The sequence below is a fragment of the Glycine max genome, chromosome 3 (genome assembly GCF_000004515.6).
Source record: "Glycine max cultivar Williams 82 chromosome 3, Glycine_max_v4.0, whole genome shotgun sequence".
Lineage (NCBI taxonomy): Eukaryota > Viridiplantae > Streptophyta > Magnoliopsida > Fabales > Fabaceae > Glycine > Glycine max.
Window position 1 is genome coordinate 39,774,253 of NC_016090.4, and position 143,462 is coordinate 39,917,714.

Consider the following 143,462-nt stretch of genomic DNA (forward strand, 5'->3'; position numbering starts at 1 on the left):
TTAACAAGTGAGATTGACATGTGGTTGTAAAACGTCTCGAACAGAACACTTTCAGAACTTACATGCTTTGGCTTACATTGTGAAGAATATTTAGAAGAATTTGCCATGCATGTTTGAATCATGCTTTTAATTTCTTTGAATACTTTATAAAGTTACTTTCTAGATTATTTGCAAAATTTGGTGTTTCAATTATTGTGAAGGTATGATGTTTGGAAACTTTGAAATAGTTATCGTGTATAATTTTCGTTTAAAGTATGGATAAAAGTTTAACTCCTTTGATGCTTATAAAAAAATTATAATTATTGATTTTCTTGTACTGCAATTATTGATTCTTATAATACGCGGATAGTAATTAATTCTTTTAGGTATAGATCGTATATATATTTCTGACAGGAGTCAATGAAACCGGATGGGTTTGCTTACAAAAAATAAAATTAAACCGGATGGATAATTAATTCTAATGCCACAGATCATGACATTTGATACAAAATACTACTTTAACTCCTTTGATGCTTATAAAGTTTGGTGTTTGAGGTTTGATGAATCTTTTAATTTATTCATGAAGATCGATCGAATTAACTTAAGAAATTAAATAAAATAATAACAAGAAATTTCTCATGGCTAATAAAAATTAGCATAATCTTGTAGAAGCTACAATTTTAAATATAAATTTTATTTTTATATAAATAAATACTTACAGTAATTCATGAAAAATTGTAAAAAAAAAAATGCCTCCACTGCTGAACGTGAAGCAATGCTTAGACTTATTATATTTATACACTATATATTATTTTGGTAACCACTTCTAATAAGAATTTTTGAATTTATGTTGTAATTCTAAGGTCCAAATTATTTTTACAAATTTGTTTGATTTGATTATGAGATTAATTTTTAGGACTTAGTCAAGTTATTCGTTTTTTCTCCCAGAATATATTTTATACCTCCTTTTTTAGACAGTAAAAATATATTATATTTTTTTTTCAAGTTAAATACAAAAAAACTTTTCTATGAGTATGGGTAATTAATGAGTCTCTCAAACTTTTAGTGTTTTAATAGTTAATAGTTAATTTTGGACATTTGAAATTATAATACGTATTATTTTTTCAAAAGACATGAAGAGTGTTGCAGAAGACAAATTAGTTTTGAATTAAATATGAAATATAATTTATTTAATTAACTATTTCTTGAACGTATAAATATATCCATTTTGAATTCATTTGTTCAAGTCTTTTTTTACATTCCAACCATTTACTACAATACCTTATATTGTATTTCACTCAAGAGCAACTCACAACTCACAATTGCCACAGTAATATCAGAAAATTCTCTAGAGTAAATTAAGAACTCACATAAAGAAACAAAGTCTCATCGTCAAGCCAATCATCTGAAGAAAAGCATTGAGGTAGTCGTTAGCTGTTTCACGCAACTGATTATTCATCACTCAGATTTCAACCGACACTTTAATTTGATAAGAAGTTCATATATAAATTAAGAAACCCACAATCATATATTAGGAGTTGAATTTGAAATTTGCGATTAGCGCCACGCAAAGGTAGCGTTAAAAAAGATGAGATAACAAAGAGAGGGATAGAGGCGCACGTAGCCTCAGCAGCCGCGAATTTTAATTAAAACCCGTCAGCTATGTTTTTCCATCTATAAATACAGACCCAAGCAGCGACACTTTGTTGACTCAAAACATCACAAGAACAACCATGCATATGGCGTTGAACATAACATCTATCAAAGCATCCTCAAACGGAGTGTGGCAAGGCGACAACCCTTTGGACTATGCCTTCCCACTCCTCATAGTCCAAACCATCTTGGTCCTCGCCGTCAGCCGCTCCCTCGCTTTCCTCCTCAAACCTCTCCGACAACCCAAAGTTATAGCTGAGATTGTCGTAAGTCTTTGATAATATATATTTTCTTATAATCAGAGATGGAATTAATTAATTTAAATTGTTAATCTTAACTTTGAGCAGGGTGGAGTTTTGCTGGGCCCATCAGCGTTGGGAAGAAACAAAAGTTATTTGCACCGTATATTCCCTTCATGGAGCATGCCCACGCTTGAATCTGTAGCCAGCATAGGCCTTCTTTTTTTCCTCTTCCTTGTGGGTCTGGAGCTTGATCTCCACTCCATTCGCCGGAGCGGCCGAAAAGCATTCTGCATCGCCGCCGTCGGGATCTCTCTCCCCTTCATATGTGGCATCGGCGTCGCCGTCATCCTCCGCAAAACCGTGGACGGCGCCGACAAAGCCGGGTTCCCGCAGTTCCTCGTCTTCATGGGAGTCGCCCTTTCCATCACCGCATTCCCTGTGCTCGCGCGCATCCTAGCGGAGCTCAAGCTCCTCACCACGCGCGTGGGAGAGACCGCCATGGCCGCGGCGGCGTTCAACGACGTCGCCGCGTGGATCCTACTCGCCCTGGCCGTAGCCCTCGCGGGAGACGGCGGAGGACACAAGAGCCCCCTCGTGTCGGTCTGGGTTCTCCTCTCCGGCCTCGGGTTCGTCGTCTTCATGATTGTGGTTATTCGACCCGCGATGAAGGTTGTCTCTCGTAAGGGCGAAAACGACGCCGTTGACGAGATTTATGTCTGTTTAACGTTGGCGGGGGTGCTGGCGTGCGGTTTCGTAACTGACCTTATAGGGATTCATTCTATATTCGGGGCTTTTGTGTTCGGGTTAACGGTTCCGAAGAATGGGAGCTTCGCGAGGAGGTTGATGGAGAGGATCGAGGATTTTGTGTTGGGCTTGTTGCTGCCGTTATACTTTGCCTCTAGCGGGTTGAAGACTGATGTAACTACGATTCGTGGCGGTGCGGCGTGGGGGCTTCTTTGTCTGGTGATATTCACGGCGTGTGCTGGGAAGATTCTAGGGACTTTCGTGGTGGCCATGTTTTGCATGATCCCCGCCAGAGAATCGCTCACGCTTGCCGTGCTCATGAACACCAAAGGACTCGTAGAGCTTATCGTACTCAACATTGGCAAAGAGAAAAAGGTCACTTTCTTTTTATTAATTCAAATTCAATATATCTAGTTAAATTAGACTATTTCTTGTTTGCTCATCTTCTTTTCTACCTCCGGTATATTCTTTCGATAATTAATTAACATTAATAATTACGTAGCATTTATAAATTATTTTTTAAATAATAAAAATGAACAGAGATAAGTACCGTATATATATATATATATGTATAGCTTTAATTTTTCTTTCAACTCAATTTCAACTTTACGTGGATGCTGTTCTAGTGGGCGTGCGTTCAAAACTGACGACGTGCGCCAAAAACGGGAAAAATGAAAAAGATACGTGGAGTGGTTAGTAGTTGAATGTGAACGTAGGAAATTAACTTATTAGATACTTGTTGAGTAATGAATTTCTTTTCTTTGAATTGTCAAGCAATTTGTTTGACCTTCTATACTTAGGTTTATTAGTTAAGAAAATAAATTAGGAAAATTATCTCATTGAAATCGATAACTTGGGATACAATATTTCTTTTTATTTTTTTTACGAGACGTGAGTTTGCAAAACATGGTCACACTTTACACCCAAATGTACTTTTTTGCTTTTGTCACAGCTTTGTTTTCCATTACTGGTTAAATAGCCAAAGCCATATTATTAGATGAGAACTTTGATCCAATTGCTGCTGACCAGTCCAATTGCATGTCTTTTTCCGTTCAAACTTCTTTGTTGATTTTTTTGGTTCATAAAAATAAAAAATCTTCTTTGTTGATTCCTGAAACAATAATCTGGTGAAGTAAGACTTTATTGATCCTATGTCGGCCCGAAAGAAAAAAGGGATTGTAGAAATGCCGTGTTATTATCATTTGAATAATGATACAATATTATTTTTTATTTTAATTTTTAAACACCAGCTAAATATTTCTTATTTCTTATTTTTTCTCTGTCGCATTATAAATTTTTTATATTTATAGTTTTTTTCTCTCTTTAAGTGTTAAATAATATATTAAATGTCTATCAAACATTTTTTCTTATGATTTTAGTTCCTTGTGCATAGTGAACAGATCCATTTTAATCTTTTTCTAGTCTATCTTCTCGGTAATTCCGTCCAATTATTATTATTATCTGCTTTTGATGAAACAAATACATAGCCTTGCCGCTCCTAGCTTTCCATAAAAGCGACGATGATTCGGTGATCAGTTAGGGATGCTAAAGTTAATTAATGTTTTTGTTATTTACTCCTCTTGAAGGGTGCCCACCACGTGACTTGTTTAGTTTGATTCCTTTAGATGGAATAATTCTTATTTCTTTTTACATTACGAATTTTAGGTATTCTTAGAATATTGATTAAGGAATTAAAAATAATAAATAACAGTATTTTAATATTTTTTTAATTCTGATTAACATTTTCATATTAATGTGATGGTCATAATTTACAGGTTTTGAACGATGAAATGTTCGCAATCTTAGTACTCATGGCTCTATTCACCACTTTCATGACAACTCCAATAGTGATGAGCATCTACAAAGCAGCGAAGACCCAACGGAAGCTAGGAGACATTAATTCCTTGAGTTCCAAGGTAAATGAGTTCCGAGTCTTGGCATGTATCCACGGCCCAAACAACATCCCTTCCATAATCAGTTTCATCGAATCATCTCGCAGCACCGCCAAGTCCCTTCTGAAGCTGTTCATGGTGCATCTCGTTGAGCTCTCAGAGCGCTCTTCCTCCATCACAATGGTTCAACGCGCACACAAGAACGGTTTCCCTTTCTTCAGCCGGTCCCACCGTGACACGTGGCAGGATCGCCTCGCTGGCGCGTTTCAGGGCTACGGTCAACTGGGCCAAGTCAAAGTCCGGTCAACCACCGCCATCTCTTCTCTCTCCACGATGAATGAGGACATTTGCCACGTGGCGGAGGATAAGAGGGTGACCATGATCATCTTGCCGTTTCACAAACAGTGGAGGATGGAAATGGATGAGGATAATAATAATGAGAACTGTCGTGTGTTGGAGAATGTGGGCCACGAATGGAGACTGGTGAACCAAAGGGTGCTTAAGAATGCGCCTTGTTCGGTGGCGGTGCTTGTGGACCGTGGATGTGGCAATCTGCCTCAGACTCCAAGCCCAATTGTGGCCCAACGCGTATGCATCATCTTCTTTGGTGGGCCCGATGATCGTGAAGCCCTAGAGCTGGGGAAGAAAATGATTGAACACCCAGCAGTTAAAGTACGTGTTGTGAGGTTTGTTGAAAAGGATGACCTGATGAATGGAAATGACACTGTGTTAAGCTTCTCACATGACGAAAATGGTGACAAGAGTTACAGCTTCTCCACTGCTAAAATGAACCACCAGAAAGAAAAGGTAAAGCTCTAATTTTTACCAATTATGTAAGTGGCACAAGTAATATGCTTTTCGATAATCTCATATTGATGAATAACTCATAATTAGTTGGAGATAAAATGAAATCCTGTCTTTCTCTTTTTCTTATTATGACTATATTATGTTACTAACAACATGAAAGAATCCAAATCTACAAGTAATTGCATTCATTCTTTAGAAAATTTAAAGTTCTTTTTACTGGTTGTATAATTTATAGTATATTATAGAGTCAATCGATCTGTTATTCACAAAAAAAAAATAGAGTCAATTTGTTAAAATTTGATTTACATATTTGTTAAATAAGTTTTTCTTTTTCTTATAAATTAATGTGCAGGATTACTGGCTTCCCGCTTCTACCTCTTGTTATTTATGCAATATGATTTTTTTTTAATGCACTTAATAACGTTATATTTGATTAATTACAGGAATTGGATGAGAAGGCCGTGGGAAATTTTCGAAGCAAGTCGAATGAAATGGTGGAATATGTTGAGAAGGTTAGTGAGAACATTGTGGAAGAAGTAATAGTAATAGGGAGTAGTGGAGATTATGATCTTATAATTGTTGGAAAGGGTCGATTTCCGTCGAATATGGTGGCTGGATTGGCAGAAAGACAAGCAGAGCACGCCGAGTTAGGCCCCATTGGAGATGTTTTAACATCATCGGAAAATGTGGTGTCATCAGTTATGGTTATTCAACAACATGATGTAGCGTCGGTAGATGATGCTCCTGTATATAAGGTGCATGGAAAGCACGACAAGGTCAACGATAGTGATTCATCCCATAAGGTTGGGATTTCAATATCAAACGACAACGTAGTGTAATTATTTTTTTATATCCCTTTTGTAAGCAAAGAAGGGGAACAAATCTTAAGCACCAGCAAATAGTTCTTTTTAAGTAAAATTATATTTAAAATAAATAAAGATAAATCACCCCTAAATTTTTAGTAAGTTAATTAAAACCACACTGTATTTTAAATTAAATGGGGAGTGATCACATTTTATTTATTTACTTGAAAAACAATGTAGTATATGGGAATAGTTGGTCGTTGTTTTTCAACACGTTTCCTGTGAGATTGTTGTCTTTTTTGGCTTCTGAAAGTGAATGGTAAATAAATGCTCTGTCAACTAGAGTTGTACATGCATGTATTAATTAGTTTTTGAAATATAAATTTAACTTGATTTCCTGTCAACTATATATCAATCTTATCCAATCTGTTAACAACCACTGTAAAATGAAGTTTTGATGGTTTGAATTCATCTTTCAAATTTTCAAATGAAGATTTTAATGATAGATTTGAATTTTTGAAAGATGAATTTGAAGATGGAAGTTGTTAACTCTAAAACAATCTAATTGATCTAAAGTTTTAATGATCAATGAACATTTTTTTTACACAAACAATATTTCTTAATAACAAGATACTACAGCAGTAAAAAAAAAAAAAAAAACAAGATACTACATTTTAGCACATTTGGAAATCCGTTAGAAATTTGTTGTGCGATTTTTAAGGCAATTTCTCACTTTTCTAGGAAGAAAACATTAGTGCAAAAAAATATTACTTGGCTCAACGAAATTCAACGTTTATACATAATTTTCCGTTTGGGTGATTCAAACTCACTTTAGTAAGCAAACATAATTTTGTGACATGTTTTGTTACATTTAAAAATATATTTGTATATTTGTTAAAACTTTGCATAAAATCTCAATTTTATAGAAACAAAACTTGAAATACTTTTAAAAATCTAGTTTGAAAACTTAAGTTTCGAAATTTTAATCAAAATATACACTTAATTGTTAGTAGGCTATACATTATATTCCCTCGCCACTACTAGTTGTAGTCACCTATAAATATGAACAAATATATAAATAAAGAGAGCTATATATAAGTCAGTGAAGTGCCTTTTGTCTTGCAATCACTAGCGAATATAATAAAATGAAAAAAAAAAAAGGTGAAGGGCATTTATCATCCAATGATGCACTAAAATTTTCAATTCCTTATCCTCTTTGACTTTCCAATGACGCAGGACATTTATATTACCCCAGTCACCTTCATAAAAATATTATAACACATTTTCTAATCAACCTCATTCAGCATTTGCTCTAAGTTAGTGGTTATAAGTGCCACTGTATCACGAGTGGTATAGTTGAGGGATGCACACTCCAAATTGATTTTTTTATGCCGTCACAGCAACTTTTTATACTATTGAATTGCAAAGGCACCAAGATGGTCACTGTAGTGTTGCTAGATCACATCCACAATAAATAAAGATTATACTGAACTGTGCTTTTGCATAAGGCCCACACACCAGTTTGTTCCTCTAGTACATACTTGCTCCTTCCTCTTCACATGTCGTGTATGTATGTAGGTCTTTCACACGTTCCTGTATGCCCATTCTTTTTGCTATAGAATCATCAAATTGACTATGAATTATTAGAATCCTTTTATAGAAGAAAATTTGCAACATGTTCCTTTGCATTATGTTTTCTACTGCATATATTGTTCCTAGTACCCGTCATAATTTGGGAACCTGCATAGGTAAAAATTACTCGATCATTGCCAGTAACAAGTTCTTCTCAAAGACCTTATGTTTCCCTTCCCTTAACTTTGAACGCAACATCTTCAAGGAATCTAATATTTCTTGTCTAATAAAGAAGATCTAAATATGAAATTATAAAACTTTTGTGTGACCATTCTTGAATCAAGTTTTCTTTCATGTGACTTATAAGGTATGTCTCAGTTGGACAGACTCAAGTGTGCAAGTTGCTAATGTTAGGTCTTTTCCTAGTACAAAGCTAATAAGAGTTTTGGAAACTACAGTCTTTTATCTAAATTCTAAAGTGACTAAACTAAAGAAAAATAACTAATTATACTTTTTAAAGTATTTTCAACAGTTAGGTTTCTTCAATTTACAACAAAGTTCATTAGGATTTTCCCATCATGATATATTACAAAACAATTTCACATTCTTTGAGAAAAACTGAAAAAGATCTTGAGTGTTGCTCTCCTAATAAATTATATTTGTCGTAATACTTACCACTGGAATTAGAATTAGCACCTTAATTTTGGTTTCAACTTAAAGTTAAATTTCAACTTTCGAAGAGAAAAAAACACTCAGGAACAATGTTATCAAACTCGAGAGTTTACGTAAACTCATGAGAGTTCTATAGATTCGATTAGTGAATTCGACTCGTAGACTCGTAAGAGTCTATTTCATATAAAAATAATAATAAAATATTTATAAATAACATACTAATTAAACATTTCAACAATATAATAAAGTAAAACAGTAAATTATGAAGTTTAGAATATTTAAATAATCAAGTCTAATAATAATATATCACTACTAGATAATAATTTGTAGATGTTATAGTAGTGGTATATCATTCTCATAGAAGGTTTGATGTTATTAGAGAACAAGAGTTTGATATTATTAAAAATGAGAATTTTGTATTTGAGAATAACATGCTAAATGAAGGTATGTTGAATACTAAATAAACAAAAAACAATAAAAAAATGACTTATATTTTGACATAATTTTTTTAACTTACTAACTTGTTGACTCAATGGTAAATTCAAGAGTTTGCCGAGTTTACTTAGAGTTTATAGAATTTATCCAGATCCTATTAAAAAAAAAAGTTTACTCAAGAACCAACTCGTAAAAAATAAATGAACTTAAAAACTTATAAGAATTAACAAGTTAATTCTACAGTTTAATAATTATACTTAGAAATTATAACTTCTCATGTGTTAAATATAAATAACTATACGTTGAGTCTTTAAACATAAGAGGTAACTATACATTGATCTACTAAAATCTCAATTAATTTTAATCCATCGCAGAAATAATATTAGAAAAAAAAATGAAAAAGAGTGTCATTAATATTTCTTTCTTCTAACATATTATTATCCATTTCTATAGTCCATAGAAAACGAACCATAGACATTCGTTCTAAGATCCATCATAATTTTTGCACATTTAATTTCCTTATGTTTATTTGTTTTTCCTTAATTCACACAATACAAACTTAAAAGTTTGACATACGCAAGAAATTAAACACTCCATTCAATACAAGCATATGGATTTTTTTCTTAGATATGTGTTCCAAATACTTTTTTCAAAAAGTATCCAAATTTTCATTTAATTTCCGCTATTAACCATACAAAATATTTTGCAATACTTCGTTATGAACTAATTGTATGAAGCATATATAGATTGTCAATCAAAGAACTGCAATCAACAATATTTAAATTTTGATAGACACAAACTTTCTTGTTTCCAAATCAACAAAAAAACAAAATTTATTAAAACTAGAAATAGATTAGATTAGTCTCCACGAACAACTGGGTTAAGGCGTAAATAGACCAGTCTCCACTTCCGGCAAAAAAAATAAAAAAATAGTCTCCACTAACAAGTGATGCATTCATTAATCTGTGTCATGATTTGTCTCCACTTTCCACCAATTTAAGTAGTGCATACTTTTTCCTCGACGTTGATATTGGCCCGATGATACTACATAAGTGGTGCTAGGACATGACACCATTTCCTATTGTCCTTTATCGCATACGCTGAGAAAAAAATATTATCATGAATCTTTTTTATATACTTTGGCAACATGTTTGACATGAAAAATAAGTTCGTTTATTTCACTAATTTATAGTAATTTTTTTAAATTAAATTTGGACGTTATATAAACAAGTTTACTTTATTATTTTATAGTTTATAAATTATAAGTTACTTCAATTAGTTTATTGTATTTAAAAAATAAACGATAATATATTTATAATAATAATTTATAATTTTTTTCTTTCATTTTCATTCTTATCATTTTAATATATTTTTTTGTCTTTTTTTGCGTTTTCGATCTTCTCTAAGTTTTTTTATTAGGTTTCTTTGTTATTTTAATTTTCAAAAAAATGTTAGTTAATAATAATTTTAAATTAAAAAAATTAGTACTTCAATTATCTCAAAATCATAATTACCTATAAATATATTTTTATATAAAAAATCCAATGAGAAGTTAAATAAATATACTCTTTTACATTTATTAGTTATTTTAACAATTATTTTTATAAAAAAAATCTAATTTCATAAGCTCGATTAAAAGTTTTTAGGAATACTATAAACTTTAACTTATTAGATGATTCTGCCAAACATAAAAAACAAATACAATTTCAAAGTTTTTGAGAAACTAAACAATTTTCTTGTACCAAACGCTCCCTTATAAATATTAGAAAAAGAATAGACACTGTCGAACCTTTTTTTGTATTTTTTTATTTTTTAGTAAAAAAAATATCTAAACTGTTGTGATTAAGAAGTTGTTTTTCATATTAGCGGCTGCGATTGAGGAATGGTTTATAATCATTAAAGGATAAATGGGTCTAAAAAAATTGAAATCCATTAATGTACTTATAGTTTTTATTATATGTAAAGATGTAATTTCTTTTCTTGCTGTTTTGTTGTTTAAATTCCCAATCATAAAAAAAATGTATAAATATAAAGATAATGTAATGAAATGCGGGTGAAAGGGTTGTGCCTAAATAGCACTCAACTAGAATATGACTGGCTGTAATTACCAATTTGTCAATTTGGTCGTGTTTTAAGAATGAAGATATTCTAAAAGTAGCTTGATGACGAATTTTCTTGAAAAATGAACTAGAATTGTTTCTAAAAAAAGAAACAAACTTTAACTTTCACAGATGTTTCTACTGACCATAAAATGATTCGAGATCCCTAAAACAAAATGCAACGCCACATGAAAATGAAATGGTCACTACCACACAGATACTCATTTTTAAAACTGGCACTTACACACAATTGACTCGCGAATAGATACCAGCAAATATTAAATGTGTGTTTTTAGTAGTGCACTTATATGTTTTTCTCCACCCAATTACATCCAATGATCCAAGGAATCTTCTTGCGACTCTTGCTCTATAAGAATACCTATTCTTCTAACACTCGAGCACACCAAACCAAACCTAGCTAGTTTTCATCACCTTCCTATGATTGTTTTTGTTTTAATTTCCTAACTAACTAACACAGCAAGAAGCACTGAGTCTTTGGCCATGACGTTCAACGCGAGCACCATCACAACGGCGTCGGAAGGAGCCTGGCAGGGCGATAATCCCCTGAACCACGCTCTTCCTTTGTTGATCGTTCAAACCATCCTCGTAGTCTTCGTGAGCCGCACACTCGCCTTTCTCCTCAAACCCTTTCGTCAACCTAAAGTTGTCGCCGAGATTATTGTAAGTTCAAATTAAACAAAACACACTAATAGAGTAATAGTACGGAGTTTCTTAATTTATTGACCAAGAATCTTTCCTAAAGAATAATATTGTTCTAAAGTGATTAACGAATTAGCACCGTAGTCCATACACTTTAATTTCTTAAAAGGCACTCCATGATAGGACAATTTCATACAATATCCGATCATAGACTATCATGTTTAGTAAAAAATTTATTATCATAATAATTATTTTAAAAATTATATCAATAATAATATAATATGAAATTAAAGTATTTTGTTTAAGTTTTATTTTGTCTTAATCCTCTAGTTCATTAGAGAATAAAAATTCTAATTTATTTAGAGTTTAATTAAGAGATAAGTAAAGTCTGACAAATTATTTTTGTCAAGGATAAACTCAAGTAGTATCTAAAAAAATCAATATTAACTTCAACACATTAATAACTTGTGTTTAATCATGTGATTCTACAAAGACTAATGAGTAGCTTTTGATTTAGTTGAATTTAAACCGTTATAAAAAATTAATGACTAGTTTTGCTTTTATTTTTATTTAGAAAAGATTTTAAATGAATAATAAAATACTTCTATAATAAGCATAATAAAAAATAATTTAAAATATCAAATTTATTATTTAGAATAAATTATACAGGTTTCATCAAATTATCCAAATTTCTTATTTATTACCTCCGCACTTACTCCCTTAATTGTTTAAAAAACATTAGGCAATATTTCCTTGTAAAGGAGATTGGTATAAATATTAAAAACTAAAGAGAATTTGTGTTATTTCATGAAATGCTAAAGATAGTAAATGTAATTTGCTCTATTATTTATACAAAAATTATTGTTAATTCAAGTAGAACTCAACTTAAATTCCATAAATAAAATTTTAAATTTAAACTTTATATATGAAAAAAATATGATTGAGAAGAAACATCTTATCCAAAAGATAGTTAGTAAGATTTTTTTGATAAAAATTAATCATTCACAAAATTAATGAATATTTTACATTAGGCTCAACTCGGCTTACATAGAAGCCTGATTTGACCTACGAACTTATTTAAAAGTCTGCTTAAAGACGTCTTTGACTAATTAATTATTTTATAACCTAATGAAATATTAACTAAAAAAAGAAACTTATAAAATTTCGTATAAGTAATGTACAAATCCAAGAATAATTAATAAACAAAATCATATTGAATTCAAGTTGTTAAAACACAAAGTATATCAAAAGAAAATGAAAAAAACAACATAATATTAAAAAATATATGGATTTGAGATGATTTATACCAATATAACCAAATAAAAATATTTAAATTTTCTGAAAATGTCTTTACAAAACATTCTTTTTTTTTGGAAGTATTAATTTGATTGCATTATTCTTTTAACTTGAGTCTTTTCCTTTTTGAAGATTTTTTACTTGCAAATGAATTTTTTAAACACTTTATGTCACTTCATTTTGTCATTCATAATGTCATATTATTATTATTATTATTATTATTATTATTATTATTACTTAAACGCTTGTCAAGTTTAACAAGTTTTTTTTATAGTTTGACTTTGACCTTTTTATCTAAAAAAACTTTTGAAGAAACTTGAGCTTAGTCTTCATAGTAATCAAGTCAAATCGAGCCGAACCTTAAATAGGTGGAGCCAAAGGTCCTTGACGGCTCCACTCATTTTCATCCCTACTCATTGCTAATGGTAACATCAAGAATCAAAGTATCAAACTAAATAATGTTATTTTAGTCTAAATTGAATATGATAATATTTTTCTTTTATTAAATATTTTTTAATCTATGTGCATAAACCTTAAAGAAATTGAAAATAATAATTTTGTGGATTTCATTTTATATTTAATAATTTACTCTCTTAAATATTTCCTTGTAAAGGAGATTGGTATAAATATTAAAAAATAAAGAGAATTTGTGTTATTTCATGAAATGTTAAAGATAGTAAATATAATTTGCTCTATTATTTATACAAAAATTATTGTTAATTCGAGTAGAACTCAACTCAAATTCTATAAATAAAATTTTAAATTTAAACTTTATATATGAAAAAAAATATGATTGAGAAGAAAGATCTTATCCAAGATAATTAGTAAGATTTTTTTGATAAAAATTAATCATTCACAAAATTAATAAATATTTTAAATGATGATTTAAAAAATATACAATCTGTTTCTCATATCTTTAGATGTTTTAGCTTTTTGTTTTATTTCACAATTGTTGATGTTTTATATATAGTTTGCAAGTCTAATTAATGTTTTTTCTTTCAAATATATCCTTCGTTAATTAATATCTCATTACTAATGGTAACATGAAGAATCAACATATCAAACTAAATAAGATTATTTTAGTCTAAATTAAATATGATAATATTTTTCTTTTATTAAATATTTTTTAATCTATGTGCATAAACCTTAAAGAAATGCTAAGAAAGTATTTTTTAGTACATTTTTTTTAATATTCTCTAATTGAAATTTATTGAAAATAATAATTTTGTAGATTTCATTTTATATTTAATAATTTACTCTCTTAATTTTACAATTTTATATAACTTTTAATTTTTCACTTTTTTATTTATTTAATTTTTAGTTTATTCAATTTCAATATTTTGAGTAAGTTTTTTTGGATTTTTGTTGAGAATTCAGTTATATATAATAAAATGATTTCAGGGTGGAATTTTGTTGGGGCCTTCTGCTATTGGGCGCAACAAGAAATTCATGCACATAGTGTTCCCAGCATGGAGCACTACCATGCTGGAATCAGTGGCAAGCTTCGGCCTCTTATTCTATCTATTTCTGGTGGGCCTAGAGCTCGACTTTCGCACCATTCGCCGGAGCGGCAAGCAAGCCTTCAACATCGCGGTGGCCGGAATAACCCTCCCCTTCATCTGCGCCGTGGGAGTAACGTTCCTTCTCCAGAGAGCCATCCGCTCTGAAAACCATAACATAGGGTACGTTCAGCACTTCGTGTTCTTAGGGGTATCTCTGTCCATCACGGCTTTCCCTGTGCTCGCGCGCATCTTAGCGGAGCTCAAACTGCTGACCACACGTGTGGGAGAAACCGCCATGGCGGCTGCAGCCTTCAACGACGTCGCTGCGTGGGTTTTGTTGGCCTTGGCGGTGGCTTTGGCTGGCCAGGGACACAAAAGCAGCTTGTTGACATCAATATGGGTGCTCTTCTCAGGTGGACCTACTATAGTTATAACTTAAGTACTTAATTATATTTATCATAATTAATTTTTTTATTTATAAAAATTTAAGATAATATAAAAAATTTGCAATAATAACTCACTTATCTTCCTCAAACAACCAAACTAGATTCCTTTAACTATCATAATTAAACTTTAGTATACAATAATTAATTATTAAAATTCCGAGAATGTTAATACTTAATCTTATAATTTTAGTCGGTTGTTTAATAATATTAAAAAAAAATAGTTTTCATACACTACAAAAACTTTTATTCTGTCAAGTGTCAACTAATGAAAAATTATCACAATTACCTTTTCAATAGTACACTTCAAGTAGAAAAAAAAAAGAGAGAGTTCAAGGGGCCATTTAATTTGAAATAAAATCACTTTGTATTTTATTTTCCATTTCCTGTTTTTAAAATTTTGTATGAAAAATAGTAAAATCCTAAAAACAAAAAAAAATATTTTTTTTACAGGTTTCTGGTACAAACTTTTTAAAACAGTGAAAACAAGATGATGTTTTTGCCATTAAAAGTGAAAATGAAGAATGTTTTCTCAAACTAGAGTTTTTAACTGTGTTTCAGTGAGTCTTACCTTGCAACATCCATACTTAAGAATTTTAACAACTTTCTTCCTAGTTGTAGAATCATCTAAGAACTTAAAATGAATTTTATGTATTATCGATCTCATGAAATATTATTTTAATTAAGAACCAATTACTTATGCAAGAATCAATTCTAGAAGTCGTGTCAATCTCCTCCAATGTTGTTCGTGAGTAAGAACCAATTCTTAAACTTTTTTTTATTCATTTAAAAAAATAGTAGAACCAATTCACAAACTTAAGAACCTCTTAAGTGACTTTAAGATATTTATTACAAAATTCAACAAATTTATATTCCATGATGACATATGATTAAATGTAGCATTTGATTTCCTAATTTTAAGAATTCAAATAGTATTTTATAATTAATAAAAAAAGTTAAATACTTTTTGTGTACACACATATATAATCCCCTTAATAATTTACAAAAATTAATGTTATTTAATAATTTGATAATATTCTTATTAATTATTGAACAAATTTTGATATGAAAATTTAACTTTAACAATTGAAAAATTATAAAATTAAACACTCAATGATTAAAATAAAAAAGCGCATAAGTTATAACACAAAATAATTGATATTCATACTTGAAAGAACTATACAAAACAATTAATACTCATACTTGAAAGAACTAATCGAGTAAATTAATGTTTCAGGGATGGCGTTTGTTGCAGCCATGATGATCCTGGTTCGACCGGTGATGAACCGTGTTGCTCGCAAGTGTTCTCACGAACAAGACGTGTTACCCGAAATCTACATATGTTTAACTCTAGCGGGAGTAATGTTATCGGGGTTAGTGACAGACATGATAGGGTTACATTCAATTTTCGGGGGATTTGTTTTCGGGCTAACGATACCGAAAGGTGGCGAATTTGCAAATAGAATGACGAGGAGGATTGAGGACTTCGTGTCCACGTTGTTCCTTCCCTTGTACTTTGCTGCCAGTGGTTTGAAAACTGACGTGACTAAGTTACGAAGCGTGGTGGATTGGGGGCTTCTTTTGCTGGTTACGTCCACCGCGAGCGTGGGGAAGATTTTGGGAACGTTTGCCGTGGCGATGATGTGCATGGTGTTGGAAAATAAAATAAAATGAAGGAAAATAAATATGAAGAAGATGCACAGTCTTGAATTAAATAACAAAATAGCAGTAGCAAATTAAATTTAATTGACAACACATAAATAATGCATTATATCACACAATGAGCACAAGGAAAAATTAAATTAAGGGAAAGAATTAAATAGCCTGGGTTGAAGCGCGTAAACGCTATCCTTAGAGAGAAAACGCCCCCACTGCACGGGTAAAAAATTCTGATTGCGCTCCTCTCCCAAGATACGACAACCCGTTGGTTCCGATCGTGTGCAGCGAAAGGATCCCCGAACCTTATGAATACCAATGCTCTTGCTCTCACAAAAATTAAGTTTTGTATAGGAAAAGAAAGAGATAAATTGTTGGCAGAAAGAAACCAGAGCTCTCAGTCTATATCTCTAGAAAAGAGGAAAGAGATATATATATAGGCATTTTGCAACAACAAAATATGACCGTTAGAAATATGACCGTTGAAAAATCAACCTACAGTTGTCACAACAAATATAACAAACTAGTTTGACTCATTAAAACAAAATCTTAAGAGAATCTAAAATAAATATTATTTTATAAAATAGAATTAATATATATTTATAAATTTTAAATTAAAACACAAATATTTACCAACATTCCCCCACATAATTTAAAATTTTAAAATATATTTTCTGAAAGATAAAAATATAAGAGAAAGAGCATGTGATATTGTATTTCGGTATAAGGAACCTTCCGGGTTTGAGCCTTATACCTAGTGTTTATGAACTTCCATCCGAGAAAAATGTAGTGACTTGATTGTCTTGAACTACATATTCTTTAACCGGACTTTAGTACACAACCCCTACAATATTGGTGTTCAATTAGGTTCTAATCAGTGGTAGCGCGTTACACGGCCTTGCGCTTGTATCTTGTTTCGTGAGTGTCACTTAGAGATTAGCCCATATCTCACAGTGGCGGCCCCACCACCACACTCACTAGGTGAATCCTCAAAGAGTGAGTTGTGACCCTCACCCCTACAATAATTGTCATCGGATTCATTAATAGGTATTTTGTTTTTTTTTTACCAAAAATACACATATATAAATACCTCAACCTTAATATTGCCACAATTTATAATACACCTCGTCATAGGAATGAGAAACGGAACAGCTCCGTCAAATTTCATTTTGGTGTACTTTAGTCAACAAACAATTTCGTTGTTACCCGTTGAACTCCATTCATGGGATCACCAATCACACGGAGACGGGTGTCCATTGTTGTAACTAAATAATGGACTTTAATCTCATTCCCCTCGACGACTCAAATACTTGTTGACATGTCAATCTTTTTGTAAGCGGATCCGCAATATTATTTTTTGACCTGACAAAGTCAAGAGAAATGACATCATGAGAAATCAAATTTCTTATAGACTTATGTCTCACTCTTAAGTGTCTTCTTTTTTCATTAAAATTTTGCATGTCACTTTAGATATAGCAATTTGACTATCACAATGCATTGAAATTGGAGGTATAGGCTTATTTAACAATGACAAATCACATAATACATTTTTAAGAAATTCAGCCTCACTAGTAGCAGTATTTAAAGCAATAATTTTTGCTTTCATGTGAAATAATAATTTGTCTAATAGATTTTCATGATACTGCACAACCAGCTAAAGCAAAGACATGACCACTTGTCAATTTTATTTCATCAAAATTAGAACTTTAATTTTGTATCACTAAATTCTTCAATTACTTTCCAATCTACCAACTGCATGTGCAATATTAGATAGGCCTAGAAAAGTTTGTCAAATGCAACAAAGAACCGATACTTTGAGAATATTTATGTGAAGAAATTTCTTTACTCAAATTTTTTTTTAACTTGATGGATGAGTCACAAGGAGTAAAAACATGTTTCGTATCAAAATAATTAAACTTCTTCAATAGCTTTTCAACATAATAAGATTGGGTAAAAAATCATACCATCATTTTTCTCTATAAGCTTAATACCCAAAATCACATCTACACAACCAAGGTCTTTCATATCAAAATTTCTAGACAATAAAAACTTCACATCATTTATGAAATTCATTTACTACCAACTATCAATATGTCATCTAGATATATAAAATGACGCATCCATTATCATCAAATTGTTTCACATGCACACATTTATCACTAACATTAATTTGAAAATCATACAAAAGAATAACTTAATCAAACTTTTGTGTCAATGCTTTGGAGCTTGTTTCAAACCATACAAAGATTTAACAATTTATTTTTCAAGAAAAAAATATTTTGAAAGAAAGTCACATCTCTAGACTCCATAATAGTAACATTAGAAATTTCAGATACTTCTGAATTAATAACTAAGCATCTATAAGTAGTATTATGTAAAAAATATTCAACAAAATATAATTAATATTTTTTTTTTCAATTTTCCTTTTCTTATTAATAGGGATATTAACCTTTACTAGACACCCCCACACTTTAAGATATTTCAGTGGTTCTCCTTTTCTCCATAGCTCATAAAGATTTTTCTTTTGTTTATAAGGTACTCTTTTAAGAATATGACATGCAAAATATAAAGCTTCACCAAAGTGTTTATTTTATTATTTTTATGTTTTATCAATGAGTTATATATATAAAGAGACAATCAGTCAACATGTAGCAACAAAATACTTGCAGTAATAATAATAAAATTAAACAATAGAAATTAAAAAATCAAACAACAAACGTCTTGATTTTAAATACTTGTGTTCACATGATCATTTGACCAAGTAAAAGATAACTTTTTAAGGCAGGAATGAAAGTACTGAGATGCTTTTAGTATTTTTTTTTCACACAAACTAATTCTAAAAGCATTTTATCTTAAACAAAAATACAATTGACAAAGAAAATATTTTTTCAACAATCTCATACTAATTTAAAATTTCAGGAAATAAAATAATATAATAAAAACATTTTTAATGGAACATAATGCATTGCATTTTCATCCATTAATTTTTCATGCTTACTAGAAAGGAACTCAATCATATTGACGACATACATTTTTGATAAAACAGAATGCTATTGTAGAAAAGACTATGCAAGAAGAAAGTGATAACGCTTTTTCTCTCTAAAACATTTTTCTCTCTAAGACTGTTGGAAAATAAAATAAAATGAAGGAAAATAAATATGAAGAAGATGCACAGTCTTGAATTAAATAACAAAATAGCAGTAGCAAATTAAATTTAATTGACAACACATAAATAATGCATTATATCACACAATGAGCACAAGGAAAAATTAAATTAAGGGAAAGAATTAAATAGCCTGGGTTGAAGCGCGTAAACGCTATCCTTAGAGAGAAAACGCCCCCACTGCACGGGTAAAAAATTCTGATTGCGCTCCTCTCCCAAGATACGACAACCCGTTGGTTCCGATCGTGTGCAGCGAAAGGATCCCCGAACCTTATGAACACCAATGCTCTTGCTCTCACAAAAATTAAGTTTTGTATAGGAAAAGAAAGAGATAAATTGTTGGCAGAAAGAAACCAGAGCTCTCAGTCTATATCTCTAGAAAAAAAAGAGGAAAGAGATATATATATAGGCATTTTGCAACAACAAAATATGACCGTTAGAAATATGACCGTTGAAAAACCAACCTACAGTTGTCACAACAAATATAACAAACTAGTTTGACTCATTAAAACAAAATCTTAAGAGAATCTAAAATAAATATTATTTTATAAAATAGAATTAATATATATTTATAAATTTTAAATTAAAACACAAATATTTACCAACACATGGTGCCGGTGAGAGAATCCTTGACGCTTGGAGTGTTAATGAACACCAAAGGGTTGGTGGAGCTAATCGTTCTCAATATTGGCAGAGAGAAGAAGGTGAGTTATGCTTTACATTGCTATTGATGTAGTAGTAATTATACAAATATGTTGTTTTGTGTTATTCTACGATTATCATCATCTAGTTCAATGGTTAACTTTATCACATATTTATAGTTGAATATAAGTTAGTTTATTAATTTTCAACTAAAAATTAACTTTTTTTACCTTTTAACTAACTTGTCAACTACGTATCTTTTTGTCGTACACACTATGAGGTGTCACTTATTTTCATAGACTCTTATGAGAATAGTACATACACACACGAAATTTAACTTTTTTCTTTAAAAAAAAATAATATAAGAATGGCATTTGCATGAATGATTGGGTATGCATGTAACATAATATCAATCATTATAATCATTAAGATTATTTACTTTAATCTCTAAAGTGAATTGTTCTCTTTCAAAGATCATATCCTAGATAAAGATATTATTTTTCATATTTGACTCTTTTAAAGTGAATAAAACGAGAAAGTAAAAACACATTTATCTTCTATTTAAAATTGAAAAGGTCTATAATTTAAGAAAAACAATTTAAATACACAACTTTATATAAAAAACTACATCCACACCTATTACAATGTGTTTGGGCATACGTCATCCGTGTACAATTTTTCTCATTCTCATGTAAAAAAATACGAAACGCAAACGTAATTCTTGTGAGTAATTTTTGCATCAAACAAGGTTTATGAGATACTTTAAGAATGATAATGTACAAACACCTCTTTGTATCAAACATTATATCAACGCTTATTATAGTGTATTTGGACACACTTTACTCAAACACTTTTTTTTTCTTATTTTACATCAACTACATATGTACTTTTTTTATTTCAATTTTCCTATCCCATCATATTATTTATAATACCTATATTTTTCTCTTTTTTGTTTCCCTCTCTGGCTGTTGAATAGCTTGGTGCCCACCTTTCCCTTCTTTATATCCAACAATTTAGAATTCCCCAAAATTCATTTACCAGTCACTGATTTAGAAATGAGTAGTGAAATTTATGTGTTTAAAGTTTCACCTTGTGTTTTTGTGCGATTATATTTGATTACACTAAATATGGTGGCTAAGCAGGTGCTTAACGACGAGATGTTTACCATCCTAGTACTCATGGCTCTCTTCACCACCTTCATTACAACTCCAATAGTCTTGGCCATATACAAACCCTCTCGTATAGTAAACTCCGGTTCGCAAAAACCGTCGCGGCTAACAGATTTGCAAGAGAAGCTTCGCATTCTTGCGTGCATCCATGGACCTGGCAACATACCCTCACTAATCAACTTCGTTGAATCAATTCGGGCCACCAACATGTCACGACTCAAACTCTACGTGATGCAACTTACCGAACTCACTGATAGCTCTTCCTCCATCTTGATGGTTCAACGCAGTCGAAAGAATGGTTTTCCCTTCATCAACCGAATGAAGAGTGGACCAATGCATGAGCAAATTGCCACAGCATTCCAGGCTTATGGTGAAGTGGGTAAAGTTACTGTGCATCATTTAACATCTATCTCTCTATTGTCAACAATGCACGAGGACATATGCCACGTTGCAGAAAAGAAAGGTGTGGCAATGATTATATTGCCCTTCCACAAAAGGTGGGGAGGGGAAGATGAAGAGGTGACAGAAGACTTAGGGCAGGGTTTGAGGGAAGTCAATCAAAGGGTGCTTCAAAATGCAGCCTGCTCTGTCGCAGTGCTAGTCAATCGTGGGGTTGCCAGAAGGTACGAACAAGAACCTGAGACAAGTGTTGCTGCAAGGAAAAGAGTGTGCATATTTTTCATTGGTGGACCACATGATCGCAAGGTTTTGGAGTTAGGTAGCAGAATGGCAGAGCATCCAGCAATTAGGTTGCTTTTAGTGAGATTCACTTCATACACAGAAGTTGGGGACGAGGGACCCAAATATAACTCACCAACATCAACCACCAACTGGGAAAAAGAAAAGGTACTTACCCTTATGAAGAAAACAAGTTTCTTATATCTTTCATCAAATTTTCCAGTCAACCAAAATAAAATACGAGTTCTTTTTTTATTACTTGGATAACACATTTAACTAATGATTATTTAATATTAAGAAAAAAACACGTGTCAAACATTCTGTTGTTAATTAGTTCAGCCAATAACTAGAAGCAACTTAAGAATGGATATCTTATCAAGGGCCAGCCATTCTCACAAATTTAACTCTCATGACCAGGAGTTGGATGAGGAAGCAGTAAACGAGTTCAAGGTTAAATGGCAGGAGACTGTGGAGTACATTGAAAAGAACGCAACCAACATAACAGAGGAGGTGTTATCAATTGGGAAAGCTAAGGATCACGACCTAGTAATTGTGGGGAAGCAACAACTTGAGACAACCATGTTGACAAACATAGATTTTCGTCACGGGAATGAAGAGCTGGGACCCATTGGAGATCTCTTTGTCTCTTCGGGTAACGGCATTACCAGTTCATTGCTCGTTATACAGGACCGATATTTGATAAATTCAAACGAAAGTAATCTCGTTAAGACATCAAGGGCCGAGAGTACTGTGATTAAAGATGCTATCGAAGAACTTTAACCATCCAATGTACAATGATAGTAGTATCAAATATGTATAATAAATAATCATCCGTGTATAAAATGAGCATCCTGCGTGTACGATGACAACCCTCCCCCAATCTCACGTGCTGTATTTTGAACCTTCGTTAATCTCTATATATAATACTCTTGTTTGGACATATGGAAGTAATGCAGTGTTGTCCACCTATAAAAATACACTCCCACATGAAATAAACAAAGGACTACTACCAATACCCCCCTTTCATCGCACATATTCATGTTCCATTGTATCTGAGAAGTACGTAATTCAGCAAGTATACGTAAAGTCAATTAATAAAGAAGTATAATATTTTATTTGTAGAGAAAAATGTATATCTCTATACAATTGAGCAGTGTAACCTGCAGATCAATCTATTCAATTTTGTTATTTATTAAAAGCCATCTAAAGCCATCTAGGCATTACGAAGATGCACAAGATCTAAGTTTGTTCCCCAAAATATAGAATTTTGTATACAATGGATAATGACAAATTACGGGGAAATAACAAAACAGGAACCACGTGTTCATTATAGAGCAAGTAAAACTACAAACAAAGCGAATTAAGTTGCTATAAATTCAAAACCATTATGAAATTTTCGTGTCACAATAAATGTTTCATCACACTTCCAGTAAAAATAATCATAAATTTGGGCAATTTGCCCTTTCTTTAGACACTTGTACGTACATTTAAAATAAGTTTCCAACCATACAGAAGTCCCCAAAAAATCACATGAAAAGATTACACAAGGGAGGATGGGGGAATGTTGAAAAATAAAGACTTGCAGACATTACTCTAACCTCAAAATATATCATTCATCCAGCACATACGGGGCATGAATTTAATAGTGACCAACAAACTTATAGTTGACAATCAGGTCACATCCATCATATTAAACAACACCCCTACTCGGTTTGCATGCCACCAGTCCAAGAGGTACTGTATTGCGTCACTTCCAACAAAACTTTGATCATGCTGATAGAGATCAGGTCAAAACCTGGTTCAAGACATATACCAAGTCGCATTTTAGTTCAAAAGTGTGTAATTGAAATCAGAGTTATAACATAGACATTAAACATCAAAATAATAACGCATAATAAAACTAAAAAAATGAATTCAAATCTCAAGATGCTGACTACTTTACAAGTAAACCATCCTCCTTCCCTCCCCGTTCCACCACAGACAGACAAACAAATAAGAAACACATTAAAATTCGACAGGTTCTGAAGTCATGCAGGTTAAAATTAAAAAGAAAAATCATTGATGCATGGCCGCGTGAGATGTTTTCTATTGCACAAAAAGGAGATTCTAAGTGATTTAGAAAAGGTTAAGTGAAAAATTATGGTTTCTAGTGGCACAGAAAGAAGATTCTGGATTGGGTCCACAATTTGTTAAAGTAAATAACAGTACTAGGCCAAAAATAATTCCAACTCCCAAGTCCCCCCACCCTCCCTTAGTATACTTGAGAGTATTGCATGATACAAACCTTAGAGAAAGCCTCCTCCTGTCCAGGCAGCACCTGACTTGTCATTATGAGCGCCACCTTTATTATTAGATGCACTCCCATAGATATCATCAAATCCATCATCTTTGGCATTATCCCATCCAGTCCAACCATCACTGCTATGGGCAGCTGACCCTTTAGCTGGTTCTTTCTTCCTTGTATCTTCCTGGTCCCAATCATCCCAAGAGCTTGAGTTATAATTATTATCAAACTTCCCACCTGATGACTGAGGAGCTGATCCTTTAGCTGTTTCTTCCTTCCTAGAATCATTGTGGCCCCAATCATCCCAAGAGCTTGAGTGAAAAGTATTAGTTTGCCCACCTGAAGAATGTTGTCCTTCTCTGGTAGAAGAATTTCGGCCATTATTCTCTCGATTGAACTCCTGGTAGAAACCATTTCTATCACTTTCATTTCGTTGCCAGTTATCAGACATCCAATTCGGGTTATCTCTAGCGAATTCCTCAACCTTCTGTGAAGCCAATGCCATGACCCCTTTCATTATACCCCAAGTCCTTTGTCCAATCTCTGATGTCTTCTGAGAGACAACATTGACAGTTTCATTGACCTTGTAATCATAACCACCCTCTTTTACCTGAAGCAAGAAATACAGTTACAAATAACTGCTAAGTGCCAACAGCAAAATTGCGGTGAGAAGTTTGATAAGCAATAAAATCCCAGCCTTTCTCCCCCTTTCTATGAAATGAATTAAACCACAGAATGAGATTTACAATATATACAAATCCTTGACCCAAAAAGATATTCTTAGAAGCTCCTAACCTATATAACTCAATCCCCATATAATAATGGATGACAGTAGTATGAAAGCCCCAGAAAATAAGATTTGAGCAAACTATATTGCAAAGAAAAGAGTTTTTACCATCTCCAACAATGCATATCTAGCAAACATTTAGCAAAGCACAACATTCCCCCAAACTTCATCACCAGGCCACCTCCTCAAGTAAATCACCAATACAGTGTACCACCCTTATTAGAAGCTTAGAACCATTAGCCGTAGCAGGCATCAGAAATGTGGCCAAAAAGCAGCCACCAAACAATTTTATTCATAATGCACCAGTGGTGCAAGTTGAATGAGAAAAACAAACTTTATCTTAGGCATGACAATTTTCTCTTTTCATGCAACTACAAACTGACTCTAAGCTGCAATATATAAATAATAATATTAAAGAAAAGCACCTCACAAAGCAGGACAGGCAAAAGTGGAGGGGTAATATGTAGTGAATTTGTAATGCAAATTTCCTCTCATTTTTTAGTTATAATTCAAAGCAAAACAATTGGCAGAAGGTGGAAATGGAAAGGTTTTCATTTTCAATACTTGGTATTTTGTTGAGGGTAACAATAAAATTTAAGGTGCATTTCATTTTTAATCATCCACTACTGTTGCCATATTAAGAAAGTTTACAATGATTAGAATCTGAAATGTGAAACCACCAAATTTTCAGCAGCATGAAGCAGGGCCACAATTGGCTTCTAATTAAATGTGTTCCATCAAGCATGAAGGGTCACAACAAGAATATCCAGTCATGTTTCAATTGGGCGAGTCCAATATCATTTTTCCTTGAATCAATTCAAGGAAATCTAAGAATAAATATGCACAAGAAAAGAAAAAAAAAAGTTTTCCACTTCCCGACACTTGCTGTGGGTTCTTTTAAACTGTACCAACACAAATTAATCTTCATATTTGAAAAAGATACTTGTATAGTAAGACTTAAGGACAAAAATATCTTATTAAGTTATAACATGCCAAAAAATGTGTTCCCAGAACAAGAGAAGAGGATTCTATTCCCCATAATAAAAACGTAGATATAGGATTTAATTACCAAGTATTATATTGTAAATCGACTTAAAAAAAAAGAAAAAAACATGAGAAAGAGTTTGGAAATTGTCTTGTGTTCCAATTCAAATCAGAGATCAGTATACCCTTTCGTTCACTATTGTTCTCAATCCTCTGAATCAAGACAAAACTCAACGGAGGCACAAAAAATATATCATATATCAATAATAATTTATTGTCACTCACTCACTCAGTCACACCCCTCCCACGCCAGGTTAGTATTTTCAATTCCAATTTCCAACAACAAAATTCAATCAGCACCGTCTCATCTCGTGTATTCCTTTATGGCTTTATAATAATAATAAAATACATAGAGAAGCTAATAATAAAATAAGCAGATAAGGCAGAGAACAATAACCTTAGCAGAGAATTCTTTTGTCCCGGCCTGAACAACATTAGCAGCAGCCAATGATAATTTACCAAATCCCTACACACACAGAAAATACATCACAGTTCTCAACGATATTATATATAATTTCCCATAAAAAAAAAAAGAGCTAGGATGTGGGACCTGAGAAACGACAGAAAGATAATCGTTTTGCTGATTAACCCCCGTCTGGTTCGGGGCGGGGCCAGATCCGAATCCAACATACTTGCCACCCTGCGACGGCGGAAGCCCCTCCGGCCTTGACTCATTCTCCGCCCTCTTCCGCGCGAAGAAGTCTTCTTTGTTGGCAGCAGAGGCTTCCAATTCAGCCCGCGTGTACATATCCTGAGTCGATTTCGACCTCGACACGTTCCCGCCGCCTCCGAATCCCCTCACATCGCCGGTGGACTGGTTCCTCCTGAGATCCGCCCCGCCCCTGGCCGATCCGAATCCGTCGTCCGGGTCCCAATTATCCCATCCGCCGTTGTTGTTGTTGCCAGCCGAGAGCGGCGGCTTGCCCTTTGATGCGGAGGAGCGGACGGCTTCCTTGACGACTGGGGGATCCCGCCAGGGACGGCCGTCGGCGAGGGCCTGGATGCGGTCGCGGTAGACGGCTGCGGCATTGGAGTTGTACTTGGCGACGATGTCGGTTTCCTTGGGGATGCCGTATTGCGTGAGGAAGGCGTTGAGTTTGTCGTTGCCTCCGGCTTCCATTTTCTTGATCTGGATTTCGGACCACGAATCCATCGTCACGGATCGCACGAAGGAGATGTGCACGCCCAGGCCGCGGTGCTTGCCTGAGCACTCTAGGCACATGAAGACGCCGTACGATACGGAGGCCCATTGCGGGTTCTTCTGGGAACAGTCCACGCAGATCTTGTTCGCCGGTTGGGATTGGAGGTCCCGGAGACGCCGCGACGCCGCCATCGGATTTGGGTGGTTTTTAACTGAACGGTGGATGTGTGAATTGATGACAATAGAGAGCGAAATTGAGAAAAGAGAAGACAAGGGAGAAAGGGAATTTAGATTTTAGAAGGAAACAAGGAATTTGGTGAATCACCGACACCGTCAAATTGGATGCTGACTCGCTGCGCTATAATTATTACTCTCTTCATTCATCTTTACTAATTTTATTACTTTTACATCTTTTTTTTTAATTAAATTATGCATGTCTAAACTAGCAGTACAGCCAATAATAATAATAATAAAATGCGCTAAAAATATTAGTACTACTATGTAAATAAATAAATAAACTAATCATAAAATACAGGCTCGTGATTGGATGAGACATCAAGTGCATGGATTAACCTGTGATGATTGTTTCAGCTTAGTGTTAAATTTCAAATTTGAGTTCTGATAAATATTTAGAGATAAAACTTTGTTGATCATACTTATTCCCTTCAAGGAAAAAAAATCTTATAAAACCTTTTTCATATTATTAGTGTATTGCCTAGTTTTTTTAAACAGAAAATTAATAATACTTTCATTCTTTTATTTAGAAATCCTATATTTAATTCATTTCTTAACAACAGCTTTTTTAATATTTTAATCTCTATTATTAGTTTTTTAACAGAATAAAATAATGACAAAATGTATATATAATAATTAAAATATAAAAAATCAAGAACTAAAGTTACTCATATGAAAACATGTGTATAGAAAAATATCTATATTCTCTCAAAAAAGAAAAATATCTATTGCAGATTTAAACTTTTGTGTTTCTATGAACTAATTGATTGAATACCTTTATATAAAAAAAATGAAACAAAAAAAAAAGAACTGAATACCTGTCTTGCACCTGCAGTGGAGAGAAAGCGCGGTATTCTAGCCAGTGGCCAGTGGCCACTTGGCCATACATGCTTCCGTATCGTTGTTTTGTAACGTGAACATGGATTTTGTGATTAGGAGCATAGTTATTAATGGTCAAACCCGATTCCGTCATTGATCCGTTGAGATACTGGATCAATGGATTACTTATTTAACCTGTTAGTGGTTAATTCGATTTCATCCGTTATATATTAAAAATTTAATTTTTATATATATATATATATATATATATATATATATTATAAATATATAACTAACATTATTTATATATAAGAAAAATTTATTCATACACTCAAATTTTAAATAATAATTGATAATAATCAGATATTAAAGTGATTTATTTTTTTTTAAAACTAATTTGATCAGATCAGTCCAACCATTCGAAGATTTAACTGATTGAGTTTAGTCGAATTATCCTAGATTAATTATGTGACCGATTTAATAATGAAACTAATTTAATTAGATCACTGAATTTCGATTGAACCAATCCAACTCACCAAATAAAAATGGGTTTCACAACTATAGTCAGAGAGCTTTAAAGAAATTTTATACAAATGGGGAAAGGATGGAATTATATGGTCATAAGTTTCTAATTATTATATTAATTATTTTATATTAAAAGCATTTTTAATTTAGCTTTTTTTTATTCAATGGATGGGCAACGACCAAAGAGAAACAAATTACAATGTCCTAACTCAACTGAAGTAGGAGAAAAAAGTTTATCAATGCTATTTATTAATTTGTTAAATTTTATTAATAGAAGATATTCAAATTCATTATCCCACCTTTCTTTCTTTTCCTTTCAATCATCTAATTTACATTATTGCTCTTGTTACTATAATGTAAGTATGAGTTAACCCGCAAGCAGTCACAACATCATTGGATTCTCTATAAGCATGTGAGAATTCCAGCTGCCTTTTTACAAGAACATTAATAGAATTGACAAAATTGCTATATGAATGGATGTTAAAACAACCATTCTGAATCAAACTATAGCCACCCTTGAATCAGATTCCAGAATCAGTCTTCTGTAATCCCGTCAAGATACTCCATAACTTGGCCATAAGCACATTTGATGGACCAATATCGTGGATAAAGCCATATTGCCACATACACAAGTGATTTCTAAAAACTAAAAATTCCAGCACAACAAGCATTGCGGTCCCTCATCTCATTGACCCCTCTACAATGCATTTAAATCCACTGAAAAGGAGGAGCAGACCAAGCCACATTTACCACAGAAAAAGGACTCACCTGAGTGGCTTCCACCATCCTTTTATCAACCAATGAGAATCACTCCAAAGAAAACCTCGGAGCCAGATTATAAACAACAACATGATCAAATTGTTTTCCCTCAAAATCCCATTGGTTTCTATGAAGCCACACATAGTAAATAATATTTTCAAAGAGGGTCATGCAAAGCACATCATGAGTAAGAGTAATTAACCTTAACAGGGGTATAACTATATACTACTGTTATTTAAATCAAAATTTAACAAAATACATGGTTTTAATGTTCATTATGTGATTCAAAATTGTTCAACAAGGCTCACAAATGATAGTCTCTTTTTTTTCATCTATGTGCCATCCTGCCTATAGTTTTTAAGATGTGCTTGTTTCATAATTTTTTAAATGCAACACATAATTCAACAAAAAAAAAAAAATTCTTTCTTCCAACCTTTGTTTGGACTAAAACATACATACAACAAATGTGTATTAACTAAACAGTAGAGTTGCGAGTAGAATTTTTTTATCCTACGTCTTAGCACACAAGATCCACACAAGTTTAGGTCTAATAATATCAAATCAAATCATTTAAAGTTAGGGTTATGCAAGTTGGTCAGCATAACTTCACATATTCAATCAATAAATTTTTAAAACGTGTTAAATTAAAAAAAATACAAAATAAAATCTAAGTACAATTCTTTAAAGGATAAAAGTTAAACAAAATACTAAAAGTTAGTTTGACATTTGGGTTTCTTAATTAAGAATTGGATTTGATTTTTGGTTTGGACATGAAATTGCAACTAAAGGTGTTATTTTATCCCAAAATGAACCGAGTTAACGAGAAAAAATTAATTGAGTGTCAAATTAAAAACTAAGATACCTTTAGTTAGAAAGAAAAAAAAGTTTAAATAGAGTTCTTTAGTTGTAGGTCTAAGGTTTGGCCCATTTGTCTGTGGGTTTACCTGGAATGGATTAAACTATTTTGTACCTACCTCTAGTTGAAACAGAATGCATGAATAATGTTTTTTTCTTCAAGAAACGGGTAAAGAGATAAAGTAGGCCAATAGTTACCATTAATTTAAAATAAAGTACTTGATAAGCTGAACTCACTTTAAATAACAAATAAGAATAGACACATGATTATTTTCTCACTTTACGCATGAAGATATAAGAATAATGTCCACCTACCTGCATTAGAAACTTAGAATGGCAAACTTCTTCACATAGATGGAAGTTCTTCTAACTCATAATGAGCTGAGGCATTGTGGACATAACCTTCGCATGAATATATCTATAACCATTAGATTATGTGTTAACATGTGCTCTTTGATTATTAAAAGCAAATAGTACTGCAAAGAATATTCATATATATACCAAAAGCCTAATCAATTGTGCAAGTAAAATTATGTTCAAGTGTATCATAACTCTTTCGAATTCTCATCTTCATGCAATTCCATGATATAAAGGTGTCCCAACTTATGTTTTGGTTGGTGTTAAGTGGTAAATGGTTAATTATAGAACATGCATGAACCGGCTGTTGTTTGATTAGCGATTTCAACAGTAGCACAGATCTTAGGAGACTTGCCTACAATAGATTTTTAGGTAATGAGTTGTTGTCTAGGTGCATTTTGCTAATGTGGACACTTGGAGGTGTAGAAGATTTGTTATACTAAATTGTGAGGTGGTGTATTTTATGCATATAAGGCTTCATGAAATGTTGCTAGATTAGTTTAGTGAGAATTATATTTTTTTAAAGAATAACATTCAGACTTGCATTTATGTGTTATGCTTGCGGCTAGCGAAAAAATATAAAAGGAAATTAGTCAGAAGGCAATGTTACTTGTGTAAAGGTCATATTAAAAAGCATCCATGTATTATTGCACACTTTTTTGTGAATATTATTTAACACTTTTAATTTGCTTTACTTGGATTATTTTAGGAGCAAATCCTTAAAAAAATTCCCAAATTGAATATTTATTATATACTATGGTTAATTTGATTATCCCAGACACTATATAATTTAAGTATCAATGCAATGCATTAGCTTGGCATCAAAATGAACGTAATTAGAGGTTTTAACCATTCCCATGAAAATGAATAATACTCACCTCTTTCCATAGAAACAAATTAACAAAAATAATGGTCAATTTTTTTTTTTCTAAACGAAGTTTTGGGCAATTGGGTCATTTTGTGGAAACTAAACTTGCTTTATGCATAGGTAGACCATATCACATACTGTGCAAGATCTTATTGAGTTGGGCTTGAATTTATGATCCATGTGACATCTTTCTAAAAAGATATAGGAAAAGAAAAGGAGAAAAAAAAATATGAAAACAAACAAAAGGGCCCAACCGGGTTCGAACCGGTGACCTCTTGATCTGCAGTCAAATGCTCTACCACTGAGCTATGGACCCTTTGTTCATGGTAAAGAAACAAATAAATATATAATTTGTTAAAACTTTCTTTCAGTCTTCAGACTCCATTTTATTTTCGTCTGATATGCCAATAATTATGATTTTTTTAACCCAACAAACATCTTCTACTGACCAAATGTGCAAATAGTGAAATAGTATTTATTACATTCTAAAAGTATTTCAAAGAAATTTATAATAGCATGTCTAAATAATGTAAAATACACATTTATATTTAACGGTATGTATTCAATATATTAAATAAATATTTTTAAAGTTGGGTTAAATATAAAAATATAATTTAAAAAATAAATAATATTTAAAATGATAAAAATATATAATCTATATAAATTTGAAATTTCTTTTCAAAAGTAAAATTAACATGTGTCATTTAAAAAATTAAATCGAATAATTGGCAATAAAATAAACTTTCATTTAGTACACAAGATGATCGTTCATTTTCAAATAAGGCCTATTCTCATCATTTACTTTTCCGTTTATTTTTAAACTGTGATTAATGAATTTAAAATTTGAAAACACAGTAAATAACTATGATATGAAATGTCATAATCTATGAGATTCAATGAATAAAAAAAATAATCCATGCGACTCAGCTTCGGGAGTCAATGAACGTTGTGGTTCCATATGAGAACGAAGTCATTTTTTTAATTATGTTATTCATACGAAATATTTATTGATTAATCTCTATTAAAAAATTTAATTAATTATTTTTAATAAGATTTTTTTCTATCAATAACATTTTTTTATACATAAAACTCGAATCAAAATTTTATTTAAAGAGATAAATTCATACTAACCACTTGGTTGGGAAGGAAGTCATTTACTGCTATACTTCAATGTGTCAATTCAAGGTGAGAAAACCATTTATTAGATTGGTCTTAAGTCATTTTCAAAGACTCATCCTAACTTGTTTCATTTTTATTGACTTCTCCCATTAGGATCTGCTTTGCAATGAGATTTGGAAAGTTTGATTTTGCATGAGATTCTAAGTTTAAATCTTATTATCAATACAGTACACATAAAGAACATCTTCATTGATTTCCAACATTTTTTTTATATTTTGATGGCAGTAATTTTGTTTTCCTTTTTTTTCACAAATTTCCAAAGAGTTTAAATAAATGAGCTTTATTTTCTGAAGACTACATATTTTCATAATATCTTCTAAATATTAAAAGAATAGATAAATATATTTAATATTTTAAAATGATTTTACTAACTATTATCTTTAAGATAATGATAAGGAATTGAAAAGAAAAATAAAAAATAAAATTTGAATTTAATATTACTAATAGTTCCTCCATTCCAAAACTTTTTTCCTTACAAATGCTAACTAATGTCTACAAGACTCCTGTTAAAGAATTAAAAGTAAGAATTTTATTAGAAAATATTATTTCTACACCCCTCTATAATTTTAATATATCTCCAACTTTATTTTTAATAGGCTCTTTTATTGTTGATTCCTTAAGTGTTCTAGAGACGCTAGTTGTCATGATCCTTATTTTTTTAAGGTTGTTGTATACAGATTAAAAAAACATTTGAGTAATATACACTAATATACCTTGACTGAAATATCTTTAATTAATCTCCTTTTAACTCACTTGAGTCACAAGCTGGCTTAACTCAGCTTGGCTAATTATTCATTGGAGATGTTTGGATTATTGATTATAAATTATGGTTTGAGTCCGCGAAAAGTATTTTTTTTCTCATTTTTATTCAAATTATGAGACATTTAAAACACAATCATAGTCTTTATCAAATATATGACTTATAGATGAAATTTAATTTGTACTTTTCAAACTAAAGTTACCCTGTTAAAACTCGGTTTGTATTTTTAACTAAACAGGCCCTTAGTCACTCAAGTCGAAGGACCATTTTGCGAAATGGAAAATTTTTCTGCTCCATGCATTCTTTTCTTGTGCGTATAACCATTCTGCTTTGTTCCATTGCATCCTATTCCTGTGTAATTTCCAATATAGAAGTAACAGAAATACTAGTCATCACTCATTTCATTTACTCTACTTTCACAAGTAATTTCATTAACCATTGGTCTACAATTAAAAAACAGAGATGTCCCCTTTCAATGGGACGCATCAATTAATTGCTTCAATTTCGACCAGAGGATGTATATTTGGTGGTTCACTTTCAATGAGACATTAGATTAAAAAAAATTCTCTTTGTATGATACTTTGGTATGACCTTTTTAGACAATCAAGAAAGAAATACAAAGAGAACATAGGAATCAGCAATATTCCACACACAAAAGAATACTTGCTTCAAATTTGTCGTATATTATGATGGTGACGAATCCATTGTTGAAAAAGCCAAAGGCTATTTTTTATTTTGATTTATAAGCTAAAAGTCTATTCTATTAGTGTTGCTATCTGAAGGACAGGCATGGGCATGTGGGGGATTAAATAAATCGCGTGATTGATTTAGCCTGTTTATAGGTCCTAACTCCTAAGGCTCAGTGTTTGGAGAATCATATCATATCCTCACTCCTAAGCAATCGGCAGATAGGGATGGATAAAAGCAGAAGGTAATTTGAGACTTGATATCTCTTTATTTTGAAGTGAATTTTAATAGTATATGTTCAAACGGATGTTGGTCAGTGTCAGGTTTGTAGTACATGCCCATTGCAACGTTAATCACGAGAGGCAATTAGAATGTTCCTACATCACACCATTAAAAAAAAAATCAGTTTATGGTTTGATTATTATTTTTTTACAATGTCAGTCTATGGTTTGATTGACTTTTAGTTTTTTTGTGGTTTTGAATTTTGATAATTTAAAGCAGTATGATTTGATTTTGAACACCCCAAACTCCATCTCACGTTTGCAAGTTGCCACCAAGTTAAGTCAGTGTAGCTAAACTCTACAATCTGCGATACAGGGAAGCTTTTACCTTCAATGTCATTATGTCAAGTGCCACAATGGAGCTTCGTTGCTGGTGACTTGTTGTACATTAATATGTTGTCACCTCCAACCTGAGATATCCCTTATTCCTTGCATCTTGCAGACATGCACAATGGTTGCATTTCTAACAACTAACAAAAAAACAAAACAATGGGTGTATTTCCTTCACTTTTTGTTTTCTTTGAAAGACACATTTCCTTCACTTGTAAAATCTCATTTTTACTTTTCTTTGCAACTACATTAACAAATAACGTTGGCATGTTCCATTGTTTATCTGATTTTGGATGATTGTGTACTGTTGGGTCATGGTGCGAAAGTAGCGTCAAGAGAGAGTAAAAAATACCTCCGCGAAATTGGATCTGAAAAAAAATTATTGATGAAAGAAATTTCCTTGGTCAATAGTAAATATTTCATTATACTTAATATTGATGAAAGAAATTTAAATATTGATTTTAAAATAATGAAAGTAATAATTTTATCTGAATGATTAATGATTTAAATATTGATTTTATTTGGTATAAAAGAAAGTAAAAACCTATTTGACTATCCCATATATCACAAAATGAAAAAAAACATAATTACATAAAAATGAATAAGTATATGATATATTATTTTATCGCCAACAATGAACTCAAATCAGTAGATAACTTTCTGTTGGATAGTAATGTTGTCTTTCATTATTATTTTAAAATAATGAAAGTAATAATTTTATCTGAATGATTAATGATTTAAATATTGATTTTATTTGGTATAAAAGAAAGTAAAAACCTATTTGACTATCCCATATATCACAAAATGAAAAAAAACATAATTACATAAAAATGAATAAGTATATGATATATTATTTTATCGCCAACAATGAACTCAAATCAGTAGATAACTTTCTGTTGGATAGTAATGTTGTCTTCGTAGAAAAATGTATTTTAAAGTGTATCTATTTGCTATATATATATATATATATATATATATATATATATATATATATATATGATTCATCAATATTTTAAAGCGTTATTATTATTTTATCAAGTCACATCACTTTTCTTACATTAAATTATTTTATTTTATTTTTGTTTATAATTTTTATTCTTTTAATATTTTTTTTAATTTTAATTTGATTCAATTTTATATATTATACCAAAATTGAAATATCTTTCTTTTTTAGACAAACATAATTTTAAGATTATAATAATTTAAATCAATCTTAATTTGAATTTTATTTTTAAACTTTAAATTTTGTCGCAACATATAAATCAAGATGATATGTCTTCATTTTAATACATTATTTTCATAATATTATATTAAATTTATAAAGTTTTATTTCTTTAATTTAGTCCTATTTGATAAATGAAATGTTTATTATTGAAAATAAAAATATTTGCTACTCTCTATATTTTTTATGAACTTTATTTAAATTTTAAAATTAATAATACGCTATGAACCATTAATTTTTTATTTAAATTTAAAATACATTTACAATACACGAAAACCTATTAACTTAATTTTCTTTATTGCTCATTTTTCTTTTATTAATTTTTTCCCAGATGATAATAGTATTATAATAAGGTTATGTGTGATAAAATTAGCTAAAAAACACTAGTTGGTAGTTGAAAATTGAAAAACTACTTTATTAAATTAGAAATATTTGATAAAATTAATCGTTAAAATAACTAAAAAATATAAAATTGACAGAAAAATAATAAGAAAAATTATTAAATATATCTAGGATAAAAATAAAATAAATATAAAAAAATAAAAGTTAAAGACTAATGTTTTAAAAAATGTTAATTGAAGTATCATGTCAAAATACGTCGGTTGTTTTTAAAAAATGTTTGTTTATCAAACAGAATGTTTCAATTACTAAAAAAATTAAAAATTAATTAAAATATTTTGTCAAGCATAAGTTAAATAATTTGTTTTCTTCTTTTATTACATCACACGTTATAGATGAGTGCTACTATGAAATGAGTTTTTATAATACATTACAATTAATAATTTTTTTCCTCTTTTATTACATCACACATTATGGATGTGTGCTATTATAAAATGAGTTTTTACATGAGATCACAATTAATAACCACTGCATTAATGGAATATATAAGATTGATTTGATAATAAATGATAAAAAAAAATGGAGGGAAAAGTATGGATTCAAATTTTCTAGTTAACAAAAAAAAATTAATAAAAATAATAATTGTTGTTGCAGGTGAATTGTGCTGCTCCGGCGGTGCCATGGAGGAGGTAGCTATATGCGTATTATTGGATGTCAGGAGTGAATTTATGTCACAGTTTCAACGATGGATGTGTGTGTGGTCCATTAATAATTTAGCTGCCCTGAAGCTTCAGTTCAGTTCATTGTATGGTGCGTAAAAATGACACAATAATTTGGTGCATGATGTGGTGCCTCTATATTTCGCTCTACATACTACGTTTTCTTCCTTCATCTTTCTTTTCCTGTTAGTTGATTGTTCATTTTGGACAGCGTTTTTCAATGTATTTATTAATTTGATTCTAAGGGGAAAATCTATATTTTAAATATAAATAAAAAATGACAATAAAAAGATAAAAAGTAACTAATATATTAAAAAAGATAAATAAAAAAATAGTTTTTTTGTTGAACAAAAATATACAAATGTGCTACGTGTTATGGGATCATAAATATTTTTCTTTTACCTTGGAAGGAGCGTTTCTGGATAGTAATAATTAATAAATATCATAAATATTTTAAAATATAAATTTTAAATTACTTTCGGGTTTATTCTTCTCCAACATAGCTTGTTGGGACTGGAAGTTAACTAATTTAAGTTTAAAAATAGTAAAAGTGATCTTTGTTTAATAAAAGTTTGTAAAACTACAAATAACTTTTTTATTTTTTTGCAATAGTTGAAAAACTGTGTTTCAATTTATATAAGTATGGAAAGAGAAATGTATATGCATGTGGCTTCATAGTGAAAAAAAATAAAAATAAAAGGTTAATTGCTTTAAGAGACCATGGCCACAGGCATCCGATAAACCGTATATATATAATGGTTACTGATTTTAATTATTTAAAGTGATTGAAGAACTAATTATCAAATGAAATGTTGATTTTCATTAGAGAATGATCTTAATGGAATTTATGATATTATATTTATTTTTTCATTTACATTTTTAATATAATAAATATTTTTCATAAATTTTTTCAAAGTAAATTGTTTAATTAAAAATTTGTAAGTTATGTGTGCTTTTAAAAGTAACAAAATATTTTTATATCATGTAAAAGTTAAACAATTTTTCATTTTAAAAAATCTTGTTTAATTAAACAATTTTATATAATTACAAATATCATGTATGATGAATTTGTTGATTGTTACATAAATTATCTAAGAAGTCATATTAATAGTGATTTTTGATTATTTTATAGTGTAATTTTTTTCTCATTGATAATCATAGTCATTAAACTCATCATTAAAACCTTACATTAGGTAAAAAAAAATTAATAAATATTTTTAAAATAATAGAAAATAAAATATAAAATTTATAATCTAAATATAAATTTTTTATCGATAAATATTAGTTTTCAATTATTAGTTTTGTTAAATTTGTTTAATCAGATTAAAAAAAATAATCTGATGTGTTTGATCAAGTTTATTATGTATTCTAAATTTTAACCAGTTAAAAAAGCAAGTTTATTAGACTATGATTAAACAAGCTTTTTTAATCAGTTAAATAAACTTAGAATTTTACTTAAAATGACATAATCAATCTAAATTTTAGTTTAATTAACTTAAGCAATAAAAACAAGATGGTGTGTTTGAACAATTTGTTGCGTCAGAAAATAACTGGAATATTGTATATATGCATGTATTATCCTTCCATTATTTCCTGTATCTGGTGCAGTAGCTGGCCATACGTACATAAATGAAGAAGAGTTGAGTGGCACGTAAGTGGTTGAAGGCGTTAACAGTGTTTCACCGGTGATGATTAAATACCCCTTCCCCTTCTAAATAAAGGCCATTTATAACCTCATTTTAAATTTTTATTTATATTTCTTATAATATTAATAATAAATAAAATTATAAATATATTAATAATAATATAATGTTAATTTTGTAATTTTTTTATCTATTTATTATTTTTTTATTTATATAAAATAATTGAAGAAGATAACAGAAAAATAATATTTTTTTCATATCCCTTGCCCTTGCCCCATATTAACTTATTCACTCACTCTCATTGTCTATATATATATATATATATATTGTTAGACACAGCTTAATTTGTGTCACAACTCATAAAGGAAAGCTTTGAGATTTGTTGGACATTTTAGAGTGGTGAGAGGATGGTGGGTGTTATTTCGTTGGTAACAGGAATGGCTGGTCCAAGTGGGTTTGGATCAGCTTCAACTGCAGAACAGGTTACTGAAGGAGTTGATGCCAGCAACCTCACTGCAATTATCACAGGTCAGTTTTCATTTGCAATTTCAGTATCCCTCTTTCAACATGTACAGATTAGTTTCATATATACAAGAATCATGGTATTATTCATCTTATTTCTTACACCTCATGTTATCAATCTGATTTCTTACGTGCATAGGAAACAATTTTTGTATTTTATCAATCTGATTTCTTACACCTTATTTTAGTCCGTCTTGTCTGTGTATGCGGAAGTTTTTGGTCTGAGACTCGTGGACCACCTGCAGCTCATTTTGAAGTGCAGGGTGTAATTGAAATTAGTGTACGTGTTGATCTCTTTCAGGTTTATTGTACAAAAATAACCACTTTGTTTGGTTAACATGGCGCGATATATAATTTTGAGGCAATCATGTTCTTAAATATTAGTCAGCACATAAGATCGATATAGTAGTATAAAATTCGTAATATTTATATATGAAAGAATAATTTATTTAATGATAAAATTCATGTTTAATTTCATCTGAAATTTTAAGTTAATAATATTTATGTTTAATAAAAAAAGTAGTCTCTAATCCAGTATTAAAAGTACTAGTAAGATGTTGAATTTTTGGACATGTGTAAAAAAATTGTTAGGAACGTTTACTTGTGTTTTAATTTTTTGTTTTCATTGTTTTAATTACAAAATTGTTACTTTATTTTTAATTTATCTTTTGCTTTTAAAGATTTAATTATATGAAAAATAGTAAAAATATTTTTTAAGAGATTTTTAGTTTCTGATTCCAAAAGTACCGTAAATTAAAAAAAAAATGCTTTGCTTTGAGATAAAATCTTATAAAAATAACCATTTCCTAACAATTACATGATGAACTCCTTTCAATCCTCATTAAAATAATCACTTTAGAAATTCTCTTAAAAATTTGATAAGAATAAACAATTATTTATTCAAAATAGAATAGATCAAATTAACATTTTATCCACAATCTTTTTTTCCCATGTACTAATTCTTTTATATGTTCCCTCCCTTTTTAATCTCTCTTTCTTTACATCACATTTGTAACTTTTACTTTTTATTTTATTTTTCCACCTCTCTCTTCTCTTCGTTTTACCCATCTCCCAAGTCCCACCACTCCTTACAGAGTGTAAGACAAACATTGATGAATAAAACATGGAAGAAACATAAAAATTGTCCCAGCAGCGCATTGAAGTGAATGAAACATTGTTTTATCTTTAGAAATTTTTCCCTATGACTTGGGCGAATGAAACAAAAGTAAAACATATATATAGTATTTCATTATATTATAGACATATAGGAGATTATATTTCTTATTAAATGACTCCTCGTGATTTTATATTTTTTTAATAATTTTTCACTAATAGTATTAATCGAGAATCTATTAACAAGAGTGTGTTTGTGAGTAATTAAACAAGAAACCAACATTAATTCACCAAAAACAATTATATTATAGACATAAAATTTAACTTATAGTTTTTAAATTAATAAAAAGCATTTAATAGAATATAAATATAGATATATGTAATATTTTAAGAGTCTTGTTAAAAAAAATCATTTCTATATTTTAGGTTAAATTAAAAAAAAAAGTAATAATTAAGATGTTATGCATGAATTTCAATTGTGTTATTTGAGACTCTGGGATTTCAATTGCAGGAATTAAGAACTTTAGTATCATTATATAATTTTAATCCGTAAGGTTAGTCTTTACTTAAATATCTAAGTTGACTCCAATTACTAAAACGTTTTAACTCTCTTTCATAATTTATATAAATACGTTATTAAGTATTCCAAGATAATTATTTTTATTAGGGGTAAAATTGCAATAACATGTTTTCAAAGCCAAACATCAAAATTTTATTAAAGATAAAACTAGAATAAAAATTTCATATCTTATTAAAAACTGAAAATGTCAATCAATTTTAATGGATGGTGTATGTTATATGTGGTGTGTGATGAAGTAACATTACAAAGTATCACCAAATGAATAAATCAATTGAAATAAGATTATTCCATCCGAGCTTTGATATATGCAACTAATTTGAATATTCAGAGAGGATTTTGCAACCAACACTAATCATATTCGGCTTGAAAATGAATTGTTTGTTCTAAATCACCACTATCTATGCATAAAATGCATTGCTTGTGTTAACATAGGATATTCTTCTGTTTTGCAAATTAAGCACTGAAAAAATGACGCAGGAGGAGCAAGTGGTATAGGATTGGAGACAGCACGAGTGTTGGCTCTTCGAAAGGTCCATGTCATCATTGCAGTACGAAACATGGTGTCTGCAAAAGAGGCTAAACAACAAATACTAGAGGAGAATGAGTCTGCACGAGTGGACATAATGAAGCTCGACCTTTGCTCAGTGAATTCTATTAGATCATTTGTGGACAACTTCATAGCTCTTGATCTTCCTCTCAACATTTTAATGTTTGTTTTCTCGTTTAATTACTCGCAAACCTATACATTCTCTATCAATACTATTTGTGAAGTTTTTTTGAAAAATATAAAATCATAAGAGTCATTTAATAAGAAGTAGAATCTAAAAAAAATATTGTTGTTTCCAATGAACTTCGGCCAATATAGAGAATATGTTCAAAAAAATATGTTAGAGAGTATCTTCATTTTTCTAATTTTTCAGTCCCCTACTTCTGTATCTCATTCTCAATTTTATGTTGAATTCATTAATTATATTTGAGTTAGTCATTCCAAATATGGATAATAGCATTGGCTTTTCATGTCAGAAACAATGCTGGAGTGATGTTCTGCCCATTCAAGCTCTCAGAGGATGGCATTGAGATGCAATTTGCAACAAACCATATTGGTAATGTCTCAGCATTCCTGCAATTGCATAACATTTTTTGCTTTATCCCTTGGTGGTATTGTCTTTTCTAATCTTTTTCACTTTTCAGGTCATTTCCACTTATCAAACCTACTTCTTGACAAAATGAAACAAACTGCAAAAGCCACTGGAATAGAGGGCAGGATCATAAATCTGTCATCAATTGCCCATAACTACACTTACAGAAAGGGGATTAGATTTAATAAGATCAATGAACGGAAAGGGTATTTTCACTTTGACTCCAATTGATTCTGCCCTGAATTTAGTGCTTCATGGCTGTGATTCTAATAAGTACAACTTAACAATTTTTTTTCTATTGATATAACTTTTCAGTTACGGTAACAAGAAGGCGTATGGACAGTCCAAGTTAGCAAACATATTACATACAAATGAGCTTTCTCGTCGCCTGCAGGTCATCTATCTAATGTTGTGCTTCTCTGACCTTATCCGTAAACCTGATTAGAAGATAATAATATGCAAACAAACAAAGAGATAATGCCATAAAGGAGTGCTAGCAACACAAAGCTTCTAACATATATTCTTCTATTAGTTAAAATTTATTGAAAATTACTAAATCATAGATGAATTCATTAAATAAGAAGTGAAACCCTCAATTTTGTGATTTCTAATGAATTTTAATTGATGGAATAATAAAAAATACGCCGTTATAGTATGTGTTGCTAACATTTTTTAATGTCACAATGTGTTTTTTAATGTCTTGTTTTTGTCACGAATTTCTTCCATCGATCATATTAATAAGAGAAACTACAGAAAGACCATTTCCTTTCTTGATGATACCATGGATTGGAAAATTGAGAATATTCTAATTGCCTAGTCGTTAAACATGTATTATTTTACTTTTTGGTTCTGACATTTGTGTACAGGAAGAGGGTGTGAACATTACAGCAAACTCAGTCCACCCAGGAGTGATAATGACTCCTCTTATGAGACACTCTTCTTACCTTATGCGTATGTTAATTCTTCTTAAACACAAAACGACACAAGTAGATGCAGTTTTTTTTCTTTTAATTACTTCTTTGTAACGCCATAATATGATTTCTTGCAGACTTCCTCAAGGTCTTTACCTTTTACATATGGAAGAACGTCCCCCAGGTATTTTCTTTCACTCCATCATTTTAGGATTCCACTATTTATATAGGTGCAAAATGTTACATTTGAAAGGGTTCAAAAGTCCAAATATGTTGTCACTAATCATTGCCTAATTAAAAAAAAAATCATAGGGAGCAGCCACGACATGTTATGTTGCTCTCCACCCAAGCGTGAAAGGTGTAACTGGGAAGTACTTTGTGGATTGCAATCAATGCAAACCAAGTTCACATGCCAAAAACAAACAGCTTGCAAAGAAACTCTGGGATTTCAGTAACGATTTGATCAAATCAATCTCAAAAGCTTGAGTGCAACTTGCAGCAAGGTGCTTTTCTCCTTATGGAAATTAAAAGCATCGTTGTGGTCACCAGTTTATAAAAACTAACTCGTTATGCAATAAGAAGCACGTTACAGTTGTAGTTATAATTATTTTTCGTTGTCTGAGGATGTTTCCAAACATTTCATTCCCCCACTGAACCCACCAGGTGTTTGTTGCATTTCTTTTCATCCAAACATTTATGTATCAAACATTTCATTTCATCCATAAGTTGTGGCTATAATCAAATACAATTATTAGCAATTTACTTGCTTATGTTTATACCATAATCCTTCTTGGTTAGTCCTCTAGTAGTGTTCATATCATGTTAGTAGTGTCGTGATAGAATTGGACGAACTGGAAACAATACCTCTCCTTCAGAGAATGACATGAAGGAGAGATCTTGAACACATGTTATAATAATATGTGTAATATACGAGATAAATGTCATTTTTATATAATTAAAATTTATATTAAATATTGTTAAACACATAATAATATATTATAGATTTTGAGGTTCTTGAACTTTCTTACAAAGACAAATGATCACATGTTTATAGAATCAACGAGTTTAGCTCAAACTCTTAGCCTTTGTTTACAAAAAAGGTCCACGTCAGATCGTGTTTAAGAGAAGCTCTTCCCAACCCAACTAGAAATTATCATATAATCTCGAACATTTATGTTCCTGCTCAATTTCCACTTGACACATAAAAATCTCGAGTGTGTCACGCAGAGATTGACCGATGTAATAATTTCTGTTCCCAGCGCCGCTAGAGGGTATGGAAATACCAATTACCGAGTTAATTTGCATCTGAAGGAGTTTGATCATGCTCCCACAAGCCCACAGCACGAACCACGCAAGCAGAAGCCGCTACAATCACCGCTGCAAAGACGGGTGGAACGATTAGATCAACCTTGGACCTCACGAACATATGAGCAGGGAAACACAGGATGTCACCTGGAACATCCAAGGGCATTCTAATGGACCCACCACTGCTGCACTTCTGAGAGAATTTAGAGGAAGGCGTTATGGCGGAGACAAACGCCACCTGCGGCGACATAGACGCCGCTGCCACCATCAACATTAGCAGCGTTATCCACGTGGCGGCATAGGTTAGTACAGGCCATGAGAGGTGCATACGGACCATGTTTGAGAACCAGAAAAAAGACATCTTGGGAAGCTCTATGAGGTAGTTGAAATCGTGGGTGTTTCGGGTGGGCAATTTGTCTTTATAAACAAGACAGGAATGCAGTGAAATTGGTGCTGAACTACCTAATCATGACAACTACTTTTTGAGGATGTTGGTGATTTTGGTATGGAAAAAATTGTAAGAGATGGACCCATGAGCATTGAAGTGGAGCATGACTTGAGAGAGTCTTATGATGAGGGTGCTGACCAAGTTCTGAGGTATATAATTAGCCATTAGGCCGTGCTTTATGGGTTCGGTTTAGTCTACACTTCAGACCGGAGAGTGACTTCCGCAAAACATTAAAAAATTTAAGAGTATTGCACACGTGGAAACATGGCAGTAGTTGGCAAAATAGTAGTTGTTAACAAAGGTCAAAAGGATTTTTCACATCATACCCGAGACATCCTCTCCAGGTTACATATATTGATCCGAAACAGATTTTAGAACCTACAAAAATGTGTCTGAATTTGGCTCATATGACATATTTCTAGGAATATTCTTCAGTGAATAACTATATATAGCCACGTGACAAATGAGCTTATAACTTATAATGCGTATTTGCTTTAGTATTGGCCATTGGGAATTCATGTTTATGAGAAATTCACGTAAAAAAAACAATGCAAAAGCAACTATTAATTGCTTCGCGGAACCACGTCCAACCAGAGCGGTAACAAATGTGTTACCAAACACACTGATTTGTCACAATTTGTACAAGCTCATTCAACTGACCGAAATTTCACCACAAAAATAAAGACATAGTCCAGAGTGGACGTGCTACACGCGAGAAAGACAGACTGAGATTGTATACAAAAAATCTACAGTTTAAGCAGTTTTAAATTCGCTGACTGGTGGAGGGTGATGATGTCTTCCCGACCTTCAGAGCAAGCAATAGGAAAATGCAGAATGAGAAGCAAAGGAGAGCAAGCATAATCACAAGCACGGCTTTGAACGAGACGAGCGGGGCGAAAAAGAACACGATAGCAATTGTAGCGCATTGCCATATTTTTAGCTGAGCAAAAGCCCCTTCCTGCACAAGAAAGCAACATAGACTTGGCATTAATTATAAAAGAAAAATTTAAATAAAAAAAAGTATCAGAGCTAATGGAAAAATAGGTGATTAGAGAAAAAAAAAAAAAAAAAAGCCAAGCAAAAAGCATGTGCAGTGTGAGAAGAATAACAGGGGGGTGTCTAAGTTGTGAATCAAATATGTGGTAATCAGTAGCTTAGAGACATGATGAACAAGCAAAATAACTCAAACAAAACAACAATGGAGAAGCAAAGTAAACATGTTAATAGGAGATCATTTGTATACCGTGTCATGCTTAAATAGTATTCCAATCAATGCATTAAGTTGTGTCATTAAAACTCCATCACCGATGCCCAATAAACCAGCCAAGAAGAGTATGTAAACAGTACCAAGCAATCCACTACTTATGCTGCATCAGGAGTGGCAAAGAAATAGGATTGATGAAATTGCATGGGGGAAATAAATTACATCAACTTCATTCAAGCAAAATTAATTACTACTTCTGACCTGAAATTTAGCAGAAGTAAGACTAATACGACTGCCTGAGCAAAAAGTCCAGCAGAAACTATTGTTGTAATAGATGTGAGACCAGAGGTGAGACGACCAGCAAGCAGAGAAAACTGAAATATTCATAGAAATTAAGAAAATAAAATAGATCCCATTAGAACTTATTTTGATGTGGCAAGGGGCTCTACATGTTAGACCACCCAAAAAATGTAGAACATGGCAGTTTCCACTGTCTAGATATTGGTATCAAGACATTTCAAAATATAAATAACTAAATAAATAAAAGAGGAAATAAGAAACAGATGCTCGTTAGCATGTTACTACTACAATGAAAGGTAATTTTAAAAAACCACCAATGCAAGGAAATATAACTCTGCATTCCTGTACTTACTATTCCATCAAAAGCCCCGTATGCTGCCATTGAACTACCCACACCAGAAATACCAATTGCAGGAGTTACAACATACTTGGTAAATTCAGCCCTATACAAAAGTATTTCGTTAACAAACAAGATATAAAGTGAATAGAAGGACATCATAAATCATAGAACCATTATTGAAAGACCACAAGGATGAATGCCTTATAATTCATAAGAAATTACCACACAAATGCTTGTTGTAGACCTGAATATGCAATAAGGGGTATGATCAACAACATCTTTACATCAGACAACGCACTGGCAAGTGATTTAGATAGAGACTTCAAGGATGCACATGCGCCAGCATCTGCACCTGAAAGCTCTTGTTGTCCCTTGCTATTAGCACCCCGTTTGCGCAAGAAGCACATTAGTATTGCACCAAAGGTCATAATGAAAAGGAATACAATAAACAATAAAGTTGTGCCCTTGGTACTTCCCTCCTGCAGTGATGAGAAACAAAATTAAATCCTGAGAATATGTAGAACATTTAAAATAGAACTCAAAACTTGTTAGCATGTGAGATGAGCCTTTATTGTTGAAGACTTAAAGGGTACAAGGAAATCCGAGCTCATATTTAAAATTCCTTGGAATTTTTTTGCATATTAAACAAATAAACATCTTTTCATATATTAATCAAACATAAAAAAAGGAAATTGAAAAGAAAGCATGGAAATGCTAAATTACAGTGTCAACACCATGAACCTTCTTGGCAAACGATTACAACTGCTTAGTTTTAAAATCAAAACAAGCCTATATTAGATAAAGAGGAGTGCTAGTAACACACTCTCTTCTATTGGTCAAAATTCATGTGGTCTCACTAGTTTGGGAATGAGACACACCAAATAGGAAAGAGTGTTAAAAAGTGTGCTCTACTAGCATTTCTCATTGATAAATAGAGGTCTATCACAAGTTAAGAACTTCTTTAACAGAAAAGTTAATTCTATTTCGATTCAACAATTTGGACCTAGGGTTCCATCAATTGTAAAGTTAGTTGAATTTTTTTCTTTTTTCTGAAGAGTCACAAGTGGCAATTCTTCATTTTTAGTAGCTAACAAGGTAGGGATAAGCATGGGCAATATCATGAACTGATATTTAAAACAAACAGATTAAAAGAAAAAATTGTAAAATGTGAAAGACTGACCACCACATACCTGTTGATTATCACTCAGTAGAGCAAATGTAATAAGATTTCCAATAAACTGCAAAAACAGGTATTTCTCAATCAACTTCATATTGTAAAAGAATTTTATTTCAAAAACAACAAAGTGATCAATCCTCAGTTAAAAATAATATGATCACCTGGTGGAGTGCATACACAGCCCAGAATTCCCCATTAAAGTCACCAATTACTGCACCTTCATGCAAGTTGTTATCTGTAGAATGGCTGCGTGCAGCAGAAGTGAGATATGTTCCCTGACAGATCAAACTACAATTAGTAAAGATGCAGGTGACTAATGACAATTTGAAGGAGCTATAAAACCTTGGCATGTTACATGTACCTCTCCAACCCATATTATGGAAGCACAAAACCCAAGATACACAGAAGCAGGAACCAATGTATACCTGCAAGAAGAATTGCTCAATGGTCAAGGATATGCATAATAAATTAGTATTATGAAAGCATACATGGTCATAAAAACAGAATGGAACTCGGATACAAGAGCAGATCTATGAACACGAACATGTATGAGCAACAACCATAAATGATGATCAACCTTAAAAGAAAAGGTTTAAGGTAGATTTTGGTTCCCAACTTCACATAGTTGTCAATCATTTGAATTTTTATCCCTTAGGGACTTAATAAGTTAAAATATAGGAACCAATCGATTATGCAAAATAATGATCATTTAATGTTTTTAAGAATGAAAAATATAGGGACTAAAGTTCATGAGTGCCAGAATACAACTAAGTACAGCATATGGGTCAGATGTTGAGAGTTAAGTTTACTCTCCATAAATAAAACAAAAGTGTCAGCATATGTTGCACCCCGTAATATGTATACTCCTGACTTCAACGAACTAATCTTATGCTACTCTCAAAACTCAATAACAACTCCACACAGACCACAACAACTTAAAAATGCTGTTTTTTTTGCTGCTCTGCAGCTTATTTAATAAGATGCTATTTACGAATCACTCCTTGATAACTTGGTTTTCCTTTTCTCATGATACTTATTGAGAAAAATCCAAGTCTCACATCGACTAAAGATAGTGTCAAGATAAAGTATATAAGTGCGGGGGCTAGATATAAGGTGGGTTTAGTGGTAAAGGGTGAAGGAAGGGAGGGATAGGTCGTGGGTTTGAATTCCCCCGCATGAATTTGATCCTTACATTTCTACAAGTCAGAGAAATTGGTCCCTCTCCTCACAATGTATGCATTGTTTGTTGACGTGGCCAGTCACATGGCATCTGGGACCAAAACAAACTAGATTTAAAAAATGCAAGGACTAAATTTATCGATTTTAAAATACAGAGGGTGTGTTTTTGGATTGGTGGTGAGTTGAAGTCACCATGAATTTTAGAGGCTAACAAACAGATAAAATCATGATGAGTTCAACACAAAAGCAACTAGGAGTTCAACTCACCACCAATCCAAACACACTAGGAGTCTAAAACTAAGTTTGATCAAATCTTCAAGAACCAAAAGCACACTTAATCCATATTAAACCCATCATATATAGTACTTATGTTTTTGCCAACAGCAAAGTATGTGAAAATTAAAAACCAAGATAGATGCATACATAGATAGACAGACAGATAATAATTACCAATTTGGTTTCAAGTTGGCAGCGACATAAAGCACATATCCAGTAGTCCCAATAAGCAAAGCGTTCTTGGAGCCGAGAACTCGCACCACCAAAGAAGCAACCACGGAGAAGAATGTGAAAGACAAATACAAGATCCCGAGTGTGGTGGTACCCAAGTCATCCTCCTGAAGTCAAATTCAATTAAACATAGGAGATATAAGATTGGCCTAGTGGTTGGGGAAAGATGAAGGGAGAAGAGATCGTCGGGTGAAATTTCTAACAAAACTAACATTTGCAGATAAAAAAAATTAAAAAATCAATGAAGCATTAAAGAGTCAACAGAACCGAGACCGTAACTCTAATGAGAGAGAGAGAGAGAGAGAGACTGACAGTGTTGAGAGTGCTCTGCAAATTCTGAGCGGCACCGAAGGCGAGAAAGACCAAGAGAAAGGCCAAGCTCAGGATGTGAATATCCGTGGAGTGGTGGCTCTTGCGAGCTTCGATGGCCGAATTATCATCGGGCACAAGTGGCGTTTCTTCGTCCCCAGCAGGTAGTGTAGACGCCATTGCCATTGATTGAAACTCTTGTAGTTCTCGATTGCAAGATGGTTGGCTATTAATATTTCTAAATTTGCTTTCGTCAAACGTCATCAGAGCGTCAACGTCCAAACACAAAAGTTATTTCATTATTTGCCGGCCCCAACTTTGCACACTACAAGACGTATCTAAAAGATTAAAATACCGATTGTTTGCTGACTTCTAATCCCTCGCCGTTTGGGATCCCAGAATTATAGATACTGTCCTAAGATTCCTCTTTCCATTCATTCATTACATCAAGAAAATACTAAATAAATAATAGTTTTCCCCGTCTTTATTCACCTCCACATAAAAACACTTAAAAATTCCAGTTTGAAGGTGTAACAGTTTGGCTGACAGGCTAATTTTATCATTTAGCTCGACATTGAAATTATGGGGGTTTTCTTAATTCCGTAAGTTGGGTAACTTTGACTTACTAGATACCTATATCCATAGTTTTCACTTCTTATATTTTAAGAGTGAATTTGAGGGAAGAAATTTAAAATTTTGAAAAATTTTAAACGGTTCAACTAAAATTTTTGTGTGTGAATAAAAAAAATTAAAATTATGAGTGTAAAAAATAATACGAATATTTTGGAATATTCTTATGTAAAGATAAGAATTTCAATTTTTCACTCTCCAAAAGGAAAATAAAATTTCACATTTTTAATTTTTAAAAATTATGTTTTAAAATTTTAAAAATTTAAATTCTTTATAAAAAACATTCAAACAATAAATTTTAGATTAAAAAAATTTAAATTCTCTGATAAATTACTTTCTCAGTTAAAATTTTTTATCCAAACACATTCTAAAAAAAAATTATTCAAGACAAGAGAAGAGAAAGAAAGATGTGGGAGAAAGCAGACTGAAACAAGTTTTTTTTTCTCATTTACCCAAATTTTGTAGTAAAACAATAAAAAATGAAGGTACTTATGTTTTAGAAAAGAGAAATCGAATAGTTAGATGCAACCAACCATGAGAAATCCAATAAATGATAGTAGCATTCTAGACAAAAATAAATTAGGTTATTCGCATACTTAATATCATAATTCCAAAATAAATTATGCAGTTCTCTTTAATGTGTAAATATTGAAGAGATATGAACCTTGTGGATTTAGATTGCATATTATGAAATTTGAAGAACCAGTTTTTAAAAATAAAAAAATAGAACAAATACGATTACCACTGGAGAGTAAGGTAACAACCATTCTTCCAAAGAATTACACGAAGACAAATTATCAGTCTATTACAATTAGATGCCTATTTAACCTACTAAGTGAGTCACACCTACCAACTAGGTGAGTCCCACATTTTAGTGAATTCTATTTTTCCACCCACAGAGAGAATACGTGAATATGCGGGATCTAGATCCTATGCATCAGAATCCTCTTCGGCCTATCTATCCTCGATTTATCTTTTTTTTTTTGTCAGCATCCTCGATTTATCTTAGCATTTTCTCCTCAATTTCTCCTGCTCTTTCCATTGTTTCTCTCCTTGAACTGAAGGAGATCTAATCTAAATTCCGAACATACGTGCATATACAAGAAATTAGAGGAAGCAAAAGGTTTCCAATTGCAAATAAAGTATACAAAACCACATACTAATGATACCCTTCATTTTCTACGACAATATCAACAAGTAGAAAAATAGGTCGAATGTACTCGTCTAATTGAAACTTCGATTACCATATGCAATCCATTCAATCAAATTTTGTTTTGGCATGTTCCCCAATCAAATAGAGGACTTCGTAAGTATTAATAAGATAATAAATTTAAGAACTCGGTATCAAAAATAATTCTAGAACGTAAACTGGGAAGAGTACCAAGAGAACTCCCAAAAAGCTGCCAGCAATAAAACAGAGCACAAAATGTTCAACGGGCATTCCTGGAAGATGTCCAAGTAGAAGATGACCTTGAACCTCCACCAGAACCAAATGCACTTTTCCGATCATCACCACGCCACCTGTCACCACCATCTGGCCTGCTGCTACTGTTCCAACGGTCTGTCTCTGGAGGAGGCGCAGCTCCTGTGCTTTCAGTTCTCTGTCGCCTGAACTTAGGGACATATTTCCCTGGTGTTGGAGCTGCGGCGGCAGCTGCAGCTGCAGCAGGAGCAGCAGATCCCGATTCCAATGGACGGGCAGGAGGAGCTGGTTCAGCAGCAGCTCTACCCAACAATGCTTCTCTCCTTTGTTTCTCTTTTTCTTCAAGTTCCCTTTCTCTCTGCCTCTGCTTTTCAGCTATCTCCTCCAATTTCCGCAAGCGTTCCTCTTCTTCCTTCTTTTTCCTTTCAGCATCTGAAGTTCAAAGAAACCACAAGTTGGATAAATACACAAGATAAGCTATTACTACATTGTGTGTAAAAGATGGTATAATCATTCCACAGTGCATTATGAATTTTGGAATGAAAAATTAAATACAAAAGGTGAAAGTGAAAAAAAAAAATATGGCAATCTTAGTAAAATTTAAAAAAAGTTAGCATTGAGATAATATTCCTCAACAGACGAAGTAAAAATAATTACCTTCACGTTTCCGAGCTTCCTCCTCCTCATGCAATTTTTGTTGTCTCTCTTCTTCTAACTTGAGATAATACTTCAACTTCCTCATTTTTTCCCTCTCCTGTCTCCTGGACTGTAAAATCCTAGAGATTCGCTCTTCCCGTTCTCTTCTCAATCTGTTAAACTCTGCTTGGCGGTGACTAACCACCCTTGCTTGATATATCTCCTGCATAGTCAATCACAAGAAAAGATATCAGCCAAAGTGCAAGGCAAGAACCCATTTTTATTGGGTGAATTAAATTAAATAATAATTGATAGTTCCACTAATTTGATGTCCAATGACAATTTTTCATAGTCAAGAAAAGGTCTTCACACATCATAGCCTGTAATGTCCTCCAAAAAAAAGTTTGCAATAAATAAAAGGATAGAAAACACATTTTGCCTACGATAATGGCCAAGAAACAGACAAGAAGCAAAAAAGTTGTTGAAAATAACCTTATTGCCCATCATGCGAACAAGCCTCTCCTTCTCCTTGAGATCTCCCTCGTGCCTCTGTTTGCTCAGTTCAACCTCTTGCTGCATCAAATCATGGTCTGACCCAGTTAGCACAACACACAAATTGGTTCAAATGGAGAGTTGTGGGAGTTGAATATAAAGGCACAACATAATCGGGTGAGAAATATGTAACAACATGATTACTTCAGAGAAAAAATAAATGAAAAGGCCAATATCCAAGTTACACAAGCAAAAATGCAACTGCAGCAAACAAACGTGGATTCGATGTGTACCTGCTGCTCACGATCATGAAGAAGTCTCTCTTCCACTAGACGCTGTTGATATGCAGCTTCAATCAGGGGAGCAGCCTCTTCTCTTTTTGCTCTTTCCAAATGATCCATGGTTTTTGCTAACTTCTGCAGTTTCTTTTCCATTTCCTGTCTTTCCCGGAGTTGTTCAGTCAAAGTCAACTCCATCAATGTCTGCTTGGTGATTTTGTCCTACAGTCATAGGGTATATAGTCGGCATCTACAGACCCAACAAATCAGAAGTTTAACGAAAGGAAGACTTCAACTTACCCCCTCTATGATTGGTTTCTTTCCCTTCTTTTTAATACGCTTTTCAGCTTCCTGGAGTAATGCTTGTGCTTCTTCATTTTCTCTCTCCTCTATCTCCCTGAGGATCCTCTGATTTTTCCTCTGCTCAAACTCAGTGGCAAGCCTTCTTTGTTCCGCTTCTTCAGTTATTTTCAGCAGTCTTAGCCTCTTCGACTCCTCCTCCCGTTCCTTCAAATATATATTAAAGGAAAAGTTTAATCAGTTTTCAAAAATCAAGACCTCATAATATACAACATTAATAGAAAGTGGATGCTTAGATTAATTTATTTTGGAGAAATAAAAAAAAATTTAAGAGCTTCCCAAGAGAGCTATAAAAATTTATTATTGCTGAAAAATAAGCAGGAAGAAGAAAAAATGTTAGTAATCATAAAAATATACCATTTCAAGAAGCTGTCGTTCTTGTTCTTCTTTCCTTTTCTCAATAATTGATTTTCGAGCAAGAAGCCTCTTGTGTTCTTTGGCCACAACCTCTGTCAAAGAGGGAAGTAAAGCTCCAAGTTTTGATGATCTCCTATCAGGAGGATAAATCATCTGTCTTGCTTTATTTAATTGTTCAGCAAAATTGGCCAAGTGATCCCTTAAGCCATCAGACTCAAGACTCTGCATTAAAAATCAATCAGACAATTGCCATAAAAACAACTGATAAATTAAGAAACAGTGCTGGGTGCTTACATTTAAAACTTCATTATTAACAACTGATGCAAGACATTTTTGTTAACAAAAGCATTCATTATTTTTATATTACATTTGTATAACGATACTGCAGAAAAACAATAACAATAGATTAACAAATTCATGTATTCTGAGGATAACATAACATGCCAGAAATTTTATCTGTAAAGTTATTTAGATTAACTTCAAACAAACAATAAAAAACCATGCCCACTGCCCCATTAAAACCACACCAGAATGAACAAAACCATACCTTTTTGCAAAAAATCACAGCATTTTTCATGTGGTCAACTCTCATCGATACAAACTTCTGCTTAACAGCATCTACCGAAACCTTTTCCACTTGAGAGAAATCAAAGAAGGGGATCATCCCCGATAAGGTTTCAATCTTCATAGATTGGTACACATTAGACACCTAGAAGACCAAGGGGGAACACGTTAGAATGCATTGTCTTTGCAGAACAGAAGGAACAATACATTTACTTTACCCCCCAAAAAAAGCAAAAGAGGAAAATGCACCTGCTGCAGCAACCTCATGGTAGCCAGTCTTTCAAGTGCTGGAACATACTGAGCTAATTGCACCTCTGGAACAGATGATGCAGTAGAAAGCTTACCCCCTAACTTAGAGATTTTAGTTATTAAGGGCAGCGCTTTTAATGCAAGATCAGAGGGATAAAACTCATGTTCCAAAAGATGGTAAATGTCCTTCACTTCCTGAGTCACACAAGACATCACACCCTTGGATGCCTGTGATGAACCAACAGAAAAGAAACTTTAGACTGAGTCTACCAGCATCATTTTGAAAAGATTGCATTTAACTTGACGATAGTCATGGTAATCCAGAGTTCACCAAACCTCCAATTGAAGGCAAAATGAAATTGAACAAAAAAAGATATATGACAAATCAAAACAAGAGTTTTAACATCTAGTCAAATTAATTAAATCATGATTACTAAAGCAGTTACGGAGAATCCTAATAAATAAACATCATCATCATCAGTCTACAATGGAAAAAGTGTTAACTGGTAAGAATAAGATCCTTACACATGGAATATTGAGATAACAATACATTGTTCAGAAATTGTTATAAGTCTTGCTATGTTACTACTGTGTATCAAGCTGCACTAGTACTATAGTAGTTGTACTATACTACATAGAATATTAGCATAAATAGTGTTAGTTTAGTATTTTCTGCCACAAGTACCATCCAATTAATAATATTTTATATCTTTGGCTTTTTTCATCTAATCCGCGTAATCACATTTCTCAACAGCCATAACTCACAACAGTGCAGGAATATTGAGATTAAAATAATAACTATACAGCAAATGTTTACAGGCAACAGGTGAAACACAAAGATAAATGACTGTGATGTGTGCAAAATATATCTCAAACCAGCTACAACAAATAAGAGAGAGGGAGAGAGAAATTTATAATTTGGCACATTCAAGCAATAAGTTGAAGAACTTCAAAACTTACCAAAAACATCAAATATGAATAAAAACTAAACATATTACACAAAAAAAAGTTATTCAGAAAAGTTAGAATCCCAATTCCCATGTTAACTGCAACCCGCTTCACAAAGCACTCACACAGTAATATGATAAATACAATGGAAACTACAAAAGTATCTATCAAGATCTTATTCTAACTCAAAGGAAAAAGTGTGAATCTAAAATAGTGTGAACAATTATAGAAACAATGAATGCAGATAAGAAACTTTAAAAAAAATTAAAGAGAATAGCTTACCAGTTCAGCAAGAAGTGATGACCTTGATAGCTGGGGACAAACAAAAAGGAAACAGAAGCAAATAGTAAGATTCACAAAACAGAAATCTCTATGCTGCCTTAAGAGTACAATTGGGACAAAGAAAAATACCATTTCTCTGCTTTCAGGTTTAGTTTCAAGATTAAAGCCAATGAGATTAGCCATTCTCAAATTTCTCTCTTTTTCATGCTCCAGTTCCAAATGAGATGCACCGTGGGTGTGATCATGAGGAGGCACTGAAAGTGCAGCCAGAACAACAGATGAAGCTATTAATTGCAAATCTTTCTGACTCAGATTCTTATTGAAGCTTTTTTGCAATAAAAAGAGCTTGAACCATGCATATGCATGATACAGATGACTCGATGATATCCAAAATATTTCTGTCAGCTTCACATAATAAACAACCATCAAGGATGGCTTGGGTGTTTTCTTGACTAAGCACATCAGTCCATGTATATCCTCCACTGATCTGAAGGCTTCCTGCATTCAGAAACAAATTGTCAGGTTGTATTGCGAAAAATTCGGTGCATAAAAGAATTAACAAAACAAAAATGTAATAATACATGCACAAACAAAAATGAGAAATGGGCAACCTGCCAGAGTCCAAGTTCAGTAGCAATTTTCAGCTGCTCAAATCTTGTATCAAGATACAGTTGCAAGCTTTCAGGAGCTGAAAGATCAGGTCGGTCTCGTTGGTCACGATATTTATTAAGATTAGCCAAATGATTTCTAATGATTTCGCACAGTCTGCGGAACTCTGTTGTCCGCTTATATTGCTTACAGAACTGGAAAGCTCGATGAGCTGTCATCTGCACATGGCATTAGAGTCTATTAAAAGCTCAAGATTACAAGTAGTATGCATCCTTAAATTATCATGTTACAAAGAAGCATATAACAGTTGAAATTGAAAAAAAAAATAAAAAATAGGTAGAATAAGATAAGAACAAGCATAATTCTGTACATTAAGCAAATACATATGAATCATGTATAGCATCAAGAAGTTGTACAAGAACATAAGAAGAAAGATTACAGCATATAAGGCTTCTAGCTTTGAGTTGTTCCTCAATATTTCCAGCACTGTCCTATAAGTTTCCCAAAGAAACTTAAACCATGGGGTCACAGTCTCCCGATCAGATCTGTCTTTTCCTTTCTCGCCACTGACATAGCTCAACATCAGGTCCTCTGGCCTTTTATCGGCCTCTAAATCATCAACATCAAGGGCTTCTTCTAGTGCCTGCGCCTGGCTACGGGCTTGTTCAGCTTTCTCGGTAGAAAGCTGCATAAAATGCTTTATGACCTCCTCCAGTGAACTAACGTTCACTTGTTGACATATAATTCTATACTGAATAAGACCATCTTTTGCAAAACGGCCTTTTCGCATGTCGACGCAAAGCTCCACATACTTGAACATAATCCTTTCAAGTGTCTTCTGCCACGCTCTGTATCGCTTTGAGGTGATGAGATCATGGAGAGTCTGCAAAGCATCCTGCTTCTGCCCAACATTGATTAATTCTGCATATTGAAATTGTTACACAGATTCATTCAATTGCATCAGCATACATATAAAAGACTGGATTCACGCTTTTCAAACAAAAGGTTAAGAAAAAGCATAAATCACAAATGGATAATAATCATTCTCTTGAACTTACCTTCCGCCCTTTTCAGAGCATTCTCAGGCTTCAAGAACGACGTCATATTGAAAACTCACGGGATTCAGACTCCCCTGTTCAAGTACAAATAAAAATTCAACGAAATTTCAGCCCGACACAACAATGGAACACGACATCTTATGTTTACGCAAGGTCCACAGTTGAGGGATTGGAATCAAGACAAAAACAGAGGAATCGAGTGAAAATGTATGCGTCCGCATAGCTGAGCTAAACTAACCTTTAATAACAAAGAGAAAGACAGATACACAAGGTTGATGATTAAATCAGCGTAAACAGGAAGCGAAATAATGAATTGAGCATCACGAAACCTAAAACAAGTATCACAGGTGTAGAACAAAATAGAAGAAACAAAGACTCACGATTATCGGGATCTGGTAAATAGAAAAAGTGTAGGGCGGTTTAATCGTGCGCAACCACAACTGCCCCTGGAGAAAGTGTGGCGTACAGCGCTAGGGTTTTGAAGCAAAAGATAACAAGGATATAGACAGCGATAGAGATAGAAAGGAATGAGAAAAAGAAGAGAGAAGCGAACCTTAGAAAGGAAGAGAAGCGTTGGGAATGGCCGCACTTGTTCGAGTGGCGCTGTGGTTACCCTAGAAGACGATGGGAGCACAAGCGAGACTAGAGTTTGTTTCGAGTGCCTATTCTAAAATCTAAATCTGTGGACCTATAATATACTGGGTTGGGCCGATCTCAGTCCACTCTTGGGGTATTGCTATTAGCAATTCAAAGTTTGCTATTGGTAGTGGGAATAGTAGTCCCCTTACTCTTATTTTGTGCGGCCTTTTTGTTTTTGAGTTCTCGTATGATCCGACCCATATCAAAAGAGAATGGTCAAATGATAATTAAAAAAAAAAAGTTTAAATACTTTTTTCATCAATGTATTTTGGAATTTTTATATTTTCATCATTTAAAAAAATTTATTTTATTCCTTACAAAATATATTTATTTTATTTTCCATCCTTAAAAAATTTAAATATCTTTTTTCATTATTCAAAACACATTATTTACCGTTTAAAGATTTATTTAAAATATTTTAAATATAAAAAAATAAAACAATTACATTTTACAAGGATTAAAATGAAAAAAATTATAAAGACAAAAATGAAAAAACATTAAATTATATAGACAAAAAAAAGTATTTATTTATACCTTAAAAAAACAATATCTTGTTTTAAAAGAATTAGACTTCAATATCTTGTTGTAAATCATTCACAATATTATTCAAAGCGCCTTCACTCTATATTGACTTATTCTCTTCTAGATTTCTAAAACACCAAATTTCAAGAATATATATATAGAGAGAGAGAGAGATAAATATATTCTCTTCTAGTTCAATTGGTTAAATAGAAATACAAATTTTAGTTTCCTCCCTTTAACATAATTGATAGACATTTTAGGGACTAAAGTTTTTATTCTTTTAAAACATAATAAAATAAAATCTTTAACATTGCAAAAACTTAAAGTTCTTATTTAATACAGATTTTTTTTTTTTTGCTTTTTTAGTTACAATAAATAAATGGTTAATAGGTTGAATTACTTTTCATTTTTACATTGCTTTTATCTAAGTTTTAAAAACATATGAAACTATGTTTTAAAAAAAAAAAACATAAACCCACGTGCTATGGATCATATTTGGAGTTTAGGTTTAGGGAACTCTTATTTTGGGGTTTAGAGATCCTATTTGGAGTGCAACGACAACGAGAGGGTTTTAAGGATCCTCCAAAACCTCTTCCAAGGTTTGTGTTTTGTTGGGTGAGATTCGATTCTATCATCGTTTCATCAAATGGCTTTTTTGTATGGAGCTCAGCGTCTGCTTCGCCACACCCCACTTGTTCATTCCCACTATGCTTCCATTCGTCTCAGCTCAACTCTCACTTCCCCCAAACTTTTCGTCAGCGGTGAGCCACTACCCAATTCACCGTCTCGCAAAGTCCATCTTCTTTTTGTCCTTTTACATAATGAAATAAATCATTTACTTATGGATGTTTATTGTTCTGTTCCTTTTTATATATAATAAATGTAGTTGTGATGTGTTGTGTTAATAAGCCTGCTGTGTCACTAATAATGCCTTTTTTCCTACGAGGGTTTCTTGAAACCTTCATTTCCCACCATACACAATATTGCAAATTCGGCACACCCATGTTAACATCCATTTACTTGCCATCGAAATCCAATTTCCAATTTTCACTTGCCCTAGTTGTTATGTTTTGTCAATTTGCAATCCATCCACAGATGATTCCTCAAAAAGACTTTTTTTAATCATGAGGGAAGGGAGTAAAGGAGAAGAAAAATACATTTTCTGCTGAACATTTTGCATTTCAGTGTTTTCTCTTGCTTCTCTGGTTTGGGGAGGTGGTTTGGAAACATAAATTGTTGAATGAGGTTTCTTGTACAAATACCCCTTTGAAACTCAAAGATCACCTCTAAGGTCAAGTCATCCCATTTGGACAGTGGTACTCAATAGGATTAATAATGACATGATGCAGATATGTGGGTCTAAGAAAACTTTGGATATGTGTGATATGAGGCTCCACTTTTTATTCAAAAAAGCAGTGGTGAACCTTGTCGTGAATGTAGATCAGAAAAATTTAGAAATTGTGGAAGACATCTTAGCTTGGCAAAACATTGTAAACATAGAACTGGAAATATTGGTCAAAATTGAAAAAAAAAATGTTTATTGTTTATACATATAAAGGGAAGAAGAGAGAATTGATTGAGACCATTAGTTCATATCCAACCTGCAGATTTAATTTGGTTTAATTATATCTTGCACTTTGTTGTACCCTAAATTTATGTTCCTGGCAATGCTACTTTAAGCAAAAACCAAATTATAGCTGTTATCAAATTGGATTTCTTTGAATGCCTTACCTAATTCCTGGGGACAAAAATTTCTTTATAAAGGTTACACTCTTATTTCTGGCTAGTGTTCACTTATGTGAACTTTGAAGGGACCCGTTTTCAGGTCTATTTGGCATGAACTTCAATGAAGTTATATGCTACCTTTTTGGCACCATTTGCTGTATGAAATCACTAGGTGTATCAGTGTATAACATATGTAATTGTGTATGTATGACAATAATTGGTGCATGCATGTAAATTATTTTTTAAACCCTTTTTTGCTGGTTAAAAGTTTCCAATATATTTATCTAGCATACTGTAATATATATGATTCTGTATTTAACATTTGTAAATGTGAATATTGTGCATTCAAACAGGTCTTTCTAGACTGACAAAAGATGAAAACCTTAAGGAAGCATTTTCTTCTTTTGGGCAGCTGGTTGAAGGTAATAATGAACTTCTGCTTCTTCTTTCTTCTTTTTTTTTAGTTTGAAATATGTTGTGCTTGACCTTCATTCATTTTGAGTTTTCAACTATACAGCTAAGGTGATAACTGATAGAGCCTCTGGAAGATCAAAGGGATTCGCTTTTGTAACTTATACAACCATAGAAGAAGCTGAAAGGGCAAGAGAAGGAATGAATGCTAAATTTTTGGATGGATGGGTTATATTTGTTGATCCTGCCAAACCAAGAGAGCCTAGACCTCCTCAGCAATCACAGTCTCAGCCCTCTGAAATAGGTTTCACTGTCAACAAAACGGTTGGCTGGTGTGGTTGATCACTAAAGAAACTTCAACTATGCTCACGATATTTGGATGATTTTTTAAAGACTATTATTCAAATCAGCCAATTATACTGCCATTTGTTGAGAAATATTTGTATCAGTCAGTCATAATTGATTATTGAACTGTAGCCATAAGGCATTATATTTATGCAAATTCATCTAAGTTCTTTTCCCCGGTATTGCATCGGCCAGGGAATTTCATTGCTAAGTTCTGTATGTTTCCGGTTTGTTACATTTCCTAATCTTAAAACTAATAACTTTTCTTCTACCTAAAAACATTATGGAGAGATTGTCGACATTTACATCGGAATCTAGACCATCACATATATGTGGATTAAGTATTTGGGGTTTTCATTGATACACGATTGTCTGATGTAAAAACAAGTTAATTTTCATTACAAAAACATACTATATAATTATGACTGTTTACTTGAGTATGGATATTTAAGGGTGTGCTTGATTTGCTAAAAAAACAATACTAACAAAATAATATTGGATAAGTAGTTAAGTCATAGGATAATTTTTTTGTATTATATGTTGGTGGTTGATATACAGAATAAATAATTTTATATTGTATTTTATTTGATGTGCTTATGTATTAGATAAAATAATATAAATTTTATTATAAAATTATAGGTGCATTAACAGCACCTTGATGGCAAAACAAAGGAGAGGCATCTCCACGGAGGAGGTGTGGCCCATGATACCATCGGACACATGGTTTGGCAGCACGAGGCCATCACAGGATCACGATGATGGCGGCGACGGCATGGCAATACAATGCAGCCTTTGCGGAGTTAGCAAAAAAAAAAAACATAGCAACAAGGAGAAGGATGACGATGAGAATATTTGAATAAATCAATAATGAAAAAAAAGAAATAATGAACAAAAAGAAAACAACGACAGTTCATATGGTCTTCGTTGGCAGCCAAAGTGTCCTCGCCGGCAATCAAGGTGACCCTCGTCGGCGGCCAATGTACAATATTTGGTAAGATAGGTTTAGAGAATGAAGCACATATATAAAAGAGAAAAAATGTGTGGAATAATAAAAAGTCAAAAAATAAGAATAGTATTCTATTTTTACTCAATCATTTTTTAAAATCAAACATTAGAAAAATATATTGTTACATAACACAATATTCCTGCCGTGCAATTTAATCTTACCAATGATATAATGTACAATGTTGGTGTATAACGAAATAAATAGTAGTAACTGACATTACACACTTACGTGGTTAAATTATCACGATTTCAACACTATAACGGTAACATCTAAATTTTACGTGTATTATTCAATTATTTATTTTTCCCTACTAATGATAAAATGCGGATTTTAAATTCAGTGACGACAAATCAGGAACTGTTTTAGATTTTTCGAATTTTCTTTGCAGTAATTTTTTTTTCTGATACTCTAATTTTCTATATCATCGAGAATAAGTCCCCTGATTTACAAGACAAGTGTACAAATTCAATCTATTTTTTAATACTAATAAATTTTATTTAACGCATATCAAATAGGAGTAGAATTAATTTGAGTCAGATTAAGCTTTGTAAGATCAAGATTTCCTTATTTTGGGTGTCAAGTGAGTCAAGATTTTAGCAGCACCATTTATCATCAAACGACAATATAATCAAAACACAAATCCAACGATACAGAGGTTATCAACAAAAGAACACCACTTCAGAGATCCCTCACTAGAATTAATGACTGGAAAGGCTAGACACGACCTCATCTACCAAAAAACTTGTCCCACATCACAAATAAAAATGCCAATCTTGACTGCATGTACTCTAAAGAGTTACCAAATAGCTTTCACCATACAATCCCATGTCTTTTTTTTTTTTTCCACCAAACAAGCCAACAGCAAAATATAGCTTATTTATGTACGATGAAGGAAATAAGAAAAGACATTCAGAGTATTTCACTCATAGTGCTTCTGCAACCGAGTAGTGCAGTTCAGTAACTGATTTTTTAAGGAAGCTAGTTCCACAGTACGAATCCTGGCTTCGAACATCAAGAGCATCTAATTCAGTAGCAACTCCAAGCACTTTATCACAAGAATCCATTGACTTGTAGCACAAACCAGAAGTCCCACCTAGCTTGCGAAACTGCTTATCTTTGCTGCTGCCCCCACGAGATGAATTTCCTTTTTGACCCTTCTTTCCATTCTTCTTTTCAGGCTTCTTCTTCCTGGATTTCTGTTGCTTCTTGTTGCTTCTTACAGTGTGAGATAACAATGTAGGCACTGGATCATACACATCAGCGGCCCATTTCACATTCAATTTCACCTGTGAACCCCCATGTTTCTCACGGCTACCTTTTATGGCAGGTATAAGCTTCAGAGGAGCCTGTGGTATAAAAATACAGAAATAAATGGAAGCCATTAATGAAGAATAGGCACGTGTTAAGAATAAGATAGATATTAGTCCATATTTATGAGCCAAAAACTATACTTCACAGAATACGATTCTATCAAGCATCACCTGTCTTGAATGCATATATAGTAAGGTGAAAATTTTCTAATCCCTTCAAACCTCACTTCTAGCAGGAGGAGCCAAATAGAAAGGGAAATGTTACAGAGACAAAGTTGTAACATACTAACCTTTACAAGATTTACTTATCCCATTGTCAATAGAAACTCAAAAACCTAACCAAAAACATAAAGACAGAATCCGAAATATAACTTAAATCATGATACTCTCAAAACAAAGTAATTAACAGCATTGAATACATTAATCTTTTCAGTTGCAACCGAAAAACCGATGCCTCTGGTTCCAAAATTTCCATTGTTCCAATACAACAAAAAATGAGAAAAGGGGGGGGGGGGGGGGGGGGGGGTAAGTGTATTTGTAACCATTGGTTAAATGCTTAAAATATAATTTTCCATGTGATACACAACTAGAAACACTTGAGTGCAACCCATCACCAGTAAGGTTGCTGCTTTGCTTGTGACCTAGGTCACATTCAATCCTTAAAAATTGGCTCTTCACTTACCAGGATAAGTCTGTGTTACTGCATATGTGATACATAGGTGGGAGCCTCAAGAACCAAATTGCCCTTTACATAAATAGAAAATATTTGCATAAATGCTTACAATATACCAACAAACCTTTCTGTACTCCCTACAGGGCATTGATTTGTTTGTATTTTTACGTTATGCATTTATGCAAACATTTTCTACTGAAAATTGTTGACATAAGACACAGGAATAAAGAAACACGAGTCCAACAATCCTTTCTAAAATTTCAGTATTTTCTCATTGAGCAAAAGCATACATTGCTTACAAACTATACCTTCAAACTTTACTAACAGCCAAGTAATATAAATCAGATAACTTACAGGCAGAGATACAGAGCGTGAGTAAGTTTGATGAGCAGAATGCTCATAGAGTGGTTCTGTGACTGAAGTATCAGCCTCCTTATCAGACGAGCTTGAAGGCAACATGGTATTAGGAATTGGAAAGGTTGCAGATTTTTTCAAGCACGCCATATTTACTTTTGTCGCTTGATCTTTCATTGCTTTACATATTTTTTCCTCATTCACATTATAGATGTCACTCCCCTCAGAAGCAAGTAAAGATTTCTGAGCATCTTGAATGTGTAATGACTCACTAAAAGTCCTTCCAAGATTACTTATGAAGTTGTCGTCATGCACAACATTGGTATTAGAGCACGTGTCCATCAATTGCATCAGGTACTAAGAGGCAACTAAAAAAACAACAATCAGATCAATGAGAATAAATAACACAATTATCACTAATCTACATAATAAGCATTAAAAATTAAAACATTCCACAGTTATGTTTCATTATTAATACATTGTGGACCAAAATTTAAAAAAAAAAGTTTTAAAATGATGACAGATGATGAGCCAAGAAATACTAGCATATAAGAGTCAATAGTCCACCACTAATGTTCTCTAGTAAGATGGCAACATGATTAGTGTCTATCAAATGTTTAAAAATATAAAATATTGTTTTAGAGAATATAGAAAATAGGGTTTAATTTTTTATGTCAATATAAAAAAAAATTATACAATCAATCAATTAGAAGTATCATTACATATGACTATATGACTTTTAAAATAATTATTACAAAAGTCATTAATTTTCAACTATATGACAATCTAAGATTTGATTACAGTATATAAAAAATCATTGTACTGTAAATATAAGGGCATACAAAGTTATCAATATAAAAAAAATCAGAATCAAAATGCAAAACTATCCAAACCGAAGGTTCCATTTTGGCAAAACAAACATTTCACTTCTATTTGGCCAATACATCTCTTATTAAAACATAACCCGTTCAAGTAGGAACAGGAGGCAAGGATACCCATTTTATAGCTTGGATCTATTTAAGTTATATAGACATGTAATCAGGCCACTTATAATACGAAAGTGCTGCGAGGATGCAAAATACTACGAATAAAATGTTCACCTTTTCCATTATAAGTAAAATTTAATAAAAAGAGAAAGGACCAACAAGGTAGAGTTCGTACCCGAAAGATGGTCAGCTCAAGTAGATTAGAGGTGATTTAGATAGTAGCACAAATCAGAAATAAATTACCCAAATACATAGTACACAAATAAAATATTATTAATTACCAAAAATTAAATACAACCAACTCATAATCGCATTGTTCTTAGCTAAATGACCACACTATGAGTCAGATTACTCTGATCAGATAACAAAAACATGCTTTTGAATACAAAAACTAATTTAAACATAGTTATCAACTAGAAACATGTTTTACACATATAACAAAGGCAAAGCTGGTTAAGTTCAAACACAAAATCAATCACTTCATACATTACTAACATAAGTCGGAAAGCAAATGATACCTAAGCTTGAAAGTTGAACAAGATTACCAAAAAAATATACCTTATAAAACGACGTTTGGAGCTGCAACTACAACACTATCAAAACAGGAGCAGAGAATAGCAACCAAACACAGAAAGAACAACAATAGCAAACCCTCGATACCGATCCGCTGACGAATTAATCACAGCTCGCTCAGAGCAGAACCAACAACAACGACGACCAAAAGAGAGCGAGAAAAGAAAGAGAAGGTGGAAGAAAACGAAAGACCTAGTGTTAACTAAGATTACCACGCCGATCACTTTTTTCAAGATTTTTCAGACGATGAAAAGAGGATCCACCATGGAAAACGGTCAAAGAAGGAACTAGACGGAGATCAACGGGCACCGAAGGCATTATTCTATGCTCTTCGAAACCCCCTACGACTCACACGCCCAACAAAATGAAACCTAAACACAACCGCGCTTGATTGGAGATCGCACGCCCTAACATGAAAATGATTGGATCAGATTCAGATTCAGATTCGGATTCGGATTTCACTTTAACCCATAGAAACGATCTATCTGTCTATCTATCAAATCAATTTCCCTTTTGAGTAACAAAAATCGACACAACGGAGAATGGAGAGGAATAGGGGATCGGAGAAAAAATGTGTCGGGCGAATAACGAAACTGGATTAGGTTGATGTTGTCCAGATAGAGGAGAAAAAATGGACTTATATATAGGAAGAGAATCTAGAAGGTCAAGGAACCTGTTGTATTGTCTCTCTGTTAACGAGACCGAATCTCCAACGTACACGTTTCAATCATCGTGAGGATCCTAGATATTTTTTACAGCTTACGGCTATCAATAGCAGCCCATTTTGCTTACGTCGAGGCCCAATAACATACATGGGCCCAAAGTATATTATTAATTGAAATTCGGAAAGGAACCTCACATCCTATCTTGTTCTTAGCTACTCTGTATTATGGAGCGAAACAAAAGCTTCTTTTCTTATGCTGAGAGCATCTCGAGTATAATCTAAGAAATGGGGATGAGTCTCTCAATCTGCATTCCGATATGATATAATTAAATTATTGAAATTTTATTTATTTTATTTTAAAATTAATACATAATTTAATAATTTTTTAAAATAATTTTTTAGACAAATGTATTACAATAAATTTATTAATATATAAGTAGTTAAAAATAAATATATAACAATTAATTTATTTTTTCTAAAATCAAATTTTTAATATAATTTTTTACTAAAAAATACTTATTTTACAAATTTGAATCAAGAATCGGACAGGAAAGAGAATATTCGGTATATGGATATGAAAATAGGAGGTGTGGGTTATATTAATTGGTTCTTATAATATATATTATAATTAAATAATTTATATATATTTTACCTAAATGTTGTAACTTTTTTACTCATAGTAATCAATGTTTATATAAATAATTGATTTTTAATTTTAAACAATTCAATATAACACAGATTATTTATAAAAAAAAAAAACAAATGATGTTTAAAAATAAACAATTGATTAAGCAAGGAACTTTGGGCATGCTATTAGAGAGATCTTTGTATAATTCAATTAGATGCGAGTCTTTCTAAATGGTTTTACCTAGATTTTTTCACTCCTTTTTCTATTTCATGGATTATATCCCATGCAATCAACTTTTATCGATGTCAAATAACTGCATTATATTTATATTTTTAGTCCATTAGACGTGGAATTCTAAAATGTGTTCATTTAAGATCTAAGGATAAGGATGTCTTTATCAACATTTTAATAATTGAAATCAAACAAGAATTTAATGTTTCAAAATAAAAATACTGACAATACACTTCATTTAAACTGATTTTTCATACATATTCTATTATTAATTCATTTTCTAAAAGTAAACATACTATGTACAAGTAACCTATCTATTTCGCAAAGTAACTATTTTAAATATATATATATATATATATATATATATATATATATATATATATATATATATATATATATATATAATAAAAATGTTAGAAATTGTATTAAAAAGATTATTGATGTTTTTCTACAAATAAATAAAAAGTTTGTTTCACCTAAAGACAATTATTTTTTATCTTTGTGTTTTTTTGTTACTTTATTCCTTGTGATTTAAATAATTAACTCAAACAAACTTTGAAAAATATAATTTAACAAATAAGTATTTAATGCTAAATTAACTCAACCCATTTTTGTGTGTTCTCTTACTTTTGACCCGCATGTGTCAGATTAATCTGAATATTTCCAGTATCAGAAAAAAATCAAAAGTTATGTTCTTTAAAAAATTTGTTTGAATATATATTTAGTAACTTAGAGTGCATTTGTGTCACGGATTAAAAGTTGATTATTGAAAATAAAACATGAAAATATTACATATCCGTGTTTGTTATAAGTTTAAAAAAAAATCAGTTATTGTTGATTCCAAGTAATGTGTTATCATATTATTTTTTACATGATATTCCTAATAATATTAAAATGTAACCTAACAATTTTTTAATATATTCATAAATAATTTCAAAGTTTAATATTTATGTACTTATTTTATACCATACATAAAATTGTAATTGAATGATTGTTTTTAAAAAAATTACGATACACAACCTTTTTTCTCGTAATTATCATATTATTCCATAAATAATTTCAAAGTTTAATATTTATGTACTGATTTTATACCATACATAAAATTGTAATTGAATGATTGCTTTAAAAAAATTACGGTACACAACCTTTTTCTCGTAATTATCATATTATTCCATAAAATATAATTCATAAAGATATAACATAATACCTTAAAATAAGTATTCTGTTTTTTTATCTTAAATTTTTTGGTTATAAAAAAAAATAACTAATCCGAAATTTTAAACACCCCTTTAAGCAAAGGTTGTACAGGTTATGCTTTTTTTTTTTTTCAACTCCAAGTATACCCCAACCAGAAATTAAGACTGTGTTGAAGTTGCAAACTATTTAAGGGAATTAACATCTCTCATAGATATTCTCCCATTCACATATTCAAGTATCAAAACACTAACTACATACCTAAAAACAATATTATCTATTAATCATATCATAAACAAGATTATCTATTAATTATTAATCATGTCATTGTATGTTAGGAAGACGAAGGTTACGTTATGCCTTGTTAGATAAGATAAAAAAAAACCATGACATTCACGGTAGTTTATTAATCGAATGGCATCCCATACAATTTATCATCATCTTTTCCTCTGCCAAGGGGAGAGTGACATCCTATAGTAATTATCCGCATACAGTATATGCTGTTCTTTTTTTAGAGCATCTTATATCCTATTTTCATATCACACTATCACCTGCATACACAAATAATCGCGACAAAGGAGTCTAGCATCTTGTACCAAGCTGTATAAGCAAAAATGTCCAAGGCAGGCTAGCTCTCCTTGTATGATCCTGAGAATACTACAGTATTTAGTCGTATGAACCGAAATTTACACCTCCGAATTAGGGGTATCGCGGGAAGATGCAGATGATAGAACCAACATTTCAAACAGGGAAAAATAAAAGGCATTCAAGACTGCTACCACCCAACTAAAAATAAACAAATTAACCAACCAAATTCCTCAAAAGTGAAAAGACATTTGACATACCAACAATAAACTGGTGGAAAAAAATCATGGTATCAAATTACTCATTTGGTCCCTATAATTTCATGATTCTTTTCAAGTCCAACTCTTCATAACAGAACCATGGCAACAATAACCTGCTCAACGAAATTCAAAACAAACACTAACTCAAGCTCAACGAGATTCAAAATCATACGCCAACTAGAATACTTGAACAAATGTATACACAGCTATGCACAGATCATAAATATGAAGGATTCTTATGAAACACAGATGGTTGAATAGAGGATGTGTTCTACTCAATGCATATGGAATTTTCATAACTTTACAGTCAACCAACCCTGACAAATTAACATACCACCCGATCCTCCCAAAACAAAGAGAACCAGCACCAACGATGGTCAGGTCAAGCTATAATTGATAATTTTCACTGCACACACGAGCAAGTAGACGTAAAATCCTTCATGCACAAATAATAATGAAAATTCAGACACTATATACAAGTTCCTGAGAGCAGACATTGTCACTTCCACATAATTGATAAACCACCACGAATATACATTTCGCAAATCCAAACTCCACCATTCATAAACAGGCAATTAAATAATAAACAAGCACTTCTGTTAGCAGATACTACACAAGAGGAACACGGCCAATACCATGAGCAATTGTGTCATTATTGGAAAAAGCTCAAAGGGATATCATGGGTCAAACAGCCAATTCGATTTCCACAATCAGAAACCAGAAAACCAAAGAAGACGCAAAAAGACGTTTCGATCGGATCACAATTCAAAACAAGGCATATTAAAAAACGGCATTTATATTATTTAAAAATAAAGCTTTAATTTTACATCTACACCCTCAAAAGCAACAAAAAGGAAAATAAAACCCTAATTTAAAAATGCGAATCAAATCGGGGTCAACAGAAAACCCTAATCGAAACACAGGAAACAAAACGAATCAAGAGCTGGTGAACTTGGTGACGGCCTTGGTACCTTCAGAGACAGCGTGTTTGGCCAACTCCCCAGGGAGGACCAAACGCACCGCCGTTTGGATCTCCCTGGAAGTAATGGTAGGCTTCTTGTTATACCTAGCCAATCGCGACGACTCCTGGGCGAGCTTCTCGAAGATGTCGTTTATGAAACTGTTCATGATCCCCATGGCCTTGCTTGAGATTCCGATGTCGGGGTGAACCTGCTTCAGCACCTTGAAGATGTAAATCTTGTAGGTCTCCACGCTCTTCTTTGTTCTCTTCTTCTTCTTCTCGCTTCCTCCTTCCTTCGATATCTTCTTCTCGGCCTTGGGCTTCTTCTCCGCCGGAGCCTTCTCTGCGGGCTTTTTCTCCGCGGGCTTCTTCTCGGCCTTTGGGGGAGCCATTGGTTGGTGAAGAGGGAAAGGAGAGGGTCGGTTTTTTATGATGGGAGAAAAAAACTGAATTAGATAGAACGAGTGAAGGAACAGAAGAATGTGTGTGTATATATAGGAAGAGAGAAAGCTTTTGATTGGAAGGGGTTGAGTCACGCGGATCGGTGACGTGGCGTCTTGGATTGACATTGCGTTTTTTCAGCGCCCAAGGATTGCTTCCGTCTTTTGCCACTGGCGTGGGCTCATGAGTTCATTTGCTTGGGATTTGGCCCATTTATTTGACATGCTGTTGACAATCTTATGTTGGATAAAATTTCATCCATTCCCACTATTTCTTGTATGGAAAGTCCATTCCAGGAAGCAACAACCTCTTAGGTTTGATCTTTGCACTTTCTGCTTTCAAAAGAAAATAACAAAAACTATTTTTAACAAAAGCTAGTTTTTATTGTGTATTATACACACAATGAAAACTAATTTCTTCTTTTTATGTATATTAAATTAAATATACAACGGAAACTAGTTTTCCTTTGTATTTCATTTAAAATATGCAATAAAAATCAGTTTCTATTGTGTAGTTTATGTATTTATTTTATTTGTTTATCATATTTTTATTGAATGATTTTATGACTTTAATGAGTTTAATAAGTTGTTACATAAAATATTAATTAATTTAGTTCATTTTATCATTTTTTTTATTTGTTTTAAATACTCTGATAGTTAAATAATTTTTAAATAAAAAATGAGGCAAAATATGAGACAAATAAAAATCTAAATAAGTCAACATATCATGGAATAATAAAAAAATGAAGATAAAATATTACAAATATGTGAACATAATATAAAAAATAATACAACAAAGTCAAAATAATAACACCAACACATCATTGATGAGTCTTACTCCTCTGATATGTGTATCCTGCTGCAGTGTCTATATGTGTAAATGTTAATGAGTATTACATGCATTAGCATCAATGCCCTAAGTAACCATCCTCAAATCAAGCATTACCTTAAGTTTCTAGGCAATGATCACAAATCAAACCTACAAAGAGGAATATAAGTAGGTATTTGGAAGATTTGATTGTCATTCAATACACAACGAAGATATATATACTTACACAAAAATCCTGAAACTTCCTTGAATTGGACTCTAATTGGGGTGCCTTTAGGAAGCTACACGACTACTCCAGTTTTTTTTTCTATTGGATGTCTAATGTATGGATGAAAAATAAAGGTGTTAAAAATTAGTTTGATCCGACATATCGACTCACATGACCTGTTTAAACGAGCTAGGTTGAGTTGCACATTTCAACCCAACAACACATAATCCAACCCATTCATTCCGACAACCTTTTTTTCTTCTTAAATTACATTTAACACTTTCAAATTTTTATAATCATCTCTTGAGTATTTTCTTGATTTACTAGCTTTATAACGTTTTTCTCTTTTTAAATCATATTTCATTTTAAAATTGAAAGATATTTTGGGACAAATAAAATGATTAAATGTTTTTATTATTTTCTAAAAAGAAAAGCTTGATGAGTCAACGTAACCCAGCTTGCAACCCAATAAAAAAAAAAGGTGTTAGGTTAGACTTTTCAATTGAATACAAAAAAAGTTTCAACCCAATCCAAAATATTTTTGGACGTGTTAAAGATGGATTAGATTGACTCATTTGACACTCCTACCAAGAAATGTGATGGAACCATGTATCCATGCACATACATTAAGAATAACCTGAACTGAGAGTGCTCCTCTAGCCTAATCTTCAAGAATATGATTAAGATGTTAAATAAACATCGCATCACATTTCCTGGTAGTAGGTACATACTTTGTAATAATGCACAATGAGCAAGGAATCTCCTTATTGCCCAAATTGTTGTAACACCTTCTCAGGTGGATGGCAAGGTTCTGATACGAGGATTCCAAACTAATACAAGATGCGTTGGAAGACTTTCACCTCTTTATGCAACCAATTAGGTTGTCAAGATTACCTTCTCTAATTGTAGCAAATTTAGGGTTGACCGTATGAGAAATACAACCATAGAACTTATCAACCAAATCCATTTACCAAAATATTATTACACAAGATATTTCAATTAGGAATCAAAATGATAGTAATTATTATACCATCAATTGACAATGGTCAATTGTCATGTATATATTGAATTGTCACGTGTCATAATCAACTACCACATAAGCAAATAATGTGTCACATAGGCATGGAAATTAACTTCAAAGAGAATTTTTTAATGACGAGATTAAAGTGATAGACAAATTACATTTTTAAAAACCTAAATAACATTTTGATTCTTTGGAGGCCAAAGTGACACTTCATGCATTTCAGTCCGTAGGAAATACACTCCTGTAAGTCTTTATACCAATTTTTGTAGACTTATTCGTTAGCATTTATTGAAAACTACAAAGTTGACAGAAAATTATTAGATGACATAAAACTAAAAAATTATATATTTTTTATAATTTCACCCTATAAAATAATGTGTATTAAAAAAATGTGTTAATTAGCATTTCTCTGCTAAGTAAATAAGCAACTCATTTCTACCCGCAAACCAACCATCTACCATCAAAACAGCTAGCCTTAATGAAAAGGCAAAAGTAAAAAATTGCTATAAGATTAAAAAACTGAGCAAAGATAAATGTATTATTGTAGAGAAATCTAGGTCTCGCATCCTTTACATGTAATTTAAAGCTCAAACAAATTCCTCGATGCGGGCTTCTGAGATTTAGACTCTGAATAGCAGGGGAAATCAATCTCTGCTGAACACGGGAAATGAGATGTTGGCTATAACCTCTGCTCGCAACACTTTGAACTTGAATTTCCGATGAAGAATCATGTCTTATCTAGTACCTGTCAGGCTGTCACAGCAGGGGAAAACATGAGACAAGTCAAACGGGTAATAAAAAATAAAAAATGTGAAAAAGTTTCCTCAGTTGCATTCAGGAAAACTGTAAAAAAAGATCTCGCAATAAAGAACAGCATAACACTAAGACTAATCACATAACGGAATGTCAAAAGGGTATTGTGATGCAGAATTATTTAAGACAAAGTTTTACAATGGTAAGTACTAAGCAGATAGTTTTTTTTAGAAAAAAAAGGGAAGTTACCAAAAAGAGAGTGCTCAAGACAAACCAAACAGACAGCAACTACTATAGAACAAAAAGGGAGAAGTGAAATTAAAATCTATTTAGAAATGTATTCTTAGTTCACATAGGGATTTATCTTCCATGGAGTTTTCCAGCTTCTTTATATAATGACAATAACCATTTTATGCCAAATTTAACTTTTATTTTTTGCAAAAGACTTGCAGTGTATTTGGACCGACAACCTTTACGGGCATATTGTTGTATTTTCATGTTAAACACCAAATCTATATGTAGCAGCTTCGGGTTTGATCACTTGATGTGGATCTAATGTTTAGAGACGCTAACCAAACATGAAACATACACTTACTATACAAGCAACAGCATCCAAAAAGAAGGCACTGGTATATTTAGCAAGGTCACACCAAGTTAACAATTAACAATATAATGCTAAAGAAAGTTATTCACTATTGAGAACATGCCATGCAAAAAAAATAAAACTATTGAGAACATCTCCTTTAACCTACAGGGCTTTCAAATAAATCAAAGTCAAAGCACAAACCACAAACCACAAATTGTGAAAGATGTTAATGTTAAAGCATTGGTCAGTGCATAACTATGTATATAATTTCAAATTAACAGCAACATAGTTTGATACTTTCACTTAAGTTATTAAATTTCAGGCTTATTTTACAGTCTTGTTCTCTTAGTTTCACCAAAGTTCGAAACCTCCCCCCCCCCCAACAAATAAATAACAAATGTAACAATACTTCTTGTCATACTGTCATTGATTTTGCAAAATGCCATGTCATCTTCATATTAGCAAAGTCACCATTAAAGAGTGATATGCCATAAAATTTACTGCAAAATCAGCAAAAGAAAATGGCACAGCCATGTCAACAAAGATACAGTCGCATCAACAACAACTGACTTGCATCAATTTCAAAACTCCTGGGAAGACGCTATTATAATTGGAATAAGGAGGCTCAAAATCAACTTTGGGTGAAACCAGAAGGACCAAAACTGTAATCCAGGCATTGGCGAAATCATCTCCTATGTTCACAGAAACAATTAGCAATTTTGCTCCCAGCAGACAGCATCTAAAAGACTAAAATTCACCATATGCAGTGCATGTTTGGATTCACACTGAATCATGTTGAGGTTGAGATACCAGCTAATGTGCTAACCTAATTTTTAGGTAATTATTGACATGTTTGGTTTCACATTAAGGAATTGATTCCGAGCCCACAATTGATTTGAGTTGAAACAATTTTAGCCAGCTTTTGTGTTGGATAATAAACTTTATAATTACTAGTAACTTTGTTTTAAAATTTTAAAAAATTCAAGCATAAATCACACTATTTCAAAATCAGATTTAACAAACCGAAATCAATCTCATTTAAAATCAATTTTATAAACCCTCATTGAGAAACACACTCCATTCAAAATCAATTTTAGAACCGCTCAGTCAAACACACACACCCATTATGCATATAAAGTCAGGGAGAGAAAAAAACCTAACCAACACTTCAGATTGACATAGAAAAACCTTGTGCCGGTAGTACTTTTATGAATGTGTGGCTTGCCTTATACACCATTCAAGCAATCAAACGCCCCATTAACAAGTTTTACCATAAAAAAAATAAGCAACCTATTTGATTAATCTGCGTGACCCAATTGAAAAAAGGATTGTGGAGATACAGACAAACCTTGGACAAGCAGCGTTGATGTTCCTGTGAAGAATGCGAGCATCCGCGGAATCCTTGTTATCAATCAACTCCCTCAAACCCTGATTCTCCTGTTTCTCTTCATCCTCCTCTTCTTCTTCCTCTTTCTCAACAACGGCATCAGCAACAGCAGCAACAGGAGAAGGTCTAGCCTTAAACCACTGAAAGTAATTGCCGTATATATACTCAGGGTTATACCCAAATTCCTCATCAAAAGACATGATGTGGCCATGCCACTCCCACACGCGATACCCAGAATCCTCTTCGTCTTGAAACCCGACACATATGTGGTGGTCGCGAACCGACACGGCCTGGCCCGAATTGGGCTTGAGGACGGACTCGCCGTTTCCGCTTAGGACGATCTTGATGACTTCTCTTTCCAGCTTGGCCTCCTCTCTCGCAAGCTCCGATTTCCCTTCGAAGGCTTTCTCGCTGTCCTCGTTGTCACCGCCGTCGTCGTCGTCGTCGCCGAGGTCGTTGAATAAAAAGTCCTCGAGGGACTGTGTGACCAAGGGGTTGTTTATCGGAGCTCGCAGCTGGAGCCTGCCCATCATAGTTTGGAGGAGGAGGTTGTCGAGGCTCGAGTTGGAACCGTTCGGGAATGCACTCATGGTGTTTGAGAAAGGTTCCCACTGAATGAAACGAAAGAGAGGGTTTTAGAATGAGAGGGTTTATGGGTGGGCTATTTATACCCACACGCCACCGCTGGGATTATCCAGTTGTTAATGTAGCGGGAAACGAATCAGGGCTTCCCTTATATCTAAAGCATATGGTTTAGGTTTGATTTCTAATTCATACATTAAAAAAAATCACTTTAATTTTCGGTCAAAAAAATTTTAATTCACAAAAAGAATTATAAAAGTTAAATTTAGATATAAGAGAATTTATAACTACTCATATACATTGTTTAACAATTGAATTAGAGTCATGACCTTTTAGACACAAAAAAATGGGAATTTTGTGAAAATATTTTTAAAAAGATTATTTATTACGATAAAAATAATATTTATTTAGTATCTATAATCTCTACTTTATAATTTATCCTTAATTTAATAGATAAAAATAAGGCTTTGTTTAAATATTTATTAATAAAAAACTTCGAATTAATGTCCATTAACAACACTTTTATAATCGTTTCAACATATTTTTTTATATTCTCGTGTGGTTGACTTTGATAAATCGCCGTTGATTGTTGCTTAGAGAACCTTCCTACGAAATATTTTTATTAGTGAAATTTGTAGAAATTAAACTAACAAAAACGAATTTCTCCTTTCTTTTTTATTGACATTGGCTTAGAATTGAAATAAATTGAGATGAATAAGACTTCATTTAATCATGACTATAGTTTTAAAAATAATTTAAGTTAAGATTTTTTTTAAAAAAAAAACAGTAACATAATAATTTTGTGATTGTGACGTTATGTTTAAGTTATTTGTTTTTATTAATTTTATTTATTTGGCAAGGTCAAATTTAGGTGTCATTTATTTTATAACTTTTGACTAGATGAGTAATGAATTTTTATTTATAATCTTTTAAAAATGAAAATAGTTTTCAGAAAAATAAAAACAGAAAATAAAAATATAAATCAAACACGATAACCAACCAGAGTTGGATGTAACTGAAAGGACTAATATTCTGATGAGTTAAGATTTGAATCTCATTAAAAGATATATTTATATTCAGCGTCCGACTATGTTTAATCAGAAAAAAACTGAACAAATCTCCCACTGTGGGAAAGAAAAGTGGTGCTTGATATGAATTTTTTTTTCGAGATTAGTGTGACACTACCGAGGAAATACCTACATAGATCTTTTTATTTTTTATTTTTAAAAATTTGTTCCCCTTGCTGCTTCTGTCAACGCTGCAATGTCGATATGGACCTTCAGAAAACCACCAACTATCGAAAAAATTTATATTTAAATTGGTTTCCGCATTATGACATAACCGGAATACTCATTGATCCATCCTCAACACACAATTAGATCACAAAGCTTTAACTATATTCCTCTCAGGAAAAAAACAACAAAAAGTTCTCCAAGCTGGAATGATAAAATTAGCCTATTTTAATTTGAATAAAAAGACATAAAACAAGAAAATAATTTCAACCTATTTAAAAAAGCAACATAAAATAATATAAAAAACCATTACACTCTTTCTAATAGAAAGGGTGAGAATATAAAATTATACAAGATTAAAACATTTGATATTGGATTGTGCATGTGCTATAAGAGGCAGGTAAATTTGATATTGCAGGGATGACATATTTGAAATTAAGCACAGTTTGTAGAACATGCATGAGCTAAGAGGCAGCTAAAGTAAAATGTTTTTTTTTATTCCTACATAATATTGATAATGCAGCCTTTTTTCAAGCAAACATCTTCCATTGGTCCGTCAGTTAAAAATCCTTGACGTGCATCATTCATCAACGACTACCGTCTCAAGCTCTCCACTATGTAGTCCGCATACAAGCTCCTTCGTAATAAAGAAAAATGTTATAAGAGATTGATATTGTGATCTGATTATCTATGCATGTAAAATAAAAAGAATATTATAACTAAAATGTCGGGGAATTTGAAAGAGAAAGAGTTTCTACTAATTTAAAAAACTACAACAACAACAACGCCTTATCCCACTAGGTGGGGCTACATGGATCAACTTTCGCCATAATGTTCTATCAAGTACCATACTTCTATCCAAAACTTTTGAACCAATTCAGTTTCCACATTAGTCATGACTAAAGTAAACATTAAAGTGTTTTCGAGTCAGAGGAGTGCCACTTACATGGATCTATTAACCGCTTCGAAAGCAGCTGAGGCAGGCAAAAAGTCGTTTACTGCGACTTCCTTGTTTTCATTCTTCTTGTCTAAATCCTTTATGAAGGAAAACAACAATAACATTCATTTCACATGCTGCACTGAAAAGGACCAACGCATTTCATGATTTAATCATGTACATAGACGTTAACAAATAGAAAATTTGAAAACCAAACATTAGAATTTGCATTTTTGGAAGGATACAGTCTTCAAAAAAACGACGAATTTCAGCTAAACGATGTGGAGGAAGCTCCTTGATATCATTGTAATGTCGATACTCGGGATCATCAGCACAGACAGCAATTATCTTATCATCTTTCTCCCCCTTTATATCAGCGCAATAAGTGGTTATTCAATATTCAACATCAAAAGAGGAGTTCTTGCCGTGTGGGAAATGGTGGGAGTGTTTAATTTACCTGATCAATCATGGGCATGAGACCAATTGCTTTGGCCCGAAGAAAGCAACCTGGAAGAACCGGCTCCTGTTCAAGTATGAGTAAAGTTTTGAATCTTACGAAGCATACATAACATAAATTAAGAAAAATTTAATACTAAGATGATAATAATAAGATCCATAATTGTGGGATGATCACCAAGCATTGTTAGACTAGAAGACATCAGTTGAAATTGATAGATTCATTATATGTTATCAAATTCATTATAAAATAAGGTCGTGCTTAAAATGGATTTAAAAATGAGTAGACAAAAAAAATGAGATGCAGACAATCGTAAGAATGCATGCATGTCTTATTGAAGACATCCGGGGAAAATTTGATATATCAACGGATATATAAATACCTGCATAATAATCAAGACATCCAGGGGATCACTGTCCTCACAAATAGTACGTGGGATAAACCCATAATTGTGAGGATACACAACTGATGAGTAAAGAACACGGTCGATCTGTTCATAGATTAGTGTTTAGAACTTGACATAGTAACAATATAATAAAAAATAACTCTGCAACGATTGCAACCTTGATAAGACCCGATTTTTTGTCCAGTTCATATTTCACCTTGCTCCCTTTCCCAATCTCAATCACCTGAAATATTTAATCAAGTTACATTAACAAATTGCTCAAAGGTGATATTTGAAAAAAAAAAATCTTTTTTTTGTCCTTTGGAAATATAACAATATTAGTATATTACAACTCCACAACTTAACAATCAAGTTGATCATGTTACCAAGGCAGTATCAAAGGTTGGGGGGACTAAACAAAAGAAAACAGAGCAGAGGGCATTTTCTTTTTGTTGCTTGACTATATTGAATTCTTCAGAAAACCTAGTTTATCCAACAAGTTCCTTGGTTCTAACCTTCATAACCCAAGTTCTGAAGAAATTTGATTATTCTACAAGCATATGTGAACTACACGGGTCCTACATTCTACAATGAAATGTTTAGTTTACTATTTGGGCAGACTTACACAATTGAAGATCGTTGGAGCACCAGGCCCTGCATTAAAACAGAATTGGTTACCTTGGCAAACCAATTGAAGCACTAACAAGTCACCGTTTTTTACCTATTTCTGAATGCTTACCTATCTCAAGGTCGTGCCACGGGTGTGCAGCAACAGATCTTCTGGTCATGGATGAAATAATCCTCTCATTAAGAGGAGGGTGTGAGTGTGAGGAATGATAAGAGATGGGAACACTGTTTGGAGTCTCCTTTGGTGGAACCACATTTGCAACCTGAAATTATAATCATCAATACAACAGTTTTTTCAGTCACTATATGATAGAAACATTGTTTCTCAGGTTATTTTCCTCACCAGGCAAAATCACGGTGGCTTTGGTTAACATAATTTATAAATCTCCACTATATTAACATTCACTTGAAGATTAAAAAATATGTTTGCAATTTAACCTTTCTGAGAGTACCAAAAAGCACGTTATCTGAAAACTAATATTATAATGAAATCCTGAAAGTATAATCAGTTAATCACACCATATAAACAAATTAACTAATTAGATAATTAAATATTACATAGATGCCCCTTGTTTACTTTTCATATCAATCTAATAAAATAAAGAAAGCAGAAGATATTTCTTACAGTTTCGGCATCCATATCGGTTTCAACCATCTGTGGCCCTTCTGAAACAGCAAAGAAAGAAAATAATCTGCTATTCAGCTCCAAAGAGCATCAACCACTCTTATATATTTATATATAAAAAATGAATAGATGAATCAATCAAGCAATCTAAAATATTTTTCTATTTTTTTAAAATCAATACAGGACATGTTTTCCTTTTTCTGTTTCCAAAACTTACAAAAGGCGAACCGAAAACACTGTGAAATCGTCGAACAAATAAAATAGAATATCCGAAAATGACCGCAGATCTAATCAACTCGAATCCATAACCTAAGCTTAACAGAACGGGGTTTTGCTAAAGCATCACACGCCACCTAAAGTGGTGGGAACAAACGCCCTTCCCAAAGATATCAGCTGAGCAAGTGTTCCACGTTTTAGATTCAAGAGATGATTCAAAAATTACATTAAGAATCAAGCACAGAAACATTAGAAGGAGTGTGCCTGCAAATAGTTTTTTTTTATAACGTTGCAAACACTAAAAGCGAGTGATCGGGCTCACGAACGGAACCAGAACAAATCCGACACGAAAACGCAAGTGAAACGACGACGTGCGAGTGTGAAGTGAAAGCAGAGAAAACAGAAACTCACCGGCGCAAGGTGAAGCTCGTCTGCAGAAGGAAGGAAACACAAGTGAAGGTTCAAGCACAGATCTCGAAAAGGCAAATAAAGCGTGTGAGAGATGTTAATGCTTGTGAGTGTGTGTGTGACAGCAAAATAGAGGAGAAGAGAAGAGATGAAGGTGAGAACCTTGGGGCTCTGCTTGCTACTATTGTTCTGTGTAAAGGAAAGAAGAAGAACGAGCACAAATAAAAGTGCAAAGGAATAAGAAAAAGGATACTCAACTAGCGACAAAATTCTTACCTTCGTTGCCTATAAGAGGAAACTCAAATATCAATTTAGTTTCTGTACGTTTACTTTTCTTTTTCTTTTAGATTTTGGTGCGTAATTTCAGAAAATTTATATACTTTTTCAATTTTAGCTCATTTAAGATATATTTTTTAATTCTTAGAAATTTATGCTTTTTAGTTCTTATAGACTGAAAATAAAAATAAAATAAAAACTTACACCAATCAAAATTTAAAAGTACAAAAATATAAGAACTAAATTCATATTCAAGTCAAAGAAAATAATACGTAGTACATTATTGTTCAACCAGCTCCTTTTTTTTATTATAAAAAAAAACACATAAACCTTTTGTTTTTCAAAAGTTTAGATTTGAGCAAAACACACTAACTTGAGCAAAAAATTTATAGTAGAATTTTCGTACAGTTTATTATTAAGGAAAATTTGATAATAAAACTCAAGTTACCATTAGTATGTTCTTCAAAAAAAAAATCGTATGAGGCAAAAGACTAGACTAAGTGTTTCAATCATAATTGGGTTATAACTTAAAGTTTTCTTACATTAGTGTTATATCACAAATTATTGTGTATAATAAATTTATTAATTTTAATAATAATTACTTAAAATTTTAATTTTTAATTGATTAATATTATAATTTTTCATATCAATAATATATATCCATTGATAACTGTTTGCATTTGATAATTTTGATATCTTGATGATAAAATTACCTATTAAATAAAATCATTTATCCGACCAGAATTTGCTTAAGTCAAAAATACATTTTATTTGTATTAAAAAAGGTTAATGAAAATTTAATATTAAGAGATGTAATTTAATTAATAGAGTAAGAGTATGAATTTGTCATAAACCTAAACCTCTTCAACTTTTATGAATGAAAGAAAAATATCAATACCATGACGGCGTTTCTGACGGTCGAGCATTGTAACTGAGATATTCTGTTAGGTTTGGAGAGTAGTTTTGTTTAGTTTGGTGTCAAAATATAGAAAGAGAATATTCTTTTTAATTGGTCCAGAGCAAAATGGATATTGGACAATGGACATAGTCAGGATCAGGTGTGGCAAACGTTCTCAGTTGACAGTTGTCTAGTCTAATCCTGAATTCGCTTGTTGATAGCTTTGGAATTGCCATGTGGCTCAGGTCACACCCTTCATATTTCATGGATTGACCAAAAAGACAACTCTTTCCAATATGTTGGATCAAAATTAGTATTATAATTTAATTATTATTATAATGTACACATGAATATTTTAACGGAGTTACATGATACATTTTTTTGGTTATGCAACATGTTTCAAAATGTGATTGTATATGAATTGTTTCGACTTTCGACTCATTTTTTGGCATTTTTGCTGAGGTGAATACTGCTGTTACTGCCATGGAGATTCCTAAAACTAATGCCTGGCTTTTCTTGAGGCTGGAAACAGATTCTTCCTCATAGGCCTTATTTCATTCCTTGCTCTTGGCAAGTTCTTCCCTAAGAAGCCTAGGATCATTCACATTTATTGTAAATGTAATGATTGTGCAGATATGTTAGCTAGCTTTGGTACAGATAACATATAAGTTATTTTTGGTGGGACTCACCACCTTTTTTTATATTGCATGATCTTCTTAGATATAAAGATGATTTACCTTTTTAAATATTCAAATAGTTTGTTCTCCTTGGACTTGGTTTGATTCTCCCAAATATTTTGTTTATCCTCTCTTATCAATATATTTATGGTGTGTGTGCGACCGAAGATCAATAGGAGTAACAGTTATGACGCTTAATGATGTTCCTTTTGCTTAAAAATATGTTTCTACTCACACTTCAGTCAAAATATAATTCATTACAATCTCTTTCTCTTTTATCTCATCTTTATCTATTTTTTTCTTCGTATTTCATGTTTTATTTCCGGTAACATTAATTTTTTTTTTAATTCCTCATCACATTATTTATTATATTTATTTTATCTTTCTTTTTTATTTTATTTTCTCTTTCTATCTCTCTTTTAAGTTTCTAATTTTCCTTCCTTACACGTGGTAGAATTGCATAATGAGTAAGATGGGCCCGAATGCAAATTCATTTTAACAAAACAAAACATGAAGAATTACAATGAATCCAAAAATTGATGTAGAATGTATCATCGACATATATAATGCATGCAATAAACAAACATTCAATAAAAAAAAATGAAAACCAAAATCAAAATTACCAAAAAAATAAAATAAAAATGTAACCATGAACAAAAGAAAAATGAGCTAGGATAGAAGCAGGATCAGTCACAATCTACAACCAGCACCCATTAATCGCCATTTCCAACCTCCAAAAGCTAGCCCCTTTGCATGTCATTGAAAGTGAAGTTTGTGATGTGGGGGATTATGGGAGAAAAGAGATGGATTTGTTAAAGAGGCGATAGTGGGTGGAGAAGGACGGATCAGTAATGGGAGGAAAAGAGATAAGGGTGCTGAGGAGGAACAAGCACTTTAGAAAAAGGGGGGATGAGGAGAAGCTGAAATGGAATCCAAATAGTTTTGGACGAACATGTTTTTTTTTAAGTAAACGTGTAAATGATAGAAAATCAATAAAAAGAAACGATATATCATGGAGTGTCTCCTGAAAAAAAGTATATAATACTAAGTTGAGAATTTTTATGAGTCACTGTTACAACGTTATAAAAAGAAATTGATTTGGTTTAAATACAATTTATATATGATGAATCTTAAAACATTAAAACATAAAAAGTAAACAAGGATAATAATTAAACTCATTATATATTGATATTTAAAAAATTATTCATATTATCTATTGGATAAATAATTATCATAAAAATTTAATAAATACATATGTCAATATGTTTTTTTAGGGGAAATACATATGTCAATATAGATACAATAAAATCTAAATTATTATATGTTGGATTTTTTTTTTTTTTTTGCCACATTAGTATACTGTTAGAGCCAAGTTAACATAATGTTAGTATCACAGTAGAATAAATGTTATACTATTACATCATTATGTGAATTTTACGTCATCACAAAGATGTTACGTTAATAATTTTTATTATTAAAAATCGATAACAAATTAATAGTGGACAAAAATTACCAAATTTTAAAGTGAACTAAATGTGCAATAATTTTTTTGAAAATTTAAAATTGCACAATTATAAACATGGACTAAAAATAGAATTAAGCCATAAAAATGCACTAATAGACCAGGAGACCTAGTTATTGGATTCAGGAATTTGAAATGATAAACCCATTATCCCAACAAAACGAACTGAATTTATTTGGATTTGCTGGTTCAATCCAAACTATTTTAGACTTTAGATAAAATGTTGTTGTTTCTTTCATTTCCGGTATTGCTTCTTGCACTTTTGATTGTTTTTTGAAAAATTCCTTTGCATTTCCGAATGATCCTTCCAAAATATAATAAGAAATACAATAATCAATAGTGGGAGTGCTGAAAGCACGTCCCAGGTTAAATCATGGAGTTCATAGGATAACTGGTGTACCCTTGCCCTCATCATGTTTCATAGACCCATACTTTGGGAAATTGATATTTTCACTTCCTCTAGTTACTAAAATACTCCCCTTTATAATTATTTTTCCTAAAATAGCCTCGAAATTACACTCCTTTTTGTAATTCGTGTTGCCTTTTCAACAAATGTTTAATTTATAGTAAACGTTCTCCGCCAAGACCACACCCCCTCCACCGACATGCTGCATATATACTAAATGAAAGATAATTATTTCAACTTTGGTTTGGTAATGAAAGTGGAGTTGTTGCATCTTAAAAAAGATGAGATGGAAGTTACTGACGGATCAGAATTTTTTTTAGTGTGAACAAAATATAATCTAATATTTTTTCGGATGAAAGATAATATAAATTCTATTAAAAGAGTATTAAAAAATTGAAAATAATAAAAACTAAAATGATAAAGTGAATAAAATTAGTGTTAATTTTTTTTCTTTTTTCTTTTTTCAACTTTTTACTTTCATCTTTTAAAATAATTTTGTTATGAGAGTGACACCTATTTTTTTATGAGACAAAAATATTTATTTAATATATTCAAATAAAAATATTTACTTGGGATTTGGTAGAAATTGGGATTAAGGGAATTATTCGTGCAAATGACGAGAATGGTGGAATTTGGAAATTAAATGTATGGTGGAATTATGCAACCCTTCCATAATCGTTATTTCTTTTTGTTTGCTATTTAGTTTGTTTCATAGGTGATCTAGGACCAAGTTTCAAGTCTTGCTCTCAACATTAATAAATTGATGTCTTTGGTTGGTGCGTGATATTTAGCTGCCATCCATTGTGGCCTTATGCAAAAATTTGAGTCCAAGCTAGTGGTGCAGGTGTCAGCGGGGTCAATGAAGCTTAGGTTTTGCAACTTACAAGGAAGAGTGCCACGTTGGGGTGTCAGCAGAGGATTGCAGAAAAAAGCAAGTGCAAATTAAGGATATTTTGGGGAAAAAATCGTAAAAGGGAGTGGATCAGTAATGAGGGAGTGTATATAGATTTACCCAAGAATTAAATCTTACTTTTAATACTGTGCTTTACATAGTACAAATCGGAATGCCCCCGATAAAAAAAAAAAAAGAGGGATGCATTTTTGTAATCCTTTAATAAGATGGGCCATAGGCCCAATACATGGTGCCGACACCCATTTTTATTTCCTGAGAAGAACAGAAAACATAAGAGGAAGTGCAATAAACAAATGTCACCTGGTGCATGTTATGATGTGACGACAATAAGTAAACAAGTCTATGATAAGTTGTTTTATGAACATCTAAGATATTTTATGAAAATAATTTATCATATATTCATTAATTACTTTGAGTTTACTTTTAACAAAATTGTTAAGATAATTTATGGAAATAACTTATAATTTGAATAAAAAATATATTTTTCAATTATAAAATTATTTATACATAAACACATTATTTTATAAAGACAGCTAGTATTTTCATTGACAAACTATTTAGCTTGATTTGTGTAAAAAAAAAAATCCCGAGTGAAAAAGATTTTCATTTAAATACTATAAGTTGCATACACAAACTTTGAATTTAAAACCATTGATTTAACTAAAATAATTTTGTGTCAATTATAAGTTCGGTGGTGCATAAACATTTAAATTATTTGGTCAATTATATATTTAGTCCTTAAATTTGTTCAAATTTTCACTTTTAACTTTTAAACAAAAATTGATGAGTCTTACTCCCCCAATTTGTACCTCCCTTTTCATTGTCATTTAAAATCCCTTTTATGTGTTGATGTGGTAATTAAATTTGAATTATATGCAAATATTTGTGGTCGTTTATTATTTCTAGCAGACATAAACCGCCAGAAAATGCTTTAGTATAATATAAGAATCTTCGATGGACACCATCAATCAGAACCACCCTCATCTGAAATAAAACCTGCAAGTTGAAGGAAATAAAAAGAAAAAAAAAAAAACACAACATTCCAAACCACAAATCAAAGCCCCAAATTGCAAATCCATCTCAGATCTAAAACAGAACACAATACAATATCGAAATTCATCTTCTTCGTGGAAACCCACCGTTGATGTCATCGTTGAGTTTGGTGCTCCTTAAGCCTTGAAGAGGGGCCTCGTCAAAGCCACCGAAGGTCATCACTGCAGCGGTGGCCGCCGCGCTCACTCTCTCCCCCTGTCGCCTTTCTCTTCTTGTGTTTTTTGTTGGATCTGGAAGGCGAGTTAGAAGAGAAGGATTGGAGGAAGCATCAGGGCTCGAAGAATTGGATGTCTTGGAACAGAATAACCTTCCCTTAAAAATCATATATGATCGCGAGAGGCTTGCCATTACGGGATTTTATTGCCAAACCCCTCTTTCTTCTTCTCTTCGTTTCTAATTCTATGAAAGAGCACTTTTTTTGTTTTAAGGAAAATAGAATTTATTTTAGTACAAATGTCTTCACGTTGGTGGGTTACTTCTTATGTTCTTTGATTGAAAACAACAATTCATAGATTTACTATGTTTGAGGTGAAAGCGATTTTTGTTGATTTGGAGCAAGCTTTACTAGGGTTGTGTTTGCACTTATTCAAGATTAGAAATCCTATTTAAGAAACAGAAAGTTATTAGTATTATTAAATCCTTTATTTAATATTTTTTTTTTTAGTTTTTGACCGCCAGAAAATTAAAATCATCACAAATATTTTATCATAGTTAAAATTCAATTGTCAAGTCAGCAAATAACAGACCCTTTAAACGGCAAAGATAAAGAAAAAAAAAACAGAAGTAAACATTAGGGACTAAAATCAATAAAAAAAATCTGTTTAGAGACTAAAAATAAAAAATTGAAAAATTAAAAGGATTACAAAATAATTAACCCTAAATTATTTATCTGAATACAACCTAAATTAACACGTTATGCTATTTGTGTGTGCTATAAGGAGAGTTATGTAGCCCAATAGCCTATGCCCTATGCTTGACATTCCTTGGCAATTTGTCTTTAATCTTTAACTAATATTTAAAATCTCTGGTATCGGTTTCAATGCAACACAATTATAGTGTGTTTGCTTTGGCATTATGTTAATGTTGATCCACATCCTTCTTTGTTTGGCGAGAAGCGAAATTGAAATTCTAAAAGCATTTTAATGTAACTTTTGCAATGATTAAATTGTTTGGTGTGGTTTCAATGTCAGAGATCTATTCCGAAGTTGTCATTCCAAATATGCTATAACCAAATTACCCATATTACTTCCTTATTTTGCATTCCGTATAAGGAAAGAATTCTCTCAAGTAAATAAATAAAAAAAAAAGGCCTTGAGTTGAGATGCTAAAATATGATGATCAAATCGTTTTTTTTATTACAGATTTTTTTTTTCCAAAAAAATATTAATAAAATGTATTAAAGGGTTAAGATTCCTCCAATAATAATGTCATGCCAGAGAACTCATTCCCCTCCCATATTCATGTGAAGGTGGCCCAATACCCTATTATTTTCCACAACCTTTTAGCGTTTCTGGCAATCTATGCACAAAGCGAGAAGAAAGCTTGTTTATATTTTACGTGAATCTGAAATCATTCGTTAGTTTGCTGGCTGGCACCCCTAACCTATTTATTCATTACTCATTAAAACCACGTCAAACTTATTTACACTTTTTGTTTTTATATTTTATTTTTATCCTTCCCCTGCAAGTGAGAAAAAGAAGGTGTAGTCTAGATTAGAAAATTAGAGAGAAACAACGTACAGCATATTTAATTATTTATTTTGAAGCTTCTTATATTCTTTAAACTAAAGAATACAAGTGCATCTTAGAGGTTTAAGTTACTTGTCTGATTCTTAGAGTTAAGAATCAGTTCTTTGTTAAGAGTACCATTAGAGCAGAGTGACTTGTTTTAGTGTCAACATTATTTAATTAAGCCGATGGCATAGTAATTAGCAAACAATGCTTATAAAAATAAAATGTAAAAATTTAGGTTATAATTATTTACAATTTTAATTTAAGATGATATACATTTTTACAAATAACTGTTAATTAAAAATGAGTTTGAAACACAATAATTTGTATTGTAAATTTTAATTTACAATTAAACTTTATATATAAACAATACCATTATCAGAAGAAAAAAATCACTTTAATTTAGTGGCATTTGAGCAATTGGCAAATAAATGGAAACCTACAGCAATTAGAGAGTGGGGGTTCACTTGTTCTATAACTGTTCATTGCCTTATTTGGTAATATTGTTTTGATCGTTATATACAATTAATTCTATCACAAAATTGACTGAATGAAATCCTAACCATTCAAAATAAAATATTTTTAAAAAAATTAGACCCTATATATGATTGTGGTGACTGTAGTAGGACCATGTATTTGCATTTTCTAACGGTAGTAGGAAAATCATAGTCCCTCTTTATCCATCCCAATTTCACTTCATATTTCTTTTTATTTTACATCACATTATTTATCACATCTATATATCATTTATTCTTTTTTATGGATATTATTTATTTCTCTTTTCCACAACTACACCCAAAAAATGAGGTCTATTTTTATACATCATTGCTTGAAATTTATGCGGTGCCATGCCAATAGGTCGACTTGGGCTGAAGGTCTTGTCATACGAATTGTAGCTTAAAGCATCCACTTTCGGTTATACAATTGCCGCGAACACGTTTTTTTCTTTTAGTTTCATTCTCATCATTTGGATATGCGAGGGGGCAATAGTTTTCTTTTCTCTCGTTCACCAATTGTTAACTAACATGCTCAGAACGTAAGCATCATAACACAAAGACAGTATAACTTCACCGATTAATAGCTTTCTCAAAGTAAGGTGCATGCAACGATCGAAAAAGAAGAATGAGAACAGCAGAGACGTTAGATAAATACTATCTACTATTTTCATCGTGCACACTACACAACCTTTAAAAGTATATCCAATTCAAGACAAGGACATGCGCAAACACAACCCACCATAAAAGTGAGTCTTGCTATCGAAGTTGGATTGGATAAACCGCGTGAACCGGCCTTCACATCGAAAAAATAATATTACTTTTGTTGATTTGGATACGAAGAGGGACATAAGTCACATAACATGAGACACACTCTTTCGCTTCGCATACTTTCAGTCAATGACAACGCAAATCATCACCCATGAAGATGCACGAAGCGTATCAGCTGATGTTGAAATCAATATTTCAAGAATTCTTTGAAAAAAAACTAAAGAGAGGGGAAAAAGAAGAAAGAAAGGAAATTAAATTACATCAATGAACATTATCAACGTAGAAAAACGCCAAAAGGAAAGATAAATCGTGTCAAATAAAAGACAAATAAGACTCTGATTGAAAACAATTGCTTTTTGGGGTAAAAAATTGCAGTTCACTAAAATAGCTTTGTAGCTAAACTAGTGGATCTCATTTTATTCATTGGTAGTAAAATTGTTGAGGTCCAATATCTTTGTAATAGAAAAAATTATTCTCATATAATAAATTAAAACATATAACTTTTTTCATTCACCTTTTCAACAGTACATGCTTAATATTTCTTTAATTTGTAATAAATTTTAAGAATAGCATCACAATAACTTTTTCAACTGTTTACCATTAAAGTTTATTTTTCATACATTATCAATATAAAGAATTCTTTGAATTATGATTTTTTTAATAAAAATATTATATTTTTTTAACGAGTATGGTTATTGTAGTTGTAATACCTTTTTAATTATGAAGATAATAATACACTTACGTGTTTGCCACTTCCTTGGCAGGGCCCCGGCAAAGCATGTGGTCACATAGCAATGTTTTGTAAAAGTATAGGTCAAAATGCAAAGACAAACTAGGATAGGAGGGATTCACTCCGCTATTCGTGTAAATTGTATTATCGTACACTTTTTATGGATTCATAACCTTTTGAGTCCGTAAGTTGTAAGTCTTTTTCTTTTTTTTTTTTAGTGTTACATCTTTTATGCCAGTTTTTTTAAGGCTGGATATTACGTTACAAGAGAGGCTCTTGCTATTTCGACTCCCAGTTTGCTAATTGCACCCTTACCTTTCTTTTATATATTTTTTAACCTTATTTATACACCCCAAGTTTATTATTCTTTTAAACACTGATTTACACCTTTTCTTTTTCATTGAAACCACTTTTTTCTCCTATAAATAATCCCTCTCTTTTAGAATTGAGATATTCTGGAAAGTAATTTCCAGAACTATATTTTAACCAAAAACACATAGATATGAAAATTATCTTCTGGATTTGGGATGTCATTTTTTAAATTAATTTTTGGAACTATATTTTTACCAAAAACATGGATTTGAAAATTAATTTGTGGAATTGAGATGTGTTGATTCGGAAAGTGATTTGCAGATTATATTTTAACCAAAAACATATAGTTTTGGAAATTACTTAACAAACGGTAGGAGTAAATAGCAAGAGCCCCACGATAAATCTTGAGGCAATTAAGTAAGATTGCCATGGTCTATCCGGTGTAAATAGAATTTAATTTCTTTTAAGAAAAAGTTTAATCAAACATTGGCTTAATTAATGCCTTAAAGTAGAATATTTTATAATGAAAGACGTACATTACTAACATAATACCGAAGTGGACCCAGAAACTTGCATGGAAAGAAATCATTCGCACTGATTAATTCCAATGAACAGACAAATCCAAAAATCAGTACTTCGAATCTGATATTATTTGACTATTTGTTGGCCACAATGAAGCGGAATGACTACATCTCATGTGTGCAATGTTTGTTCCTATCAACCGACCAACATTGGATTAATCCTTAGGCATCAAAGCAACAAATCATAACTTGGAATCGAGAAAGCAGAGATGAAAACAAGAAAAGTGGAAAACATCGTTTAGCTCCGTCTCTGTGTATATTGAAATATCTAGAAAAGTATATCTATACATATTGTTAAGATAGTTTCATAAAAAATAATAAATTCATTAAGAAACTTAGTCACAAAAAAAAATAATTTATTTGTTTAAAATATCAGCTTAAATTTTCTTTTCGTTTATATAATTTTATGATTACACAATTTTGATCTCTCTATAAAATTTATTATACATTTGATCCCGGACTTCTTAAAATTTATCAATTTTAATCCATTATTAATGTGTTATCAAATTTTAACATAAATTGATTATATAACACATTAGAGATAATGTGATATTGGTATATTTACATGATAAATGACATGATAGTTCAACATATATCTTAATTATGATATTGACAGTGTATTATACATAAATATAGATAGAAAAATTAATGTACAACCTCGTCAACACATTTTAATTATTAAAATAATAAATGAATTTAATTTATACTGAATAAGTTACTTAAATATAGATTGTAGTATTTTTTTTCAAACTTAATTGAAGAAAAATTTGATTTTATAATGCATAAATTTTATTTTTCTCTCATGGTTATTCTTATTATTTTAATTAAATACCTTCTCTATTCTCATAAAAAAAACACTCCTACAATGTTAGTGTTTACGACGTTACCTAACCATTTTGGTTGAAATTGTAGACAAGTTTAATTTGCTAAGTGTTGAATGTAACAATACTTAGGCATGAATTTCTTACGATGTTATTATGAACATGAACATAAAAGTATAAGTATTTTTTCTGTCTTATTATAATTTTCGGGTAAAGGGAAAAAATTTGATCCAAAATTATTATCATTTTTTTTTAATATAACGTTAATTAATTATATCTTTTATAATAGGTTAAAATATATTTTTTGTCTTCATATTTTTTCAAATATGTGATTTTAATCTCCTTATTTTTTAATTGAGACGTTCCATCTTTTGCTTTTAAAAAGTTTAGAATTTTAGTCCTCCAATTTTTAATTGAGACATTTTGTCTCTTACTTTTAAAACAATATGCAATTTTGATTAGTATAGTTAATTTCAAACATTGATCTTTGTGGTCTATAAACATTAACTTACACGTGTCTATTTAGTATTCATATGACAAATATATTTTTTTAATTATTTAATTGTCAGCAAACTTAGTTTATTAGAAAAGAATTAAAATAATACATAGTCAATTCTGAAATTGAAAAAGGGACTAAAATCTTAATTTTTCAAAAAGTAGATGATGAAATGTATCAAATAAAAAATAGGATGATTAAAATTGTAGATTTAGAAAAATAGGAGGAAGAAAATTATATTTTAACCTTTATAATATTATTGATAAATAACAAAATCTATAAATAAATTAATGATGATACAATGTTAATTTTATAAAATTATTACTTTTTTTCATTTATTTATTATTTTTTCTTAATATGTGTAAAACAATCTAAAACAACTATTGTTTTGGAATAGATGGAATAATATATTATCTTTGAGAGACATTGGGTATCATGCTAAAAAATTCAACTCAAATCCTTATAAATACACTCAACATTAGGCGGTAGATAGATATTTACATGTTTTATTAACTGTCCTTAAGGTACTAGTTAAGAAATGAAAGCAAGAAAATATTTAGTATAAAAATTATAAGAGAATACAAAAAAAAAGATCATGAACAAAGTAATTTTCTATACTTTTACTTTATGTTTCTTAACTAATATCCTATAAACACTAGTTAACATTTGCCAATAATTTTTACATGTTATTACTTTGGTAAAATCATTATATAACTAAGCATGAATTATTGGATTTTGTTAATTAGTGTTTTTTGACATTGATTAAGAAATTAAAAGGAAAAAATATTTATTATGGAGAGGCATAAAAAAAACAAATAATATAATTTTACACATACCAATAAAAATCTTTCTCTTTTTAATTCCTAAACCAATACACCAACATTAGCATTTGCCAAGGTTGTTTGTCTCAAAAAATTATGGAAAGTACCTTTTGAAGGTAACATTCCCTTATCCACAAATAGCTTAGTCATGTCAAATTGTTGTACTGCCATCCATATACATCATGCCTTAATTAGTCCAAGACACCTCAATCAAAATTTCAAGAGTTTGGTCAAATTTTAGAATTCTACCTTGGACTCAACAATATTGTTGGGAGAATACTTTGAGAAGAAAAAAAAATGTTAAAGAAAATGAATCTATTTACATTGAATTTTAATGTAATAAGATTACATTAGATTTTTTTTAGGATATATACATAAGAAAGTTATTTAGTTATCCTTTATTGCTTTAAAAAAATACTTATACTTTCATTTTATTAATTTTCTACAAAATAATTAATATTTAGTTTACTAAATGTATTCTAAAAGAAAAATATAATATTTTCTTACAATTACATCTCCTTATATTTAATATTTTTGTTTATTTAATGATTAAAAAGAAGTTGAAGAAAATTTTAGAATTATTTTAACTTAAATTTTGGTTAGTATGCCAAAACTTATATTTGAAGTCTCATTTTCATTTTCAATAGGTACTTTTTTAGACTATCTTATTCAACACATAATCAAACACTAATGGCTCATTTATTTTGATTTTTTTAATTTCCTATTTTTACTTTTAATTATAAAATTATCACCTTATTTTTTGTGTGTCTTCTATTTTTTTAATATTTGTAACAAAAAGATATTTTCACTATTTTATGTATAAATATTAGTATAAAACAAGAAACATCTAAAAATAAAGTGATAATTTTATAATTAAAAAAGAGAATAAAAGATAATAACAGATTTTATTTATAAAAAAACAGATTTATTTTAAGTAAATGGACCCTAAAAGTGTTCAATAAAAAACAATGCTCATTAGATAATTAATAATAATTCAATCAATTGAATTAAATTATTTTGATAAAACTTAAAAATATGACTATGTGAGGACCTCTCTTCAAACCTTAAATACAACATTAAAGTCACATTTACATAGCTACATTAACTACAACGTTACAGTCTCCTTTACACCACAACATTGACTATAGTATCATTTAAGTCTCATTTACACTACTGCTACAACATTAACTACAGCATTACTCCGTTGGATATACTGAGTATATTCTTTTAACATGTGGATCACATAAATATATATTTGCTAGTCTCTTTAATGTAGTCTGATCTAAATAAGATAAAATATTAGTCTTTAATTATAAGATTATTTTCAAAAATTTATGGTTAAATTATAATTTTGATCTCTTTAATTTTTTAAATTCATGATTTTTTTCCTCCTATATTTTAATATAATATCTAGTCCTCCTAGTTTATAAATTTGTAATTTTAATTCCTTTGATAACTTATTAACTAATATTTGTGATAATTAAAGATATTAAATTAATTATAAATTAAATAAAAAATATCAATCATTAAAAAACTTTAATAAAATATTATTAACCTTAATGTGTTGTTACGATTTATAGAGTTGCGTGTCACAGTAGAAATAAAAGAGACATTTGTCACAGTGTTATTGAAAATTAAGATTAATTATTTTTTATTCAATTTTTAATAATTAATGATTTTGATAAATAATTCAATTAATTAGAATTATTTATTAATAATCTATCAAGAGAATCAAAATCACCAATTTATAAAACTAGGGGACCAAATATTACAATTAAAATCCAGGAGATCAAAAACATGAGTTTAAGATATTAGGATAACCAAAATTATAATTTAGCCAAAATTTATTCATCTCTTATTATAAGACTATTTTCTAATTTTTAGATGCATTAATTATTTTTTTTCGTGTATATTCTTACTTAGTTATTTTTTTTCCAAATATTAATGAGAAATAAATAAATGAATAGAGAGAATAAAAGACGTGAATTAATGAAAAGAATCTTATAATTTAAAGAGAGAAATTTCCAGAATTTGGAAAAGTGTTAATCACCTTAAGTTTGATTTTGAGTTGCAATTTTCCAAAATTGGAGATGGAAACTAGCTCTAAAACCTAAAGGAAGAAATTGTATCAGTTTAGGATAAGGGTAGTAGCAGTTAAGGTAACTGATGCCAGATAGAGTGAGACAGAAGGCCGGTTAAATAGCTAGATTGTGAATCCAAATTCATCAAAATGAGTTCATGCTTTCAGTCGCGAGCACGTTTCATCACATTCATTTAATACACAAATCAAGACCAAACATACTTTTTCCTTTTCTTTGTCCTTTCTTCTTTATTTGAATTGAAAACACGTAAGTTTTGAAGCTAACTAATGCTGTTTTTTTATTGCTCTTGTATTAATCCTAATGCTTTTTCAATCATTTATGTTTTGTTCTTTAAAATCATTAGAAAAGACACCATAGACTCAAAATTCCAATTAAAAAGGACCAAAGGTATATATGTCTTCTAAAGCAGTAGTTATAGGTATAAGATTTATTTATATTTTTTAATTTGAATCCTCGTTCCTTCTCCAATTATTAGAGTGAATCCCTATTTTAAAATTAAAATTTGTCAGCATTTATCATTTTAATATCTGACTTTACAAATTTTTTACTTAGTCACTGATATTATAAAAAATCAATTATTCGTTTTATATTATTGTCCCTTCGTACTAAAAACAAATAAGGTGAATGACATTTTATAAAGTTAAAGAATAAAGTGAGGATTTTAAAAAATTGAATTCAAGATTAAATTAGCCAATGCAAAACAGGAGTTTATATATTCTGTTATTATTTGATTATTTCTCTTTTTTGCCATGCAGGAAACAAATGTGAAACGGGACCCGCATTGAGTAAGATTCCAATTTCCATTTGACCGGCACATGAGAATCAGATCACCAATTAATGTAGTCATAAAAAAAAATATCACCTTTGAGATTGGTTACCTTGGAGGACTGACCCCATCTCGAATCTTATCCTTTTTCTTACGTGTTTAATCTACCCTCTTCTTCGTAACATATTTTTATACACAAATTATAAGAGAATTATTACTATGGTATTTATTAGGAGATAAATTCACTAAAATATTATTTTTTTTAAATTTTAATAAATGTATTTATTAAGTCTTTCAAGATAATAATATTTATTAGATGACAAGATTAAATTATATGCTTAAATATCTCATTAAAAATAAAAAATATAAGTTAATTTGATTTTTTAAGTCTAAAACTATAATTGTTTTATGATGAAGAGAATAGTTTTGAAACTCTTTGATTTATTGTCATGTTTTAAATGGTGCGCGTAAATATAATTACATATGTATACAACTCAAGAGTTCAAGAAAATAATTTTATTTTAAATATCTTTATGGTATTAGAGATCTCTTTTCTTTCGTTAGCTTTCAGTTCCAAAACCCAATCCATCCTCTGCTTCTAATTTAGAAAATTATGTATCCTCTTCCACTAATCATTTTAGTAGTACATAAAGACATCATTGCATTCAACCTCATTAATTTTCAACCTTTTTTATCAAACTAAATGTCATAAACTATTCTCCATGAAACAAATAGCTCCTATTTCATGCCCTTGTTTTATCCCTCCTGGTCCAACTTGATCCAGGAGTCTTTATGTATCTCTAACAAACTTCCAAGCTACCCTTCAAGTCTACAAGATGAGGGTAGGTGTGATATGTCATACCCTGATTCCTAGTCAACAAGAGGGAAGGACCACCCATAAGGATTCTAACAATTAAGTTAATTTTTTTTAATCAAATATTAATTGTTAGTTTATTTAATATATTAGTAAGAAGAATCTAACCCGTCAATTTTCTCTACTTTTCATCTTTCTTAAGTTAATATGAATTTAAGAGTTGGGGTTTTTTTGAATTATGATCCTGTATGTTTTTACAAGCATCTTCTCGATAATGTGAATTGATAGAATAATTATTTTCTTCTTAGAAATGAAATCTTTATATTCTGGAAAGTTAATAGGAGCTGTGAGTTATAGTAAAAGTTATTATTGATGTCGTTACGCTTCCTTCTCAACTTTGGATAATTGGGCCTTAGTTGAGCTTAGGTTGATCCAGGAGCGGAATACCTTGTAATCTTGTATGTACAACATTTTGGAGTTTTGAATATTTATTTGTACGATTTAATTCGTCATCTGATATTTATAATTTTACAAATTTTATCTTTTAATCTCCACTTAAAAATCATCCACTCTGTTCTACATGTAAGTACTTTTAGTTTCGTTTCAGTTCTGTCATTAAGAAAAATAATGTTATTAATCATGAATGACGTACCATTAACATGTATTGTGCTTTAGGTTTTAGTCTTTATACTTACACTTTTTTAAGTTTTAGTTCCTATACTTAATCTTTTACATTTTAGTCTTACACTTAAAAATCATATGTTATAGTCCTCATACAAGGATTTTTATTTTTTTATTTTTTATGTTTTAGTCTTTATCAACACCTTTCCTTTCTTCCTCCTTCTCCTATCTCCTCTCTATTTCCTTCATTTATTTTTCCTCATTATCAACACTTGTTTTTTTATTTTATTTTGCATGTTCTATTTCTTTTAAATCTTCTTACATCAACTAATTGTCGTTCATCCTAAATCGAAGAATCTTGAGATTGTAGAATTTAGACGCGACTTGTGTTTACACTCCTTGTACTGGCAAGAACTTGTTGCGTTGTTTTAATATTCTTGCTACATGAAACGCTTGAAAGCATGAAATTTTCCATTTAATTCATTTTCTAGATTACATGGTATATATTTGAGTAACCGTTTGCGGATATAAAATTTGCGTTTCCGAATAGATTTAATTTGGACGGATTTTTGTGTTGTTTTGTTATAATGCCTTTGTCACGCATTGCCAGCAAAAAGATCGCCACTGGCGGTGATACATGGCAGAAGCCTTTTCATTTTCAATTATCTAGATATTTAACAATTGTCAGGAAAAAATGGTGATTTTACACCGTTAGTTTTGATTTTGTGGTAGTATATATTAAAGAACCCAGAGCTAACAGAGTTATATGGCACACACATCCAAACATTTGATGTAGTGAGATTAAAATAATGCAATAATTCTCTGCCATTTTTAAGACTAAAAGTAAAAGTTTATGCGACTACAATAAATGAGTAATTAAACGATTATGTATTTCCTGTTATGTTTGTACAGTGAAATTAAACCATTAATTCTAATGTTGCATTTGAAGTCTATTTAGACAAGCAGTAATATTTTTTAACACAGTGAGTGGGGGCACAGACCCACTTGTGTACATATAAAATAAACTGTGAGTGGGTACCTGAGACCAAAAAGGAGGTGGAGTATCAAAATAGTCATGCTAGTGCCTGCACATATGAAAAGCACAAAGATACAACCGCCTTAAAAAGGCTTAAAGCTACCAGCTACAAAGTGGACCTGAGTGCTTACCATAATTTCGAGTCTTGACCTAAGACCAAAGTCACAAAACCTTTAACGCATTAAAATGGAAAGCAAAACTAATAACCAAGGATATGGCTGTTATGCTTGTGCTAATCATCCTTCATACGTCGCTCTCGACTATATTGACTCATTGGACTATATTCAATAATGCACTTGAATAATTCACAACCCTTTTTATCCAGAACTTTATATAGATTATTTCATCCTCTTCCATTAACTCCTAAGAGGCTAAGAGGAACCAAAGTACATCTTCTGAAATTTGCAGAAAATCAGAAATATACAAATAAAAAGGATATTTGTCATTCCAATATCGGAAATTTACGTCCAATTGGTGCTGTCACATAATCAATAAGATCAGGTCCATCATGGATTCTAATTCATTCTTTAAAAGTAAACAAGCACTTCATCTGTAATAATCTATTGGGGCATTACTTTTTCTCATCTTATGACAAAGTACAGAGAAAATTTGTCTGCAGAAAAATCTTAAAAAATAAGTAAAAATCAAGTAAAATAAAAAAATCAGGAAGAAACAAATGAATAAAGAAGAAACTAGTGAAATATTATAAAAAGGTACTCCATGATGAGTAACATTCCAACTATGCAAAAGATAGTAATAATTAGAAAGTAGACACCGACATTTTAAAGAATTTGAGGATGAAGTACGTACATTGATTATTGTGATTCTCTCCCCCAACTTGGTTACGTGAAATAGAAGAGCTGCTATTTGTGGGTATAAATATAATGTATAGTATATATACTACTAAGTCTCTAAGTACTAATTGCATTAATTATACACCACAACCCTCCGGCCCCTATATAAACACGAGCTTTCTGTGGTGCACCAGTGTGCTATCTTATTCTTGTGCCTCAAGAAATAGGTTAGTTCCGAGCTGAAACAAGATGGCTGGTGATAAACAAAAACTCTTTAACAGACTGAAGCCATTCATAGGTGTAGTGTTCTTACAGTTTGGATATGCTGGTATGGATATTCTATCCAAAGCTGCACTGAACAAGGGAATGAGTAACTATGTATTTGTCGTGTACCGTCATGTTTTTGCCTTTGTTGTCATGGCCCCTTTTGCACTGATCTTGGAGAAGTATTTTTTCTCTCTTCCATATATGTGTGTGTGTTTGATTGTGTGAACATGATATTGATGTAATGCCGCATTCTTTTAACAGGAAAGTAAGGCCGAAGATGACATTTTCAATCTTCATGAAGATAATGATTCTCAGCTTGCTAGAGTAATTTACCTGCATGCATGCCTGATCGATCACTTTAATTATCCTAACCATGCAATATATATAATGATGCAGTACTTAACTTTGGTATTATTCTTTTTTATGGCAGGCCTGTTATTGACCAAAATTTGTATTTTTTGGGCATGAAGTACACCACAGCAACCTTTGCTGTTTCCATGTACAATGTCCTCCCTGCCATTACCTTTGTCATGGCTTGGATTCTTAGGTAACATTCTCATGCCGCTCAATAGAAAAATATTCCAGATTTATTTATAGCTAAAAAGACATCATCATAAATTATATTCGTACAATAAAGTTGTATTTTTTTTATATGATCATAAAATAGAAAGAGAAAAAAAGAAAAGTATGAGTTAAAATGAGTAATACGTGTACACCACTTAATGTGCACAAAACTAATAAAAGATTATCACTATTTGTGTAGTTGCTTGATTCTCTTTTTGTTTTCAATACATTTAGTCGTTTAGTTACTAGAAAAGTATTTAAAACAGACCTATTAATATAGAAATACACAAATAAGGTTGTGTCTGTAACTGGATGCATTCTGTCAAACTAAAAAACCTGTTACACGCAGTGGCAAACAGCAAACTCTTTATGACATGTTTAAGAAATCTACATATCTGAAATATTGAGTGGCAATTCCAGGCTTGAGAAGGTAAAACTAAAAAGTATACGCAGTCAAGCAAAGGTGGTAGGGACTTTAGCCACTGTTGTAGGTGCCATGGTCATGACCCTGATAAAGGGCCCAATACTTGATCTTTTTGGAACACACGCAAGTAGTACCCACAACCAGCAAAATGGTGGGGTGAATCTTCAACATGCAATAAAGGGATCAGTGATGATCACAATTGGCTGCTTTAGTTGCGCTTGTTTCATGATTCTCCAAGTGAGTTTTCACTATCATCATCTATAGCTATTGATATTAATAGATCCCAAAGATTTTTTTTCTTTTGATTTTATGGGGTCACTAATATACAGTTTGATCTCTTTATTCTCTAGGCTATTACCATTGAAGCCTACCCTGCTGAGCTCTCTCTTACAGCATGGATATGCCTATTGGGAACAGTTGAAGGTGGCGTAGTGGCACTGGTTATGGAAAGGAAGAATCTTTCTGCTTGGTCTCTTCAATGGGATACAAAACTGCTTGCTGCTGTTTACAGTGTAGGTTCTTTACTTCTATATAGTAAACACAACTACCACCTCTGGACCAAACATAAGAGAATAAATGCACATCTAACGTTGAGTTTAAGAAAAGAATCCAAGAAAATCGCTAGACACAGAGAGCCAATATTTTAATATACAAACAAAATACAAAACAATTCTATTAACCTCTGTGTCGTTAGTGCTGGTGTATATAATGAAAGTAGAAGAAGTGTTTGCGAACAACAAGAGAAAGATTACATTATAGAAAATTAGGATCAATAATTTTTATTTAATTTTTAATAATTAATGATTTTAATTAATTTATAATTAACTTAATAACTCAATCATAATTATTTGTTAAAAATCTATCAAGAAGATTAAAACTATCAAATTATAAGATTAAGGGAACTAAATGTTATAATTAAAATTTAAGAGAAATAAGATAAGAAATTGGAAAAACTAAGAGGAACAAAATTATAATTTAGCCTATACTAAAAAAATGAAGAGAAAGATAAAGAGAAAAAGTAAAATAAATATGAGATGGAAGAAAAAGTATATGTATGTTTAATTTTTTCCTTTGCTGTCACAAGAAACGTGTATGATATTTATTTTTTTAACTATTTTTTCTTCTATAAATTTACAAAATATTCTCATGCAGGGCATAGTTTGCTCGGGAATGGCTTATTACATCCAAGGAGCAGTGATGAAAGATAGAGGCCCGGTCTTTGTAACAACTTTTAACCCTCTCTGCATGGTCATTGTGGCTATCATGGGCTCCTTCTTTCTGGCTGAAATAATGTACCTTGGGAGGTAATTTATAAAATCAACTTCAAACCCAAAACACATGCCTAAACAATTAAATAGTTTTTCTTGAAGAAATTAAACTAAAGAAATCTGACAAATTTTACAGGGTGGTTGGAGCTATTGTAATTATTTTAGGACTGTATCTTGTGGTGTGGGGTAAAAGCAATGACTACGAGTCATCAAATTCAATTACTAAAAAGCATACATTGCCATCCAAGCAAACAGTAGAGGAGGAGCATTCTAATCATGATGTCATCACTCTCAGTAACTTAGGCGCGGGAAACATAGTTCGAGATGAACAAGTATGAGGAAACATACCAAATTCAATCTAAATTTCAGCAATCTGGGATCTTTCAACCGTCCAGAAGCCCATTTGAAAACAACTTTATAGGTTCATCGTTGTTTGAACAATTATGATGTAGTAGTAGAGGTTTTTAATGTAGCACTGTGGTATGTCGAATGGTAAGTTTTAATATAAGGCAAGAAATTCGCAACAAAAGAAGGTGCAACTTTGATTTCACATTATATTGATGCAGAGCTCGATATCAAGTTATTAATTCACAATAGCTAGAAATATCAGAGGTGGGAGATTTATTCTGACCAACTCACTCACCAATTAACTTCAAATGACTACATCGAATTAGCAAGTGTAATAACACAATTTCATTTTCAATTCAGCATAACTAAAACAGTAAATGGCTCAGCAGGCATATATAATACTACGAAACAGGGTTGGATGAAAAACATTTTCTACCTAATGACGAAAGCATGCCCTCAAAAGACAATGCAGATAGAAGATAGACCAATATCCTTCATCTTTCAATGAGTTCATGCACCGGAATAAAGACCATGATATCAAAATCAGCTAGGCTCCATGAAATTTATTAACTACTTACAGCCATTGCCCACCCAATAAGCAATACAAATGTTCCATTTTGTTTCCCGAGTTCCCTTTTATTCTCAAACGTTGTCCATTAAACACCAGCGTTATTGTTGATCGTCAGTCAGCAAAGGTATCTCCAAATGATTTACTCCAATCAACAAACAAGTGTCTTCCAATGAGAGAAGGAAGGCACTTTTAACAATACAAAGGATTTTGCATCAACACAATGAAAATGTGAAAGTTCAAAATATATGTGTGTGTGCGTGCATGTGCATGTGAACTCGCTCAAGACCTGTACCTGCACCAAGGGGTCTTCCCCTTTAAGATACGCTCTCTTCTCTGAATTATTCTATTCTCCCATTAAACACAAAGTTTACTTAGGGTCGAAGCGTTTGCCGGTGACTTCCCCTTCTTGTTCCGTTGTTCGACAACAAGGACATTCTTCATAGTCAAGCTATTGAAATTCCCTGAGACCAAAGCCCACAAGCTAGTACACAACCCGCCATGTTCAGAATGAACTATATATATCAATAATTGCATAACCTTTCCAAATGTGGAAGGATTTCTGATCCAAAGGTGAATCAGTTATAGTTCATGTCACTATTCACTTCAAATAACATGTTTTATGGAGTACTATCCATATATAGCGCTCCTATTATTCTCGAAGTACAGATTATTGCTCTTCTGCATGGACTTTAGCAGCGCAACAAGTCGATGACAAACGAAGATTTTCTCAAAGGTTTTAAGGGACAACACCTAGGCATTGTGGCAGTAGAGGGAGCTGTATTCTTGCTTTTCATGTCCACTTGAACAGAGAATATTGAATGCACAGGCTTGTGGTCTGAGAATTTGGACTCTCCTCGAACTTACCATATTTGATCCAGGCCTTCCCCTCTCCACAAAATTCGATCCCACCTGTTTTAACATCCCACACAAGCAATTTTGTGTCATTTACAATATTATACATAATGTATCAGTATCTTAACTCTTAAATATAACTTTTAATTTAACTTGTATTACAATAGTCAATAATCATAGTATGCATAATGTATGATTAAATCACAGGGTAAAACACTATCATTACATTCTAATTATTTGACTATTTGTTGGCCACAATGAAGCAGAATGACTACATCTCATGTGTGCAATATTTGTTCCTATCAACCGACCAACATTGGATTAATCCTTAGGCATTAAAGCAACAAATCAAAACTTGGAATCGAGTAAGCAGAGATCAGTAAAAGAAAAGTAGAAAACGTCGTTTAGCTCCGTCTCTGTGCATACTGAAATATCTAGAAAAGTATACACATATTGTTAAGATAGTTTCATAAAAAAAAATAAATTCTTTAAGAAACTTAGTCACAATAAAAAACAATTTATTTAATTAAATATAAGCTTAAATTCCCTTTTGCTCATATGATTGTCCAATTTTGATTTCTCAATAAAATTTAAGTTTAAATATATTTTTAATTCTTAAAATTTAGTATTTTTTTTATTTTTTGTTCTTCTAAAATTATTTTTTTATTTTTAGTCATTATAAATTATGTTTGTTTTATTTTTAATTAAAAATAAAACAAACATAATTTATAATGACTAAAATAAAAAAATAGTTTTAGAAGAACAAAAAGTAAAAAGACGGTATAAATTATAAAGACTAAAAAAAATTTAAACCTAAAATTTATTATATATTTAGTGCTTATTTTTTCAAAACTTAACAATTTTAATCCATCCTAAGTGTATGTCAATATTTTTTTAATAAAAAATTGTTAATACAACATTAATAATAATGTCACATTGACATGGTAGCATGATTAATGATATGATAATTCAACACATGTTAAGGTGACACTAAAAATATATTATAGTAAAAAGTAAAAGGATTTAGTTATGAGATTTACTTCATTATAGTTTATTGTAATTTTTTTTTTCAAACTTTACTTGAAGTAAAATTTAATTTTATAATGCATAACTTATTTTTTTCTCTCTCTCATGCTTATTCTTGTTATTTTAATTAAATTTCTTCTCTATCCTCTAAACAAAAACTCCAACAATGTCAGTACGTGCTTATAAATAGTTGGGTAAAGTAGTAATAACAACTTTATCTAACTATTTTTGGTTGAAATTGTAACAAGCTTAATTGGCTAAGTGTTGATTGTAAACACTGCTTAGGGATAAATTTCCTACAACGTTATTATGAACATGGACATGAAATTATAAGGTAATATATTCAGTTTGACACACCTTGGGTCTCGCACTAAAGAATCTAACTAATCTTTATATGTCTAAAAAGATCATTATTGAACAGATTGCCTAAAAAAAATTAAGAAACTACCGTGCCATACCCTCATAGTACCATTTGAAATTTGAAGGTATAACATTCCCTTATCCACAATATCTTAGTCATGTCAAAGTGTAGTAGTGTCATCCAATCCATATGCATCAAATTAGTCGAAACCTCAAACAAAATATCAAGAGTTTGGTCAAATTTTAGAGTTCTACCTTGGATTCAACAATATGGTTGGGAGAATACTTTGAGAAGTTAAAAAGTTTCTACATTTATATTAAATTTTAATGTGATAAGATTACATTAGATTTTTTTAAGATATATACATAATAAAGTTAATTAGTTATCCTTTATTGCTTATAAAAAATAAGTATCCTTTATTTTATAAATTTTCTACACACTAATTAATATTTCAGTTTAATAAATGTAGTCTAAAAGAAAAAGTATAATATTTTCTTAGAATATACATATCCTTATATTCAATAATTTTGTTTATTTAATGACTAAAAATAAGTTGGTGAAAAATTTAGAATTATTTTAACTTAAATTTTAGTTAGTATGCCAAAACTTATATTTGAAGTCTTATTTTTATTTTCGATAGATACTTTTTTAGACAATCTTATTCAACAATGAACACATAATCAAACACTAATGGCTCGTTTATTTGGAAGAAAAAAAGTTATTTCTTATTGTCACTTTTAATTAATTATCACGTTATTTTAAGCGTGTCTTCTATTTTTTAATATATTCCTTATTTTATGTATAAATATTATAAAACAAGAAACATATTAAAAATAAAGTGATACTTTTATAATTAAAAATAAAAATAAAAGATAATTACAGATTTTATTTCTTAAAAAAAACAGATTTTTTTAAAGTAAATGAACCCTAAAAGTGTGAATTTAGAAAGAAAAGAAAAACCTAAGTGTGACTATGTGAGTCTCATTTACATCACTGCTACAACATTAACTATAACATTTAAGTCTCATTTACATCACTGCTACAACATTAACTACAATGGATTCTAATTCAATTTTTAAAAGTAAACAAGCACTTCATCTGAAATCTTGTAATAAACAAAAACTCTTTTAACAGGCTGAAGCCTAGGTTTAGTGTTCATACAGTTTGGATATGCTGGTATGGATATTATATCCAAAGTTGCACTGAACAAGGCAATGAGTAACTATGTACTTGTCGTGTACCGTTATGGTTTTCCTTTGTTGTTATGGCCCCTTTTGCAGTGATCTTGGAGAAGTATATTTCTCTCTTCTATATTGATGTAATGTTACATTCTGTTAACAGGAAAGTAAGGCCGAAGATGACATTTTCAATCTTCATGAAGATAATGATTCTCAGCTTGCTAGATAGAGTAATTTACCTGCATGCATGCCTGATCGATCACTTTAATTATCCTAACCATGCAATATATAATGATGCAATACTTAACTTTGGCATTATTCTTTTTAATGGCAGGCCGGTTATTGACAAAAATTTATATTTTTTGGGAATGAAGTACACCACACCAACCTTTGCTGCTTCCATGTACAATGTCCTCCAAGCCATTACTTTTGTCATGGCTTGGATTCTTAAGTAACATTCTCACGCTGTTCAATTAAATATTATGATAAACTAATTATAATTTTCATCTTTCTAATTTTTTAAATTCATGATTTTGGTCCCTTTAACTTTTAATAGTAATATATTTGACTCCTTTGTTTTATAAATTTACAATTTTGATCTCCTAGTATATTATTAACTAATAATTATAATTATTAGAGCTATTAAATTAATTATAAATTAAATAAAAATTATTAATCATTTAAAACTTTAATAAATGACCACTAATCATAATGTGGTTTTATTACTAGTGGAGTTCCGTACGACAATGAAGGAAGAAAGATTTGTGCGGAAACAAGGAGGAACACAGTGGAAAATTATGATTAATAATTTTTATTAATTTATAATTAATTTAATAATTTAATCATAATTATTTGTTAATAATTTATTAGGAGGATCAAAATTATCAATTTATAAGATTAAGGAATTAAATGTTACAATTAAAATTTAAGAGGATTAAAATCATGAATTTGATAATTTAGGGGACCAAAATTATAATTTAGCCTATAATAAAAAAAATGCAAAAAAAGATAAAGAGAAAAAATGAAATAAATATGAGATGGAAGAAAAAGTAGATGTATGTTTATTTTTTTCCTTTGCTGTCACAAGAAACGTGTATAATATTTATTTTTTAGCTATTTTTTCTTCTATAAATTTACAAAATATTCTCATGTAGGGCATAGTTTGCTCGGGAATAGCTTATTACATCCAAGGAGCAGTGATGAAAGATAGAGGCCCGGTCTTTGTAACAACTTTTAACCATCTCTGCATGGTCAATCTGGCTATCTCATGGGCTCCTTCTTTCTGGCTGAAATAATGTACCTTGGGAGGTAATTTATAAAATCAACTTCAAACCCAAAACACATGCCCAAACAACTAAATAATTTTTCTTGAAGAAATTAAACTAAAGAAATCTGACAAATTTTACAGGGTGGTTGGAGCTATTGTAATTATTTTAGGGCTGTATCTTGTGTTGTGGGGTAAAAGGAATGACTACTAGTCATCAAATTCAATTACTAAAGAGCATACTTTGCCATCCAAGCAAACAGTAGAGGAGGAGCATTCTAATCATGAGGTCATCACTCTCAGTAACTTAGGCGCGGGAAACATAGAACGACATGAACAAGTTTGAGGAAGCATACCAAATTGAATCTAAATTTCAGCAATAAGGGGATCTTTCAACCGCCCAAATGCCTATTTGATGACAACAACTATATAGGTTCCTGGTTGTTTGAACAATTATGATGTAGTAGTAGAGGTTTTTAATATAACACCGTGGCATGCCAAATGGCAAGTTTTAATAAAAGGCAAGAAATTCCCACCAAAAGAAGACGGTACAACTTTGAATACACATTATATTGATGCAGAGTTCGATAGTATCAAGTATTAATTCACAATAGCTAAAAATTTCAGAGGTTGAAAATTTATTGTAACCAATTCACTCACCAATTAACTTCAAATGACACCATCGAAGTAGCACGTGCATCTAATATAACACAATTTCATTTCTAATTCAGCATAACAAAAACAGTAAATGGCTCAGCAAGCATATATTGACTACTTACAGCCATTGAGCACACATTAAGCAATACACATGTTCCATTTTTTTTCCCTAAGTTCCCTTGTATTCTCAACAAGGATGAGTTGTCCACAATTGAGGAAATATTTAAACACCAGCGTCGTTGTTGATAGTCAGTCAGCAAAGGTGTCTCCAAATAATTTACTCCAATCAACAAGGGGTCACTTCTCAGAGCCATTCTACTCTCCCATTAAACACAAAGTTTACTTAGGGTCGAAGTATTTGCAGGTGACTTCCCCTAATGCTTGTTTGACAACGAGGACATCCTTCAAGGCAAGGGAGCTATTGAAATGCCCTGAGATCAAAGCCTACAAAGTACAAACTAGTGCACAACCCGCCGGTCACCACGTTAAGACTGAACTATATATACTAATAATTGCATAACCTTTTCAAATGGGGAAGGATTTCTGGTTCATAGGTGAACTAGTTACAGTCTGATCCCCTCTACTATCCCATATATAGTGTTGCTATTATTCTCAAAGTACATGTTATCATTAGGGTGTTTTGTCTTGCAACCAGCATGCTATTCAAACTCATGCATTAATAAGCTAGGGATATGTAACATCAATCAGAAATAGCAATTTAGCTCAAAAAGATTCCTACATCTATGATCAGGTTTTAACAGGCATACCTTCAAAAAAATTCATGACAGGCAGCTGCATAATTGCATAAATACCCAGAACCTTTATGGTACCTCAAATTAGTTCCTTTTAGCAAGCATAGCAACAAGGCAAGTAATTGACGTTAAGCCACTGTGATAGATTAATTGACACTAAAATTTACCTACCACGACAAAGTCTTATACTTTACAGGAACTCCATCCAGAATACCAGTGGACAACAAACTTTTGATATTTTAAGGGAATTTGTTTGAAGGAGCCTCCTCACTCCTTAGGCATTCTTATCTTGGAAGAATTAGATTTCCCCAACTGTTTCTCATTCAGGGCTTATGAGTTACGTGGCACTTCTTGACACATATAGTTCATAGCTGGAAATGAATTTTCCTGAGTTGTGTCATCATCATCAAAGGCACCAAAGGATATCGTAACTCTCTTTTCTTTCAGTAGAATGAGCAACCAATGGCATGTTATTTTGCCCCTAGTGGTAGTGGATTTGACACACTGATATGATACCATCTTCCCCTTCACCAATTATACGATCTCTTGAGATAGAATTGCCATATGCTTTGTTGTAAGCTAGGGAAATAGTCGTCCAATTACTATAAGCCCTATTAAATCCTTTGTCAATTCATATTGTACTGCAAATCTCTATGTAGCTTTAACCTATCGATAAGTTGTCATCTCCCTTGTTATAAGATCTACACATTGAAATAAAAAAATTATATCTGTCATACCGTTAGTTGTAGATGAGACTTGTTGATATGGAATTTGTTGGGTTGTGACTAAAATTCATATGGCAGTTAATTATGTTATTTTGTTTTGTTCTGTTTTTTTTATCCTTTTCTTATATAAGGAAAGGTTGTTTTGTATTGGGAAGCACTTCCTTTTTGAATTGCATCAGAAATAAAATCTTTCCGCCTCCTCTCGTGGATGTAACCTGATTAAAGGTGAACCACGTAAATTTTGTGTGTTCTTTCACTTCTTTCTCTCTTTCATTTTACTGCAAATTCTGTGTATGACATATTGTTCTGTTGTTCTTGTTTGTTCTTCATCACTTTCATAACAAACTGGTATCAAGAGTTCAAGTTGCGATAAAGGGAATTCAAGATTCTCGTATGAATACGAAGATCAAGTTGTGCGAGTCTTGTTTCTGGTATCTTTCGCTACTTCACTGTGATCAAGAACACTCAAGAAATCATGTCAAACACAATCAAGATTGAGAAATTCAATGGAAAGAACAGGTTCAATCTGTGGCGCATCAAGATGCATGCTTTGTTGAAGGAACAACGTGTTTAGGCTTCTGTTGCTTCTGCATCTGTGAAGAAACCGGTGGCTTCTGAATCAAAAGAAAAGGCCTCTATTTCAAAGACTGAAGAACTTGCAGAACAAGAAGAAAAAGCTTACTCACTAATCTTGCTTTCTTTGTCTGATGAAGTTTTATATGAGGTTACTAATGAAGAAACTGCAAGTGGCTTATGGCTCAAGTTGGAAAACCTATATATGACCAAGTCAATATGCAACATGCTCTTCTTGAAAAGACGTTTATTTGGTTTACACATGAAAGAAGGTACATCTCTTAAGGATCATCTTGATGAACTGAACTCTATTTTGATGGAATTAAGAAATATAGATGTTAAGATAGAGGATGAAGATGTTGTCATGATTCTGTTAGCCTCTCTACCACCATCATATGAGAGCTTTGTCAATTCTCTTAGTGTTGGTAAGGAATGTGTCACCATGGAGGAGGTGAAATCCAACTTATACTCAAGGGAAGTTCGATCTAAAGTACCTGGAAATTCTGAAGAATCAAATGGATTTGGTCTTGTGGTCTCTAACTCTAACAAGAACATCAAGAAAAAGGTGTTTACAGGAAAAAAGAAGACTCATGTCAATCCAAAGGACATCTATAACTACTGTAAGGAGTCAGGTCACTGGAAGAAAGATTGTCCTAAGAAAAAGGGCAAATCATCTCCTGCTATTGCCAAGGAAGGTTCCACATCTGAAAATGAGCTTGTTCTTTCAGTTGCTGATCACCACCAACATTCTGAAGATTAGTGGATATTAGACTTTGGTTGTTCCTTTCATATGTGTCCTAATAAAACCTGGTTGGACACCTATGAAGAGAAATCGGGTGGAAATATCTTCATGGGAAATGATGTCTCATGCAAGATAGTTGGAATTGACACAGTAAAAATCAAGATGCATGATGGAATTATCCAAACACTCACTGAAGTTAGACATGTTCCAGAGCTGAAGAAGAATCTAATCTCTATAGGTATTATGGATGGAAAGGGATTCAAATGCAACACTGAAAATGGGGTCATGAAAATTCAGAAAGGCTCTACAATGGTGATGAAGGGTATAAAGAGGGGTACTCTTTATATACTTCAAGGTACAACATGTATTGATGATGGTCTACTAGCTGTTGCATCAAAATTCAATAAGAGCATACCTGACTTAACTCAATTGTGGCACATGAGGCTTGGTCATATGAGTGAAAAAGGTATGATGATACTTCAAAAACAATAGTTGTTGGGAAATCAGAAACTGGATGAACTTAAATTCTGTGAACACTGTGTCTTCGGCAAGCAACATAGGATTAAATTTCCTAAAACAATTCAGACCACCAAAGGAACTCTTGATTACATTCATGCTGACTGTTGGGGGCCTGCAAGAGTACCTTCACTAGGTGGTGGAAGGTATTTCCTTTCCATAATTGATGATTACTCAAGAATGACATGGATCTACATCATGAGTCAAAAGAGTCAACCTTTCAAATACTTCAAAGAATGGAAGACACTGATTGAAAAACAAACTGAAAGGAAAGTTAAAAGACTCAGAATTGATAATGGCCTAGAGTTATGCTCAACAGAATTTAACAAATTTTGCAAGGCTGAAAGAATTGCTAGGCAATTTACTGTTAGGAACACTCCTTAGCAACATGGAGTTGCTAAACGAATGAACAAAACACTTCTGGAAAGAACAAGATGCCTATTGTCTAATGTTGGTCTTAACAGAAGTTTTTGGAGAGAAGCTATCAATACAACTTATTTTTTTTATCAATAGAACACCCTCTACTGCTATATGACTTAAAACTCCTATTGAAATCTGGAATGGCAAAACAACAATTACTCAAATCTAAGCGTATTTAGTTGTAATGCCTATTATCATGTCAATGAAGGAAAGCTGGTACCTAGATCAAGAAAGGGTATGTTCATGGGTTATGGTGATGGGGTGAAAGGTTATAGGATCTGGTCACCTTTTGAAAGGAAAGTTATTCTCAGCAGAGATGTAATTTTTGATGAATCACATATGTTTCATCCAAAACTCGAGGTTCCAATCACTGAAACACAGAGTTGTCACTCTCCCCAAGAAAAAGATGTAGAATCTATAACCAAAGACTAAAAAAAAAGGGTTATACAGATACATCTCCTATGGTTCTTCAAGAAGGTGAGCAATCAGAAGATTCCAGTGCAAATGAGTTTTATCAGAATGCTGAACTTGATTCTGCTCAACTCAATCTTGGAATCAGTCAGAGACCTAAGAGAATCATCAAGCCTCCTGAGAGATATGGCTTTGAAGACATGGCTGCCTAATTCTATTATTTTGTTTTGTTCTATTTTTTTTATCCTTTTCTTATATAAGGAAAGGTTGTTCTATATTGGAAAACACTTCCTTTTTTGAATTGCATCAAAAATAAAATCTCTCTACCCCCTTCCGTGGATGTAGCCTGATTAAGGGTGAACCACATAAATTATGTGTGTTCTTTCACTTCTTTCTCTCTTTCATTTTACTGCAAATTCTGTATATGACATATTGTTTTGTTGTTGTTGATGTTGTTGTTTGTTCTTCATTACTTTCATAACAAAATTGTTATAAACTTTGTAAGCATGAAAGTTTGACAGTAGTTAATTATTCTTCTTAGCAATTATTTGTATGAACATACATGATATTCTCAAATTCAAGTTAATTGACCTTTCTTTACGCCCATAATGGTAATTCAAGTACAAACAACAAAAAAGAATACCATAAATAATATACATGAAGCTTCCCCAACACATGGTGAAAAGCATCATCAATCAGTCATCTATGATATATTCTATATGAATAATACAAGTTGGATGTTGTACCAAAAAATATCTATATTAATAATAATAATCATTAAAATGATTACATTTTAAAATTTACAAATATCATCAATCAACATTTTTCTCCAAAATTTTCCACGACTCACAACATATTAACAGCTATCCTATATTCACTAGAGGAGTTGTGAGGTGTTTAACAAGGTATGATTTCAGGACTAATTTCCAACAAAAATCTTACCTAGTTCCAACAAAAACCCATCAGGGATGGTTATGAACTTATGGTACATGAATATGGATAGCCAAGTGCATCATCATGGTTATCCAAATGATCCCACACAATACCGCGAGCTACGGTTACTTGAAGGTGGTATCAACTTGGAAACTGTAATCTCTACCTAGTGTCGGTCTTATGGACTCAAAACCTAGGTATGGTGTCTATGCAACTTTGTGCCCTAGTTAGCAGCAAGAGTTGCTCTTCTGCCTGGACTTTCGTAGCGCAACAAGTCGATGACAACGAAGAATTTGTCAACGGTTTTAAGGGACAACAAATAGGCAATGTGGCAGTAGAGGGAGCTATATTCTTGCTTTTCATGTCAACTTGAACAGAGAATAGTGAATACACTGGCCTGTGATCTGAGAATCTGGACTCTCCTCGTACATACCACATCTGATTCAGGCCTTCCCCTTTCCACAATATTCGATCACACCTGTTTTCATATCCCACACAAGCAAGTTTGTGTCATTTACAAGATTATACATAATGTATCAGTGTCAATTAATTAAAAATCATCTAAAATATAACTTTCAAAATAACTATTACAAAAACCAATAATCTTATTATACATAATGTTTGATTGATTTTGATTGAATTACAGTGTAAAATACAATCATTACATTCTAATTAAATTCCAAGAATAATGTTATCTACACAATAATTTTTATGTTTGTTCTTTCCTTTCTATTACATTATTTGTCTAGTGCATACTTGTCTCTATCGTCTTCTTATCTCTTTCATTCATGTACTACTGGAGTATAATTTATAGTAAAATTTTAATCTACAAGTAACATTACTCAATATAAATGCTTGTTGGATTATATATCATTAAACAACAAAAAATATTGTACATCACGAGTGAGTCCTTTTCAAAGGCATACATCACCAGTTTCTAAACAAATGCAAATAGCTAGCATCATTAAAAGTGACCTGAGCATATGAAAATGCTCATTTAATGAGGTTTGGATTCAAATGGGCAATGCCCTCAATTGACCATGCCATAACAAAGCACATCAATAAACCACCAACAACGGCAACAATGGAAATAATCATCTAATTAATGATTCAAATGATGTGTGCCCTTTGTGGGTGACAAAATGTAAACTTTAGATTAAGAAGGAATTCTGAAATCTTACCAAGCAGGAGTTCGTCGTTTTTCCTTGGATTGGGAGGATTGGGCAACATAGTGGTCAGAATTGGTCAAGTATTTATAAGTAGGAGCAAAGTATATGTTCCCTTCATTCCAACCATTGAATACTCTACCAGCTTTCTGCTCTATCCTTAGCTGCCAAGCCGAGTCAACACAACATTGTGTTAGCAAAGAGATAGGCCTTAAAAGCATTCTAAGGAAAAACTAAAACACCAAAACGGAAAAGAAAAAAAAAGGTATATATAAATTATACTAACAAACTTAATTACCTGATCCTTTTCTAGTAATGCCTGCCAATTATTCTTCTTTAGTAGTTCATGTGTGTCATCGTAGCCAGCAGCTAGCCGATAATTCAAATCGCCAAGCCAAATAATATTACTGTAGATATACCAAAAAAAAATTCAGAGAGACAATCAGAACACATGCCAAGGAGAGAAAGTGAATGATGTAAGTAACTAAACTAAAAAAAAAAGTGTAACGAAAGGACTTACTCGTGTTCTAGTATGCTTTCAGGAGAGAGTGGATGAACAAGAGATTTAAATGAGTGACAAAACTTAGTTTTCTTCAAGATTTCCGAGACGTCCAAGTTCCTTCGCAACTCATCACCAAATTTCTCCCCAGAGGCCAAGTGGGTGCAAACGAAACAGAAGGTGGTGTTGTACAATGTCATGCTAATTGATGTTGAACCCTGTTAGCAAGCAGCAAACAATAAAAATAAGAAATGCAAGCAATTAAATTATACATACTACTGTACTCGAACACAACTCATGACACATAAGTCACATCCCAATCAGACCAAAAACAAAGGTCACATGCCCACTACTATGCAACTTATAGCCATTTTTGCTTAGATTCTCTCGTGCTAGAAAAGAATATGTCAATTTCATGCTATGAAAAACAGAAAAAAAGAAGATATAAAACTGAAATTAATGAGCCTCATCTACGGTTATTCATGTAGGATTCATTAATCTAATGTTTATATGATTCTGTGTATTTTCATATTCCTCATTAAACATTACACTTCAATATTACAAGGTGTTTTATAAGCGCTATGTCCTAGCTAGCCTAGTAGCCTACTGACCCAACCCGGCATGACATAAAAATAATTTTGACAAATGTAAATTCTAAAAATCTAGTATTTTAAGGATTAGTGGTTCCAGTCAATCTCATAACCAAAGTTATTAAATTAGAGAGTTTACGAAAACTTGTGGGAGTTTCATAGACTCAACTTGTAGACTCGTAAAAGTCAACTTCATATAAAATACTAATAAAACATCTATAAATAACACATCAATTAAACATTTCAACAATATAATAAAACAAAATAATAAATCATAAATTTCACAATACTTAAATAGTCAAGTCAAGTAATACATCACTCCTAAATAATAACTTGCAGATGTTATAATAGTGGTAGAACATTCTCATTGAGGGTTTAATGTCGTTAAAGAACAAAGGTTTAATGTTATTAAATGTGATAATTTTTTGATTTGGGAACAACACGCCAAATGGAGGTATGTTCAACACTAAAACAACCTAAAATGACTTGCATTTTGGTCTAATTTTTTTAATTGGCTGACTTATTGACTCGATGATAAACTTGAGAGTTTACCGAGTTTATTTAAAGTCTATAAGTTCACAACCACATTTGGTTAAGATAACATTATACGGGGTCATGTAATAATTTCTCAAAGTACAGAAACTAGGAAATATATCGGTCCCAACTGGTCCTTGGCACGAAAATAAATCCGTCTCATTTCCTCCATAATAGTAGTAGTATAGTAAATTGGAGTGACAAACCTTATTTCCAAGATAGCCCATGATGCCTCTGCCAACACTTGAGACTTTTAAATTGGTAACATGGTTGCAAAGATCCGCTCGTACCCACACGGACAAGAATATACCAACCATTTGCTTGCTTGCTGCTAAGCAATAGCGTCGTAAACTCTTAGGATAATTTTCTCCATTATTATCCAACTCCTCATCTAAAGAGAGGAATTCCGAAAAATTCTGCCTACACTTCTTGCTGGTGTAATAGTGTGACATTTCATGGTCGCACTTGTTGGTGTTCAAGGCTTCACGAATAAGGGCCAGCCACTTCGCTGCTGGGCCACTGTCCTCCGGCCCAAGCACGTTCCCCGCATTTAGCGGTACAATTTCTTGGAACCTAACAAGATACAATGCATTGCAATACGTTAAATGTTACGAACAGTTAATGCTTTTTTCCTGAGATTTTTTTTATTGGGTGATCAGTTTTCCTCTAGATTCTATTGATTGAAATTTGACCGGTTATTAGGAACATGTAACATTTTTTAATAATAAAACATAAAATGTGTCAACTAACATATTCCTAGCATTCGCGAAGTACAAAAGGCTATGGTCAACTTTAAACGCTCTAACCATTCTATATCTCATTCAACAATTTTCTCAAAAGAAAAGAATATGATACTAGACTACTAGTGTAATTGAGTTTTTTTTTTTTAATTACACATTTTTTATAAGTAGGAATATAACTGCATTTCACAAGTATATTACCTTTTTCTAAGAAACGAGGAATACATTACCAAAAGAAAAAAAAAACGAGGAAAAGAACTCTGTTAAAACATACTGTGAAAGGATTCACCCACCCTCACCCTCATGCTTTGTTTGATTTAAGAAGAAAATAGTGAAAGAAACAAAAAATATAAAGTGGGATAATTTTCTTACTAATAATTATTTATTATTTATATTGTCAAAATTGGAACCAACGACAGGTGTAATGCGACGTGGCAAGAGAGGGAGAACAACGTTGTGGAAAAAGAATAGAGCAAAAAATGCCCTTTATGGTTCTGACACGACTAAGGGTTCAGTCAGTCATTGATATTCGCCAATAAGGCAAAAACAAAATAGTTTAAGGTTACGAAAATGGCAGTGTAATTATGAGCAGGTAGTACTCGTCGAATATTTAAATTGGTGAATAAGGCAAAACGATGGACAGGTCATAGAACAGAAAATTAAAAAAAGTGGTTGAGATTAAACAGAGATTATAATTATATGAAAAATAAATGTTGTACATACCCTATAACATAGATGTCAGCTGGGGAAGGACACGTAAGCCAATTCCTCAAATTCAAGCCTTCGTTCGGTGACTTCCCTCCGACATTCCACGTCCCCACGAACATCCTATACACAAAAACCACACCCTCAATTCCTCAATCATTTTATCTCAAGTCAAGAACACTCCAGAAATATATATTTTTACCAAAATAAGTGCATACGACTTTTGTAATCTTTGAATAGCCAAATATTATTTCATCATCGAGTATCATTGAAGTATTTACCTAAGTTCCAGACCCCCAGTGCCAGGAGCTGATTTTTTCTTCATTCCGCTTGTAGAATCCATCATCCACCCCTCTTTGAAAACAAAATCAAATTAATTATTAATTACTAACTAATAATAATAAGTGCTATTAAACCTAATGATATTAATGTTAGCATTAGTTCAGTATCATGATTGAAAATCAACCGTCCACGTGGCAGGTCCATTGGAAATCATCCAGATGGGACCCAAATCAAGAGAGGGGTGGTGAATTTTCGGTTTGGTCAGTTGATCAAACGGCGTAGACGAATCTGAGACAGTGTTCGCAAATTAGTACCTGATAAATCATCCGGTACGTCGACGTAACGATCTTGGTCGGAACAACTCTTTCTCCTTTCCTTCGCAGTTGCTGCTGAGTCCCACATCGACAACAAAGAAAACTCCCCAGTTATTAAGTTTCAACGCGAAACGTGAAAACGAAACGCAAATCGACAACAATTGAAGAAAATCGTGTTTCACCTATTGTTGCTGCATCATAGTCTGAGCGAAACTTCTCAGCACTACTCGTTATATTGAGCCACTTGGCTAATTTTGGCCACGAAGACTGCAACACGAAATGAAAAAAATATATATCAAAGAATCGTTTCACGATCCACGAGATAATGTGAAAATAGCGCAATAGTAGTTCACATACCTTAGATGTCTTCTTTGATTCTGTTCTCATTGTTCCTACACCTTCGATGACTTAAAACTGAAGCAAATTGGAAAGCAATTAAATGATCAGAGAAAAACAAGGTCGCAACAACAACGTTTTAAGAGGAAGATCCAGATTATCCAAATCCTAGAGGGAATGTTTTTTTAATTCAATTTGACGAGTTTTGTATTAATAAGGGGAAGTCACATATGGGGGAAAAATTAAATTAAATTAAATTACGTGGTTTTAGATATTTATTTTTCTTGTTCCAAAAAATTATGTTAATGTTAAAAACCTTAAACAAGTGTCGAGCGGTTTTCAACGGCAATATAAAACAACTAGTTGCAGGGGAAACAGAGACAGCTTCTGAGTCCAAAAAAATATAAAGAAAAAGCATATAATATACATGATAAATAGATAAAAGGCCAGGTTCATCCTTTTCTTTGAGCTACGCAAAGTTCTGCACTTTACAGAAAATAGTGTGGGGATGAACGATTAAAGAACCACAAAAAGGTTTGGGTTTCTTTATTTTTCCTTCATCTTTAGGCTCGGTAGTAGTTTTAAAACAAAGATTGAGATCTCAATCAACATCCATTGAAAAAGTGCACCTTTTTTCTGATTTTCCTCTTGCCAGAAAGAAAGACTCACCAAAGCAAAATTTGCACACAGATTGACTTGTCGAAATCCAAAACGGAAATATAAAAATGGAAAGTGTTTTTAATAACATGGAACAAGGATCAAACCAAAAATAAATAAAATCCGAAAGTCTTTTGAGAACAATGAGCAAGAACAAGATATGCAGAAAAGAGAAAAAAAAAAAAAAAGAACTGGCTTTTAAGTGGTATTAGTTACCATATATAACGAAACGCAAATAAAACGCTATTGGAACGTGAGTCAACGGCATTGCTGAAAGGAGACCATGCTTGACGGTTTTGAAAAGGAAGACATAAAAAGCGAGCGAAGAGTGGAAGAGTATTTACTAGTGATGCTAAAAATGAATGGCAAAGTAAACAGATCAAGCACCCTATAAACAAGGGGGTGAATGAAAACTGAAAAGCACTTACAAGAATGGATCAAGGTTTCAGTTTCACAGTGGTGATTAAAAGACTGTTTATTTCTGATTCCAGCTTCGACTTCCCTTTTCTTTTGTTTTTATGATGTAATGGAAGAGGGGGCAGCACAGAGAAAAGAAAGAAGAAATATGGATCAAAGGGTCCTGTAACTTTTACTTGGTTTGGTGGATTGAGAGAATGCAGAGAAGTCTAGGGGAGTTCCCCGGAAAAGCAAAAAGGATTATGTGGCTATCAAATTTATATGTCTATTTTTTTTTTCTAAAATATAATTATGTTTATTGGGATATGTAACAAGACTATATAAGTTGATTCATCAGTTTCATTTTAATTATCGTTATAATTTTTTTTATAAAAATATAAAATTTAATAAATAGATAAAAAAAATATGAATTTTATCATCATTAATTTATTTTTGATTTTTTGTTTATTATTAATCCTATAAAAGATATAAATAAAAAATTATTAATATTATAAGAGATATAAGTAAAAAAGCGTAACATTAAAATGTAAATTATTTTAAAATAATTTTTTTCTTCTTGATATCATTATGAGATGGAGAGAGTACAAATTTAAGTTTGGCAAAAAATAAAGAAAAAGTGAATTTGCACAATCTAATTAATGTTTGGAGATTTATGTAGGAGTCTTGTTAGTACAAAAACTTTTTTTATTGAAAATGATATCAAAGTGCATTTAAAAGTTATAGGATAATACATTTTTATGCATTATAAGTTTTTTTTTATCGAATCAAAGATAAAAAATAAAAAAATTATAATAATTTATATATCTTAATCAATCAATTAAACTAGATTACTTATTATTGTTAATATCAAACTTTACTCTAAATAACACTTAAAAAAATAAAGAGAAAGAAGTATAAATAAGATAAATAGTAAGATATGATTAGGAAAAAATTATAAGTGCTGTGAGGTATTTAAAGTGGTTAGGTGTCCTACTACTATTATTATTATTATTAAAGTTAGTTTATTTTAAAGCTTGCTTTACAGATTTACAAAAATTCAAAATAGTAATTTTTTAAAGAAGAAACTTCTCCAAACCTGAACAGAACAAAAGATGTTTCCGAAATCAGAACTATACATGGAAATGTAAAAGAAAAATAAGCAAAGACTTCATTATTGATTTGTGAATTATGGGTACTTTGGCCTTTACGAAATCGCAAGAGCAACAGATGCAACTATAGTGGTTAAAGTAACTGAACCACTAATCATCACCGTACACCTATCAGCTTGGTGCCGTACTGCATCCAACGGCCAGGGGAAACTTTATACTGTGTAAGGTCTTTGTCTCTTCATTAGTCATTATCCACGCATACGCACAAAATAATAGGGTTCTTTTTTTTTTTTTTGAAAGAAAAATAATAGAGTTCTCGTGGCCATAGCCTCTAATCATATTTTTATCGGAGTATTTTTTAAGAGTAATGAAAAATGTGTACCTTATTTGGGATTAGATCAGGATGGAAAGAAGATAAATATAAAAATAAAAAAATAAAAAATATTAAATATAATAAATGATGTGATAAAAAAATGAAGTAAAAATGTGATAAAAGTAAAAGTGAGTGTTTCTTAAGTATTTTTCGTTTTTAAAGCACAGGATTTCTTTTAAGTTTAAGTTAATTATATATAATTTTTAACTTAATCATAAGTTTTGTTTAAATTAATCGATGCAAAAATATACCTGTGCTCTGTGGTCATGTGTTTTAGTTTGCACATTTGCATTCTCATGCCCATTTTTTATATTTTTATCAAAAAATGGGAGAGAGAAAAAATTATAGAAACATGAGCATCCTAATCTAACAAAAATCAAAGACTTACCTTTATACTCTTCGATATGGACTCCGATGTGAAACACGGCGAAGGAAGCACTACAGTAGTGGTGTAGCATGCAACAGTGTGGCTGAAACAAAGGAACCAGAGACAAAATGTCAAACGAGAGGAGTGTTTTGAGTATGTTTATGCAAAGTAGAATATATATATATATATATATATATATTTAAGACCTAATATTTATTGTATTGAATGACTTAATTACTATTTTCATTCTTATATTTAAGACCTATTATTTATTGTATTTACATTCAATGCAAGTTGATGGTATTAATTTTTTTCTGTAATTAATTGTTTTCATATTAATATTTTAATAAAACAACTGGCAACCTATTTATGGATTCTTAACTAATATTAAATTTTTCTATACTCTCACATTAGATTTAAAATTTATAATAATTTTTTACTTTAATAGTGAACTCACTCAATAATTTAAAATGAGTGTCACACGTTATTATATTTAAGTATTGTAAATATTATACTTTAATTAATGAATTGATGTTATCCAAATGACCTCAATGAATTTAAGAGGAAAGGTGAATTGAGTTTTTAAATTTTTTATTTGTTAATACACATTAATTCCTTTTTATGATTATAAATATGACAATGTATCAAAATATTGATTAAAAATAGAAAAATAAGTAATTAAGATCTACAACAATACAAATGAATACAATAAATTTATAATAAGAGTAAAGAGATAAGGGAAAAGAGAATTATAAACTCGGTTTATATTGATTTTGTCACTTTTTATACCTATGTCCAATCCCCAAACAATATGTTTGAAAATTTTACCATCTTTCAATTTTTTTACAACAACAAAACACTCTTACATCTTGGGATCTTTCATTCTTTGTGTTTGAGTCTCTCAAAAATCAAGAAATATCATATTCTTGTTCTTAAAAGTAATGTCTCACCCTTTGTATTTTAGTCTCAAGAAAAGAGATATTACATTCTTGTTCTTATGAGGGATGACTCACCCTTTTTAAAAGTTTGACAAAAAAATACAAGAATTCACTCTCTGATTTAGAAGAAATGTTACAAATTGAAATACTAGAAGGTTTTTCAATAAAAAGTGTATTTGGCTAAGTTTTTTTTATCAAGAACTTGATGAATGAGGATGATTATTAACAAGATTTTTTCAAAAGTTTCTCATCATTTTTAAACATGTTAAAATGATTAATATTTATAGGCAAATTCGTATAAACTATTAGGGGTCATTCCCAAAAATGTAACTCTTCGGTACATATTTTTTGGTGCAATTTCAAATTTCTGATAATTGAATACTTGATATGGTAATCGATTATATTGATTTCAAAACTTGAAAAACAACTTAACACTTTTAAAAGAAACTTTAAGACTTAATTTAAATTAATCAAATAATCAAATAAGCTTATTAGAAAAACTTTTTAACAATTTAACCTAAGTCTTGAATTTTCCAATTGGTTGACTTGTTCATGTTTAAGACTCTTCAAAATGTCTATTAACTAGCACCTAAGTCTTATTCAAAAAAAAAAAAAGACCTGCTAAATCTAATTTAAAAAATATAAAAAAATTAACAAACAAGGTAAAATAAACGTTTTATAGAAAATAAATAATTAGCTAAACTTCTATTCTTAAAGAATAGGTTTAAACACAGCTGAAATTAACAAGTATAATTATAAGCATATATTTATTTTCTTTTCAATCTTATCTTAAAAAATAATATATGCACTAATAATATAGTTTTTTTAATATTGTCATCCAATTACATATTGATATATATGATAATATTTTAACCTCGAGTTCATAGGATTAATTATGGTCGCCATATGAGATATTATAAGCACATAGATGAATTTAAGGAAAGAAAGTGTTTATAAGCTACCATTAATTTTAACTCAAACAATGTAAGATTTTGTGATTAGCATTACATTTTTCTTTTTTTTTGTTGTTGTATATCTTCCTTCGAGTTACATACTTTTTGGTCTTGATTATAAGAAGAAGAAAAAACATATTTCATATTTATTAAGGAAATTAGTTAACTTTATTAAATTATATCATTTTCAATAAAATAAATAAATATTTTTTCTAAACTAACTTTCTTTGGAACTTGGCAAATTGATATCAAGTAATAAAAAAGTCTTTGTTTTTATTAAGTGAATGATATTTTGGAGAGAATCTCATTAAATAAGATATAAGTAATTGAGATTTGCTTATATTTGAAACATAAAAATAAGAAACTTTTGTTGCTTATATCCAAGATTGAAAAGAATATATCCTAGGGTGTATGTCTATCACAACTCTATAATAAAATCCATCATTGTATTCTTTAAGTCAAGGAAGGAATGTGACAAGTTGTACTACTCTTTCTATCCCAAAATAATTATCATGGTTTACACATACTAAGAAAAATAATAAATAGATGAAAGAAAATAATAATTTTATAAAATTAGTCTAATATCATCATTAATTTATTTATGATTTTATAGTTCACCATTAATATTATAAGGAGTAATTAATATTACATTAAAAAATTAAAATTAAAATTATTTTTAAAATATTTTTTACACGAAAATTACAATGACTAGGAGGAAGTATCATATTGAATGTTAAAATGTGAAATTTATTAGGTTAAAATTCCCGGAAATTCCAAATTCAGGTCTCAATGTGATATCATGATAATCTTTGGTGACGTTTGCTTTAAGTATTTTTCTGTTTTTATTTTTAAAGAAAACAAAAAATAAGAGTGAAAATAAATTTATTTAAAATTTAGAAATTATTTTCAAAAACAAAATCAAAACTAAAAAAACAAATAACGTTTTCCGTCTTTTCTAAAAAAAATACAAATATAATAATACATTATAGTACTTTCTTTTAAATACATATTTTTTAAATGTTAAAAATTTAAAAATATTTTTTTAAAAAAATAATACTCAAATCAAGCATCATTATTAATTCATTAGGTACACTTCGTTAAGTTGGCAGACCATAGTACGATCAGGAACGAACAATTAGTTAGTGTGTAAGGCTTAGAATGTTTGGTCAGTTTTTTGTTTTTTTATTAAAATTAAAATCCTGTTCTTAAATCTTAAGCAGTGTACAATAGTATTTCGAAGAAGTTGTGCATGTTTGAAAACATACTATTTCTTGAAAATAATTATATAATTTCCTTTTAAAATTTCTCATTTATTTTATAAAATAAACAATCGATTTTTTAAAGTAAGTTAAATCAAACATAGGAGTTAATTTTTGTTTAACAAAAATACAATTCTTACAGTAAAAAGTAGATTTTGATGTTGAATTAATACTTTATTTGTATTATATTGTTTCTATTGATATGCAAGTGAAGTGATAATGTACGTATTTCTTATGAAAAAAACTATTTTTTGATAAACATTTTTGTAAGTAAAATGTTATACAAAAAAGGTCAGGAGTGTATTTGTTTTTCTGTTTCATCTAACGTAGCGTCAATCCAACTCTTATATTTTTTCTACGGGTTTGTTTTGAAATGTGTGAAACTTCCTTTCAATTATGTTGAAATGGATTTTAAAAAACACACTTAAATCATTTATAGTTTTTTTTTTATATTATAGAAATGTATATAATCTTAACAATAAAAATGTTTAATTGTGTAATTTTTTAAAAACCTATGAGTAAATAGTTTATGTATCAGCAGTGTATTTTAAAAAACATCACAATATTTTTTAACTTGTACAGACGGTGGCAAATATTAAACAAGATTCAAAAATATTTTTGGAGAAATTATATATACTATTTTTTTTACAATAAAAAAATGATAAATAGAAATAAAAATAATATACATTGTAAAAGTATTATAAAAAATGTGATGAATATTATTTCTTTTTTCCTTCAGCCGTAACTAATATTTATGGACTGATATGTCTACTCTCTTTGAATGTCAAATCATAAAAGTGCCTGTGAAGTACAAACTACAAACAGTGTGTTAAATTACGAGGGACAGAAACCAACTCAAACTAATAAAGCCATATTTTCATATCCATTATTCCCCAAATCGGCCAATTCTCTTTTCCTGCCGCCATATGCAGCTTTTTTTTAGGTGAATTTATATTTTATTTTTATAGCAAATGACTATTTTTTTGAAATACTGAAATATATATATATTTAGGAGATTAATATTTTCTAATAATTATTTTTCTATACCCAGGATTAAGATCACCAAAACATCTAATTATATATTTTAAAAAAATTATAATCATATCACGTCATATTAATTTTGTCATATACATCATGATAACAAATTACAGTATAATAACTATTTGCCTCAATGCATTGCTCGGGTCTAGACAAAGATAAAAGAAAAACAGATTTAATTATAATTCTTTTTCATCCATCATTCATGTTTTTGCAAATTGTCACTAAATTATAAAATTTATATATTTTGTCACTCAAATTTTAAAAAGCTACATAATTTGTCACTCAACTTTTTTCTTTTGCACTTTTTCTATCTCCTATTTTTAAAAATTTGTACATTTTGTCACTTAATTTGCAAAATTTTACTCATCTTGCTCCTTATAATATAATTAAGCATTTTTATTTTAGAATTTAAGTGATAAAATACACAAAATTTTAAAGTTGGATGGTAAATGTTTCAAAAAATGTTGGATGATAAAATGTACAAAATTCAAATGTTGAAAAATAAAATGTACAAATTTCATAGTTTAATTGCAACATTTGCAAAAATGTGAAAGATGGGTAGAAAAAAGTGCAATTAAGAAAAAAATAGTATCGCAGTGATTCTTTAATAATATAATACCTTATTTTTTGTATATATATATATATTTTTTACTTTGTTGGGCTATTTATCTTAACAATATTGTTTTTATCAATATACTGTTTGTATGTATTTAGGAAAATTAGCTTGTTGGTTAATAGGACTTTTTAATATTAATGGTAAAAAAATTAACCTTTTCAAACTAAATGGACTTAAAAAAATAATTTGGTTTAATTAGAAAACAAATAAGATTTAGTTTAAGTATGATTTATACATAATAAATCATAAAGTTCCGGATAAATAACTTGACTTAATTATTTCCTCATACATTCGCATGAAATGATGAAATAATCTCCCAGATTTAAAGTGAGAGGATAATTTAGAAAATAAAAGTTATCAGTTATAAAATTATGTATATTATGATAACTCACGTACGTAGTTAAGTGATAATTTGCATAAGATTTGGATTAAATACGTGCTACGTCCTTATTTTGCTTGCCAACAAGGTCAAAGATTAGCTGATTATGTATAATGGAAAGAACTCCATTCAAACCAATAAAATCCATGTTCATTAGCTATCTATCTATCGCTCAGATTCAGGACTAAGTGCCCTAATCATGCGCCCCATTTATTGAACAAGTAAAGATAAGTTTGAGGCTGAAAAGAAATATTTTATATGGGGAATTGGAAGATGATGAGAATGACCAATGGTCGTCAATTAAGTGTCATGTTCAAGCTGTAGTAGCCGTCCGTGTGTCAAGCTCTGAGCAGTTAAGAAGATTATGTATCATGCCTATAACCTAATCCATCAAACTGACAAGTAATAAGCTGAGATATTGATCATTAAACAAAACGAAAATTGTTATGAAGAAAAGTTAATTAAATGTATAATAATCTTGCCAGGTTAGAAAGCATAAAGGCCAAGAAAAGAATGCCGAACCGCACTCAAAGCAGGAAGAATTGTACTCCATGGACTTTCTTATTGAGTAAGAGCGTAAACTCAATGCAAAACTCATCTTAAATTTTTAACTTATTCTTATATTACTGTTATATAAGATTTAAAAACATTATTTATTGAATATGACTGAGTTGATAATATGTGAATGAGGATTCGGGTTTAATTCCCACAATAAAACACATCCTTAAAAAGAGATAAGACCTTGAATCGAGAAATAAAATATGATAATTATGAAGATTATCAAAAGGTATATTAAAAGAGTTTTAAATCTATATAAGCATTTTTTTTTATCTGTTAATAAATAATATTTTTTAGTAAGTTTTACGTATTTTAAATTGAATGAGTAAATTAGACTCTTTTAATTAAAAAAATTAGTTGGTTATAAAAATAATAATTAAAAGTTAGTACGAAAACATGATCACATTCATGGGTAAATTAAGACAATATTGTAAGAATTTTACGACAAATGAAATAAAGATGGAAGTTTAAAAATCACACTGAGTTTCGTGAGCAAAGTAGATGCGATCCAAATGAATTCGTCATGCATTAGTTCAGAATTATTTATACAATTATACAAGACTACACTTTCACGGCGCCGACACGTAGATTAATTAGTCATAATTTTTATTGGGAACTTTGTTGACATACGTATGAAGAGTTTAAACTTTTTGACTAAGAAGATCAAAGGAAAATTATTAGATTATAACACATATGCCGGTTCAATGTAGATAGCTTTTGCTAAATTTCTTATTCTGTGAAGATAGTAACAGAATTGGCAAAACTAGTATATTATAACACATCCTAGGATTTGAAATCTATCATGATGTTAATCTTCTTTAATGAATTAGTTGTCTAAGAATTTGGGTACACAATGGTACGCAAATGAATTGTCTCTTATGGAGCTAGAAGCTGAATTTCATGTGGTATATATATCCAGGTGGCTTGCTTTTACATATATATACCACTTCATTTGGATTGAGTATTGACATTCTAGGCACTTTCCATTTTGTTTTTGTTTTTCCTTATTTTAAAAAAGAATTTAATTTTCATGTATTGTTAGTGTAAAGATTTTCATACTATCAACTAATTAAAAATTATGTTAATTATAATATTTAAAATAACTATTACAAAAATTAGCAATCTAATCATTCATAGCAATCACGGAATTAAGTTCTGTTTAATGCTACATCAAAATTGTGGACATGAATTAAAAGTTCTTTTAAGGGACGCATATTCTAAATCCTCCTTTGATTAAATTGTATGATATGAACATATATAATTATATGTCATTGTATTTTGTGAAATCCATCAATTTTGAGATAGAAAAAATTGTTGTTATTATTTTAATGGAGAATGCAAGCAACATTTTTTTAATTTTCTTTTTAATATATACTCTCTACTATTGAGTGGAACTTTTTTTTATTTTTTTTATCATAAGTTAAAATTTATTAAAAAATGAAAATTTTAATAAATCTCACTTCTTATTTAATGAATCTTCCTTCTAATTTATAAATGAGACTCATCATCAATGGTAATATAAGCGTGTAAGATACTCACAAAGAGATAAAAAAAAGAAGATAAATGATAAATATTATTAATAAAATGATGTGGTACAATAAGAAATATCAATTAAATGTTTACCCTCCCGGTGAAAAAAAAAATTGGAGTCATTCACTGATGACCTTTTGATTTTAAAAATTGTTTTCTAAAATAATTAAACACCATTCAATTATCAATTTCTCACATAAAATTTGCTAAATTTTGAAAATTATTTCTAAGATAAGTGTTAAAAACTAAAACACTAGAAGATATTTTTTTATCAACTTTTATTTTTATCTTATTAAACCTCTCCCTCAAATTCACACTTTAATTTGTATCTTATGCCATTCTCTACAATCTATATGAACAATTTTATTGATTTACATTAGAAAACTAAGACCATCTTTCAAGAATAAAAATGTAAAACAGACTTATCAACTTTTATTTTTATCTTATCAAACCTCTCCCTCAAATTTACGTTTTGGCAGTGCCATGCCCTCTTATTACTTACAGTTCACTTTATTATTTATCATGAAAAAGTCAACGAAGTGCAAATTCACTGCAGAATCGCAAATACAATGCTCACATGGATTGTAACTGCTTCCTACCTTGGCACGTGGAGACGAGGAATAGTCTGGACGGCAAGTACTAACGCTACGAAACATTTTTAATAATAGTTGTGATTTACTGTTCGTGATATTTGTCTTAAGCTTAACAAACTCCATAATACTAGATAATATGAAGCACAACAAATTAACATGTTAATTAAGCCTGTCCCAATCTTCTTTACCTGCCAGTGATTTGATGCTAATTAGCCTAACAAATACTTCATTTTTATTCTATTTGGAGTTGGGTTGGCAAGCAGCAAATTAATACACGAACCAAATTAGATTAACACATATTAACTATTAATTAAGTCCACCAATTCATGTTTAACCAGCAATTTCCAATTTCCTTAAAGACATATTTGAACCAATGTGGGCCTGAGTCAATGACAGACGGATATTAAAAATCAACGGGGAAGAAAAGGTGTGTTACATACATAGCTACTAATAAAAAGCCTACCAATTATTAATTATTTAGGAATCGTCATGATTAATTGGGCTAGCTAATTAACTAGCGTCTTCATCATTACATGCATCCATATACGGTATGCAGATTTGTGTGTATATATATATACACACACATACATACTACTAACTAATGTTATGAAGCTTTTGCGGTTGGTACCGTGACTTGTGTCCCTCACATTAACTCTGTCCCGCTTTTTGTTGCTTAGCATTTATCGTAGTTAAGCATAACCTAACTCGTGAATATGCTTGGTATACAAACATATAATTTCTACATTATATTTTCCTATCTCTTTATTATTTTTTTGTCACATTATTTATCTTATTTCTTATTTTCTTTCTTCTCTCGTTTTCTTTTCTTTCTATCGCGTACATAAAGATTACAGATATAGCATTTAATTAAAAATATCTGTTGTAAGATTTTGAAAAGATTATAGACGGGTAAGATTCCTCCATTATTAATTAACAATGTCAGTACACATTCCCAGACAAACAATGCTGATCATTTAACTTTATGTAGTAACAGTGTTGTATAATTGATCTATTTTTAAAACAATTTAACATAAGATTACAGTATAACATTTAAACGTGTTGTACTACTCATAAAGTGTAACTCAAGTAACTAATAACTTGAGTTCTTTAAGCATATGATAAAGTTCGATTTCTGATTATGTGAGCAGAATAATCTTTGTGGGATGATGAATTATCCCTTAATTGATATATACTCTATTCTTCTCACCCATCACAATAGCAAATGGAGTCGATCTAATAAATCAGGCAAGAACAAAATTTATCAATAACACAATGCAAGGAATTTGCTGAGGAAAATTTATCATCTTTATTTGCATACCAATACGCTGAACACTACTGCTAGTCCTAACCATGTAAAGCAAATTTAAGGTAGAAATTCTCCAGCAATGACGTTGGAGTACAATTGTCTTGCTACCCACGTTTTTTTATTAATTAAAGAAGTCTTTTGATTAGACTATTAAGTAAAGGAGATTATTTCACTTAGTCAACTTTCTACGTACAATAATTGCATTATTTGCTTTTAATTAACACGGATATTCTAGTTGATAAAAATCCAGTTATAGTACTTTGAGACAATGTTACTAATGTCCATGAAATGAACTAGTGACAAATCTTCATTATTGACGTATTTGGTGATTCCTGGAACATTATGTTGATCAGTATGGATATTTGGAAGATATGCCTCGAGTACCAGTGCCACTTGCATTATTACAGGACTTCGATGAGTTATTTCAACATTAACCATGTTTCACAACAGTAACAACATCATTCAAAGACATTAGTATTAACATGGATGGTCCATTGAAACGTGAGTAAAGCATGCATAGTTCTGATAGTAACACATATCCATGTTGGTGTAGTAAAGGTTGACTACAGGGAGTTTTGACTTTCTTCGTGGAATCATCGTGTGGTCCATATTATGTTCTCACACGTGACGTGAGATTTAATTACTATCTCAAATTGGGGGAACAGCTTATATATGTTGACTATTCCCAGCTCGTAACATCAACCACAACTTTTATTTTAATTTTTTATTATAGAAATGCTAGTTGTTTTGATACTATACATGAATCGAGAGAAATTTCTCATGAATGGGAGGTTTGGATGAGTCTAGGATTCAAACATTCACGCGCGCCTAGTTGATTTCATACTCACAGAAAGAGATGTCTTAATTTCTAGCTATAAGATGCATTTTTGGCAAAAGATTCCCGATCGACTGACATATTATTAAACTATTAACAATTCAAATTCAAATAGAATATTATATTGTTAAAAACCAATGCAGGTTGATTCAGAGTGGGCTAAAATTAAAATAATGAGTTTTCATTGCATAAAATTTTTAAACTGTATATGCAATATACTGTATCTGTACGTGTTGCATATATAATGTTACTTAATGAGTTTGACAATTCTAAAAAAAAAAAGATTTTGACAACTCATACATGTTATTTAACTCATTAATTATATAGTAAATAATATGTCATTTTATTGGATGGTAGTGTAAGTTTTTTTTTCAAAGGAGAATGCTAACTAGTCGCTAATTAACTAAAGCTTTATGTAAAAAAATATTTATTGATTATTTAATCAGTATTCTGATAGAATTAGTTATCAAAATCTTTTTCAAAAAATAAATTTGTAGTGTCACCAATAATGCATAAACCCTAATGAATAATGTTATATTTTTCGATAAATTTTCTTAATACTTCATGAAGAAAGTATTAAATAAAATATAATTATATTTAATATCTTAAAGATACTATACCTTTTTCTATATAGCTTAACTTAGAGGATTAAAAAGAAGATTTTATGAAAAGACTAAAATTAAATTGTTCAATTCTCAGGGCTTAATTATATATCAGTTACCACGCTAACTAGCATGTCCAGACACGCAAGGTCTGCACTCTGCAGTTGTACGTGTGAATAGTAGTATACCACCATCATACAACAGTAATTAATTTTAAATCTTTTTTTATAACATGTTCTCTCTACTCCTGTAACTTTCTACACAATGCTGATTGATTATGTGCCATGAGCCCATGCTATGACTCTTTCTATAAATGTAGCATTGGCCAAAGTTGTACTCAATTCCAATTTCAAATTATTTCCTTAAGAGATTGATGACTTCATTCCTGACTTCAGTATTTGTGTCTCAATTTGGTTCAACTTATAGTTAATCTAGTTATGTAATGATCAGGCTGCCGGCTTCCCTCACCACAAGTCATAAAACATAACAAGAGTTGAAAAACATTTCCTTTCCTGACTAACATGCAAGCATAGATAATAGGGGGATTAATTTTCTTAACAAATTAATTAAGATAATAATTTTGGTCTCATCTCAGTTATATGTTCTAATTAAGTTGGATGCGTACTTTTAAAAATCAATTAGAAGGATCCGCTCCGGCCGCATGCATGATGAAAAACTCATGGAATGCGACTTTGGTTGAATTATTCATCATTTTTAATAGAAAAGATGTTTTAACAAATCAATATCCTGCGTATCATGAACTCCACACGAGGGTTTCAAGTTTCAATACATTACGATGGAAACCTTTATAACATAAACTATTGGAATATTTGTCCTACAATAATGTTTTCGTAATCATAATCGTCAGTAGTGCCAAGAACTAATATTAGACAGCTGTTTGGTTTGGTACGTTCGAACAATTAACAGTTGAGTTTATGGAAATTTACGGGCAAACAATGCATAATTGTAAATTCGTAATATGTTCATAATATAAGTAAGTAACAATCAAAAGAGAGCGAAAAATTATGTATTTAAAGAGGATATCAGTTATCTCTCGGTTAAATCATGAAGTCCAAAATAGAGTTCAATTAAGTCCACTGACTTTTCCGCCAGGAGATAGAAAGACTCAAAGGTGATAAATCATTCTCATTAACTAAATTACATATTGGGTCATGTACTTCTAAATAGCCCTTTAAAAGGTTTTCTAAACGTTTTTCAATATTTATATTAGAATACTTAGTCATTTCTTATTTATAACACTCAAGTTTAAAAAAATATTAATTTCTTTTTATAAGATTCAATCTATAATGAAAATTACATTAATCATTTTTAGACTATAAATATTCCTAATTTAAAAGAGAGAAATAATATATCAACAAACAATTAAAAGAGAAAGAAGTAAAAATTACAATGATAGTTGTAGAAAAAATTATAAATTTAAGATAAATTTATTATTATCATCAACTAAATTATTATTTTTTTAATCTTAATAAATTAGATAACTGGATCTTTATATTGAAGGGATTGCATGACAAAAACTCCCAGACCATGAATTTAGATTCTCGGAAGTATGTATTTCACTTTAAAAAATGAAGCATCTCAATTGTTGATAAAAAAAATAAAAAATAATTTTTTAACACATAATTTATTATTATGTATGCGTACCTAATACTACTAATTATCAATTTTTTTTGTATTGATAATCAAAATTGATTAGTTTTCCCTTTAAATAAGTGTTCAATTTAAAGGCCTGGCGCATAACAGGATAAGGGATACAGATCATATTGGATTGACATATTTGTTTATGGACTTTGAAGTGGAGGCCTTGATCAATGCCCAAAGCGTTCGGAGCTTAAGATTGGCAGACCAAAACTGCACAAATACAGTATAATATTTACCTATAAAAAATTTAAAAATATAAAAAATAGAGATAAATTGATAAGATGGAATCTCAACTGAGGTACTATTTTACTCAAAAATAGGTTAACCAGTGGAAGTGTGATGATTAGTTGGATGTGAAATAAAAATCTCAAATACTTCCTAATTATGAAAAAATAATAAGATATAAATACATTTTTTTTCTGACGAATATACCTTTATATTATTAAATAGAATTATAATATACAATTTGTAAGTGAGACTCTTTTACTTTCTTTACTCTGTCAATTAGACATTACTAATATTTTTTATTTATTTATGCAACAAGTTAAAAATATTATCATTCAACTATCACAAACTACTTTATTTTTTATTTGTATATGTGATCATTTTAACTCTTAACTTTTACTCTACTTTTCTTTTAGTTTTATTTTTACAATAATTTGAATTTTAGTATTTTAAAAAAATTATCAATAGTTAAAAATAACCTTATTTCTCAATTTAAATTATTTAATATAAATAAATAAATATAATTTATATATTCAAAGATGTATTTTTAATTATAAATTTATATATTAAAATATTTCTTATTATAAATTTTAATTGAATAAAAGAAATTATTTATCTTCTGAAATGTGTATAATAAAATACTATTTTAATTGGATCACATGACGTCATTTAACAAAATCAAAAATCAAAATTTTAAAAAGTATTATTTAGCTATTGAGATCTCTTTTTGATAATTTCCTTCGACAACTTTTTTTTTCCTCCCAACTTACCTATATTTATAAATAAAAAATCAAATATAAATTTTCTCCTTACCTTTTTCCAGGCAATGCTTGGTATAGTATACTGTTCTGCCAACACAAGTGCAAGTTGCCTTTTGCCAACAATACAAAGAATGTTCTTGTTGAAAGCTGAACTTAAAGGCAGCATATTCAAATCTAGAAAGGCTGAAAAATAATTCCTTTTTTCCCTTTTCATTAAGTTTCCTGATTTTGACCGTCAATAAAAACAACACTGTTTCTTTTTCCAACAGTTCTCTACATACCAACACTATCCCGCAAAGAAAACAGCCAAAAACGACAAAAGTCCAACCTTAAAGTTTGAAAAACGGGAAAGATTCTTGATGAGATTGGGAAAGACCACCAACTTTATGAAAGATTTATACCGAAACTACTTATTATCTTCCAATAAGAGAAATTTGAGAATCAAACTAAAGTTAAAACTAATTTAATTAAACAGAAAGGTCAACCAAATATATCAATCCGTCTTTAAACTTAACTAATATTAATGTTTCATCTATGCGTAAGCAATATATATCATCATCTGTTGATTGTGAAAAGAAACTAAAAACCAATTCTCACGTTAAAAAAAATTGAAAGAATACATTACAAGACTTCAAAAACAGGACTACCTACTAACTAAATACAAATTCTCACCCCAAAAAAGAAAAAAAAAATACAAATCATCAGTGTTGATAACAAAACTGATAACTATAAAGAATCAACTAAGGCACCAGAATTCGGTGCCATCTTTCCAAACAACAACTTCAAGTCGTTCTCAAACGGCGTTAGGTTCAAGTCCAAGCACATAATCACCCTCGTGCTATTCGATCTTTTCAAATCAGGTACTTGTGTAATAACCTGTTTTATTGAAGAAAAATCTTCGTTAATGGTTGTCCTGTGCCTTCTCATGTGACCCCCAAGTGCTTGTCCCAATGAGAATTCTTGTCCACAAATGGAACACTCGTGCATTTTGGGTTTGTTTCCCAAACTTAGAGATATAGCATGTGCTTTGAGTTCATCTCCCTCAAGTTTCGACCTTTTGTGGCTAGCCCTATGGCCACCCAATGCTTGAAAGGAAGAGAATTTGCGGTTGCATGTCTTGCACTCAAATTTCACAGCCTCAATTTTTGTTTGAAGTAGTTTCTTATTTTGTTGGGGATGAGAGAGCATCATTAGACAATTTGCCAAATCTATGCTCTCAAACCCCTCGAAATCTCTCTGTCTCTTCATGGCTAACGTACCTAGAATTAATTACAATATGGAATGTAATTAATTAATGAGAGTGTGTAAAAAAGAATTTAGAAAAATGAGATGTGACAATGAATATGAGAATGAGTTGTGGGATTGGTGAGCAAAACTTAGTAACGGTGGTTTATATTTATAAGACGCTCCCACGAATTAATAGTCAATGAATTTGACTGATTTAAATAAACTAAATATGAAGGCTCTCTAGTCTCTTATTAATAGTTCTGAGTTTAGATCTAACTTCAAGAATATAATATAAGTTTAGGTCTAACTTAATTTCAAAAACTAGTTAAAGAAATAAAGATTGTTTCTTATTTATATATTTCAATTTATTTTTAACCGATATAACACTTAAATTTTTTCCAACAATAATAAAATCAATGTTTCAAATGTAAGAAAGTATTTTAATAGCGAACAAATCTAAGACTAGCCGTGAAAAAACAGAAGCTGATATGGGTCATTATCTATGACTGGTCGTACTTTGAAGGAATAATGACATGAATGCCCTTTTGTGCTTATGTAATATTCTGTTGTGAAGTGTGATGCTGGCGTAAGGATTGCCTCTTTTGGGTATTCCACAAAAAATGTTTTGGTCACGTGGGGTTTACGCTTACTACTGGTTTATGAATCCAAACCGCGTGGGAGCTACTTGTTGATGACGAGCTACCCACTGAACCGGTCGTGGATAGCGAGCTAACCCTACCACTGAAGTTGGTAAGTATTGGTTCTTCTTTGAAACATTGAATGTCCTGAAATTGTATCATGTAAATAAATATGAGAGGAGGAGTACCTACACATTTTTATTATTATTTAAAATGTATTAAAATAATAATATCATGGTAAGATTTATTAATTAATAAAATAGATAAATTAAATAAATTTTTGTAACTTTTAACATATTCCAACTCATGATTGAAAATGTATTCAAATGAATATCGTCCTAACTTTCTTCTAATTAAACTAAAAACAATTAGCCAAGGCCTACGTGCCTTAATAATTCTTGTTTTGGGTGCGCAAAACACTTGTTTAATTATTCCATACAAGTCGCATGTTATTTATTTAATCATCCTAATTGTAAAGAGTAAAGACATTTAATTCTTTAATGAACTTAAAAATATATCCCTACAAATTTCAGTCTTAAAGGTTATCATCCCTTTCTAACTAATGTACTGTATGAAAAACGAACTTTTAAATCCCTTTTCTATGAACTCCAACATATGTTTCCAACTTAACCATAATCGAGTTATATATATATATATATATATATATATATATATATATATATATATATATATATATATATATATATATATAATAACTATCTGAGTTAGTTCTCTAAAGCTTCAAGATGGACTGCGTGCGTTGACATGTACTGATTTGGTGTGCAACCCAAAATCGCAATTGAACGAAATGGGGGAAACTTACTTTTCTGAGAGTACATAGTTTTGTCATGCTCGTGTCACAATGTGGTACACACTGACCAAAAGTAAAAGCCACGTGGTACCATTTATGCATGTTCACACCGACAAATATTCGAGTTGATCAATATTACATTAGAGAGAATGTCAAGAAAATGAAAGTTGGTGCAGGCACAGTCAAAAAACGCCCAAGTAGGTAGTGGGGTGTGTGAAAGAAAACGAGAGAGTGGAACATCACACAGGCAACGGGAAGGGAAGGGAAGCCTCAAACAGTACTGAATTAAAACATTTGCTAATGGAGATTCATACAAGTGATTAAAAATTTAGGACGAACTTTAATCTTTTTTATGAATGTGGGTATAATTCTCCTAACACTATTTTCTTATTTGGTAGGCAACTCTTCCCAATGAATTCTATTGATATATATTAATTTAACAACTGGTAGTAATTTTCTAAGTAGCGATGCCCTAACCAGTATTGTATACTCCTCGTTTTACCACTTTTTCAAATGAAAAAAAAGGAAGTCAAGTTAAACGTTCAAAAAGCTCAAACCACAACTTGTAGAAGTTCTAATATTGTCCAATCTAATTCTAGGAAACACTTCATAATTGATCATTCCGCATGTCATAATGAAGACATTAAGTAACTAGTAAATTTTCTATAATTTGTATTGATATTTGGAAATTTAAGTGTAAACAAATAATTGAGATAATTTTCTAAAGCATTAACAATTTAATGTTTTTGTTATTTAATTGGATACTTTTTACCAACAAATTTAATCAAATTGAACAACTACGTGTGTGTATGTTTTATGGTTTAGTTTCAGCCCCTCAAGCGATTGTTTTGACAAAAGTAACAAATTGTTACTTTAGAATTTATGTGAATTGATCGTAACGGAAATACAAACATACCATATTCATATTCTCTCAAGACTTAGAGTTTTCAATTTTTTAAAAGTCTCACCTTGTAACCTCAGCAAAATCACAATGAATTATTGTTCACGAAATATTGAACTTGCCATTTCAAATCACATCATCAATGCAAAATAGTAAAATGTTGACTCGCCTAATTAAACAATATAATTTTTTAAGACTAAAGAAGCAATTATAATTATAATTCAATTAACATTGACTTACCTTGAAATTAACATAGTAAAAAGAAAAGCTCCATCATTTACACAAAAAACTTGAAGCAATAAATAATCGCATCCGATCCAAAGAAAAGAATTAATACAAATCACAAACGATCACAGAGAAATATTAAGTTTAGGTGGGGTTGTGATCTCGAACAAGAACTTCAAGTCATTCTCCAAAGGCGTTAAGTTGAGGTCCAAGCACATTGTCCTTGCACTACTACTGCTGGATGCAACAACAACCTGGTTTATAGAAGAAAATGAAAAGCTTTCATTTCCATTGATGGATTCTGTGTGTTTTCTCATGTGGCCTCCCAGTGCCTGACCCAGAGAGAATCCCAGGCCACAAATTGAGCACTCGTGTATTTTGGGTTTACCCACAGAAGAATCCTCAAGTTTAGGCCTCTTGTGGCTAGCCCTGTGACCACCCAACGCTTGAAACGACGAGAATTTGCGGTTACAGGTCTTGCACTCGAATGCTTCTTGGGTTGGACTTTTTTGGACATTGATATCTCCTGCTAATTCAGAGAACATTTTCATGCACACTTCCATAACTGTGCTCTCTGCTTCTTCATTTTCTATCCGTCTCTTCATGGCTATATATATATGGATGACAATTAATTGGGCACACGATCGATGATCTCAATTTTGGTGTAAATAAGATGAGAATCAGATTGGAGTTGAGTGAGAATGTTACTACTGGCACAGAATGATATTTATAAACGACTTTGATTTTTTTCTCCTCACATTTTTTATTTTTATTTTTATTTTCTATCTCATCTTTTGTTTATTTTTGCAAATATTATTATTATATTTTTATTTTATCTTTTTTTTCTACTTTGTTCTTTCTATTGAATTCAGTTAAAAAGAAAATAGAGGTAAGAAAAAGGGGAAAAATAATAAATATAATATATACTGTAAATAAAAAATAGAAAGAATATATACGATGGAAATAGATGAAAAAGAAAAATAACAGACATTTATATATTTTTTTCATTTATAAAAAATTTCCTAAAGTCTCAAACACGAGGACATGGATTCTTTGACTATGTTTTGTACTAAACCAGGTTTTGACTTATTGTGAAGACAACAATGCCCTTGCTGCTCGCGTAATTGCTGACGGCAATTTAGACTACGCTGACATTTTCCCTATAAACTGAAAATAAATAAACGTAATTTAATATTTAAAAATTAGAACATATTAGACTTTAGAGTTTGGAGTGTCAAATTTAATAAAATAATTTCTTATTATAAGTAAAATTCATGAATCTAACTCTTAAAATTAAAATTATCATAAAATAGATCAAATTTACAAAATTCACACAATTAAAAACTATATGATAGTGCATCAACTTATTTTAATTTAATGAATGATGTAATTTTTAAAATTACTATTTAATTTAAATTTAAATTTATATTTTTTAAATGACCTCTCTCTATATATATTAATAATCAAATGGTTAGATTAATATTAGTAAGTAGTAACATTGATCATAGGTTTCTTAAATTAATGCTATTTTACTAAGTTTGATACTAGCTCGATGTCATTTCATCCTTTTATATCAAAAGATATTTATTACTAATCGTAGTAAGTAGGAAATTTAATAAAAAATAATGTGAGAAAATTTAAATTATTCCTTTGACGACATAATTTCAGAGAATTCTTCTGCGAACAAATAATTATGATTTTAATTTTGAGAAGCCATGGCCATTGAAAGCATTCAATTAAAGAAGAGGGAAAGCAGCTGCAGCTGCAGAACAACTACCTTTGTTTTTATTTTTATTTTCTAGCTAAATATATAATGAACAACCAACTTTGTTTATAGGAGTATACTTTACAGATATTAGTTGATTACTGTAAAGTATAAAGTGAGCTGTATATTATATCACTAATGAAAGGATTGTTTTTACATAAAAGTAAGAGGAATAAACTAAATAATCTTAGATGAAAGTGTGCGTTACAAATTAAGTGTGTTTCTCACATTTCTCAATCAAGATTTAATGTAAGTGTATAATCTTATTTTTCTCACTTAATATAATATCATATTATGATCTCACAGATGTACAAAAGTCACGTGGTTAAAGAGTTAAAAAATTTGATAGATAGTTAACATTTGGTCCTTATTTACAAAATTGAATTAAAAGGAAAATTAATTTGACAAAAAAATAATTGAAAAATCAATACTATTAAAACATTCAGAACTTTTGATAATCGGTGGTATGACGTACCCGTTAGCCAACAACAACTAAATAATATGTGAGAAACAAAGGTATTAACAAATAAAGAATCAATGATCTTTATAAGGGAAAAGTCAATGAAATTTTTACACAAAAATGAAAGAATACTACATGTGTCCAGAAAGAGGTAAAAAAGAGTTAGTCAGAACAAAGAAAAAGAAGCTGAGGTGGTGATTTCATAGTTGATTCCAAGCACAGAGTCATTATCTACAGGTGTAACTCCAAGTCCAAGCACATAACCCTGGTGCTATTCGACCTTTTCAAAACCGGGATTTTCGCAATAACTTGGTCGATAGAAGGAATAATAGGAAACCCTTCGTTGAGGGAAGCTCTGTGTTTTCTCATGTGGCCACCCAGAGCCTGGCCCAGAGAGAATTCAAGGCCACAAATGGAGCACTCGTGCATTTTGGGTTTGTTCCACAAGCTAAGACTTTTGGCCTGTTCTTTCAGTTCTTCCCCCTCCAGCTTCTGCCTCTTGTGGCTTGCCCTGTGCCCTCCCAGTGCTTGAAAAGAAGAGAACTTGCGGTTGCACGTCTTGCACTCAAATTCCACAGAACCAAAACTTTTCTGTTGTGTCTTGTTGCTTTCTATTGGACAAGAAAACAGCATAAGACATTTTGCCAAATCCAAGGACCCTTCATTATCATCTCTCCGTCTCTTCATTCCTAACATGTTGTTGTTCATATATGAGATAGCCGAACGGTTAAGCAGTAAAAAGAACAAGGAAATCTTTTATGTGTTGTGTGTCTAGAATTTCGATGGTGTTGTTGATGAGAAATTCTTGGTACTTATAGAGGTTTGGAATTGGAGACGAGTAAAGATAACGTGGAGGGAACACTTCAAAATTCAACGAAGGTCTAATTTTCAAACTAAATAAAATAACAGGTTGAACAACGCTTTTTGACTAGTCGTAATGACTTAAATGCCCTTGATGCTTACGTAGTTGCTTCCCGAATGTTGTCGTTACGTTTGTCTTGTTTGGTATTTCAACAGCGGAGATATTTGGTCCACGTGACGACGCTTAGGCCCTACGCTCACTTCTACTTTTCAGTTCACGACCGCGTTGAACCACACGGAACATAAAAGTTCCTCGAAACTTCGACGTGTCTTTTTCCCAGGTAAGAACATTCTGTGTAGTTTCCATTTTCCAGTGTAACAGAACTAGTGATTAAAAACCGCAAGGATAAAGTGCATGTTTGATTTCACCGCGTAGAATTGATTCCGGCTATAAAATTAATTTTAAATAAATTTTCATATATGTTTAATTTTATATATGAGAATAATTCATAATTAATTCTCGATTCCCAATTAATTCTAAGTTACTTTTATGTTTATTATTATATCCCTTACAGATTTGATTGAGTGGTTGCAAAAACATTTTTTTTCTGTGTTCCCAACTGGTTTGGTTGGTAGAACAATCTGAAAACTCGTGCTAGGTTTTTCACACGGGGATGCTTGAACCGGCCCCAGAATCCGGCATATTTGGTGTAGGTAGTGAAACTCTACGCCAAGTCAAATATGAGCAGCAGATTAGTAAACAGATGAATAGTCTAAGAGAGTTAAATTAAAAGAAAGAATATATAGATCAAGGTGTTTAGGCAAAGTCACACCTTAAGCAAATTAAGAGCAAAATAGAATAATTTTATTATCAGCTAATAGAAAATTCCATCACTTGATGCCTCCCTTGTAGACTATGCATAGAATTATATGACTAGTTAGTAGTTGGTACTAGCTAATTAGGACTTTCATCCAACTACCCAACTAACTGTCTATGTAGAATCAATTCACATCTGCGAAAGGAGCTCGATCTGGAGATGCAGTTAGGTGTGGAATTTGACTTTTTGCTTGGTTTCATTTTTAGTTATTCACTGAGGATTTTTTCCTTTTGTGATCTGTGTCCTTATATATTATCCTCAATAGATGCCGGGCTGCATATTACTATGTTTCTTTTGAGACATTCAAATAGAACAAAAGCA

General features: G+C 31.3%; 17 protein-coding genes, 1 non-coding gene and 1 pseudogene across 27 annotated transcripts; 6 read left to right on the forward strand and 13 right to left on the reverse strand.

The window, feature by feature from the left end:
• Nucleotides 1–1,383: 1,383 nt before the first annotated feature.
• Nucleotides 1,384–6,211, forward strand: LOC100798644 (cation/H(+) antiporter 20). The gene is made up of 4 exons (XM_003520580.5): nt 1,384–1,898; nt 1,980–2,993; nt 4,394–5,317; nt 5,761–6,211. The coding sequence occupies exons 1-4, from the start codon at nt 1,713–1,715 to the stop codon at nt 6,154–6,156; spliced, it is 2,520 nt and encodes an 839-aa protein (XP_003520628.2). The 5' UTR covers nt 1,384–1,712; the 3' UTR covers nt 6,157–6,211.
• A 4,855-nt stretch (nt 6,212–11,066) lies between these two features.
• CHX1 (cation/H(+) antiporter 1) lies at nt 11,067–23,377 on the forward strand. Its single transcript, NM_001353420.1, has 6 exons — nt 11,067–11,579; nt 14,256–14,769; nt 16,037–16,446; nt 20,227–20,322; nt 21,403–22,275; nt 22,525–23,377. The coding sequence occupies exons 1-6, from the start codon at nt 11,400–11,402 to the stop codon at nt 22,885–22,887; spliced, it is 2,436 nt and encodes an 811-aa protein (NP_001340349.1). The 5' UTR covers nt 11,067–11,399; the 3' UTR covers nt 22,888–23,377.
• A 154-nt stretch (nt 23,378–23,531) lies between these two features.
• LOC100801306 (probable ADP-ribosylation factor GTPase-activating protein AGD6) lies at nt 23,532–27,844 on the reverse strand. The gene is made up of 4 exons (XM_003521288.5): nt 26,773–27,844; nt 26,620–26,688; nt 24,392–25,001; nt 23,532–23,902 (listed from the first exon to the last, which is right to left on the reverse strand). Exons 1-3 carry the CDS (start codon nt 27,553–27,555, stop codon nt 24,393–24,395), a joined length of 1,461 nt encoding a protein of 486 aa, XP_003521336.1. The 5' UTR covers nt 27,556–27,844; the 3' UTR covers nt 23,532–23,902; nt 24,392.
• A 4,180-nt stretch (nt 27,845–32,024) lies between these two features.
• On the reverse strand, nt 32,025–32,096 carry TRNAC-GCA (transfer RNA cysteine (anticodon GCA)). Its single transcript has one exon. It is a non-coding gene; the product is annotated as a tRNA-Cys (tRNA).
• A 7,181-nt stretch (nt 32,097–39,277) lies between these two features.
• LOC100801849 (short-chain dehydrogenase TIC 32 B, chloroplastic) lies at nt 39,278–43,963 on the forward strand. The gene is made up of 8 exons (XM_003521289.5): nt 39,278–39,468; nt 41,633–41,864; nt 42,179–42,258; nt 42,347–42,500; nt 42,610–42,688; nt 43,161–43,245; nt 43,343–43,389; nt 43,518–43,963. The coding sequence occupies exons 1-8, from the start codon at nt 39,348–39,350 to the stop codon at nt 43,689–43,691; spliced, it is 972 nt and encodes a 323-aa protein (XP_003521337.1). The 5' UTR covers nt 39,278–39,347; the 3' UTR covers nt 43,692–43,963.
• Nucleotides 43,964–44,179: 216 nt separating this feature from the next.
• On the reverse strand, nt 44,180–45,346 carry LOC100803265 (uncharacterized). Of its 2 annotated transcripts, XM_014773848.3 has the most exons (2): nt 44,658–45,346; nt 44,180–44,582 (listed from the first exon to the last, which is right to left on the reverse strand). In XM_014773848.3, exons 1-2 carry the CDS (start codon nt 44,869–44,871, stop codon nt 44,500–44,502), a joined length of 297 nt encoding a protein of 98 aa, XP_014629334.1. In that variant the 5' UTR covers nt 44,872–45,346; the 3' UTR covers nt 44,180–44,499. The 2 variants fall into 2 exon arrangements, with proteins under 2 accessions (XP_014629334.1, XP_006576983.1); XM_006576920.3 differs by having other exon boundaries at nt 44,180–45,346.
• Nucleotides 45,347–45,495: 149 nt separating this feature from the next.
• On the reverse strand, nt 45,496–50,492 carry LOC100802740 (UNC93-like protein 3). Its single transcript, XM_003521291.4, has 10 exons — nt 49,978–50,492; nt 49,609–49,772; nt 48,341–48,404; nt 48,141–48,254; nt 47,993–48,040; nt 47,025–47,281; nt 46,815–46,905; nt 46,424–46,536; nt 46,202–46,325; nt 45,496–45,916 (listed from the first exon to the last, which is right to left on the reverse strand). Exons 1-10 carry the CDS (start codon nt 50,236–50,238, stop codon nt 45,722–45,724), a joined length of 1,431 nt encoding a protein of 476 aa, XP_003521339.1. The 5' UTR covers nt 50,239–50,492; the 3' UTR covers nt 45,496–45,721.
• Nucleotides 50,493–51,821: 1,329 nt separating this feature from the next.
• On the reverse strand, nt 51,822–58,648 carry LOC100803796 (eukaryotic translation initiation factor 3 subunit A). Of its 5 annotated transcripts, none has more exons than XM_006576921.4 (15): nt 58,414–58,519; nt 58,241–58,330; nt 57,861–57,934; nt 57,242–57,723; nt 56,805–57,020; nt 56,323–56,691; nt 56,194–56,223; nt 54,964–55,191; nt 54,698–54,859; nt 54,151–54,372; nt 53,734–53,940; nt 53,449–53,655; nt 53,156–53,236; nt 52,685–52,886; nt 51,822–52,459 (listed from the first exon to the last, which is right to left on the reverse strand). In XM_006576921.4, the coding sequence occupies exons 3-15, from the start codon at nt 57,904–57,906 to the stop codon at nt 52,035–52,037; spliced, it is 2,877 nt and encodes a 958-aa protein (XP_006576984.1). In that variant the 5' UTR covers nt 57,907–57,934; nt 58,241–58,330; nt 58,414–58,519; the 3' UTR covers nt 51,822–52,034. The 5 variants fall into 5 exon arrangements, with proteins under 5 accessions (XP_006576984.1, XP_040870042.1, XP_014629335.1 ...); XM_041014108.1 differs by lacking the exon at nt 58,241–58,330 and adding an exon at nt 58,099–58,189 and having other exon boundaries at nt 58,414–58,499; XM_014773849.3 differs by having other exon boundaries at nt 58,241–58,306; nt 58,414–58,499.
• An 864-nt stretch (nt 58,649–59,512) lies between these two features.
• On the forward strand, nt 59,513–61,713 carry LOC100804327 (organelle RRM domain-containing protein 2, mitochondrial). The gene is made up of 3 exons (XM_003521294.5): nt 59,513–59,782; nt 61,100–61,168; nt 61,264–61,713. The coding sequence occupies exons 1-3, from the start codon at nt 59,668–59,670 to the stop codon at nt 61,497–61,499; spliced, it is 420 nt and encodes a 139-aa protein (XP_003521342.1). The 5' UTR covers nt 59,513–59,667; the 3' UTR covers nt 61,500–61,713.
• Nucleotides 61,714–63,113: 1,400 nt separating this feature from the next.
• LOC100804857 (uncharacterized) lies at nt 63,114–67,052 on the reverse strand. Of its 2 annotated transcripts, none has more exons than XM_014773378.3 (3): nt 66,390–67,052; nt 64,846–65,202; nt 63,114–63,854 (listed from the first exon to the last, which is right to left on the reverse strand). In XM_014773378.3, the coding sequence occupies exons 2-3, from the start codon at nt 65,194–65,196 to the stop codon at nt 63,432–63,434; spliced, it is 774 nt and encodes a 257-aa protein (XP_014628864.1). In that variant the 5' UTR covers nt 65,197–65,202; nt 66,390–67,052; the 3' UTR covers nt 63,114–63,431.
• Nucleotides 67,053–70,746: 3,694 nt separating this feature from the next.
• Nucleotides 70,747–71,408, reverse strand: LOC100805396 (probable histone H2B.3). Its single transcript, XM_003521296.5, has one exon. It carries the CDS (start codon nt 71,317–71,319, stop codon nt 70,903–70,905), a length of 417 nt encoding a protein of 138 aa, XP_003521344.1. The 5' UTR covers nt 71,320–71,408; the 3' UTR covers nt 70,747–70,902.
• Nucleotides 71,409–73,948: 2,540 nt separating this feature from the next.
• Nucleotides 73,949–76,857, reverse strand: LOC100805935 (uncharacterized). The gene is made up of 2 exons (XM_003521297.5): nt 76,116–76,857; nt 73,949–74,181 (listed from the first exon to the last, which is right to left on the reverse strand). The coding sequence occupies exons 1-2, from the start codon at nt 76,742–76,744 to the stop codon at nt 74,163–74,165; spliced, it is 648 nt and encodes a 215-aa protein (XP_003521345.1). The 5' UTR covers nt 76,745–76,857; the 3' UTR covers nt 73,949–74,162.
• Nucleotides 76,858–78,244: 1,387 nt separating this feature from the next.
• Nucleotides 78,245–81,955, reverse strand: LOC100500040 (soluble inorganic pyrophosphatase). 3 transcript variants are annotated; one of them, NM_001363034.1, is made up of 11 exons: nt 81,786–81,873; nt 81,627–81,688; nt 81,000–81,040; nt 80,487–80,637; nt 80,373–80,401; nt 79,926–79,991; nt 79,745–79,852; nt 79,363–79,428; nt 79,151–79,271; nt 78,915–78,996; nt 78,245–78,605 (listed from the first exon to the last, which is right to left on the reverse strand). In NM_001363034.1, exons 3-11 carry the CDS (start codon nt 81,027–81,029, stop codon nt 78,563–78,565), a joined length of 696 nt encoding a protein of 231 aa, NP_001349963.1. In that variant the 5' UTR covers nt 81,030–81,040; nt 81,627–81,688; nt 81,786–81,873; the 3' UTR covers nt 78,245–78,562. The 3 variants fall into 3 exon arrangements, with proteins under 3 accessions (NP_001349963.1, NP_001235992.2, XP_040869698.1); NM_001249063.3 differs by having other exon boundaries at nt 78,246–78,605; nt 81,627–81,646; XM_041013764.1 differs by lacking the exon at nt 81,786–81,873 and adding an exon at nt 81,900–81,955 and having other exon boundaries at nt 78,263–78,605; nt 81,627–81,646.
• An 18,418-nt stretch (nt 81,956–100,373) lies between these two features.
• On the forward strand, nt 100,374–103,309 carry LOC100806461 (WAT1-related protein At2g37460). Its single transcript, XM_003521298.5, has 7 exons — nt 100,374–100,703; nt 100,786–100,848; nt 100,955–101,071; nt 101,509–101,749; nt 101,863–102,024; nt 102,665–102,816; nt 102,917–103,309. Exons 1-7 carry the CDS (start codon nt 100,507–100,509, stop codon nt 103,116–103,118), a joined length of 1,134 nt encoding a protein of 377 aa, XP_003521346.1. The 5' UTR covers nt 100,374–100,506; the 3' UTR covers nt 103,119–103,309.
• On the forward strand, nt 103,263–107,571 carry LOC102667506 (WAT1-related protein At2g37460-like; annotated as a pseudogene).
• Nucleotides 107,572–113,726: 6,155 nt separating this feature from the next.
• Nucleotides 113,727–120,581, reverse strand: LOC100800223 (type I inositol polyphosphate 5-phosphatase 8). 2 transcript variants are annotated; one of them, XM_003520582.5, is made up of 11 exons: nt 120,361–120,581; nt 119,297–119,353; nt 119,122–119,206; nt 118,940–119,014; nt 118,625–118,697; nt 118,362–118,466; nt 117,105–117,471; nt 115,796–115,992; nt 115,574–115,682; nt 115,291–115,439; nt 113,727–114,587 (listed from the first exon to the last, which is right to left on the reverse strand). In XM_003520582.5, exons 2-11 carry the CDS (start codon nt 119,324–119,326, stop codon nt 114,296–114,298), a joined length of 1,482 nt encoding a protein of 493 aa, XP_003520630.1. In that variant the 5' UTR covers nt 119,327–119,353; nt 120,361–120,581; the 3' UTR covers nt 113,727–114,295. The 2 variants fall into 2 exon arrangements, with proteins under 2 accessions (XP_003520630.1, XP_014629338.1); XM_014773852.2 differs by having other exon boundaries at nt 113,729–114,587; nt 118,940–119,011.
• A 15,420-nt stretch (nt 120,582–136,001) lies between these two features.
• On the reverse strand, nt 136,002–136,796 carry LOC100806997 (zinc finger protein ZAT11). The gene has a single exon (XM_003521299.2). It carries the CDS (start codon nt 136,681–136,683, stop codon nt 136,162–136,164), a length of 522 nt encoding a protein of 173 aa, XP_003521347.1. The 5' UTR covers nt 136,684–136,796; the 3' UTR covers nt 136,002–136,161.
• A 2,395-nt stretch (nt 136,797–139,191) lies between these two features.
• On the reverse strand, nt 139,192–140,090 carry LOC100800759 (zinc finger protein ZAT11). Its single transcript, XM_003520583.4, has one exon. It carries the CDS (start codon nt 139,840–139,842, stop codon nt 139,363–139,365), a length of 480 nt encoding a protein of 159 aa, XP_003520631.1. The 5' UTR covers nt 139,843–140,090; the 3' UTR covers nt 139,192–139,362.
• Nucleotides 140,091–141,433: 1,343 nt separating this feature from the next.
• Nucleotides 141,434–142,249, reverse strand: LOC100526897 (C2H2-type zinc finger protein). Its single transcript, NM_001248734.2, has one exon. The coding sequence runs from the start codon at nt 142,168–142,170 to the stop codon at nt 141,694–141,696; it is 477 nt and encodes a 158-aa protein (NP_001235663.1). The 5' UTR covers nt 142,171–142,249; the 3' UTR covers nt 141,434–141,693.
• Between the last annotated feature and the right edge of the window lie 1,213 nt (nt 142,250–143,462).

Coding starts and splice junctions, on each gene's coding strand:
- LOC100798644 (XM_003520580.5), top strand. CDS start 1,713: ATGCATATGGCGTTGAACATAACATCTATCAAAGCATCCTCAAACGGA. Junction 1,899..1,979: donor AAGTTATAGCTGAGATTGTC/GTAAGTCTTTGA, acceptor AACTTTGAGCAG/GGTGGAGTTTTGCTGGGCCC. Junction 2,994..4,393: donor ACATTGGCAAAGAGAAAAAG/GTCACTTTCTTT, acceptor CATAATTTACAG/GTTTTGAACGATGAAATGTT.
- CHX1 (NM_001353420.1), top strand. CDS start 11,400: ATGACGTTCAACGCGAGCACCATCACAACGGCGTCGGAAGGAGCCTGG. Junction 14,770..16,036: donor AATATGGGTGCTCTTCTCAG/GTGGACCTACTA, acceptor TTAATGTTTCAG/GGATGGCGTTTGTTGCAGCC. Junction 16,447..20,226: donor TTGCCGTGGCGATGATGTGC/ATGGTGTTGGAA, acceptor ATTTACCAACAC/ATGGTGCCGGTGAGAGAATC.
- LOC100801306 (XM_003521288.5), bottom strand. CDS start 27,555: ATGGCGGCGTCGCGGCGTCTCCGGGACCTCCAATCCCAACCGGCGAAC. Junction 26,689..26,772: donor ATCTTTCTGTCGTTTCTCAG/GTCCCACATCCT, acceptor CTGTGTGTGTAG/GGATTTGGTAAATTATCATT. Junction 25,002..26,619: donor CAAAAGAATTCTCTGCTAAG/GTTATTGTTCTC, acceptor TTCTTGCTTCAG/GTAAAAGAGGGTGGTTATGA.
- LOC100801849 (XM_003521289.5), top strand. CDS start 39,348: ATGGTGGGTGTTATTTCGTTGGTAACAGGAATGGCTGGTCCAAGTGGG. Junction 43,246..43,342: donor ACACTCTTCTTACCTTATGC/GTATGTTAATTC, acceptor GATTTCTTGCAG/ACTTCCTCAAGGTCTTTACC. Junction 43,390..43,517: donor TATGGAAGAACGTCCCCCAG/GTATTTTCTTTC, acceptor AAAAAATCATAG/GGAGCAGCCACGACATGTTA.
- LOC100803265 (XM_006576920.3), bottom strand. CDS start 44,871: ATGTCTTTTTTCTGGTTCTCAAACATGGTCCGTATGCACCTCTCATGG.
- LOC100802740 (XM_003521291.4), bottom strand. CDS start 50,238: ATGACGTTTGACGAAAGCAAATTTAGAAATATTAATAGCCAACCATCT. Junction 49,773..49,977: donor TGCAGAGCACTCTCAACACT/GTCAGTCTCTCT, acceptor ATTTGACTTCAG/GAGGATGACTTGGGTACCAC. Junction 47,282..47,992: donor TACTGAGTGATAATCAACAG/GTATGTGGTGGT, acceptor TCATCACTGCAG/GAGGGAAGTACCAAGGGCAC.
- LOC100803796 (XM_041014107.1), bottom strand. CDS start 57,906: ATGACGTCGTTCTTGAAGCCTGAGAATGCTCTGAAAAGGGCGGAAG. Junction 57,724..57,860: donor TGCTCTGAAAAGGGCGGAAG/GTAAGTTCAAGA, acceptor TTCAATATGCAG/AATTAATCAATGTTGGGCAG. Junction 53,237..53,448: donor TTCATGATCGTGAGCAGCAG/GTACACATCGAA, acceptor GATTTGATGCAG/CAAGAGGTTGAACTGAGCAA.
- LOC100804327 (XM_003521294.5), top strand. CDS start 59,668: ATGGCTTTTTTGTATGGAGCTCAGCGTCTGCTTCGCCACACCCCACTT. Junction 59,783..61,099: donor CCCCAAACTTTTCGTCAGCG/GTGAGCCACTAC, acceptor GCATTCAAACAG/GTCTTTCTAGACTGACAAAA. Junction 61,169..61,263: donor TTTTGGGCAGCTGGTTGAAG/GTAATAATGAAC, acceptor TCAACTATACAG/CTAAGGTGATAACTGATAGA.
- LOC100804857 (XM_014773378.3), bottom strand. CDS start 65,196: ATGCAATTGATGGACACGTGCTCTAATACCAATGTTGTGCATGACGAC. Junction 63,855..64,845: donor CACGCTCTGTATCTCTGCCT/GTAAGTTATCTG, acceptor TTTATACCACAG/GCTCCTCTGAAGCTTATACC.
- LOC100805396 (XM_003521296.5), bottom strand. CDS start 71,319: ATGGCTCCCCCAAAGGCCGAGAAGAAGCCCGCGGAGAAAAAGCCCGCA.
- LOC100805935 (XM_003521297.5), bottom strand. CDS start 76,744: ATGAGTGCATTCCCGAACGGTTCCAACTCGAGCCTCGACAACCTCCTC.
- LOC100500040 (NM_001363034.1), bottom strand. CDS start 81,029: ATGGTTGAAACCGATATGGATGCCGAAACT. Junction 80,638..80,999: donor CCGATATGGATGCCGAAACT/GTAAGAAATATC, acceptor TTATAATTTCAG/GTTGCAAATGTGGTTCCACC. Junction 78,606..78,914: donor GAAGCGGTTAATAGATCCAT/GTAAGTGGCACT, acceptor TTTATTACGAAG/GAGCTTGTATGCGGACTACA.
- LOC100806461 (XM_003521298.5), top strand. CDS start 100,507: ATGGCTGGTGATAAACAAAAACTCTTTAACAGACTGAAGCCATTCATA. Junction 102,025..102,664: donor TGCTTGCTGCTGTTTACAGT/GTAGGTTCTTTA, acceptor ATTCTCATGCAG/GGCATAGTTTGCTCGGGAAT. Junction 102,817..102,916: donor GAAATAATGTACCTTGGGAG/GTAATTTATAAA, acceptor CAAATTTTACAG/GGTGGTTGGAGCTATTGTAA.
- LOC100800223 (XM_003520582.5), bottom strand. CDS start 119,326: ATGAGAACAGAATCAAAGAAGACATCTAAG. Junction 118,467..118,624: donor ACTGGGGGTCTGGAACTTAG/GTAAATACTTCA, acceptor TTTTGTGTATAG/GATGTTCGTGGGGACGTGGA. Junction 115,683..115,795: donor GAAAGCATACTAGAACACGA/GTAAGTCCTTTC, acceptor GTATATCTACAG/TAATATTATTTGGCTTGGCG.
- LOC100806997 (XM_003521299.2), bottom strand. CDS start 136,683: ATGAAGAGACAGAGAGATTTCGAGGGGTTTGAGAGCATAGATTTGGCA.
- LOC100800759 (XM_003520583.4), bottom strand. CDS start 139,842: ATGAAGAGACGGATAGAAAATGAAGAAGCAGAGAGCACAGTTATGGAA.
- LOC100526897 (NM_001248734.2), bottom strand. CDS start 142,170: ATGAACAACAACATGTTAGGAATGAAGAGACGGAGAGATGATAATGAA.